General features: G+C 41.5%; 1 protein-coding gene and 1 pseudogene across 2 annotated transcripts; one reads left to right on the plus strand and one right to left on the minus strand.

Annotated features, from left to right (window-relative positions):
- The first annotated feature begins 22389 nt into the window (after positions 1-22389).
- LOC309373790 (uncharacterized protein) lies at positions 22390-110268 on the plus strand. The gene is made up of 11 exons (XM_081918325.1): positions 22390-22474; positions 22605-22668; positions 30645-30733; positions 35300-35421; positions 66967-67185; positions 68583-68835; positions 72967-73130; positions 76136-76295; positions 100625-100831; positions 106947-107083; positions 109374-110268. The coding sequence occupies exons 5-11, from the start codon at positions 67091-67093 to the stop codon at positions 109375-109377; spliced, it is 1020 nt and encodes a 339-aa protein (XP_081774451.1). The 5' UTR covers positions 22390-22474; positions 22605-22668; positions 30645-30733; positions 35300-35421; positions 66967-67090; the 3' UTR covers positions 109378-110268.
- On the minus strand, positions 107905-108748 carry LOC309373884 (rRNA-processing protein FCF1 homolog pseudogene; annotated as a pseudogene). Its single transcript has one exon. The product of its transcript is annotated as an rRNA-processing protein FCF1 homolog pseudogene (transcript).
- Positions 110269-144179: the final 33911 nt, after the last annotated feature.

Below are 144179 nucleotides of genomic sequence, written 5' to 3' on the forward strand. Positions count from 1 at the left end.
CTGTCTGAAATCACACCAGGCTTCAATAATCACCCCAGGCCTCAAAACTGTCCAAAATTCCCTTTCTCTCTCCTAAAATCCACAGCTACAGCTTTTCTGTGGATTCTCACAAGATGCTGGTACATAGGCAAAACCGTTACTTTTTATCAGTACAAGAAGGCTTCAAAAAGCTAATGAATAGGCTCTGTTCAAAGCAGGTCTGAGAAATGAATCTTATCTCATTCAGTTGCAACATCTTGGACATGCTGAACCACCAGGGCTCCTCGACCCCTTGGCTTCTCACCCCCCCCTTTCCTGGGAAGAGTCCACAATAGTCCCAAGACAGCTTTCTGTTCATGCTCAGAAGAACTCATGGGCAGGACTCCTGAGGGAGGAGAAAAGGGGAGGGAACTGGAAGGGGATATATACTCTGTGCACATGACTGTGAACTCGTGCATGCTTTTTGTGAGTTATCACACTTGCTCCTTCTACCAGTTCATGGATGGTAGAAATAAAGCTTTTTCTCTGAAACTATTCCTTGAGTGTCTGTTGACTCCCATTTTCCCTTTCCCGGGTGCAATATTTTTCCCACCCGAGGGCAAAGCCTCATAAGGCTACAATGTCAGCTTCACTCAGTAGTATATCGCTGGTGAAACTGCCACTGCTCCTGAATCCCTCTGCTAGTGACTTCCTCCAGCAAGTGTTGCTGGCAGAGGGACTCAGGAGTGGTGGCAGTTTCACCAGTGATATATCCCACTCTGCCATCATATTGCATAGAGGGAGGAAAAAGCTGCATCAACGAGACACCGATACAGCTTGTTCCTCCCTCTGCATCTTTAAACTGCTTGACTGAGGACTGTGTGGTACAAACAAGCTGTGTTGTCCCAGCCCGCTAGGCGCTGATGTGAAACTGCCTCAGCTCCCATGGTGAGAGACTTTCACCCGGTGCCTCGCAGGCTGAGGCCAGTGAAGCTTGTTTTTTCAAACCGCGATGTTTGGCTGGTGGTATATCGCGATGTTGAAAGATGATATTTCCCAGCCCTAGTCCAGTCCTAGCATCCAATAAAATGTGGGGAAGTTTCAGGGTGTGTGTTCAGTACAGTGGTACCTTGGGTTATATACGCTTCAGGTTACAGACGCTTCAGGTTACAGACTCCGCTAACCCAGAAACAGTACCTCGGGGTAAGAACTTTGCTTCAGGATGAGAACAGAAATCGCATGGTGGCGGCGTGGCGGCAGAGGGAGACCCAGTTAGCTAAAGTGGTGCTTCAGGTTAAGAACAGTTTCAGGTTAAGAACGGACCTCCGGAATGAATTAAGTACTTAACCCGAGGTACCACTGTATAGGATAGACTGAGCGAGTGCAAAAAGAAACTGAGCAGGGAGAGCAAACAGTCCCACATCTATGAGTTTTTGAGGTCATTTCCTGAAACCTTTCCCGGGTGCTATAGGAGATGCTGCTGGGGATATTGGTACCCAAACATTTCCAAAATGCGATTCTTAGAGTGCTATTACCTGGTGGTAAGACCTACTGGAATTAATGGGATAGTCTTATGATCATAATTTGTTTTTCTGGCCTCATTGTAATAACAGTTTTATAGCTTTAGTGCATGTAAATTTTGTTTTCATCATTTCCCTGCGAAAAGTATTGTATTCTTTCTGTTTATTTATTTACATTTATAGGACACAGTGTTTGGTGCAATCTACACTAGGCAGTTTGCGTATCCTGAAAACACAATGCAATTCAAAACAAATCTAGACAACTTAAATAACAGCAGCACACAATTATTTAAAAAAGAAAGGCCAGTTAAAAATAAATAAAACAGCAGTATAGATCCCAGCTGCTAAAAAAGAGAACTATACATTCTAAAACAGCTCTCTAATTTAGGCTCATCAAATAAAGGTCTAAATTAGGAAAAGCATCTTAAAATAAATAGGTTTTAAAAAACCGCTTAAAGATTTTGCTGAGTTTTGCTCTTCCTGAGCCTTTTTGCTGTGCTTCAGATGTGTAATCTTTACCTGTGTGATTTCTCTGCTTTTTCAACTTTTGCTGAAATAATTAAATTATGGTAAAAGAGTGGATTACTCTACACACCGTAAGTGTAGGATAGCAAAACTATTGTGCATTTTGAAGCTATGATCCCTATAAAATAGTGGGGTTGGGTGTGTATTTTATGCATACAGGCGGAGACCATTTTGTGCATGTCCAATTGGCGCAAGACCACCAAAGCATGTACTGTTTTGGCCCCGGGAGCTTTAAAAAATGGGGGGAGTAACAGGATGTTGCAGGCTTAAGCGCACTCTACCGATATGCTTGGGGGCCAGAAATGCAATCCTGTGCAAACAGGGAGTTTCTTATAGCTTCATATTTTTGTACACTTTTTTTCTCCGTTGGAGGAATGCATTGCTAAATTTCAAAAAGTGTGGCTCTCCAAGGACAGCTGCATTTTGGTTCATGTATTGTTTTCAGAAGTACAAATTAGGCAAGTTCACATTAAAATGTGAACTGAACTGAATTTCTCATCCATCTCTAATATTCAGATTTATTTATTTTAAATTTATATACTGCCCTTCATCCAAAATCAACCTCCCCCTCCCCTTCCTGTTACTAAATCACAACAATAAAGGAACTTCAGGGAAAACATTCATGTGACAAAGAATCTCATGTACTTTGACTCCTAAATAGCAAATTCTTTGGGACAAGGACGCACCTTTTGCCTGTGCCATTCTGTAGTGAGCCCTCAAAATTGATGGTGCCGTATAGATAAGAAATAAAAAATAAAGCATAAAAGCAATCCTTAGACTAGATAGGAGACATGGGTAGTCTGTACCTAAAGGTATATGTGTGTATATTCCAAAATGTATTTGGGATGCCTGTTCTTGGTGGATTAAAGTTGGTTTGCAGCTTAAACTCATATTGCCAAGTTACGACTGACCCTTAGAAATGAAGTTCACATGAGCAAATTGGAGTTTAGTTTCTTCCTTCTTTGAAATGTTGTCCAGCAAGTGCAGAAAGACTGAGATAGGTGAAACGCAGTGCTTGTTCCTTGGGATTTGTTTCAGGAGAAAATACCAGACAGCTAATGTGAAGGGTAGAGTTTTGTTTTCATTGGCTATAATGCAGAAACTGGGGTACAAGACAAATAAGGTGAAAAATAAAACATGCATGCCTGATGTTGAAAGACAGCATGCTTGTAACTAATACATTAGAGATATTGTTCCAGAGCGCTACATCCTTCCAAAAATAATAGTTCTCTCATGTCGACAAAGTTAGTGTCGGCATGGGTTACCTGCTGCATACAGAAAGTGCTGGTCATGTAAGCTAGAACTGCCTGGGGGCTAGTCTGACTTGAACGTCCGACCTTTCCCCCAAAATATTTTTTGTTCATTAATCAGTGTTTCTTGCCTAAGCTTGTTAGTTTCCTTCCCTTCTCCCTCTCCTTTTCACCATCCCCTTGGCTTAAATTGTCAGGTTCTCTTAACTCTTGAGTGATAGCAGCGAGGTTTTGTTTGAATGGTTTCCTGTAATCCTCTACAAAGGCATGACGGTTGGCTGTCTTTAAAGTAAAATGTCGGGTGTACATACATGTACAGCAGCACATAGCATAAGTGGGATGGGAGGAAAACTTGATTTGAAGTTGATCGCAAAAGCTTGCAAGGGAGGATTAGTTGGATTGGGAACTTGGGGGGCAACTGTGGTGGTGTAAGCTTCACGGGAGTGGGGGGAGATCAGAACTCAGTTTCTTCTCCCAAGAGATTAATGCTTTTGAACCCATGTGGATTCTTCCTTGGTCATACAACCTGTGGTTTTATATGGCCACACAAGGGACTCAGCTACAGTAGTCAAGAAACAGTGTTTTGGATGCAACACCAGATGGCGCAAGAGAGCAAAATAAAATTATAAGTGATTTTCCATAGCGTTTATTCTTCTGTTTTAACGATTTAATTTCTGACTTATTTATAGCATATTCCCCCCCCCCCCCGTGTGTAGATCCGCCCAAGGTGCACATGCCTGTGATGAATCATTGTGGCAATTCACTTCCTGGAAGGGGGTTTATGAAGACCCAATCATGGGAGAAGGGGGAAGCGAGAGACTGTTCTCATATGCTAATGGAAAGAGATTTTTAAAAAATCCAATGGAAGAGGGTGTGTCCCCCAATTCCAGTCACACCTACCATACAGCATTATAGCTCTTTCATAGGTTGATGTTCTGTGGTTTACACTACCCATTCATCCTTTCTCAAACTTAGCAAAAGTATGTATTAAAAATGTTCCCAGACAGCTAGGAACATAGAAACAACTACCCAACAGTAGATACCCATGACAACTACTCCAAAATATACAGTTGTCTAAAATCAGTCATAGGCAAACTCAGCGCTCCAGATGTTTTGAAACTACAATTCCCATCATCTCTGACCACTGGTCCTGTTAGCTAGGGATGATGGGAGTTGTAGTCCCAAAACATCTGGAGGGCTGAGTTTGCCTATGCCTGAGTTTAAAATAGCCAAAGTGATTGCCATTCTTTTGGGAGCTTGTTTTAGCTATTCCAGGGTCTAGCTTGGAAGTGGTAATGTCACAGAAGAGCCTGCTAACTGGCCATATTCTAGTAAATGGAAATCCAATTCAATGCACTGTTGCATACTGTGAAGTCAGTTAAATTAACAATATATATATCCATATATATATATATATATATGTTGTGGTTTTGGTTCATAAGCAGCCCAGCTTTACTAATAATGCAGGGCACTGTTATTAGACTTGGTTGGATTGATTGTCATAAACTAAACAAGTCTGAGATATATTAATTCATTCTGATTATGGGCCTAACATTTAGTTAACTGACCGCTCGGAGTGGTGAGGGTGGTATATTTACTGATTCATAAAAGTTCTTAGTCACCTGTCCTAAAAATAGCCCAAGGAGGTATACAACATTTTTTAAATAAAAAAATCAAATATCCAATATATAGCCAATAAAAATGCAAAATAACAATAAAACACATGTTATTGGTAATATTGTATTTGGTGTAGTGTATAGGTGGCAAATGCTATAATATACACCATGGTCCATAATATACATCAAGGTGCTAATTTTCTAATAGCATATTTTTTGGACAAGAAGAATAGAAGGTGTATCACAGACATTGGCAGCTGTCCATTGCTATCTTCTCTTTGAAAACCTATAACATGTTCACAGCACAGGCCATTTCATATGCCTATAAAGTTCGCAGCCACTGATGGGAAGGGATTTATATATCTTTAGATTTTTTTAAAAGTATATCACGGGAGTTAATATTAATGTGCCAATATGGCAAGGTAGCAGTGCTCTAAGTGTAGCAGTGCACCATTTTTGCTTTACTTAAGGGAAATCCAGGGTGAATAAAACGGCAACTTTTCAAACATGACATTTAATCCATGCATGTAAATCAAACTGTGGGAGGAATCTATTATTCATTATTAAAAGGGCACCATATTTTTATTATACTGAAAATGAAACCCAAATGCTGTGAAAAATTTAGTGGCTTCTCTTGAAGTTTCAAGACACTTATCATCCAGTCATTGAGCTGGTGCTGGCACTCATTTTAAATTATAGCTACCAAAAGAATAAAGTTTTTTGGCCTAGGAAGGAGTTGGAGAGAAGCCTGATCAATTTCACTGCAAAAGGTAAATTTATTTTTTTGAATGTAAGGCTCTTTAAATCCATATCACGGTACAGGTCCTCGGTTATGCTCAGAATTAGATCAGTATGAGAAATATAGTTCAAATCCATGTCATTATTAGTCACACCCACAATTCCCCCCCTGAAGAACTCTGTGAAAGCTACATATATCAGAAACTGATTACCATGACCCAAGGTATTAATTCTTAAAATATGATGAGACCAACATTTCCTGAGCCTCTATTTTCTCTATGTCAGCATCTAACTAGGAGCTAAGATGCTTTTAATAGCAGCACAATGAAGTCTTATTAGTTAAGCTAGAGGTTTTTAATTATTATTATTATTATTCATATTCCAGCACTATACTCTAACACAGCTTACACAATATGGGTGAAGGAAATGTTTAGCACAACTGAAACGAAGCGTTTGAAATGTAAAGAAAAGATAGGAAGGGCTTTTAAAACTCAGAAATACTTAGGCTGCAGTCCTAGACTCACTTACCTTGGAGTAAGCCCCATTAAACCAAGAGGTCACATGGCCAAAGCAAACATCACATAGTGTTGTGATGTCATTCTTCTTCTTATTCATCCCCTCTCTCAGATTCTAATCCTTAGCAGCAGGTACAAAGCATCTGAAGTAGACATGCATAGGATTGTGTTGTAAAGACTGCTTTTCTCCTGAATATAACCATTTGTGGGTGGAGTGATGATCAGTTTCACATTTTGTTCTGCAGAAGTACACTATTACTCCTGACAGACTAGAGTTTATTTAGGAAATCTATAAAATTACATGAAGCAAAAATATTTACCTCTCTTCAAGCTTTGTTTTTTCCCCCAATATTCAGAATGTCATGAGTATTAAGTAGAATTCGGTTCTCCCTTTTGCATTTTCTTCAGTGTCGAAAAATGACTCTACTTTTTGGCAAGAAATTCAGGTCTCAGGAAAACGTTGCCCCCACTTACCTTCAGTGATGTCACATGGCCAAAGCAAACATCACATAGTGTTGTGATGTCATTCTTCTTCTTATTCATCCCCTCTCTCAGATTCTAATCCTTAGCAGCAGGTACAAAGCATCTGAAGGACATAATAACTTACAATAACTAGCCTCTTTGACCAGAGAACGAATTTATCAATAATAACCTATTCAGTGCATAACCTCTGGTGGGACCATTTATATCACTGATCCAAGAAATAGCAGCCAAAGAAATATAGAAGTAGATGATTAATAGAACTGAATTCTCAACCTTTGAGAGATCTTCAAACTTTTAACATATTGCATATGTAACTCATGCTCTAGTTAGAAATGAAAACATACTTTGATCTTTGTTCTTTTCCCACTTGTTCCTGTCTCCTCCTTTCCAGTGAGGCCGGGCTAGCACCTAGATATAAAAGTTCAGGAGAAACCGAGGCCAGTGATATGAAGGCCATAATGCAGTCAGGGTTAACAATAGCCATGCCTTGCAGTGCTACTCCCTGCTGGTCATAGAAGAGAGACAAAAATATTGGCAGCAGATGTTTTGAGGGCAAGGCAATTGCCACCAGATGTGGAGGCTAAAGCACACAGGATGCAACAATTATTTTCCTTTATCTAAAAAAGACAAGGGGTTATATTTTTATGGTGCTCTTGCCCATTTCCATTGCACTGCCTGTGAGATTACAACAAATTCTGCTTTAATGACCCAATACTTTGTGAGAATAAAGCAAAGCAATGTTGGGACCTATGAGGCATTTGTCCCTGCTGCTGAGAAGAGGGTTGGCTCTTATGCCATGATGGTCTTGAGAATGTTTCTGCACCTGCAGCTGTGTCAGAGTTGAACTAGATGTGACGTGGGAGAGTCTTCTGCAACAAGGGAGGGTTGTACTGTTGAAGTAAGGGTAGCAAAATCGTAGCTAAGAAGCTCAAATCAGATATATGGTGGACACCCTTCTTTGGAAATCAAACCGATGTCCAGACTTTAACATTCAAAAACTTTACTTGTAGATGAATTGATGAATTGAAACATAATATTTACAGTCAATATTTATTTGACCAAACTGTGGGAGGCAGTGGAAGACAGGAGTGCCTGGCGTGCTCTGGTTGATGGGGTCACGAAGAGTCGGACATGACTAAACATCACCAAACAACAATTTACGGTCATATGCTTACCCAAGTGTGGGCTTACAGTCTCTACTTCCAACCTCAAAACTTCCAAACAACTGTATTTTTCTCCCTTTTCAGAGCCTTCTGTATCTCAGTTAGGCCACACCTTGCAGCTCCTATGAGAGATTTCCACTTTCACCTTCTCCTGCAGTTTTGCTCTCTTCCTTCTAAGCAGAGAAGAAGCACTCCAACACTCCATTCCACTTAGCAGTGTTCACAGTGGATTATAAAACACAGCCATCTTGCTTCACATAAAATGGAGTCTCTCCTTCACTAGATACCTCCCAAGTGGCCAACGTTAGCGAGTCACAGGAGAACTACTAGAGAACTCTCTGGGATTCAGTTACCAACCAATCAAATTTCAACACATAGTAATGCCTACAAGCATTTACAATTTCAGTGAATTAAATTACCATACTGAATATGTACCTCAGTTAGCTTTGTGTGTAGAAGGTCTCAGATTTCATCCCTGGCACCTGAAGATAGCACTGGGAAGGCCCCTACCTAAAATCCTGGACAACTGCCACCCAAGCTGCCCTTCCATCCTATATGTATGGATACATTTAGTGAATTGAATTCATGTTTGAATTCAAACTCATGCTTACTTCTTCTTTTTCATTTGCCTTTTTCTTCCATCTTATTCTTTAGCATTCCCCTCATGCAATAAGGTCTGGACAGAGCTTTGTTTGATAATCCCTTAGTGCTATGTTCATGGAAATTATAGCTACCTCATCTTGTTTGTTCTTGTTCGTTTGCACTTGACTTACGAAGAATATGGTCCCACAAAGATGATTTTTAGAAGCATTAAAATGAAGATTTTATTGACAAGGAACAATTGGCCACAAATTCAGTAATATTGAAATTTGATTGTATTGTTATGCTATATAGTTTTGGGACTTGGTAGATGCTGATCTAATTGTATGGCAGATGTTCAAAAAATCACATCATTATGTGTGTTGGGGCTTTGTCATTTTGGGACTGTAAAAATAATGGGCTTTGTGCATTACTCTCTGAAGTTCAGCTCCTTGGGGGTGGGGGAGAAAGAAAACAAAGAAAAAAAGTATAGATTTATCTCTCTTTTAGCCACAAAAAACCCAAGAGCAAGTTGGACTTCTTGGTGGCACACTTTATAGAAAAATCCCCAAACTGAACCTGCTAATTTGAAATATTCAAATAGACCTCATTCTCTCTCTTGAGCATTTCCATGTTGTAATGCAGTGGCATATGGGGAAGTAAAATATATTATGACAACAAAATTAATATAAAGCTGTTGATTTTGGAAATAGTATCAAGAGATGATTCTTAGCTCAATATCTTTTAATTCAATTAAACGCAGCGCTATTCAGTACAACGCAAGGAAGGAATTGCATGTCTTTATTCTCAGTTGCTGGTGCATAATTTGAGGAGACTTTTGAACATGAATAAATGGAGCATAAACTGGGATTTGGGGTTAAAAAAATACTTCAGGCTAATTTAATCCAGGTTTCTGTAACTACATAGGAGAAATTAGTAAGACAGACAAGAAAGATGAAGTAGGGGAGAGATGATAGTTCTGAGTGGTGGAGCACGTGCTTAGAATGAGCCCACTACCTCTTCTTATCTCCTCCCCCTACTCCCAGAAATATAAGGAAATATCTTTGCTAACTTTATTTGAGAAGAGGGAATGTGCAATCCATTCCTCCATTGAAATCAACAAAGAAGCACATGGCGAGTTTAAATGGAACTTGTTGCGCGCATGAGTCTGGGACCCAAGTAGCCAAATGCCTTGATAAGGCGCATATTCTGCCAGTAATTTGATAACTAATGTTTTTAACTTCCCCATGGGTTATTTATTGAAAAATGGTAAATCTGGTTTAAATGAAACTCGATCCTGTCAATGGCTTAGGAGCAGCTGCTACAGGGTTATGGCATTGTTCAGCGGGTGCTTCTGTTTCATCTTAAGCATTCACAAACCATTCATGTAATGTAAGCCTATACACAGGAGTGACACTGTGTATACACTTTGAAAAGAAAGGAACCTTGAAATGTTGTTCTCCCCTGTTATCAGTGCTTAGTTGCATTTCCCCCCCCCCCCCCCATTGAAGCAATGCAAGTATAACCATTTGATTATCAGAAAATGCTGTTTCTGCTGCTCTGTCAAATGGCTGGAATCTAAAGCTCAATGAGGGAGCTTCAGTGTGTAGGGGGTACCTAGGGGTTGGGTAGATTAGCCTCCGCCAAGGGTGCAGACCCGAGGGCTAGGGGGGAATGGACAAAAATTGTGCATCTTCACTTTGGCTTGAAGTGGTTAGGAGCCTGTCTGCAATCTCCCCGGGCCACTCCTCTGCTGTTCTGGGCGCCAACATCCCCTTGCCAAGGGCACAAGGGAGCCTAGTGACAGAAGCAAGCTAGCAGTACAGTGATACCTCTGGATACGAATTTAATTTGTTCCGGGGGGTCCATTCTTACCCCGAAACATTTGCATCCAGAGGTGCCTGTTCTGCACATGCACCCGCAGCGATAGCCCACTTCAGAGCATGCGGCGGAAATCTTTCTGTTACTTCTGGGTTTGCCGTGTGCGTAGCCCGAAGCATTCGTATCCAGAGGTGCTCGCAACTAGAGGTACTACTGTAATCAAACTAAGCATGTTGGAGTTAACTCTTTATTAGCAATGCCCCCCCGAATCTGCACAGGAGTGTCAGGCCTAAGGAGTACAGCAGCTCACTTCTGGCAGGTGAGAGTAAAGGTCCCCACCTCCCCACAGAAATCTACGTACCTGCCTCTCCAGGGTTTCCCCCAAGCAATCTGAGACTGCTCCTGCATGAAGCTCACCTCTTCCACCCTCTGCATGCCTCTTCTGAGTCTGGGAGACTAAGGAGGAGGGGAGCTTGTCACAGCAGGAGAGGGAGACACACATACTTTTTCACCAGCCAGACTCATCTCTGCCTTTTGGCATCCCCCTCTCCTGCTTCTGATTCTGGACTACCCCCTGCCACAGGCTTCCCTCAGTCACTAAGCCCTGTTACCTCCTCAGGTTCCAACACACCCTCTTCCCAGTCTTCTCCCTCTGACCACTCATTGTCATCCCACCACCAGAAGGCTCTGAGCCTTCTTCCCTTGGGAGTTCCCCTGCTGGTTCCTCCCACTATTCCTCTGCATCCAACCAGTCCATGATACCTAGGTACACCTCTGTCAATGTGCAGTAGCTTAGTGGTAGCACACCTGTTTTGCATGCAGGGGGCCCTAGATTTAATCCCCCGCATCTTCAATGTTGCCCTTCTGAAGCCCCAGAGAACTGCTGTCGGTCAATGCAGACATTATTGAGCTAGATCAGGCTTCCTCAACCTCGCCCCTCCAGATGTTTTGGCCTACAACTCCCTGTTGGTTTCTGCTTCCCTCACTGAGCAGCAGAAGTGCTTGTCACAAGACAGGTGTTTACATTCCACACAGTCTGTACTGTTGGAGGTTTTCCCACGGGAACGGGAGACTGGATGTGACGTATACTGGTTTCCTGTTTTTCCCTGCTCTTTGCAGTTTCAGTTTGTGATTCTCTCCGTGCTTTAGAGGAGAGATGACGCTTTCTCTGCTCTGGCAGAGGGAAGATGTTTTTCTGTAACTTACCAGCTTTGAACTGTAAATAAAGTAGTATAGAGCATGTTGGCTCATACTTTTCATCATTCCGCTGTGCACTGGACACTGCTTATCAACAACATTTGGTTCCGGGCCCAGAAAAATGCAGTGTTTTGAGATTGGGCTTCAGAAGTCGGGCTCCTGGCAAAGGAACAAAGGAGCACAGAGACGAAGTGCCGGCAAAGCATCGGAAAGCAGCAGAGAGACGGAACGCACGGTATCTGCTCTGCGCGTCAAAATGATTGATGAAGGTATGTGCTACTGCTCCGGGCAGCCTGCCAGCTTCTAATTAATGGCTTTAAGGCTGGACTTTGAACTTTTAAAGCCGTTTTCCACGGCACAAGCGTAGTGGCTTGGATGGCTGGGAAAACGAAAGTAACTTTTACAAATGCTGCAGTTTCAAAGCAGCTGCAGACTTGACGCAGCTAGAATTATAGGGCAACATAGAGAAAGCTCTTGGGGACTTTCACTTTTGAGCTTGCTTTTGGAATGCAGTTTGAAACAGCTGCAGATAAGCAACGCAGCATACAGAAAGGCGCAGGCTCAAAGGCAGAGGCTGTTTTGAAATTGCCTTTGGATTGAAGCAGCTGTACACAGAAGCAGCATGTATACAGCAGCTTGATTTAAAGCAGCAGTGATGGCTAGCTGCAGAAGGCTGGATGAAGCAAGTGGGGAATTTGATACCACTGATCAGCCAAATGCTCAACTCACAGTAGCCTGTGAAACTGCCATGATTCAGAATGGAGCAGATCGGCGGGGTGCTGGCTGCATGGGAAAGGGGGAGACTTCACAGTCATCATCCCATAGTGCAGTGGAACCACCAGATGGCGCCAAAGCTTTCAAGGCAGTGAAATGCTACTCGTGTGGACGTCTAGGCCATATGAAGAGGGAATGCAAATATCCCAGGGCCAAGACAGAGCAGCGCAGTGGAAGCTCATCGCGTGGAAAAGGCCAGAGCAAAGGCAAAGGTCCGGTGTCCAGGACAACGCAGCACAAGGCAATGGTCTCACGCTACGCTCCAAAGGTTGCAAAGGTTGCAGAGGTTGCAGAGGTCCAGAAGACGTCTAGATCTTTCTTCGTTGTTGATTCAGCTGCAACGCACCACATGTGCAACGATAAGCGACTGTTCGTGTCTTTTACACCGCAGGAAGGTGCGATTCACCAGGCGGATGACCACACGATCCCCAGTAAAGGCTACGGTACTGTTGTTCTTCACAGTTTGGACTTATCGATACAGGATGTGCTTTATGTGCCGGACGCGAAACATAATCTGCTTAGCGTTGGACAGCTGATGGAGCGGAAAATAGACGTTTCCTTTACGAACAATAAGTGCATCATCACCAAGAGAAATGATTATCAATTGTACGCTGAATTTGTTGATCGTTTGTTTCTTTTGTATTATGATGATGTTGTGCAGGATGACACTTGTTGCATTGCAGGTTCTAACAAAAGTTTGCATGCAGATTGTATTCATGCTTTTCACAGAAAATTTGGACATTTGCATTTTGAGGCAGTATCTAAAATGCCTGCTTTGGTTGAAGGTATGACTATTAAACCCTGCAGGTACCACATGAAGTGCAAGGCATGCGCAGCAAACAAGGTGAAAATGGCTGTGAAAGGTAAGGTGTCTAGTAGGCAAGCTACAGAACCATACCAGGTTGTTCATGCTGATTTGGTTGGACCACTAGCGCCCTCTTTGGGTGGGAATAGGTACTTCATGGTTCTTATTGATGCATTTTCCAGGTATATTTATGTGTACAATCTCAAGCAGAAATCAGAGGCTTTTCCTAGGTTCAAGGAATTCTGTGCTTGGTTGGGTAATGTGCATGGTAAGAAAATAAAAATTCTTTTTACTGACCGGGGGGGAGAGTTCACTTCTCAGCAGTTTGAAGCTTTTCTGGCTGAGAAAGGAATTCAACATGATTTGTCTAGTCCTCGCTCGCCATGGCAGAATGGACTTGCGGAACGAGCAAATCAAACATTGCTTCAAGGGTTAAAAACCTTGCTGCATGATGCAAATCTTCCAGAGAGTTATTGGGCCGAAGCTCTCTCATGTTTCACTTACAGTTACAATCGCAGGTTATCTTCAGCGATTGGTTGTACCCCCTATGAGAAGATGTTTGGCAAGAAGCCATACATCAAACACATGAAAATTTTTGGTTCGGACATGTGGGTTCACTCACCACAAAACTCCAAGTTAGACAAGCGTGGATTGCATGGTATCTTTCTAGGTTATCAGAAAGGGTCTTACAGAATAATGATGACTGACTCTAAGGAAATTAAGCTCACAAGAAGTGTTGAGTACAATGCCAAGTGGGGGGAGAATGTGGGAATTTTCCAATGTTATCCTGATGACAGTGATGAGACTGAGGATAGTCAAAAGCAACCACAACAACCCACACCCACTGATGAAGGTTCTGATTCTGAGTCTGAAACTGAATCAGATGATTCAGAGGATTTCAAGAGTGCGAAAGCCTCTATGCGACCCTCTGAAAGCTCTGATCAAGAATTGGAGGAACCATTGTTCACAATAGGTCACTTTTCTCCTAAGAAGGAAGAGGAGAGCGTTGAAGACTTAAGGCTAATTCGCAGGTCACAGAGAGCCACAAAAGGCAGACCTCCAAAGAGATTTGCTGATGAGTTTGCTAAGATAGCAATAACAGCTGTTAAAAGCTCCAAGAAGGTTTTTGAACCTTCAAGTTTCCAAGAAATCCAGGATTTGGATTCAAAGGAAGCTGAGCCATGGTTAAATGCCATGAAGGCTGAGCTTGATTCCTTGGAAAGGAACAAAACATGGGAGCTAGTTCCAGTAGTTCCAGGAATGAAACTGCTTGGAAGCAAATGGGTCTTCAAAGCAAAGACTGATCAAAATGGCAAGATAGTCAGACACAAAGCCAGATTGGTAGCCAGAGGATTTGCACAGGTACCAGGTGAAGACTATCACGAGACCTACTCACCTACAGTGAGGTATGAGAGCATTAGGCTTATGCTCAAGCTAGCTGCAGAGGAAAATCTACACATTAGTCACCATGATGTGAATACAGCTTTTCTGTACGGATCTCTAAATGAATCACTTTATATGCTTCCACCTGATGGCGTACAGGTAAAACAGGGATTTGTTTGTGCTCTGAAAAAGTCAATTTATGGTCTCAAACAAAGTGCACGGTGTTGGCACACAAAACTCACTGAAGTATTGTTTTCTCTAGGTTTTAAGCAAGGGAAAGCTGATCCATGTGTATTTGTCAAAGAGGAGGGGCAAGAGAAACTGTATTGTTTGTTTTATGTTGATGATCTTTTATTCTTTTGGAAAGATGTCACAATGTACAATAACGCCCTAGCTCAACTGAAAGAGCACTTTGACATGAAAGATCTTGGTGAGGTAAACAACTACCTATCTCTGGAAATAGAGAGAGATCAAGATGGTAACATTCTAGTACACCAGTCACGGAAAATTGCTGATGTGTTAAGCAAACTAAACCTGATGGATGCTAACCCTGTGGACACACCGATGGTAACAGGTTATCAGGTAGATGACACTGAAGAAGCATTTTCTGACACTACACTGTACAGAAGTGTGCTAGGCAAGCTAAACTTCATTGCCAGATGTTCAAGACCAGACATTGCTGTTAGCTGTAATTTGCTAAGCAGACAAGTCAACAATCCTACTGTTAAGGATTGGAAAGCTCTGAAACGCATAGCGCGGTATTTGAAAGGCACTATGCATTACAGACTGAGATTTAACAATCAGAAGTCTGGTGGTCTTGAGATATTTGCAGATGCAAGTTTTGGAAGTGACACTACAGACAGGAAAAGTACGTCTGGAGTTTGCTATAAGTACAATCAGGGTCTTTTTGATTGGTCATGCAAGAAGCAAACAACAGTTAGCTTAAGTACTTGTGAAGCTGAACTGAATGCACTGTCTTATTCACTTAAGGATTGTGAATGGCTGTTACAATTGTGCAAAGACATGAAAATTCCTGTCAAATGTCCAATCCAGGTTTACCAGGACAACAAAGCATGTTTGGCTTTGCTGAATTCTGAAGGTTGTAAGCAAAGCACGAAGCACTTGCAATTGAAGGTGCAACATGCTAGGGAACGTATTCAGAAGGGACTCGTAACGGTGTCCTATATGCCAGGTAATGAAATTCCTGCTGATGTATTGTCCAAGATTGTATCAAGGGATCAACACTGTACCTATGTGCAGAAGTTGGGTTTGTACTGATATTGTACGAACACGCTGCCCAGTGATGTTCACAGAAAGGGGGAGGATGTTGGTTTCTGCTTCCCTCACTGAGCAGCAGAAGTGCTTGTCACAAGACAGGTGTTTACATTCCACACAGTCTGTACTGTTGGAGGTTTTCCCACGGGAACGGGAGACTGGATGTGACGTATACTGGTTTCCTGTTTTTCCCTGCTCTTTGCAGTTTCAGTTTGTGATTCTCTCCGTGCTTTAGAGGAGAGATGACGCTTTCTCTGCTCTGGCAGAGGGAAGATGTTTTTCTGTAACTTACCAGCTTTGAACTGTAAATAAAGTAGTATAGAGCATGTTGGCTTATACTTTTCATCATTCCGCTGTGCACTGGACACTGCTTATCAACAACACTCCCATGATCCCTAGCTAGCAGGACCAGTGGTCAGGAATGATGGGAAGCCTGCGCTGGATGGACCAATGAGGTTGAGGAGGAAGCCTGCGCTAGATGGACCAATTGTCTGACTGGGTGTAAGAGAGCTTCTTTTTTCAATGCCATGGAATAATTAAGCCACACACTTCCATGCCCCTTGCATGAAAGGGAAGGCAGCTCCTGCTTGCACCAAGCACTTTGAAGCTGCTGTTTTAGGTTCTTTTGACTGAAAGAGGCAGGGGGAAGGGAAGAGAAGCAACATAATGTGCCATTTAGAGGTGAAACAAAATGTCTGTTCATCAGTATTGCTATCAAATGATTTCTGATAACTGCCCTGTCAATATTTTTAGGCATTTCTGCAATATCCACAATTGAAAACATTCAGAAATAATGAATAATTAAACCAAGAACAAACTTAGTTGGTCTCTAAGGTGCTACTGGACCTTTTAAATTTTTTTATATATATTTCATTCAGAAATAAAATAGAATTAAAATGGTCTAATGATGGCCCCTTCCAGAGAACCTGCTGATTAATAATTCATCCTGATTTGTTTACAGCGAGGCTGGGTGATGCTAGCTGTTTAGTGAGCATTCATCCCAATTCGTTCGTGGGGAGTTAGACAATGTTGTGTCCAGCAAGTGTTATCCTACACTTTTCAATGCAATTCCATCACTTATGGCAAAATCTGAATCTATTTTGGGGGAAGTGGGTTTGTTGCACAAGAGCTCCCAATCAACTCAAATTGCACGGCCTGAATTTACTTTCATCTGATGAAATCCTACCTGGAAACAGCATCAGTTTGGAAGCTCCTTGAGAATGTTTTCAGGATTTGCTTCAGAAGAGCTTGCTTACATTTACCCTCTGAGATTTATGCCTGCTATTATCTGACATTGTTTGCAAAACCTTTCTTAAACTATGTTGGCATTCTTCCAAATATGCATATCATTGGTCCTTCCTCTTTCCAATAGGAGGTTCCAGCCAGAAAGGATGGGAAGCCTGGAGAGATACTTCTGTTTGAACTCTTTCTCCTTCGTGGAAGCAATACTTGCATTGACCGAGTTGTGGGCTGGGGAGCATTTCCTTTGTGCAATAACAATTTGGACACAGTGGATGGGAAGTTTAAATGTCCTTTCCTCAGAGGCCACTACAACTCTAAAATCGATAGGTTCCAAAAAATTGAAAAATGGATTTCTTCTGACTTGGATCACTGGCTGTGCAACCTCTATTTCCAGGTTGGTAGGAAACAGCATTCCTAATCTGCATCCACCCTTACAGCAAATCTCTCTACCTATTTGTTATAATATAGCTTTAATGTTATTTTAAGGTTAAAAAGCAACATTCATGTGAAACAGTTTCCTTTTTACAGCAATGATGGAAGGCATATGCTTTAGCAGTGCACCTTGAGGGAAGCTCATCTTTCTCAGCCTTTACACCAGGGGCAGTCAACTTGTTCAGAAACCAAAGCCCTGTTGAAAATATGTTGTGGCTATATTAAGCTGTAATGCAGTATTTAAAACTGTAAGACTTGGAAATTGCTTTCATACTTGAACTTCAAAGTCAGTTTTAAAGGACCCATTGAGGCTTGTGGCTGTGGGGGAATAATTGGATCGTTGGATTCGCAAATTGACGGACAGTTGTGTCTTTAAATTATTGCACTGCACACTGAGAGCATTTAGAACAGGAATTATGTGAATTAAGAAGAAACTAATGACTGGCGGACCCCTGCAGTGGGCGTTTCCACAGAATTGTAGATCAACCTTTTTGATTGAAAGTTTGAGAATATTAGAAGAATAATTTTGCATATGGCTGACCTATTCGTATAACAGGGTTTTCTCTTATCAGATAATTAAACTACCGCGGTATTCAGATGAGCAGAACAAATATGAGGCAGCCCTACAGCTCTCTTCAGACCTTGCATATTCAAGCATTGCTGAGGATAGAGTCTTGAAGAAGGAAACAACAGGCGGACTACAAGATAATGGACTAAAAAGTTCATGCCTACCACACTGCCATTCAGTATGTTCTTTTGCCTCACTTCAAGGTTAGATACTCTTTGTTTTTTTGTTTTTAAATAAATCAATATCTCTCAGGAAACAGGAGACATATCAGGTGTCCTTTATTGTGAGGGACACGTCACTTTGGTTTTCATATTTTAAAAATTCTCTTCCACCTTCACTCAGTGTTGGGTGTTAGAAAGTTTGACCGACTCCAGCTTTTCACTTATTTAGTGCTCAGAGAGTAATGAAGTCATGGATAATTGTCTGCACTATAAAGGCACTTATAATGCAGTCTCTCCTTTTCCATGGCTAGCGCCTCAGCCATGCAAAGAAGGGAGCCACATCTGCTGTGGTAGAAAGCACCATTCTCAGTTGAGTGACAAGCTCCATCCAAGTGGTAAGATGATCAAGGATGGGAATGGGGAACCTGATGTCCTTGAGATGTTGCTGAAGTCCAGCTACCATCAACCCAGCCTGTACAGGCAGTGGCTGGTGAAAGTTCAAGGCCACCAACATCTGGAGAGCACCAGGTTCCCTTTTTTGATTGAGGTCAGCCTTCCCCAACCTGGTTCCTTCCAGGGACTACAACTTCCCTCAGCCACCACCAGCATGTCAATCGTCTGGGATGATGGGAGTTGTAGTCCAAACATCTGGAGGACATCAGGTTGGGGAAATCATTGGACACGAAGGCCATGATGTGTCCATGGATTTGAGAGTGGGAGGGGGGGTGATTGCCACCATGAAATACCCAAGGACAGCTTCAGTAGGCATCAGGGTCTTCATGCTTTATTATGTATACATTAGCCCATAAGTGCCCTAGTTTTGAAACTCATGTACTTATGCTATATGATATTTGTTTAAGTGTCAGCTCTCAGCCTCCCATCTGTCAAACTCTGAATGCTCATGCTCAGAGTGTACTCCAAGAATACCAGGAACCAGACAGGGATAGTCAAAAATGAGGTTGTGTGTGTGAGAGAGGGGGTTCTTGCTGTTTTCTACTCTAACCCAGGAGCTGGCTTTCAAAGACCTTTAATCAGTATATTTTCCCAGTTAGATATATAATCCTTCCCTGAAAGTACATGTGTATGTATTGCATATGTTATGCTACGCCATGTAAATGTGCAGATATAGATGCACAGCACCGTAAGATAATTCTGCGACTGACATCCATGTGCAGTTGTGCATAACAAAAGGTAAGATGTGCTGAACGTTGAAGCCTTACACCCCCCAGCTTGCAACCACTGACACAACAGAAATCCTTCAGAATAATAATCATTTGTATTTATTTATTTACTTGGAGCCTTCTTTAAAGATATTATTAGCTGTTAATATCTCCCTGTGGGTTTGTTTTCTAATATATATCAGTGCCGTGCTACAGTATGCTGTTTCTGCTGGTGATATGTTGCTAAGAGATTTAATAATGGGCAAACAAACACAACATGTGGTAATCCATTTCAAATTAAAAGTTTATTAAACACCAGCTTGATGACTTTCTGGCTATTTACAATTAAAGGAGCAAACCTTAGGGAACTAGGGACCACGTGACGAAATGTACAGCGCTGCCATTTCCAACAGAACAAATGCATTTATGATCTGCAGCAAGCTGTTGCCCATTGATAGATCTTATAAATACCGTCTTTAATCTATTAGGACACAACATAAAACTTTGCTAATGCTAAGATGCAAGTCAGAAAATGTACCCAGTAAGAAAAGTCTCTTGCAAATCAGGAGGGTACTTATAGTCTTTAACAAGATTCTCTGAGGTGTTAGAACAGTCCAGTGCTTTTTTTCTAAAAAAGTTTAGGGGTACTCTCATTTTCCTACTCATATTGAAATACTGCCCCTCAATGAGGTCAAACTTAGATTCACAAAATGTTTAGTGGTATGCGTGCCCCTGCACCCCCCCCCAGAAAAAAGCATTGGAACAGTCTTATAAGAGACTAATCACTATACATAATTTGCTTCATAATGCTGCTGAAAAACATATTTCGATACCTACATAATCTAATTTTTATGCTGCCTTTCCACAGTTCAAACCATGCTCAAGGAGGTTTACAATGTGAAAAAAGTACATAACAAAATAGTCATAAACAATAAATAAAACATCAGAAAGCTATCATGTTTAAATAGAAGTGAAGCAGATCATTCAGGAAAATGATTTTTTTTAAAAAAAAAAACCACAGGGTAATGTTTAATGTAAGGAGTGGGGTGGTGATTATTCATTTCTTATCAAGACACAACACAATCTGAAGGCAGCCTTTTTATGAAATTCAACATAGGCCCCAGACCAGATTCTAATAGCAGGTGTCTTAGTTGTGAAAAAGACATTGACAGCTCATTCACACTTGAAAGTTGGCAGTGGGGGGTGGAGAGAGATTCTATACCTGAAAAGTAATGTGGTGTTTTGCAAGGAGGAAGACGTTCGAATAATCCACTTTGCGTGTGTTCTCAAGTCTGAGCACCTTTTGATCTCTGATTCAAATTCCGTCAGGTAATGCATTTATCATAACATGAGTAATGCCATCGTCAGATGCATCTCCCTGTTGTTCCTTCCTGTTGAAATCTGAAAGCATGTCTATCCAATTAAACTGCAAGCAAGTAGTAGGGAAAATAGAGAACCAACACAAAAGCAAGGAGGTGATTTAGCAGAAGCTGATTTCTCTCACCTCGTGTTTAATAAACTAACAGACACAAATCCAGCCCAACAATTTATGCTGGAGAAATATATGTCATTAGGTTGAGTGTGACATGCGTAGAAAATAGGAGTGGACACAGTTTCGGTCAGTTTCTGTTTGGTACAGCTTCTCTCTCTCACTTTTTGGTCTGATGGCTTATGAACACATTTGTATGCAATTTCGCTAATACATGCAAGAATGCATATACTCTAGTACACATTATTGGACACATTTTTTTTTTGTATGGAGAACCGTATCACACTGTTGGGAGACATTCTGATTTCAAAGGCTATCTGTGTTGTGGGTTCACATATTGCTTCAGGATGCATGTATTAGGTAGATCTGTCTTTAAACAGATTTCCCTCCCACCCCTTGGTTTTTTTGTTGCAAGGACCTGCTAATGTGGAAGTTCTGTCATTTTAAAATGATAATAGAAACAAAACAATAACAGTAAACATTTTTTTTATTGTTTATACCCCACCCATCTAGTTTGGTTTCCCCAGCCACTCTGGGTGGCTTCTAGCACATATAAAACATAATAAAACATCAGCCATTAAAAACTTCCCTAAACAGGGCTGCCTTCAGATGTTTTCTAAATGTCAGATAGTTGTTTATTTCCTTGACATCTGATGGGAGGGCGTTCCACAGGGCAGGCGCCACTACTGAGAAGGCCCTCTGGCTGGTTCCCTGTAGCCTCACTTCTCCCAGTGAAGGCCCTCGGAGCCATAGCTTTCAACTTTTACCTTTTCTTGCAAGGAATACTATTTGGAATAAGGGAATTTCCCTTAAGAAAAGGAAAACGTTGACAGCTATGCTCGGAGCTGGACTTCGGTGTCCAGGCTGAAATGTGTCTTGGATTGCAGAACTGACAGAAATAGACTGGTAACATTTGTTATTGTGATCTTGGGCACTTCTGGTGATTTTTTTTTTTTTTTGGTAAAGGTGTGTGCATAAAGGTGCAGAAATACCAACTTGCATGCTGAAAATGGGAGAAGGAAGTGGAAGGTGTGAGAGGAGTGACTACGGAAAAGGGAAGACAAGCACAGCAGAGATAAAACCTTCCATCAAGCTCCACCCACTGGAGTGGTTGGCAAGTGGCAAGAATAGCAAGGAAGATCCATGATGGGGGAAAATGGAAACTATGGAAGCTAATCACATACACGGAAACATTGGATCTGAACAACCCTTTTGTGGGATAAAGCCCCCATGTGGAAACTTCCTATGGCATGTCATTGTTTTTTGAGCAATCAAACCAGCCAAAGTGTTCCATTTTAAGGGAAGCACACGCTGCCTATTGCAAATTAAAACAATGCATTCACATCCATGTGTACACACACCTCTTTCGCTTTAGCTGGACCACGCCAGGCTCATCTTTCTCTGGTGTCATCGCTTTTAATGCACCCCATTTGGTTTCAGTGAACAACGTTCTCATCTACCGGAGGGGTAGTAAAAAGCTTTAAACAGTTGCGCGGGTCTTTTAATGGTAAATTTGTTTTGACAGAGCTGTTTTGCAAGGGCCTGGGCCATCCCGAAGTGATGTGGCTGACAGTGCTTTGCTGTTCTCGGAGCGAGGAAACATGTGGAAGGAATTGTTCTTTTACATTTCACAGCTTGTTATTTCCTCCGCAGGGCAACCTTTGACCTCTCCGAGAGATTCTGACACCCATAAGGGAAGTATTCCCACTGTTGAAAAGGAAGTGGGAAAGCAGTTTAATGGTGCAGAAGGTTGGGAACGGTGCGTGTCAAAAGAAACTCGGTCGGAAAGAAAGGACCAGCTCTTGAAATGTTTCCAGCAGGTCAGAGCTTTTATCGCTCCGGATAATTTGCTAACACTTTGAAAATAGATTTGCTTTGCATATGTCTTTCGATTACGAAAACACACATCTCCACACCCCCAACGATACCGTCTGTCAATTATTTTACTAGGCAGGCGAAGCCACGGACAAGTTTAAATCAAATGTGAAGGATCAAACAGAGCCCTGCAGAAAAGGTACAGAAAAGACGTGCCGCTCTCTAAAACACTGTGTGTGTGTGTGTGTGTGTGTGTGTGTGTGTGTGTGTGTGTGTAGGCTCAATGTGTTTGCAATTACAAGGTGTGTGTGGAGTGTACTGACAACATCAGATTAGAGGTGGTGTTTCTATGACATTTTTACACCCCTTTGCATTTTATTTGGTGGTTTATATTTGCAGATCATGATGTCTCCTGCTCTCCCCTTTCTCTCCTCACACCAGTATTATTAGCAGCATCTCTTTGCTAACAGAGGTCTCCTTCCCCACATGGCTTGCCTAATTCATGATCTTAAAATCATTTTGCAGCTCAGATGAACGGAATAAACTCTCATCTTCCAGCAGCCATGGGAAAATACATTTTCAAACTATTGTGCTGTTTCTGTGTGTGTGGATCAGAACACCATATTTGCAGATTACGCCACCTAATCCATAAACTGAGCCATGCCTTTAGGCCTGTCCTGTACTTATGAGGAGTGGTCTGAGGGCTTCCTTCTGCTAACCTTTTACAGCTGCTTAGAGCAGCTAATACTTCCTCCGTGGCTTAAAAAAATATATGCTCCCAGGAAGTGACACTCCGCATTATGATGTATGGTTATTTCCAAGGAGCATTTTTTAAAAAGTTTCTTTTAACTGTGCGACCATGGTGGATTTACTAGCTATTCCAAGTAGCTGTAAAATGTTGAAAGAACGAACGAAAGAAAGAAAAGCACAACTCAGACCTCCTTGTAGTTTTTTTGGGAAGTGAGTGAGTGAGGGAAATGAGGGTAAAACCCAGTGGATTTTTGAGGATCCCCCCCCAAAAAAAACTATTCACCCACAAATGGAACAAAACAGAGCTGGTTTTATGGACATACAGCGGTACCTCGGGTTAAGTACTTAATTTGTTCCAGAGATCCGTTCTTCACCTGAAACTGTTCTTAACCTGAAGCACCACTTTAGCTAATGGGGCCTCCCACCACTGCCGCATGATTTCTGTTCTCACCCTGAAGCAAAGTTCTTTACCTGAGGTACTATTTCTGGGTTAGCGGAGTCTGTAACCTGAAGTGTATGTAACCTGAAGCATATGTAACCCGAGGTACCACTGTACGTGAAATTAGCAAGGGACTGAAATAGGTTGACAACTGATCCGCTCCGTACTCCACTGAGCCACCAGACATGGCTTGTGGGCTTCATTCAGGACGTTGGGTGACATTGCTGGTTCTGGGATGGATCTCATGTTCAAAGGGAGCTAAGAGGGGAGTGTGAAGCTTGTATCAGCTGGAAAGGCCCTAGGAGAGATGACATTTATGCTCCCTAGCTGACTTATGAAGCCATTGCTGTGGCAATGCAGCAGGCTTTTCCTTATTCCACTTCCCATTCTATACAACTTCAAGGGGCCTATGGCTTCCAGCATGCAGCATGCTTCTCTGTGTCTGCTGTATATACAGGATGTAAACGTAATTACTTGATAAAACGCCAGAAGCTGCTCCTATCAATAATTCCTTATAGGCAGTGTTTCAAAGGGGTCAGTGACATTTGCTGAAATAAAGGAGTTTGCGTCCTCCATTTCCCCATGCCTAGATAGATTGTGCATGGGTAGGGTCTTGGGTTCGGGCAGATAATATCATTTTATTTATGTCGCAAAAGAAATTGGTGTCTTGTCATTTCAGTTGCTCTAGCCTGTTTTCTAGAAACTGTTCTCTAATAAGAGCCCGGTGTACACATCACATAACAAAATCCCCACCACAGGAAACAGCAGCAGAAGCAGCAGCAGCAACAATTATTGTTATTATTTTAAAATGTGTGGGTCACCTTGAGCTCCTAGGCGAATTGCAACATACAAAATAGGAAATACAATAAAAACAATCCATAAACAGAATTACATAAGAACACCAGTGGTTCGTCTGGTGCCTTCATTATATATTTTTAGGTGCCAGGTGAAAAAGTTCTTCAACCAGGTCTTTGGCTGATTAATATTCTACAGCCTTTTAAATGTGTCTGTGGGAAGGGGGGGTATTGTTTTGCTGTTTTGTATTACTTATTTGGGACGCAGGTGGCACTGTGGGTTAAACCACAGAGCCTAGGACTTGCCGATCAGAGGGCTGGCGATTCGAATTCCTGTGACGGGGTGAGCTCCTGTTGCTCGGTCCCTGCTCCTGCCAACCTAGCAGTTCGAAAGCACATCAAAGTGCAAGTAGATAAATAGGTAAACGGGAAGGTAAACGGCATTTCCGTGCGCTGCTCTGGTTCGCCAGAAGCGACTTAGTCATGCTGGCCACATGACCCTGAAACTGTACGCCGGCTCCCTTGGCCAATAAAGCGAGATGAGCGCTGCAACCCCAGAGTCAGGGGTCACTTTACCTTTGGTCAGGGGTCCCTTTACCTTTACCTTTATTACTTATTTACTTGTTTTTATCCTGTATTTTATTCTGTGAACTGCCCTGAGATCTTATGATGATGGTCAGTTAATAAATCTAATAAATCATAATAATTATATGTTTCCCCATCCAAATTACAACTCCAAGAAGCAACATTTAAAAACTGTCAGCAGAAGAAAAATGTTGACTCCAAAGCCCTTAAGAAGTGTCACTGTTAAAACTAATGAAACTGCTAAAAAACCCAAAAAGATTAAGCCGGGGGAGACTTTGCTTGGTACCCAAAAACTGCCACAGAAGGCACCAGGTGAGCTTCCCTGGGGAGAGCATTATGTAGTCAGGGTGCCACCACTGAAAAGGTCCTTTTTCCTCACTACCATCCTCCACTCTTCCAATGGAGGAGGCCTCCTAAGAAAGGCCTCTGTATATGATCTTGATATCTAAGTAGGCTTATATGGGAAGAGGCGTTCCTTCAGGTCCTGGGGTCCTGAAGCTGCTTTAGGTTCTATAGGTTAATGTTAGCACCTGGAATTTGGCTTGGAAATGTACTGGCAGTCAGGGCATGCAAGGACAGGTGTGGAAGGTTGTGAATGCTGCATCTTTGGTAGTAAATATGCAGCCAGATTCTGCAACTGCTGAACTTTCTGGACCACCTTCAAAGGCAACCTCACATATAAAACATTGCAGTAATCCAGACAGGAGGTTTCCAGAACATAGTTTATTGATGCTAAGATATCCCCATCAAGATAGGGATGTAACTGGGGCACCAGACTAAGGTGGCAAAGTGAATTCCATGCAACATTGGCCACTTTTGCCTCCAGGGATAATGGTGGATGTAGCTCCAAATGTGATCCTCTCGGGTGAGTGCAATCCTTTGTAGATCCGATCTGGACCAAGGGAACCATCTACAAGCAGCATCTTCATCTTGTTTGGCTTTGGCCTCAGCTTGTTGGCGCTCAACCAGTCCATTTCTGGAGAGAGGCACCTGCCTTAGAACATCCACCACTGTATCTGCTGAGGGAAAAAAGGGAGAAATAGAGTTGTGTGTTATCCACATATTGATGACAGCATGCTTCAAACTCCAGATGTCCCCACCTAGCAGGTTCTTGTGGACATTAAATAGGATGGAGAATAAGATTGTCCTCATGGAACCCCAAGGGGCCAAACATAAATCCCCGGCACCATTTTCTGGGGCCAACTGTTCAGGTAAGAATGGAGCCACAGCAAAGCAGTGCCCCAACTCCCAAATTGGATAGCTGTTCCAGAAGGATATATGGGTCAATTGTATCAAAAGACACTGAGATGTCCAGGATAAAAGTGTCATTCCCTTGTCTCCCATCATACTTCAAGACGTAGTCCCTTAGCTGCATTCTGGAATGTATTCAGAGGACTGTACCATGCCCTTTTACCTGATAATCTGAAATCTGCTTTTAATCTTGTAAAATCAGTGGGTTTAAGAAAATGCAGGAGGCCAAAGAATGTAATGATTTTGGAGCTGATTTACTAAAATAATTACAGCAAAGTGGCAATGTTGGATCTTTTCCCCCCATTGTTTTTCTAAGAAAGCAGAAATATTTATGTTTGGGTATGGTTTATAATTGTCCCTAGACTTGTCAGTGGGATTTTCATTTTAATTACAATTTCTAGTGCAGCTGTTCTACTCCTTCCATCATCTCATAGTTGATAGGGCATCTAATTAGCACTTTATAGCATTTTGCGGTCAATTATAAAATGTTATAAAAAAAGAGAGAATGCAGTTTAGCAGAGACGAAATGTGCAATTCTCGTTTTTGTTTTCATGGGGCTAATTTGCTGAGTAGTAGTGTGTATATGAGAGGGAATTTTTACATAGAATTTTATAAGCCACATTTCCTCTCTAGCAACTATGAAAAACTCCTATGATAAAAAAAAAAGTCGTCTGGAGCCGTTAGATGTCTTTCTGATTGCTGGCCCTATTAAAATCTTCTTAAAGTAATAGATAGGTTTAATTCCTCAAGCCAAAGAAAAATTATAGCATCTTAAGTATTTTCCACATTTATTATACTGATGTGCCTGTAGTAAGAACAGAAAGAAAAATCTGAGAAAGAAGCAAAATCTCTTGTATTGCAAGTTTTAAATGTACCAAGCTAAGGTTTACTTAATTAGAACCTTCAGGCAATAAAGGAAGCCTTTTTTAAATTCTGTGAATCTTAATATGCTAAATAATGCAAAGCTTCAACTCTTCAAGCATGAGACACACATCTGGCCGCTTAACATTTAAATTACGTGGGGAGGGGGAGGGGAAGAGAAATCCCATCCACTTCTGAGGTAATTTTCTTGAAGAAAAGAATGGGAAATGTATTATAACAAAATTTAATTTCATTTCAGATTTTCATTGTGTTTAATTGCACAGCATTTTTTTTTAGAGCATCTCTCTTTTTTATTTATGACACATTTTCTTTTCTCCTCCTGTAATTTTTTTTATTGATCTTTAATTTAAGCAGCTCCTCACAGTTTATGGCTGCTGAAGAAGTACATTGTGTTTTACCAGGAAATCTATCTAGAGTTAAAAGTAATGAGCTCAGTGATACAGAAAATAAAGGGAAGAATACAAGCTCAAAAAAAACCCTCCACCAACCAAAGCACAACCGCCCACAGGAAAATAATTCAGCAACAGTATATTCAATTTGTTTTCCTCTCCAACGTCTCACTCAGGCATACCAATCCTTTCTTTCCCTTTCCCCCTTCATCTCCATGCTCTCTGTATTTTGTGGAAACTCATATGAGAAATTTAGGTTTACTCAATGAATATGGATTAAACCACCCTATCATGCTGGTGCCACAAATACATTTTTAAAAAACATGTATTTGTGGTTGGGAGAGTGATGGAGAAAACACACTGAAAAGTTTGGGATGAACAAATGATTAACGGGAAGATGTACAACAACCACTGCAAAACAAATCAGGATGAATTCGGGATCAATGCTGGTTGTCATATAACGTCCCTGCAAACAAATGAGAATGAATGTTCAGTAAAGACCATAGTCTAACCTTCAAGCAAGCATTGTGCAAGCAAATCGGATTATTTATTTATTGCATTTGTACCCCACCTTTTCCTCAAAAGAGCTCAAGGTGGCATACATGGAGTGGCTGGGGCAACAAATATTATTTTTGTCCTCCTCAGTGAATCCCCACAGCTACCCTGTGAGGTAGGTTAGACTGAGAGACAGTAACTGGCCAAAGGTCACCCAATGAGCTTCATGTCAAGTGGAGATTTGAACACAGGTTTCCCAGGTCCTAGTCCAACACTCTAACCAGTACACCACACTGGCTCAATAAACAGGTCATCTGGAAGAGTGCTCTCTCTCTCTCTCTCTCTCTCTCTCTCTCTCTCTCTCTCTCTCTCTCCTGTTGCTAGAGAGGCAGAAGCACACAGCAATGCTTACTAACCATGGAAGCTATGTTCTACCTCACTGTCCGAGACATCAGGCCATTGTCCTGATCCAGCAGACTCGCCTTAGGTTCTTAAGTTTTCTAAGACCTAGCTTTTTAATTAATATTTTACAGACTGACCTAATTTTCTTTGAAGAAGGAAGGAAGTGTTATAAAATGGTGGCACAACAGCACAGGTGGTGGAGGGGTTTCCCTCCTGTCAGTAGCCACCGCCACCAGTGTCGTCCAGCAATGGTTGCTCAGTTTCTAAAACAGGAGGGGAAAAAAGCAGGGGGAAGGAAACTCTCAAACAAAAGGGCCCCTTTCCGGGTTCTGACCTGTAGGTTTGCCTTTCAGAACTTGGGAGCCTCCTTTAGAAGTCCTTATTGAGGTAACCCGATGGTGAACAGTAATGGTGGGTGACTACTAGGCCTTTTCTGTTGTGTGGTCACAGTTATGGAAAACTTTCCTCAAGGAAGCTCACCCACCCAAGACGTTTCACTACCTAAGGCAAAGCAGTAACTGCCTCCCCTTCCAAATCAAGGTGTTAGTACCCGTTACCCATCCAATGATTCTGTCACCTGAGGCAATAAATTAATACAGTGAGTTTTTTCGTCTTGCGAATTTTTCGTCTTGCAAAGCACGGATTCCCTGGGTATTAACGGTTTTAAGAAAAAGGAAACAAACTTGCAAGACGTTTTCATCTTGCGAAGCAAGCCCATAGGGAAATTCGTCTTGCGAAGCAACTCAAAAAACGAAAAACTCTTTCATCTTGCGAGTTTTTTGTCTTACGAGGCATTCTTCTTGCGAGGTACCACTGTAAATATGACACAGTGGAAATATGGCAATAATAGATTAAATGACTAACAATTGGCTGTCATTTCACGATACCCATGATACTTAGATGTGCACTAAGAGCTGCTTAAGATGTACATTGAAAGCATCCGCCCAGTGCCGGATTTACATACAGTGGTACCTCGAGTTAAGAACTTAATTCGTTCTGGAGGTCTCTTCTTAACCTGAAACTGTTCTTAACCCGAGGTACCACTTTACCTAATAAGGGCCTCTTGCTGCTGCCGTGCTGCCTCCACACAATTTCTGTTCTCATCCTGAAACAAAGTTCTTAACCTGAGGTACTATTTCTGGGTTAGCTGAGTCTGTAACCTGTAACCTGAAGCATCTGTAACCTGAAGTATCTGTAACCCAAGGTACTGTATAAGCTAAACAAGGTATAGCTTAGGGCCCCACTCTCTTCGGGGCCCCAAAAAATTTAAAGAAAAAAAGACTGGATATACATGAATAAAAAAAAATCATTTTAAGTTAGAGCTTAATAATTATTTCACTATTAATATACTTCTTAATTGTATTTCACTATAAATATACTTCTTAATTGTATTTCAGTTCAACAATTACTTTGATAAAATACATATTTTGTTATGTGCAAATGGCTTTAGATACTTATTAGGTCCATAAATTACCATATAGCATATATTCAACAGAAAAAACAGTACAATTTGTTTCTGACAAAGGACAGCTGGACATATAAAGGGTCCCATTACCTTCAGTAGCTTAGAGCCTCATCAAATCCGGCCCTGCATCTGCCCTGGGTTCGGTGGGGTAAGGAGAGGGCTAGCCTGCACAGCCTCGCCATTCCCCTCATGTGTACTTTGAATGCATGAGAGGGGAGTTATCTGAGTTCTACTTATTCATCATCAGCAATGTCATGGGCACCAGAAACAAAACAGAAGAGAAACAAAACAGAACAGACACATGAATTTTACTACTGAAATTTGGGTCCCTTGCTAACCCTATGCCTTTGAAAAAGCATCTCATGCAACAGTTGGTTAAGTGCTGCATGTTTCTTCCCAAAACAAGCAACCAGCAAAAAAGCAAACAAGCAAGCAAGCACATAATTTTGATGGGTTTAATACCTGAATCTGTTTTCTTGCATTTGTTCCAGCTCTTGTACATCAGCGATAGTAGGCCGCTGTGCCTGTATTTTTGTTGTTGTCATTACTAGTTTCAGTTTGTGAACATTATAAGCAAGTGATTGAGAATTATACAGGCGGCATACTTGAGGCTAAAGATATAAATCTTAAATTATTTAAAATTTGCTAATGCTAATATGATTATGGAAACAAGTATATTTTCAGCCATTTGAATTACATATTTGTTGTGCTTTCTCTGCTTAGGAAATGAGCCATATCCAATCAACTCTGGTTTGTCTGATAAGAATTGTGATCTGGTCCCAGTGAAGGAAGCTCATGGTATATATAGCAAAGTAAGGATCTATCTATCTTCTTCCTATCTATCATCTATATCTATCTATCATCTATCTATCTATCATCTATCTATCTATCATCTATCTATCTATCTATCTATCTATCTATCATCTATCTATCTATCTATCTATCTATCTATCTATCTATCTATCTATCATCTATCTATCTATCATCTATCTATCTATCTATCATCATCTATCTATCATCTATCTATCTATCTATCTATCTATCTATCTATCTATCTATCTATCTATCTATCTATCTATCTATCATTTATCTATCTATCTATCTATCTATCATCTATCTATCTATCATCTATCTATCTATCATCTATCTATCTATCTATCTATCTATCTATCTATATCTATCATCTATCATCTATCATCTATCTATCTATATCTATCTATCTATCTATCTATCTATCATCATCATCTATCTATCTCTATCATCTATCTATCTATCTATCTATCATCTATCTATCATCTATCTATCTATCTATCATCTATCTATCATCTATCTATCTATCATCTATCTATCATCTATCTATCTATCATCTATCATCTATCTATCTATCTATCTATCTATCTATCTATCTATCTATCTATCTATCATCTATCTATCATCTATCTATCTATCTATCTATCTATCTATCTATCTATCATCTATCATCTATCATCTATCTATCTATCTATCTATCTATCTATCTATCTATCTATCTATCATCATCTATCTATCATCTATCTATCATCTATCTATCATCTATCTATCATCTATCTATCTATCTATCTATCTATCATCTATCTATCTATCTATCTATCTATCTATCTATCTATCTATCTATCATCTATCTATCATCATCATCTATCTATCTGTCTATCATCTATATCTACAATTGCCTTATAAATTGCAGTGATTTCAAAAGGCATCCTTGACTTGCAGTGGAGGTTTTTTTTGTGCATCTGAAGGAAAACTGCTGACATTTTGTGAACTCAGCAATGCCAGTAAAACTTTTTTATGGCTCAGAACACACCTTTTCCCCGCTCTGCCAAAGACTTTGGCTAAATAAATCCCTTAACAGCTCACCAATACCTGCCAATCTTTGAAGTGGTAATTAGCTGGTTATTTTCTTTGCTGAACTTTTATGGTTTATTGGGTATTCTCACTTCTGTTTCTACCTGCTCCCTTCAAAAGTGTGTTTGGGTTTTAGAGTCCATCATAAGATGATAGTGAAACTGAGCAATTCTCTTTTGGAAAAGGACCAACCCATCAAAAACCATTTTTAAATTCTTGTACTTTCTTTTTGCATTCCCCTCCCCCCCAAAAATCGCTGGAATTTCATCATTAAACAAATACTTGTAGGCATGGTTTTCTTCCTCCTCCTCTTCTTTGGCAATCACTTGTAGTCAAGTAAGATTGTCTTCCATAAACATGGTCTTAACAGTGAGTCTGTACATGACTGTGGAGGCCAATTCTGGATCCACACGTCCTTGCACAGTGTGGACATAGGTTTCCGGGTGGGAGTTGACACGGTGAGGGTTTCCAAAATGTGCCTTCCTCTTAACTCATTTCTCCTTTTCGCCCTGAGTTCATGCTTCTTCAAAGTCTGTAGGCATGGTACCAAACACCTAATATTTAATATGCTACCAGATCAAACACAAGGGGCTAGGGATGACCTGTAAAGTCCTATAAACCTTGGGAAGTTAATATTTGAAGGGCTATCTTCATAAGAACATAAGACAGTCCTGCTGGATCAAGTCAATGGCCCATTTCCTCCAAATCTTGTTCTCAAAATGGCCAACCAGATGCCTATGAGAAGCCTGCATGCAGAACCTGATAAGAACACCCCCTTCTTCTCCATTAGGAAAGTTCCATCCAATAGAAGTCTCAAACCAACCCATTGCTTGTATGAGCAATAAACCCATTATTTATGATAAGGTAAAGGTAAAGGTACCCCTGCCCGTACGGGCCAGTCTTGACAGACTCTGGGGTTGTGCGCCCATCTCACTTAAGAGGCCAGGGGCCAGCGCTGTCCGGAGACACTTCCGGGTCACATGGCCAGCGTGACATCGCTGCTCTGGCGAGCCAGAGCTGCACACGGAAACGCCGTTTACCTTCCCGCTGGTAAGCGGTCCCTATTTATCTACTTGCACCGGGAGGTGCTTTCGAACTGCTAGGTTGGCAGGCGCTGGGACCGAGCAGCGGGAGCGCACCCCGCAGCAGGGATTCGAACCGCCGACCTTTCGATCGGCAAGTTCTAGGCGCTGAGGCTTTAACCCACAGAGCCACCTGTGTCCTATTATTTATGATAATGCAGTATTATTTCATGAAGTGAAATAGTTCCAGAGCAATAATCGTAAGTGGATGTATACTACATTATTTTTCTTTTGTTAGCTGCTCCAGGAATATGATTGAAGGGTGGTATAAACTTGAAATGAATTAATAAGTTGGTCTAAGTTAACTTATTAAATTTGGATTGTTTAAATTGGCATTTGTTAGGTACCTCCAGCATTTGGAGAGAAAGCTTCATAAATAAGCATGCACATAGCTAAGCAGTTAAGTGGTGTTTATTTCAATGGGGTTTAAGTGCACCTCATTTTCCCTCTGAGTCATGTCCACTGTACTTTTAAAACAAAACCCAGAAAACAAAAGCACCCTTGCTGGAGGAAAATGTAAGAAGTTACATTTGGAGAAGGAGAGATGTTCAGAGCCTTCTAAGTGACTTCCATGCCTCAGCCTAATTACTGCTATTTTTGTTCTTCTGATGTTTTGTTGGCCTAAAGAGCAATACAGTGACATCTTATTTGATGTTGTTCAGAGCATTGCACTGTGTGTAATTAAGTTATTAACGTATTGTTATTAAAGGGCACAAAGTGCTTATGCCCATGCGATCATTGTGAGAAAGTAAAAGCTTCCTGGAGCCACACCCTCATGCCTTTGACATAAGATCTGGTTCTGAGTCATGTGCATGATCAAACACAACCCAGTGAAGTTCACATATAATCCGTTTTAATGCCTTTTTGCTTTGCATCTTGAACGCTGTAATTCTGACTCACAAGCTTGCAGAGAGTGTGTCAACGCTTTGCACAGGCAACTAGTTTTGAAATCTCAGACTTCTTGCATGTGCAACCCCATGCTGCATTCAGATGACTTTGCCAAAACCTCTGATTGCCGCAGGCTCACATGCTCCCTCACATAGGCGCCGACTCCCTGGGGCCCTGGGTGCTGAGCACCCACAAAATTTCAGTGCTAGGGCCATGCACGCTGCATGGCACCCACGACCCCAGGCACCCACAGTTGCAATACCAAGTGGGCACTCCTGCTCCCTCTTCCCCTCCCCTCTTCCTCTGCAATACAAGGGAAGATACAGGATAAGGTATATCCACTTCTAACCAGAGGCAAACCATAGTTTGCTGTTGCATCTGAACGTAGTAATCTATGGCTCACCCAAACTGTTGGATTACAATGAGAATTTGTTGTTGTTGTTTAGTCATGTCCGACTCTTCGTGACCCATGGACCAGAGCATGCCAGGATTAGGATGTGTCATTAACTAGAAGTCCTGTTTTTCTTGTATGTGAATGATATCCCATTCAAGAGGCAAAAAGGGGCAGTAGTAACTTGGAATACCTAAAACAGGAGTGAGGCTACAAAACCAAGATTACCTGATAGAGGGTCCCACTTTCCTGTTTACATACCATCCAGCAGTGGTAGCTTGCATGGGCGTAGCCAGGACTTGGGGGGGGAGCAGGACTTTTTCGGGGGGCGAACTGATGTGATTGGTCAGTTCAGTATTTCTATTGTTCTACTTGCTCTAAAGGGGGCAGCAAATTGTGACAATGCTGTGCTGGTTAGGGCAGAGATGGGGTGAGTTGGGATGGGGGCAGCCCCACAGGTGCACCTGCAAGGGCACCGCTGCCTAATCAAAGTTCCCCTGGACTCACTTCTGCCTCACCCCATCCACATGGCAGCAAATGCAGAACTGCTTTTGCTGAGAGAACATGACTGCCTCCACTCCCTGCTCCCAAATGAGCCACTACTGTTGTCTAGAACCAATCCCCAAACATTGCTGGACTACAGCTCCAAGCAACCCTGAGCATTGCCCATGCTGGCTGGTGGATGATGGGCTTGCAGTTCAAGAATATTAAGACATTATTAACCAACTCCAGGGTTGCAGGTGGTCCAATGCCTAGTGGTCTCAGCAATTATGTTATATGCCAGTCATTTCGCAGAGAAAAATCCAGTTTCATCACTGTGCAAAGCCACTTTGTATCCTATCTGCTCTAAACATCTATTGCCCGGGCTGAACATTTAGGGTTTTATTCCCCATTTCTTAAGGACCAAGTGACAAATTGGCTGCACTTACAAAGATGAAAGTGTGTGAGTCAATGCTAACCAAATTCCTTTGCTATTTGTGTGTTAAAACCATGGTGCTGCACTGCAAAGTTCGCTAGATTATTTCAAATATATAAAGTAGTTCCCAAACAAGGCCGTTCAAACAGGAGTTGTAAAATCTCTAGTGCATTGTTTTGGCCACTTAATCTCCCTTATTTATGACTGTTATTTTTAGACGAGCCAGAATGATCCGAGCAACGTGTGTGGCCAAGGAAGTCCTGGGATCGGACTAAATGAACCAGCTTTCCGTGTAACATCTTATCTGGAGGAGTTAGAGAAACACAGATTCTCCGTATGGTGAGCAAACTGATTTTTCAGTTTGTTTTTGGTTTACTCCTGCAGAACTATGCAAAACATGTTGGTTTTTTCCCCCTCTTTAGGTCAGGGTGGGGCGGGGGCAATAGAAGCAAAACTATCTAAGGAAACATGACAGTTGAAATAAGTGGTGATTTAGTACCGGGGCTGTTCATTATTTCTGGAATCAGAAAATACATTTCATTTCTTCTGTTGCTGGAAGTGATGCCGTTTGAATCAGCCATAAAAATGAGTTCCTGGCCATTTGTGGTTATTAAAGACCCCTGGGCATTTCTTTTTAAAAGAGTAGCTGCACAAGTAGCTGCTCTCACCACAAGATTCTTGCCAAATCCTTATTTTATATTCTGCCAGCCTTAGTGTTTTGCCTGGAGTTTTCAGTTAGACAAAACATGCTGCCTCCCCCCCCCCTCTCTCGCCCTCTTTCCTCCTGGCTTCAGAGTTCCTGCTCCACCTTATGAGAAGCATCTTAGAAGAACTCCTAGTCTCTTCAACGCTAACAATTTGTTCAGAAACATTTCCTAGACCCCTTTTTTTTTTATTTAAGAGAGAGAGTGAAAGAGAGGAAAGGACCACTATGAGTAGGTGATGACATGCATAATAATGCCAGCGTAATAAGGCGTGCATATCTATTTCCCCAACCCAAACCCATGTTGCAAATTTCAAAACAGAAGTGACTGAAGTGGCAAAATGCTGCCAGCCCCTTTTTCTGCCTGATTTATTAGACGTGAGGTACATGCTCGCCTTGGCAGTTATGATTTCAAACAATCCCCACTGGCCCCATGTGGAGCACTTAAGAGCACAATTAAGGCTATTGCTTTCAGAATCTGATTATGAAATGATGAGCGGGCAGGAGGAAGTTTAATAAGGAAGTAGGAGTGGGCGAATCTGTCAATTCCTGTTTCTCATTTTGTTCCAATCTTAAATTCAGATCTCCACATTTCTACACCATTATTTGTGATTTTTATCATTAAAAGATCACCGTGAAAATTCTGCAGTATTTTAGTGCAAATTTCTCTTGATATACATAATTTCCCTAATATTTATTTATTTATGCAAACCCGTTTCCCCTGATAGAATGGATTTTTGTAGACACGACTTGCCTGGAAAACTGCATTGCAAAATTCGGTGTGAATGTCAAAGGATGGCTTTGTTTCAGTTTGCGCATTGAAAGTGCTAATGACCGCTCCCCGCTTAAAACAGGGGGCGCCCTTTGCGTGGACGCGTGCAGCCCCTAGACCTGGAGCGGCTCCAACAGCATAGGCTAGGCTATGCCTTCCCTCAGGTGGGATACCTGGAGGTCTCCGCCTACCTCAGTCAGTTGTCCAATCCCACCTGGGGGAAAGAGTTGCCAAGGAGACCAGGCCAGGTAGGGGAGGGATTACCTACCCACACAAAGGAGGGAGGATCTTACCTGGGAATCTTGAGTCGTTATTCCACATGACGGGGGGACCGCGCAGGATCTGGGGACTCCGCCTGTCCACGCAATTATGTACATTCACTTTTAAATTCGAATGGGATCAAATCTCTGTTCCATCCCTTATAAGAAAGGATTGATCTTTGCAAATAATATTTGTTTGATAATCAAATATTATTATTTCTTATTTATGTGATTCACCCTGCTCTAACCACTCTCTTACTTGCTCTACCCTAAATCCCACTAACCCACCTTAGATTCACCAGCTGCCAGGAAGGTTGCTATCAAATCAAAAATTGGGAACTCTATTCAGTGGCCCACCCATACCCTGCTCCATCTGAGTGGCTTGTTGAATTGTCACTCAGAGCTGTTGCTTATAGAGCAGGAAGTTTCCAGTTCTAGCCCTAGCAGGAAAGCAGGGACCAGTGGCTTTGTGGGAGGGAATGATAGCTTAGCAAAAGAGCATTGCGCGTGTCACATGTGGAAAGCTGCAGGTTTGGTCCCTGGCATTTCCAGTTACCAAAAGTTTGAGCAGCATGTGATAGCTAAATGATTCTCTGTCAAACACCCTGGGGAGCTACTGCCAGCCAGAGCAGATAATGATGGGCTATATCAGGGTTCCTCAAACTTGGCTTTCCAGCTTTTTTGGGACTATAACTCCCATCATCCCTAGTTGCAGGACCAGTGGTCAGGGATGATGGGAACTGTAGTGCAATAACATCTCTGCACCCTAGAGGCAGAGGCTTAGCAAACCGGTATGTTGCTGCACAAAAATTCTACGCAATGCTGGGTAGCAATGAGATCAACAAAGGGCAGGCTCTAAGCTGTCTATTGTTTATCTTCTTCATTTCTCTGCTCCTGCACTGTCTCCCCAACTTGTCTCTGAAGGGCTGCTCCCTTTCTCTGATCCCAGACCTTCCTCTACTAGTTCTTTAACAATATATTATGTTAGATGATTAGAGACAAAAATAAAAATAAAAAATAATGGGGCTTTAGGTCTAGGAGCTTTTTAGGTTTCCATAAACATCAGAGTTTTAGATACTCTGAGATGCAATCTGAGCAATTTCCTTGATCTTTTACTGGAGCTGGTAAATCATTTATTGGGGTAGCCTTTTTACAAAATCCTGCTTTTAAAAAACCCCCCATAAAGTCTATTTATCGTAAAATGCTGTACTACCAGCCATCTTCAAAGTGATACATGTACTGCATTAATTATCAGCTAACAATGGCCTTGAAAATGGTTTGAGCTTTTTCAGTATCCTGGCGCCCCATTATCTTTGCCTTGTAAAAAAATAAAATTGAAAATAACATAAAATTGGAATACAGGAGCCAAGAAGTGTGTATTTTAAGACAGGATTTCCCTCAAACTTTTTTTTTTAAGTGATTGCAAAAACTGCTATTCTTATCACTGCCAATATTTGTCTCCATAATGCTATAATTCATAGCATACTTCAATAATATGTGAAGCCCTAAGTGGACAAGCCTTGAAATCTTTATAAAATGAGTCTGCAAACCCCAAAGGACATACAGGGCCCAATCTATTGCTCACTTACTTCACGGGCACATTGAGCTGGATCTGAAGATGAGCTCAGTGGAGTTCAGGGCCGGTACAACCATCAGGTAGGTGAAGCAACCACCTTGGGTGGCAGGAGCCACAGGGGCAGCAGATTCCGGTGTAGATATTTACTCCCCCCTTGTTCCTGGTTTCATTCTTCATACCGCTTTTTGTCCCTAACAGTGAGGAGGGGCACAATTTTGTGGTTTGCCTCAGGTACCAAAATGTCTTGGGCTGCCCCTGGTGGAGTTCCACTCGCAGTGAAGAAGGTGATCTATATCTATATCTATATCTATATCCTCTCTGCCCAGAACATTGGAGGCTATACACCACACCCCCTCAACAGTATTTATAGGAACTCAAACACTGAGATCCTGCTCTGTTCCAGTAACAAGAAGCCGAAAGCACCAGCCTGAAGATGACGAGTGAGACCTCGTCGAAACGTCGCCTAGACACCCCAACTTTTACACGGGAAGACACCCGAGGACACCAAAACCTGCATCTATATCTATATCTATATCTATATCTATATCTATATCTATCACCTAGCCAATTCTGCCGTCCCTCTGCAGCCCCCTGAAAAAGTGCACCAGATGACTGAGGAACTTTCCAGAACAGTGCAGGAGGTGGCTGTGGACAGTGGTGGAGGAAGGGGGTGCGAGGGATGCGGGTGTCATCACTGAGGGGGGGGTGACAAAATGACAAAAATATGAGTTTAAAATAATAATAATAAAAAAATTGGGCTCATGAAACTTTATAGTTCAGTCAACAAACTTAACGAAACGTGGCTGGCATTGGGCGCCACACCACGGGGGCCGGCACTTACTGTGGGGCCTCCAGTGTGCCCGAGCCACACGTCTCTCCTGGGAGTGATGTGGTGGTTTGGGCGCCTGCAGGTTCCACGCTCCCTGAAATGGCAGCATGGGACTTGTGCCTGCCCTCCGCCTCTCCAACTGCCCTACAGCTGAGGAAGAGGCGACGGAGAAGCTCCATGCAGCGCGCCCTGCCCCTGGCTGCAGGATGTATGGGCCGCACCTGGCACCCGAGTGTTTAGCTATGCCGCTGGCTGTGGAGGAGGCTGCAGGAAAGTGGGGAGCTGGTGGAAATTGCCGAACTATCCCTATTCTCCAGTGCAGAACCTCTGCTGGGTTCCAGTTCCCTCCATGAGCAGGAGCCCTTATGCTCATGTAGGAGACAAGAGTCTTTGGTGCCCAGAAAGCATTTCATTTGATGACTTCAGAAAACTCTCACCACCTCCTAGTAGAAACTCAATTCTTTCCCCATTCTCAGTGATACAGTTTATGTTTAAAAAGGTAAAAATACAGTTCAGCTATGATTGTCCTCTATATTTTCCTGGTCACAATTTTTTTTGAATTTTGTTCAGTTGTGTTTCTCTTTTGTGCTGCCAGTGGCCAATGGGAATTGCCAGCTTGCAGCTCAGTAGCAGGTTGTGGGGGCAGCAAAACTTACCTGACCTCCCATCACTGGTGCAAGAGGGCAGGGAGGTCTGCACAGTGCAAATGCATGTACAGCACCTCCTGGCAAATAGAAGGGGAAGAAATGGAGGCAGTGAGAGATTTTACTTTCTTGGGCTCCATGATCACTGCAGATGGTGACAGCAGTCACAAAATTAAAAGACACCTGCTTCTTGGGAGAAAAGCAATGACAAACCTAGACAGCATCTTAAAAAGCAGAGACATCACCTTGCCAACAAAGGTCAGTATAGTTAAAGCTATGATTTTCCCAGTAGTGATGTATGGAAGTGAGAGCTGGACCATAAAGAAGGCTGATCGCCGAAGAATTGATGCTTTGGAATTATGGTGCTGGAGGAGACTCTTGAGAGTCCCATGGACTGCAAAAAGACCAAACCTATCCATTCTGAAGGAAATCTGCCCTGAGTGCTCACTGGAAGGACAGATTGTCCACCTCATGAGAAGAGAAGCCTCCCTGGAAGGACAGATTGACCACCTCATGAGAAGAGAAGACTCCCTGGAAAAGACCCTGATGTTGGGAAAGATTGAGGGCACAAGGAGAAAGGGACGACGGAGGATGAGATGGTTGGACAGTGTTCTCGAAGCTACCAGCATGAGTTTGACCAAACTGCAGGAGGCAGGGGAAGACAGGAGTGCCTGGCGTGCTCTGGTCCATGGGGTCACGAAGAGTCGGACACGGCTAAGCGACTAAACAACATGGGTGCATTTGCACTTTGCCAACTTTGCTGCAGTCTTACCCCACTCCCTCTCAATAAGCCACAGTGACATTGGTGATGGTTAGCTCTGCCGACTGCTCCTGCCAGAACCTCCAGAGGGGTGCCAGGTTGGGGAGGCTGAATTAGCCATTGTCAGTGACGCAGTTCCATTAAAACATAATGTACTCGGCAGTGTATGAAATCAGTCTTAAAACTGGCACTGAAATCACAGTGCTTAAAAACCATCAGGTTTATTTCCACCTGCTTCCCATAGGGGACACATGAATCTGAGAGCTTGAAGGAAAGGAAGAGTTAATTGTAAGCGCTGCAGTGCCGTGGTGACATTGTTTTTAGCAAAAACAATAAACTTTCATTTTTTATAACACACAAGTGATTTGACATTGAAATAAATGCAGATGCTTCTTTGCACAGTGTATTCCCTGTTGTGTTTTCTTAAACACCTTCACATATGGTTTGCCTCATTCTTGTGAAACTGCTTGTTGTTTATGTCATACAAACAGAACAGATTGATTTTACACTGAGTAAGTAGGGAGCAGAATGAATTATCCATTGGAAGCAAATGATTGCCTGTGTGTTCAAAATATTTGAAATTAATCTTGGCTGTTTGAAAAAAAATAAATTCTTAGGATTCTTCCTGAGATCTATTTTACATTTTATTTAGGCTATGTGATGTTTTGTTTTCTTCTTTAAAAGGGGAAAAGTTTCAGTGTTTCAGCTTCACTTCTGGCCAATTTGTTACCATTTCTGCAGATGTCCGAATCGTAGGTAAAACTGCCTGAACAAGAATAAGCAGTCAGATTTGGTTTTAGTCTTGTGTAAATGCCTGTAAAGCATGTCACACTCTTAAATAACTCTTTTTCCTGGCTGTACCTTTGACTCTCCTACAAAATTCATTCATTTTTTCATTCATTCACTTATATCAAATTGTTCCCTTGCCTTAACTTTGCTCCTCACCTCTGTATGCATGTAAACTTTATAGATGATCTCATGCACAGGATTAAGGTAGTTTTGTCAGCAATCGTAGGTTAGTAGGATAGTGATAAGAATGGTGATGATCACTTTCCCCCCTGACATGCACACCTAAATTTTCTTTTCCAGAAACTGCCTACACAGGACATGTGCCCTGTTCCCTATCTGCTTTATGAAGCTCTCACATGTAAAACACATTTTGATAAAAGAGGTTTTTTTTGTTTTTTTTTAGAGAAAAAAGGGTGGGAAATAATGTTTTCCATTGAAAAGGGCCTTATACCACAAGTCCTTTCTGCCCTTAACATTCCATAAACAAATGGGATTTTTTTTTTTTTGCTTACACCAGTTAATGAACATATTCAGGTCTATTGGAGTTTAGTTTATGAGTTTAGCTTCTGCCATATGAACCTGGTTTATGCGCCTCTGTTTAAATAATATGCCTCAATGTACCTGTATATTCTTCTCCTTCTCCTTCTTCAATAAACAAAAAAGGGACACCCCCATTTTCCCATTGAAATGAATACTCTGAGTAGAGGGGGTCTTGGTGAGAACACAAGAAAACTCAGTCTGAGTATCTTACCAAGGCAGTTGGGGAGATGAGGATTGAGATGACCAAAATTTATAGAACTGACTGTCTGTAATCCAACATGACACAACGGATAAGGTTTCAGATATCTTGCAACTGGGAGAGATGGAGGGAGAGTGATTCTGTTGTGCAGGTGCCATATATATAATTTATATGATGAAAGGACACATTTACCAAACTGGAGTTAAAGGAGATCCACAATTTTCAAATGAACAATAAAGCAGATAAGCGGCATATTTTAGTTGTGGTTCATTTTCATGGCTGAAACTATTCCTTGGGTGCATTTCAAGGAAACAAACGAATGGAACTAAATGCCATAATTATTGTTCATGCTTGTTGCTTAATATGTACACAAAGCATATTGGGAAATAATTTGGTACCTAAAACTTTCTGCAATTCATTCTCCCCTTTGGTGGCTCCCTCCTCCCCATTCAAATTTTAACAAAGAAATATATACACTGAGTCAGCCTCAAACCGCAGTTGAAGTATTGGTGAACATGCTGCAGAGTTACCTAGACTCTCATTCCATTTCAGCTATGGACATTCTTAGGGGCCCTGGGTATGGGGAAGGTAATTATTCAGCCATCGCTTTGAGACCCTATGGATTTAAGGGGAGGGTTGTTCCTCAAGTGCATCTATGTGACCATGGAGTAAGGAGCTGACTTAGAGATGGCAATGTCTGTCCTTAAAGGTAAAGGTAAAGGTACCCCTGCCCGTACGGGCCAGTCTTGACAGACTCTGGGGTTGTGCGCCCATCTCACTTAAGAGGCCAGGGGCCAGCGCTGTCCGGAGACACTTCCGGGTCACGTGGCCAGCGTGACATCGCTGCTCTGGCGAGCCAGAGCCGCACACGGAAACGCCGTTTACCTTCCCGCTGGTAAGCGGTCCCTATTTATCTACTTGCACCTGGAGGTGCTTTCGAACTGCTAGGTTGGCAGGTGCTGGGACCGAGCAGCGGGAGCGCACCCCGCCGCAGGGATTCGAACCGCCGACCTTTCGATCGGCAAGTCCTAGGCACTGAGGCTTTAACCCACAGCGCCACCTGCGTCCCAAATGTCTGTCCTTAGGATGCCCCAAATGCACAGTCTGTCTTGCCAGTATGACAACAGATCATTTTGTTTACCAAAGCTAGTTCTCTGCAGTTTGTTCATGAATAACTATCCAAATTCAATGACTTCTGGTATCCCTGAAGGTTGACTTCACTCTCTCAGATCCACCAGTTAGCCACAACACTAAGTGGTACACAGCATGACCAATGGCAGATCAAGCCTGTAGGAAGCTGCCATATACCAAATCAGACCATTGATCCACCTAGTGCAGTATAGTCTACACCGAATGGTGGTAGCTCTCCAGGGTTTCAGGCAGTGTCCTCACAAAGCCCTACCTGAAGATGCTGGGGATTGAACCTGGGACCTTCATGCAAAGCAGATGCTCTACCTCTGAGCTATGGCCCTTTGCCAATTTCCTGAAGTCAGTGGATGGGACTATAACCATCTTTAGGTGCATGGGATGGGATTAGACCTCATAAGTTCCATGCAAGTAAGTGAATCGTTGTAATGAATAAATTGCTGCCTATCATCCTCAGCTTTTCATCCCCAAATTGGCAACAACTGTTTCAAAGGCCCGCTGAGAGGATGGTTGACATGAGGGTTGTGATGCATTTCAGGTGAAACCAAATAAGCGATGCAAATAAACAATAAGGAACAAGAAAAATCATGTTAAGCCCAACATTTCCCTTTTAAGAGAGCTACAAAACAAAAGTGCTGTAAGGAGCTTCTGGCTCTTATTAAGGGGTACAAGATTAAGCTGCAGCACTGCAAATATTTGGGGAATATTAATTTGCATGTGAGTCAGAGTTGTAGCTCAGAGTCTATTCATTATGAAGAAATCCCATTTACTGTAATAGGATTATTCCAGAGGATATGCTAGTACCTGTAGAATCATAGAACAACAGAGATGAAAGAGGCTTCAAAGTCATTTATTCCAGCTTGAGGGAGGTTTCTATTAGTACAAACATTCCTATCGGTTCAATATCATCCAGATGTTCTGTAATGTCCCATTTCACCCAGGTTAGTATGAGCTGTAAGAAGAGAGACTACAAGGAGCATGGGGTTGATGTCACCGCTCAACAGCAGATCATACAGTTTGTATGCAGATGGCTCCTGGCATCTCTATTCAAAAAGAACACAGATAGTAGAATTGGCCAGGCTGTCTACATGAGATCTTGGAGACCTGCAGAGAAGACAGCTAGATGAACCAATGGCCTGATTCAGTATAAGGGAATTTCATATATTCACGAATGCTAGAAGTGCCTCCAGGACAAGTGTCTTAGAATTCACTTCCCACCAACCACCCAGACAATAGCCAATGGTCAGTTCAAGCAAGCAAGCAAGCAAGCAAGCAAGCAAGCAAGCATTCATATGCTACAATGGAAGGTGAGAAGACCCCCAAAATCATCAAAGAGAACCCCTTCTTCATCTTAAACATGGCAGTGTGTTGGCAAAGAATAGGGATCCATCAAGCTGTGCTCCCCCACCAAACGGCCCCCTTGTGGTGCAGCCGGACAGTGCACCTGCCAGTTAGCCAAAAAGTTGGTGGTTCGAACCCACACAGGGACAGTTGTGGACAGGATTCCTACATTGCAGGGTGTTGGACCAGAGGACCCCTGGGGTAGGGATCCAGCTCTACCATTCTATGATTCCAAGGGATTTGCTTTTGTACATTATCATTAGTACATCTCATACAACACCATCAGCACTCAGAGCCATCTAAATAATCCTGCAGGATCAAGAAACACCTTAGGGGCTTTTAGCTTTTTTTGTTTTACACCATCCCTACAGGATGATGGGCATTTCCTGAGACCAGTTGCTCTGGGCTGTGGGTCCTGTGGGCTGGATATGGAACATCTACCTGATCAGAATTGTGGACCCTCAGGAGGGAAGGGGCTTCCCTACAATCCTTAATTGGCTCTTGAAGTGCAGGTCAACAGATTTCCTTTACATTAGCTACCCATCCCATATTGTTATTTCCCCCTCTGCAGAGAGTCTTGCAATTCCTAAATATGCCCCAGGTTCAACCCATACCTCACTCCTTTCATCTTTATTTTCAGTTCTGGTCCAAAACTGATCTTGGAACATCTGACTACTTGGGGTTAGCAGGGAGCAGGAAATGTTGTTGTTGTTTTTGGTCTTTGCAGATCATCTTGAAATGGCTCTGGCAGGCAGAAGAGAAACTGGGAAGAGGGAAAGAGGATAGGCAAATGGATTATATGTACAGGATGTGTTTAAAGGCTTGCTTGTTCAATTGTGAATAAAACTATACTTTATCTGTCTCTTGATTTAACAGGAAGCCCTGCAAACTGGGAATTTGCAGCAGTTGTTCACGAATGTTACAGAGGTGTGAATTACATTCTCTAGCTGAGCTTTAAAGAGACGAGGGAGCGCACTGGTGTGATTTAGGCAGGCGGCCGGTCAGGGGGCGGAGGAGGCTCCTAGTGCTCATTCCTAGATCTTGCCCACTTTTGATTTTTAGTTTTCCACTGAGGTATAATGATTGAAAACACTCTGTGCAGTTTGCTTTTGCAGGATTTAGCTTGGCCACGTGAGAGACAAAATCCTCTGGTTCAATCATCCTTGCTTGCAGCATGCCTGAGTGCTGTTTTTTAAAAGTTGTTTTTTCTCTGAGAAACAACCGCTTCCCCCTTTAACTTTTCAATCAAAGTGTAAAAACTAATGTCTCCCTATCAGATATACTGTACATGGTGGAGTATTTTTTATAGAGCTTTAAATTAGCCTCTGATGTTTATCCTAGGCATTGCTTGCCTGTAAAGCCAGTCCCCTTTGAAATTCCCTTTACATTAAGGAAGTGCAAGCACCTTGAGCAGCTATGTATACCATATGAGATGGAAATGGTTCCCTAATTTTATTTGTTTTGGCTCTCAACTCAAAATGTACTGTCTGAGTGTTCTGTTGTGTTTTGGCACTGTTGTTTTTTTTCTGATTGAAGTGCCCACATTCAAAATATTCTAATTTGAAGAAGCATACTACCAAATGGCTAAAAAAAACCACCAAAACCTTTTAATACAGAAAACAGGATGTTCGTATTGCAGTACAGTGGTATCTCGGGTTACAGATGCTTCAGGTTGCAGACGCTTCAGGTTACAGACTCCGCTAACCCAGAAATAGTACCTCGGGTTGAGAACTTTGCTTCAGGATGACAACAGAAATCGTGTGGCGGCAGCACAGTGGCAGCGGGAGGCCCCATTAGCTAAAGTGGTACCTCAGGTTAAGAACAGTTTCAGGTTAAGAATGGACCTCCAGAATGAATTAAGTTCTTAACCCGAGGTACCACTGTAATGACACTGGACAGAAACTAAAAGGAACTAGAAGATAAAGTTCAAGTGTGGACCCTGAGACATTCACCAAGTCCACACATAATGCTAAGCCATGCTTTATTAACTATGGTTTATTAAACATTATGTTCTAACCTTGCCCAGCAGCTTGACTGTAGCTTGTTTACTGCCCTCAAATGGTGATCTGAAGCCATGGTTTGTTCAGAGACGGATTTAGAGCAGCACGACTGATTCTGCTGACCTGAGCACGAAGCCTAGGGGGTGCCACAGGGCAAAAGAACTATGATGTAGTGAATTGAGCAGAACAGAAAGCAAGAGGCTGGATGAGGGTGCCAAACTATGGCCTCACACAGGGTGCTGCTGAAATTTGAAAGACCAACGTTCGTCCCTGGTTTGTTGTTGGCTAGTGAACCTTGACTTAACTATTGCATGTTGTTATGTGTGAACTCAGTGCCTTTCCTTAACCATAGTTTGTTTCTCTTCCCAATCCCAGATGCATTCAGGCTTCCTCTTCCCCTTTCCCACCACACAGTGCACTACTGTTAGGAAAGCTCCTTATGGATATGGTTAAAAATAGGCAAAGGTTTCCTGCGTGGGTCTTGACTAATCTGAACAAAACCAAGAAACACAGTTTAAAATCATGGGGACAGGGAGATGAAGAAAGGGAAGGGAACTAGGTAAAGCTGAAAAAGTTTGGCTCCTGCAGCAATTCAGAGGGTTGGAGCATGGGGGGGCGGGGAGAGTAGAGGTGGAGCTGTCCAGTGAATACAAAACCCAAGGGAATGAACAAAGTGGGGACCAAAGGTCACAGCTATAGGGAAAAGACTTTCTGGTGGGCATGATATATAATACAGAAGATGATCTCATTAAGGACAGGGGTGGGAACAGTGGGCATTACCTGAAAAAGGATTCAGGTGATGAGTTACACTTGTTCCACCCCACCCTTCTAGTGCATTCACGTTACTCAGGGCAGCTTACGGTGATTAAAATCTAAGCAATCCCACAAAAGGAATACAGCAGCAGCTTAAAAATAGAAGCCGGCTCAGCAGGTAAAAGCATTTTTAAATGTGCTGTCCACTTGATGGAGTTTCAGATGTGAATTTTGGCTCCTTTGCAGATGGATCCTATGATTCAGTGCTCCAGGGGGAAGACACATCCCAGAAATGACTCTGGGAGTCGTAAGTTATTGAATATCGGTTAAAAGTGTTGAACCTGGGACTGGAGAACCAGGTTTACACAACAGCCCATCCCCACTGCTACCTATGCAAAGCCTATGCACAACAGTCATTCCATTTCTTGCTTGAGAGATGTTCATACAGAATCTTTGCCTATGAGGTGCATGGTACCCACATGAGACCTGACATTTCCTCAATTCATCCCACCCATTTATGGAAGAACATTACTTTCAACTAAGAATGCATATTTATTCTTTTTTTCTTAACCTCTGCTTCAGTGCATTCATGACAAGATCGTATGGGTATGTAGCTGCGTTTTAACAGTTTTTTAATTTCAGTTGTTGCTTGAAGCACTGTGCTGGAAATTAGACACTTTTAGTACTTCAATTATTGTTGATTTATGCCTCGTTCTTGTAGATACAGTGAATGTAGTTACTCAAGGAAGGTTATCTAATTTTGAATGCCAAGCACCAAATCTCAGTGTACATCTTGGCAACAGCAAGAAAGACTTATTGACTTGAAATTTGTCATGCCAGCATGAGTGCCTTGTAGCATTTTCGTTTACTGCTTTGCATTAAATGGGAGAAGACAGGAAAGAAAGAAAAAGCCATTTCTTTTCCAGTCTGACACTGGACTTATCCGGGGTGCTAAATTATGTCAAGTCTTGGTTCCCAAATGGTGACCTTTGCTGAGCCCTATCTCGCCTGAGGTGAGCAGGATCTCAAGGGATCTTTCTTGAGGTGAATATGATATTTCTCTTTGTCTTTTACTTTACCTCCTTGGGTTAAATGGATTTGAATTTAGATCAAGTTCAAGCCTCCAAAAAGGAAAGCAGCTTGTTTTTCACTCTGAATTAGTTCACAGAAGTTTGCATTACACTAAAAGACACCCATCCTTTGGCACATGATTGCATCACTCCCAGTGCAGTTCCTATGTAGCTGCAGCTTCCTGTCACTCAGCTGTCATAAAGAGCTCTGGGCTTGGGCAGGTCCATGCTATGAACTGTCCAGCTATGTGATGTAGCCTGCCTAAATAGTTTTCCCCAATCCTAGTTTCTGTATGTCCTTTTCTTCCCCATCCTATCTCCAGGCCACAGAGGACTGATTCAAAATATTACACTAAACAGTGATATGTGTGTCAGGATACATGAATCCGCCAATTTTGGATTCCCTCAATTTCCTTACCCCCCAGTCCTTTCCACATCAGTTTGAGATTTACTCTCCCCCCTTTAAGTCCTCATGAAAATTAATCATCAAATTTCTCATGATAAACATATGCTTGTATGCAATTCCTCCCAACATAGCGTATTTTTAAATGTTATTTTCACCAATATATGCATTTCTACACACACTTTGCCCTAGTATATGCATTTTTTTGGTACACGCATCTTGGCTGGAGGATTGCGCTGCAAAATTAAGAGAAGCACAGCTTTTGAAAGATGGATGTGTTTTTGCCCACACATTGTTTTAGTCCACATTCACACTTCACATTTAAAGCACTATGATACCACTTTAAACAGTCATGGCCTTCCCTCAAAGAATTCTGGGAGCTGCCGTTTGTTAAGCATGGTGAGAGTTTTTAGGAGACCTCCACATTCGCCTCACGGAGCTACAGTTCCTAGAGTTCCCTGAGAAGAGGGATTGACCATTAAACCACTATTGGAATTGCAGCTCTGTAAGGGAATTGTGGCATCTCTTAACAACTCTCAGCACGCTTAACAAACCACAGCTCCCATAATTCTTTGAGGGAAGCCATGACAGTTTAAAGTGGTATCATAGTGCTTTAAATGTACAGTCATACCTCAGGTTACGAATGCTGCGGGTTATGCGTTTTCGGGTTGCGGACCGTACCGAACCTGGAAGTATCGGAATGGGTTACTTCTGGGTTTCGGCGCTCGCGCATGCACAGAATCACAAAATGACATCATGTGCATGCGCAGAAGACTAAATCGTGTCACGCGCATGCGCTGCGGGTTGTGAAGGCTGCGGGTTGCGAACGTGCCTCCCGCACGGATCATGTTCTAACCCAAGGTATGACTGTATCGTGCGAATGCGGCCTCAGAAAATGTGAGTTAGAAAGGCCTGCCTCTGAATGTGAACTGGAACAATTTTTCCCTCATCCTCACATGTATGGCAGATAGAAAATATATGTGCACATGTAACAAGCCACCTAAATGAACATCTCTCATTTGAGGGACATTTATTGCTCTCATCATCCTGAACATATTCCAATGTCTGTTTCCTAGCAGCGCATTTGTTTTCAATGACCTACCAAAAAGCATCCTGCAGCTTTGCTAAATCATCCCCCAACCTCCAAATCTGGCTTCTTTGTATATGCCACATGTTTTTCATTAGCTTTTTTACTGTTTCCCCCTTCCTATTCTGTAATAGCTGACACAAATTTTTCAATTGCCTGGGAAACAACAGCAACAACAACAACCCTGTAAGCTGTTGCAGGACACTATTAATAGGTTTGCCTCCAACTGAATTATATATGGGTGGCATGGCACGTTTAGTCTTTCATCCTTATCTGTTTGATCATTACTTCCAATCTGCTGTGTGAGAAATGTGACTGGCATGTTGTCTGGAGTAAATAGATGCTGCAGGTTGAGATCATTTATGCATGGCTTGAATTTTGATGAAATTTTATACTGCCTTCTGGGCTAAATATTTAACCTAAGCGATTGTCCCAATAATTTGGATGAATCAAGCCTTTTGAGATGGAAATTTTACCTTTCATTATCTCCCGTGCTGTTTACTATAAAACCTTCTATGAGTGATAGGGAGCAAATTAAAAAAAAAAACACCTAAATTTGTTTTGGGTACTTTCCTCTCTCTTTTAGTTCTATGAGTTATGAAAAATGGAGTCAAGCGGAAGTATGGAATGGAAGGCTGCTCACTGATTCCTGTTGAAACAGAGGTCTCCAGCTGTTTTTGACTACAACTCCCATCATCCCTAGCTAGCACAACCAGTGGGAATTGTAGTCCAAAACAGCTGAAGACCCAAGTTATGGAAACCCTTCTCTACATGAAACATTCCCCACGAGGAAAAGCAAGCTAGAAAATTTTGCCCTGATGTGCTCGCTTTCTGTTTGCAAGGGTGTTGGTTAGTGGGAGAACATTAGAATGTTATAATTCCCAGCCAGAAGTAGGGTCTCATTTCCACTTCATTCTCTTGCGTGTACAGACCCAACCTAAGAGAATGGTACTCCTGTTCTAAACCAAATGAATTTGACCCAGAACACTCTCCCATGGCTATATATTGCAGAGAAAACCAGGACACAAACAGACTCTTGTGTCCACCATTCCCAAATGCCTTAGTCACGATGCTCTGATAGGTTTCTGGTGGATATTAAATCCCCGAGGAAATATTTTTTGAAAACCGCTGTCTTAAATGGGATTTCAATGTCCATTGCAATTCTTGTCTGATCCATCCTCATGGTAACCCTGTGAGATAGTTCATTAGCTGCCCCAGTCTCTTGCTGAAGAAGTCAAGGACAGGCCTGGATCTGAGCCACAGTTTCTCATGCTTTCTCTCAGCAACACACTGTCAATTATGCTCTCTTTCCCAAGCTGTTCTCTACATTTATGCAAGCTCACAATTGGTTCTGCATGCAAATTGGGATTTACATAAGAAGCAAAGCCCCTTTTACATGTGTCGACACACAAAATATCAGACACAGACATGCATGCAGGTCATTGATTTTTTCACCTACCATTCACTGCTAGAGATGCTTTTTGGAATACGTGGGCATAGTTGCTTTGCTATTTAATTAATTGGCAGTGTGTCTGCTTCTTTCCTTTCCTTTCTTTTTTTTTAATAGGAAGTCTTTACGCCAGAAGCAATGTTTGAGATACTGGGAACATAAGCAATTAGCAAATTATGGTATGTTTAAATGAAAATAGTTTCCTGGCCTAGCACAATGAAGAAGGCTTGCAGCCATGTTGTTTCTTCATTAAACAAAATGACAAGGTAGCAATAAGTATCTCCTATAGTATAGACAAAATTAATGACACAGCAATCATATGATAAATCATCACAGTTGGTGTGTTCTGCAGCAGAAAAACACAGTTTTGTGTCCCCATCACACAACCACATATTGAATTTCACAGCAGGTGTGAAGCAAATCAATGTCGGCATTGACTACAATTAGAGTGACTTTTCTTTTTTAAAGCATTACTAAAAGGAATCCTAAAAGATTCCTTTTATGAGTGTGGGGTTGGGGGGTGGGAAATACATTCACTATACAATATTTTTAAAAAACCTTTTCATTTCTCACCACTTTATGGAATAGGCAGTGCTCCTAGGCTTATTCTGGTATTCTTAAAAATGAGCAGAAGCCTGGGGAGGGTTTTATTTCGGCTTTTCACTTCTGGTATTATTGTTGTTGTTATTGCAGGCAACTCCCCGCTTGCAAGGGGGTTGCATTCCTGGCCCCCATGCATCAGCAGAACATGCATAAACCTGCCCTACCCTGTTACGCCCCCAACCGCTTCCATAAACTCCAGTCCCATTCTGCCCCATTTTCCGGTTACTGATGAGCGTGTCTGTGGTAGTCAATCGCATGCATGTAAAATGGTCTCCGCCTGTATTAGTAATAGTAAAAAAAAAGATAAAGGAAAAGGACCCCTGGATGGTAAAGTCCAGTCAAAGGCGACTATGGTGTTGCGGCACTCATCTCTCTTTCAGGCTGAGGGAGCCAGCGTTTTTCCACAGACAGTTTTCTGAGTCATGTGGCCAGTGCGACTAAACCACTACTGGTGCACGGAGGACCATGACGAGTGCCAGAGTGCATGGAAACACTGTTTGCCTAGTAGTAGTAAAAAAGTGGTGAAACTTACCTAGCCCCAGGTCAAAGCATTTAAAGCAGGCTTCTTCAAACTTGGCCCTCCATATGTTTTTTGGCCTACAACTCCCATGATCCCTAGCTAGCAGGACCAGTGGTCAGGGATGATGGGAATTGTAGTCTCAAAACATCTGGAGGGCCGAGGTTCAGGAAGCCTGATTTAAAGCATGAGGATGGGCAAGAAAGGTGTAGACCCTGACAGAGTGCTGGTCCACAGGGACTGTTGGCAGTGCACACCTGGCCTTTTCGCATCAGCTTATGAGGAAAGGGAAAGGAACATGGCAGGGAGGTCAGTGTTGTGCAGCTGCATTGGCAGATCCAATCTTGTGTTCCCTCTGACACACCCACACAGCGCTAACCTTTTTGCTGCCCCTCCCTCTCTGTCCAAGTGCAGTGATTCTGGTGTGGTGCTTATATTTCCATCCCCCACTGTGTGCAAGTTTGGTATTAATCAGTGCTCGTAAGATTAACTTTCCTTTATATTTGTTAACTGTGATTATTCTGAGGGAGACAGCATGCCCAATCGATCATTAGTCATTTTTAGTACACTGTTCTGCCGGACTCTTTCTCCCTGTGTGAATTTTTATGTCCATTAAAACATGTCTATATGTAACTTTATTGTTTCTGACACCTAAGTGTGTAGAATTTATTCTTATGAGCTGGAAGCGGTCGTTCAGCTCTGACATTTTAAGTATGACAATAATCCAAGTAATTGTCACTCATTCACTTAACTGGAGACATGTTTACTTCCTGAGAGAACTAATTAGAGTACAGTGTTACTATCTTTTAATTGCAAAAAGGGTTTGCTTTTGTTTTCAGTTTTGCATTATGCCACTGTTCTTCACAGCTCACGAACCTTAAAGAATATTTTCGTAAATGACACTCTACTGCCACCTTCTTTGTCCCTAGAACTCTTTGATATCTGGTGGAATCTCAGTATTCAAACATCGTTCATCCAATTAGCTGAGCTTCCTCTGTTTGCCAGCTAGTCTGAGATGTTTGAAAAATTCAGTCTTTCCGAATTCTTATATGAAATGACCTCATCTGCACTGCTTGCATTAAACTGTGGATCTGAACTTCAACATCCACTGGATGTCACACTTCTCCAAATGTTGTGATGCAATTGTTGTCAGTTTAAATATATCAAAATATGTATTTAAGTAAAAATGATGAGAGAGAAAAACACATTTAGATGCTATTTTGAGAGAAAACAAATATAAATACATATTTTGTGAGGATTTTTTTTAATATAAAATGGCTGAATAATGAAGACCAGAATTTTGAGTAAAAGGATGCAAAAAGTGATATTGACTATAAATAGGTATATCCACTCATCCCAGATCTAGTCTCACAGCAACATCGCTCTGTGGAAGCAGTATCATAGCTCTCCTAGACAGTATCCAATGTATACTTACTCAGTAAATCCTATTAAACTTTTCTAAGTAAATAGCACAGGCTGTTGAAATTCCTGATGTTTGGCACATTGCTCACACCCAATGCAGGGTGTTTTTTTGGGGTGTGTGTGTGTTTCTGCAAGAAGATCAAACCTCTCCATACTGAAGGAAATCAACCCTGAGTGCTCACTGGAAGGACAGATTGTGAAGCTGAGGCTCCAGTACTTTGGCCACCTCATGAGAAGAGAAGACTCCCTGGAAAAGACCCTGATGCTGGGAAAGATGGAGGGCACAAGGAGAAGGGGGCGACAGAGAACGAGATGGTTGGATAGTGTTTTCGAGGCTACCAGCATGAGTTTGACCAAACTGCGGGAGGCAGTAGAGGACAGAGGTGCCTGGCGTTCTCTGGTCCATGGGGTCACGAAGAGTCGGACACGACTAAACGACTAAACAACAAGGTGTGTTTCTGTTGGGCTTAATATGTTTTAGTGATGTGCCCCTCAAATTATTCTTTTTTTGCATCCTGGAACAGAGTCTTTCATAAATCATTCAATGGGGCTATGACTATTAGAGTCCAGAACTGTGGAAATAATGACACTTTGTTTATTACCACATTTTTTGGTTCCATCCTTCTTTCAAGGGAACGGTAGTGTTCAAGTCCTAAATGACTTAGGCCCCAAATACCTGAAATACTTCCTTACTTTCAGACCCCCTTGCGTATTAAGATAGGCAGGGGGGCTCTGTTGGTAGTTCCTACAGCCTCAGAAGCTTGGTGTGTGTGTGTGTGTGTGCATGCAACCCAGGGCTGTAGCTAGGGGGTGATGAGGTGGGCCCCTGCCAGGGGCACAGGCAAGGGGGGGGGCACAAAATTGGCTAAGAATATGTCTATAAATAAGGTAAAGTGCATGAGGAATTGAATGGGTGGAGGGGGTTGGAGGAGAGGCAGAAAGAGCTAATTTGTCCATGGTTAGGGGACGCAATCTGGACGGTTCTGCCAGGGGCGCAAGATCACCTAGATACAGCTCTGATGCAATCTGGGAGAGGGCATTATTTGTGGCAGAGGTGTGCCTGGCATCTTCATCACACAGTTTTCCACAAAATACAGAAGGCACTCCTTTTTACCCTGGCTTTTGACACTTTTAAGATTTACACTTTCAGGTCCCACCTTATATGAGTGATTTTACTTTGTTTTAAACTGTTTTAACATTGTGTTTTAATTGTTGTCACCTGCCCTGGGACCTTAGGTTGAAGGTAAATAGTAATCATAGTAATACCCTGGGTTTCCCCCAAAACTGCTGTGTGGTTGAGCTAGTGAGAGGCCCAAAGTTATCCAATGAGCTTTGTAGTTGAGGAGGGATTTGAAACCGAGTCTCTACAGATCTAGTTCAATTCTCTGTCCACTGCATGGCACTGGAAGCTGGTGAATCTGCCCCTTGCAGGAACCTCTTAACAATACATACTCCTTGAAAGCATTTCATGAGAATGCAAACACACTCCTGAAATGCAAGATTAATATCTCGTAATCAGGCTCGATTCTCCAAGCTCGAGGAAGATATTTTCCCAAACAAACTATGAGAGCTGCCGGCATTTATTTCACTGAAACTTGTGTGGGTGTACTGCTTGAAGAGATGGGCTGCTGGAGTGATTATTTTTACAGCCCTCTAACTCACTCTACACTTCCTCCCTACTATTAAGAGGTCAGCAATTTGGAGACAATATGAAAAGCACATGGAAAGATTCCAGCAAGCATAAATAGGTTTGCTTCAGTTTTTGTGGAACAAGCCCTTTAAAATAAAATAAAAAGATCATGAGTAACTCGATTAAAGGCAATTGGCACATCAAAGCATGGAAGATACAGTGAATACACTATTAAACATCATGAATTAAGTTTTCTTTGTATCATTATGCATATCTAAGCTGCTTGGCTCTAGCTAATTCAATAAGGAGTCAAATGTCCTGATTTCGTTCCAAAAGCGGCCAACGAACTATCGCTAGGATAGATCCTAATGCCCCAACAGGGCAATGCAATCCTATGCATGTTTATTCAGACGTAAAGCCCACAGTGATTAATGGGCTTTACCACCTAGTAAGTTTGTTTAGGACTGGAATATTCCTGATTTTTTAATATACATAACTTTGAAGAGAAGGAAATAGGAGTGCTGGCTTCCCATACCTGACACCCTCCAAGATGTTACTGGATTGTGGCTCCATCTACTTTCCTGACCATTAGCCATGCGGTTTAGACCTGATGGCAACTGGAGTTGCGGATGGAGGAAGCAGTCAGTTTCAGTTTCTCTCAGTTTCTCATTTTTTCCAGATTTAAGTTCAATCCTCTACATTTGCAGATCAGTTTGCGGATCATTTTAAACAAAGTCTCATGGATTAGCATTTTACTGCAAATTTCTCCTAACATGCACATTTACCCCTAATATAATTTCAGTTTCATGAATATATGCATATTTAGGCACACTTTCCCTTAGTATAAGCTTTTTTGGTGCACATTACTGGCTGGAGAACTGCATTACAAAATGTTTTTTTTTAAAAAAATAATATTTTCATTAAATTTTCAAATTTTACCAATTCTTTTAAAATAAAATCTGGACAAATCTCTCATATCTGTTGAGGTGCTCTTTTATTCCCTTATAAAGCTGCTATGTTACTTACATTTTATCATTCATAGTGGTACCTTGGTTCTCAAATGCCTTGGTACTCAAACAACTTGGAACCCAAACACGGCAAACCCAGAAGTAAGTGTTTCGGTTTGCGAACTTTCTTCGGAAGCCGAATGTGCTCCGTTTTGAGTGCCATGCTTCCATTTTGAGTGTTACGCTGAGGTCTGTCTATTTTTGCTATGTGTTTTGCATTTTTGTTTTTGCAGCTCTTTTCGTTTTGTTTTTGTGACTGTGTGGAACCCAGTTCAGTCACTGATTGATTGATTGATTGATTGTGTGACTGCAGTACCTTGTTTATTGCTTTCATTTTATGGATCAATGATCTCATTAGATAGTAAAATTCATGTTAAATTGCTGATTTAGGGGTTGTCTTTAAAAGTCTGGAACAGATTAATACAGTTTGCATCACTTTCTATGGTAAAGCACGCCTTGGTTTTGGAACACTTTGGTTTTGAAACGGACTTCCGGAACGGATTAAGTTTGAGAACCAAGGTACCACTGTATAAATTCTCATCTTTTGCTATACTTCAAATCCTGCATACATTTTAACATAACCATGATATTTTTTTCAATTATTCCACAAAACATTTCCATTCTTCGAGAATTTTTTTCTCATTTTGTTCTCTAATTCTCACAGTTAGTCCATTTATCTCACTCCATCGTGCATTACAAAATTCAAAGAAGTGCCAATTTCAAGCGGAAGCTGTACTTTCGTTTGAGTATTGTTTCAAAAGGCACAAATTTAGGCAGTTTCAGCTTTAAATGCAAACTGAATTGCCTCTCTCTCCCCAGTTAGGAGTCCAAAGGCATCTGCAGAGCAGGAGGTTGGGAAAGGCTCTATCAGCGTATCACAATTCATAGGATTTATTCAACAGCTCTTGCCTTATTTTCCTGCAATGATTGTTCTTAGGGCAATCTGAACCTATTCTTTTCAGGTCCCTCCACTTTTCTTTGCGCTGGGAAATTTGGTGTCACATTTGACCTCCAATAAATGCCACAGGGAACTCTTGACATGTGCAGTGGTACATTTCATGACCCCCCCCCCACAGAAAGATGTATAAATCACCAAGGGAGTGTCCCCCCTTTCCTCTGTATTTTTTCTTCCACTTCAAGAATGTGCTGAATCAAAAGCTCTGCAAGGAAAGAAAAAGTGTTCTATAGCTTTGCTGAATGAAAATGGAATGTATATTGACAGCAAAATAAAAATAAAATATGGTGCCCTTCCTTTTTTTAAAAAAAGAATGCATTTTAGAAAGAAAGAAAAAAGGCTCTGGGAACCAAGTCTGAAGGGCAAGGGCAAAAATTTTTTGTAAGCTCCTTAGAATCACATTCATAGCTGAGTTTCCCTTTCATTATTTTCTTTTTGAAAGAAATATTTCAAAAAACAAATAAACTCAAAAACTTCCTCTTTTATAGGAAATTATAGCCCAGTTTGCATGATGGTGTCTTAACAAATAGATATAAGAAATATCAACTCCAATATTAATAATATTACTTAGAATCATAGAGTTGGAAGAGACCACAAGGGCCATTGAGTCCAACCCCCTGCCAAGCAATAGAACTTAATTTGTGCTATTTTAGAATGTCATCTACATGGTCACATGTAGATTATTAATACAAGACTGCTGTATACCATAACCATAAAATATTTCCATGAAATAATGAACAGATTGATATTTCTTGCATTTGCCACTGCTACAATATGATAACATTTTGAGAAGATACAAGAGAATGTTCCCATAATCTGCCTATGTGCTTCCAGGCCAAATTCAAGGAGTTGATGTTTGAAGTCAAATCCAGTTGAGTTCAACAAACTAGGACTTAATGTGATTATAGACTAGACTGTAGGGGACTTGCTCTTTGCCACACACCAATCAGAACTCGGCTTCAGGAAATCATTTCAGGTAAAGAGGTGATTGCATCTAATGCCAGATGTCCTGTCTGGGCAGGAAGATCTGAATTGAATAAATGTTTTCCTAGATTGGTCATTGATGCCAAGTTCATATAAATGCAGTTAGAGGCACTAAAATGGAAATGGGGAATTTTTGAACTACATTTCCCATCATCCCTGACCAGCCAAAGAGGGTGATTGGGATTAGAATTCAGCAACATCTGGAGGGCAAATGATTGTATATATCTTTCGAAGGGAGAATGCAACAATCGGGATCTGCAACAAACTAGGGGTGGGGGAGAGATTTGATTCAGTTCACATTTAAGGTCAAATTTATGAAAGCCACACTCCCCAACACAATATAAGAACAAAAGTACAGTCATCCTTTGAAATTATCTGAATTTTGTGATGCAGTTCCCCAACGAACCAGTGTTTACAAAAATTCACATTCTAGCTAAAATGAACATATTAATGAAAACAGTATACCAAAATGTGTTGTATCGGGAGCAATTGCTTGCAAAAATGTGTACAATAGCCGAAACACAAAAATGCATTTATTAGGGGAAATTTGCACTGAAACACTGATGAATTTTCATGGGGGGGGGGGGTTAAGAATAAAATTTGCAAATTGCTGTGGAAATGTGGAGAATTGAAGTTAAGACTGAAAAAAATGAGAAACTGGCAGAACCAAAATGGGCAGATCCTTTCACCCTTCAGGCACTTGAATTGGCTAATGAAACAAGCAGGAACTACAACCAAATGTTGCATTTTGGAGTACTGGGGGTCGGGATTCCAGCCACTCCTTTCTGTCCTCCCTGCGCCAAGTTTTCTGTTTTTCCCCAGTCGGCATTACATGGCCATTGTGTATATTCAGTGCAGAGTCAGCTGTTTAGGAGGGATCCCCAATAGATTTCCCCAAATCCTTTTTGTTCTTCTGCAAATCTTGGGGTTCCTTCAAGGCCACTGATACCTCCCTCTTCTGTACTGAGGTAGCATTCTGGCTACATGAACGAAAAGGCACTCATAGTCTGAGAATTGGAAACAGAGGAAATGGTGATGCTATTCGTTTCTAAACTACCTGGGTAATATTGTATTGAAGCACAGGACAAAGTTCTGGGCTTTGAGGCTTTGTTTGTAAGGAAGCAACACCCCAAGAGGAGTCGAGCAAGCTTGTGCATTGTCTGAATACCATAAATACAGCCAGTATCTATTGTGTCATATAACAAGCAAACAAAAAGAACACTGCATAAAGGCTTACACAGTTTCCTCCCTCTTCGCCTTTAATGCAGGAGACCTGATTTCTGTAAACAACCCCCTAAAGGTACTCTCTACCAATCACAGCCCACTGCAAAATAGATAAGGTTCTCATTATGTATCCACCATGTCTTGATAGTAATTTCTATCATGGGTGACATTCTGGTCCAGTTCTATCAGGTACATTCTGTGTGAGTCCTTTAGAATACTGTGATAAAACCCTGCTGAATATAGGATCATTTTGCCTTAGGGAAAGAGAGAGAGAGAGAGAGATTGTGTGTCAAAGTGCGCACAGTTCAAGGTGGATTTCTCATCAGATTTTGCAGTGCTGGGACATGTTAAAAAGATTTTTTTAAAAAAAATCAGAGTGGTTCAAAAGGAATTAAATCTAGTTTTCAATGGCTGGATTTTCTTCAGAGCCATCAGCCCAAATTACACTCTGAAAGAGTTGACTAACTACAATAGCTCGCTATAAAATGGAGAAGAAAAACTTAATGCTGGCATTCCATGATGCATTTTAGTTTACTGAAATTTTTCCAAGCCCATTTATCTTCCTCTTACCAATTGAACTTTCCCTGCTAAAGAGATACATTGAAAAGAGTTTTAAGTATAGCAAAATCTGTCATTATTCAATTGATTCTTAATAACATTTGTATCTCCTCTGATAGAGGCTCCCTCTTTACTTATTGAATACTTCTTTATAAAATAGCACTATTGTCTCCATTTTGAGAGACACGTCACAAGAAACATGGATAAGATTTGCATTTAAAAGCTTGCAAAATTTGCTCAAATAAATTATTCCCCCTGAACATTTGTTTCTCCCACCTACCAACAGCAAAATATTATGTTCAGCGTGGGTGAAACCAGTGTTAATGTATCTGACAATGGTTAGAGTTCAATACAAGTAGAAGAATAATGCCATGGACACTAGGTTTCTCTAGCATTTCTCCAGTATTAGAACACCAAATCATTTAAATGTACTTGGAAAGGTGTCTGGTTTTGATTTCAAGGCTGCTAATTAGGCAGAACCAAACTCATTGAGTATTCTGTTCCAGTATTTAATTGCATTCACTTTTATTTTTATTTTATTTTACAAACTTTACAATCTAAACTTTATGCTTAAAAATGAGAGCTGCTGTAGCATAGTGGCCTGGAAAGCTAAGAAATGCCAGTTCAAATCTTTCATCAGTCACCAACTCATGGGGTGACTTGAAGCAAGTCAGTTTCTCAGCCTTAGCCCCTCAGTTGCAACAGAGTATTGACAATTGTGACCTATCTGATAAGGTTGTTGTGAGAATTTATCTGAGCTAATATTTATCTGTTTGCTTGTTTTATTATCTGTTAAAGGAATATATATGCTGCCTTTCATTTCAAGAAGAAATACCACTAACACATAAAAGCAAACTGCAAAATAGCAAGAGAAACTGAATTAGGGGCTGCCACACAAACTGCAGCATGATGGCATCCTTACAGTTTTATTATATAGTAAGCTATATTAAAAATGCTGTGGAAATATATGCAGTCTCCAGAGTTGGAAGCAACCTTTCAACAGCCATCTCATAAGTTCCAGATAGGATAGTAGAGACATAATTCCCTAGTAGGTGAGCAGCCACAAATCAGGAGAACTTATTGAAGCAACTAGGCAGAAACTACCAAAAAGAACATAGGAGGCAGGGGATAAGATTATTCTACACAAGCAATGTGGCTACATTACAGTAGAAAAGGGAATGTCGACAGTAGTGAGACTTGCTAAGTTCAGTGGGTTCTTCTGCCTTTGTTATTTATTTGTTTCAATTTTAAAAAAAACATTTATTCAAAAGTTACAATACAGCATTCTCAGTGAATATATCCCCAAATAAGTATTTTTTAAAAATGGTTTCTTTTTCCATCTCTGGAAGTTAACAAAGATGATCAGAATTCTGGCTGTCATGGCCTAGCTAGCTATCCCAGTGATGTTTTCTTCACAGAATTGCTCTATTTTGCTGTAAAGTTCCAACTAATACTGAGGGGATCTTTCATGACAAGCAATTCCAGAGTCTCTTCCCCTGCAAGCAAAGATGCGCTTTTCCTTCACGTTGCAGCTGGTGTTTGAGTGAATAATCATTTCAGGATTTCAAGCAGTATTTAGTCTAGAGGAAGATGGAAACCCCGCCCCCCAGATAAAGCAAATGCCCTTGGGGAGATAGTCTGTGTCAAGGTAGGGAAGGTACAACATACCATATTCAAGGGATTCTCAGAGCAGAAGCAAGTCTGCTTATTGTTGTTCTTTCCCCTTCTTTTCTACAGAATGTTTCACTGTAATTTTTTAAAAAAGGAAAACGGGGAAATTCTGTAGATGGTTTACCCCCCTAGGATATTTCATTTTGTGTGTGTCTGGTTGCCTTAAATTGGAAATGTGTTTATTGCTTTGTTGCATCTACAAGCCTCTTTCCTAGTACTCGGTACTACTATAATTCTCTAAATAATATGTTTACCATTAGAGGTGTTTCCTGATCAAGGTCAAAACCATCTGGCCATTTAAGTACATTGCATGCAACCTTCTTGCATCCAATATCTGGTGGACTCAGTCTTAAAGAGAATTCGAAAAACAAAAAAAGGAGAGAATTTTAAATGGATTCTATAATGTGAATTTTTGTGCTGTGTGCGCGCTCACAGATACACACATTGATACGTGGTTCATTGCATCCTACAGCATTCAAACATGGGTGCAAATGTTTCAGTCTGCCATCTTTATTCAAAATGACACCCAACACCAAAACATCAAAGAAGACAGTCACCTTCACCTCATGCTGAGTCGGGTGGCAATATTTCAAGAGGCGTTCAGGTTGGTGCAGTTGCGACTCATCACATCAAATTGGGCAACAGTGTCTTCAGGGCCATTCAGATTGGAGCAGGCTGGACCCACGATGCCACATTTAGTGAAGGCCTTCCAAATGGTGTAACAATCTCTTCAGTGGCTTCCAAATCAGAACACATTGGACCTGGTGTGCCAAAAGTCATGCCAAAGTCACATCTTGGTCTGCCATCTTTATTCAAAATGGCACCCATGATTCAAACACTCCCACTGCAGAAACCCTTGTGCTAATTTTGGCAACAAAATCTTAAGAGGCAGCTGAATCTATCAAAAATGGACAAAGCACTTTCTGAAATATATAGTAGAAGATTATACCAGGTTTTCTCCAAAGTTGGTAGGGAAATATATTTTTATTTAGACAGGCCTTCAAATCAGAGCATAAGCTGATTTGAAAACGTGTTGCAATTGGTTTCTACTGCCTGTTTTATTGTTTCCAATTATGCTTTACCTGACTTGTTTTTATTGTTTTTTTACTTGTATTTTTATTGCTTTTTGAGGGAACTCCCTGGGAGGGTATGCTGACGGACTGCTGGGTGCTGAAAACTGCCCTTTCCACCTGTACAGGCCTGCCTGCTAAGACAGAAAATCACTTGTTCTCTAGGGAAGGGAGAGAAAATTGGTTCAGTTTGCATTTTAATGAGAACCCTACCTAATTTGCACTTCTGCCCAAAAATTCATGAACAATGGCTTTTAATTCAGTCTATGACTGATTTCATCACTGTTCTATGAAAATCAGTAGAGTTGTCAGCCATCACTATTATCTCATGGACATCAATAAACTTCTAGCCTTTCTGGTCTTTCATTTTAGAAAAGGGGAGGTAGAGAAGACCTAGCATCATATGCCTGCCATTGCACCTTGGAAATGTTTCAGCTACAAAAAATAAATAAAAAATCTCCATTTTAGGTCCACAGGTGCAAGCATCTCTCCCCCACCATGTTCTCAGTTGTTCCTGTATAATTCCACTTTAAGATAATTGAGTTGCCCAAGTGTAACTGAGGGCAGAATTTCTCCTGCAGGATCTTTAACAGAGTTGATGAAATATGAGCTAGAAATAACACAGCTTGAGTTTTAGATTCCATGCTGAGTTTACATGCCTAGCATTTAGGGTGGGGTGGGGGGGGGAGATATATACTCATAAATTGAGAAAATGCACTCTGGAACTCATTGGGATTCGGTATATATTGTGCTCTGTGATATCATTTTAACAGGCAATGTTTTTTTTCCAGAAAGTCCATTTGCACTTGAAGCATTATTTGGTGACTTGACTCTTCTGTTTTTCATCTCAGCTTGATTAGCATTCTATCAGGGCATCATTAGGGTCAGATCCTTCAGATCCTTCTTCAAGTCAACAGATGTAAGCCTTTTAAAGAAATTTGGCATAGTCCATGTCATAGCAGTCTCTAGGTCATAATCAGCAATCTGCCTTGGGCAACTAAGGAATCATGCATTCCTGATACCCAGCACCAGTTCAGGAGCCTAACCACAGTGCTTTGGATCAAATGAAGTTTCCCAACACTTCTCAAAGACAACTCAATACACAATACATAACAGCATAGAGGGACGCGGGTGGTGCTGTGGTCAAAACCACTGAGCCTCTTGGGCTTGCCAATCGGAAGGTTGGTGGTTCAAATCCCTGCAACGGAGTGAGTTCCCGTTGCTCTGTCCCAGCTCTTGCCAACCTAGCCGTTCAAAAGCACGCCAGAGTGCAAGTAGATAAATAGGTACCACTGCGGCAGGAAGGTAAACAGTGTTTTCGTGAGCTCTGGCTTTCATCACATTGTTCTATTGCACCAGAAGCTGTTTAGTCACGCTGGCCACATGACCCAGAAAGCTGTCTGCGGACAAACAACAGCTCCGTCGGCCTGAAAGTGAGATGAGCGTTGCAACCCCATAGTCACCTTTGACTGGACTTACCCATCCAGGCATCCTTCACCTTTACCTTTTACATGCAACTAAGTCATGCTGTGGCAGATATGACGTATCAAGGGATGGACAAAATATCCACAGCAGCCTAAGTCATGCAAAGGCCACCTGCACTTATACCTGTTACCATCTTGCTTCATCCAGGTAAACAGCAGTGACCCCATTATCAAGAGGATGAGTCTGGGCTACTTCTACGTGCACTTAGAAGTCCCCTCTCCCTGCATCTGGTGCTTCCCTTTAACCCCCCCAACTCCTTCCTCTATCATCTGGCAGCTGCTGTTCTCTGGCCCATCCAGTGTTGGTGCAGGATCAGTTTGTCTCCTGACCAGCCAGCATGCACTGGTGCTGCTATCTCAGGTCAGCCATAGCCAGGCTACTTGATGGGAGTGGTGCTCATTTTCCAAGCTTGCGTTGGCAGTATTCACCCTGTGATATGTGAGAAGCCCTCTGTTGCGAACCAAAGTCAGAAGGGACAGAGAACACCATTGTTCTTCTTTTTAGGGGGAAAGATTTGTGCATGTCAAGAAATTGGGTTAAATAAATAGGGATCAGTGTGTAGAAAGCACTGGTTATTGCGTGTCTTCATAGGATACTTTTAAAAACAGTAGCAACAGCAACAGCAGCATTCCCCGCATGCTTCAATAGCAAGACCTTTAGGCTTTTTGTATGTTCAAAGTACAGAACCAATATAAAAATAATGCTACAAGTGTGTTGACATCCTGCTTGGCAGCCTGAGCTGCTTAGTCATTTTAATCAATGGAGATATGCACAACAGTTAGAAGTTTCCAAAGGTCAAAGAAGCGACTGTCTTTTCAGCTTTGAATCAGCAAAGATTTTCCAGTTTCTTGCAGACATAATGCCAAGCTTGCATCTGTGCGCCTGCCTTTTTTCTTTGCTTTGAAGAAGCAGAGTAATTAACTAAAGGGCAGATCACACCACATTGAGCAGTAAATGATTGCACAGTGCAACTTCCTTTCTGCTTTCTCTCTCCTATGACAGCCAGTTTCAGAGCAGCTCTCAGGCTGGTTTATATATAAAAATGGGCCAATGAGCATCATAGAACCATTAAACACTTAACTCATTGATTGTGAAACAAAAATCTATACAAAAGCGCTGGCACAATTATTCCCTTCTGAAATGGGCCTTATTGCTAATACAGAGAAGAAATAAGCTATGTAATTAAAGAGCTCCCGAACTCTTCCAAAAGGTTTTTGTGTTTGTGTGCTTTTGCATCATTATCAGCATTAATTAATTTGTTTCGGGGGTTTTAAAACTGTGGTGGCTTAATTTTTAACCAACGGCGAATTTAGTTGTGAGAGTGCCCCTTAAAACCTTTAAAAGATCAAACAACAGCTGACTAGCCCAAGCTTCCCAATGTTATCTCTCGTTTTATGACGAACAATCTTCTATTGACTGCTTTTTATAAGTGCCCTTTTATAACTGGCTTGCATTTGTGAAATCCTCATTCATTTATTTTATTACTACCATTAATTATAAATTTGAATGTTAGTTTTGGAGGCATGGAGCTCTGTATGTATTGATGGGGCCTCTGCTCCCCTCTTCAATAGCAAGCAGCATGGCTCTCCTAACCTCCCTCCAGCTGCATTGCTGCTTCACACCATGAAAGAACAAGCTGTATGGGCAAGGTGGCAGTGAGGTTAGTATGATGCAAGTGCACCAACAGGAACACAGGATTGGCTCTGTCAGCACACTTGCCCCATGCAACCTTGCTGCCCCCTCTCCTTCCCCTTCTCTGCCCCAGTCTACAGCTGCATTGCAGCCAGATGGAGGTCAGCTGAGCAGCATAGCCTCATCATACCAGTTCCTCTTCCTCTTGATGGTTTCCTTCTGTCACACAATGCATTTTCAGGCTTAGACGGCTTGGTTACATACCCATTCATTCCTCACCCACTGCCATCCTTGGCAGCCACCTTTGTCAGTCGCCTAAGAACAGGCAAAGGGCGTCTCAGATGCAGAGTTTACCTTCCATGTAGGCAAGACCCTTGACACCTCTCTTTCTGTAATTAGCAACTGCTTGTTCTGTTCTGTGCCCTAAATACACCTGAATACAATTGAGCAGACTACTTCAAATACAAAGCAATGCTGGATTGTCAAATAGGTAGAGTTGGCACTTGCCTATGGGCCCCATGCTATTTAGGGGCTCCACGACAACAGATCAAAATAATATTGATTTGATATTGAAAGAAAATTACAATTAAGCTTTCTTAGTTCAATGTTCTCTCACTAGAGTGTGTGCACAAGCCCACCTCACCCACTTCCAAGACTGCCTAGGGACCTCCACAGGGTTTAATCCAGCACTGATACAAAGTATATAAGGCATTGACAAATAATGTGCGCATTGATATTTATGGTAAGAGTCCATTGTGTTTGACTATGTTCATTGCATTGTCTTTCCTATCTCTGTCATTGCAGCTGCCATCCTGCGGTTGAAACCAGAGTGTCCACAAGCATCACAAAGCATCTCTACTTTGGTGTATATGCCATCATTTCTGAACTTGGAAGGGGCCACTGGTATTCCTGGGATCTGTGGTCTATTATGCTGCTAGTAGTTTTGCTCTGGTTTGCCCGACTGTATCTTCATTATTTCAGCCAGTGGGTCTTACTTCACACTATTTCAGTTCCTGTCACGAAGTAAGTATGGAAATGAAGTTACGTTTTGGAAAACATAGCACTATGCTACATAATGTCACAAAAAGAGAGGCACAATAACGTTTGCATCACCTTCGGGTCTATAGGCAACCAGCCTCTTACTTACTTCCCATTCACTTGGTTAATTGTGAAGATTGGAATGGTGGTGTGGACTATCTGTGAAAGCTGACAGCAGAAGTATCTTATAGGCATCTCATTCAGTCTCTGTCTTCTTCCCACACTACTGAAAGGAAGACTAGCCAATAGGCAAAGAGCTTAAAACCAAGCCCTTATGGTCTGTTCTGAAACACACATTCAGGCAGCAAATCCTATACTTGATGTTTTGATATCTTTCACAGTTCTGGATTTTTTCTCTCTTTGGTCATGACTTTTTGTTAGTGTCATGACCTTGGGGCCAGACTCTCCTAATTCAGGGGATGAGACCAGGCATTTGGAATGAGAATGGGAATTGCCCTCTGGTCCAGGCCAAGGTGTACATTCAAAAGTACTAGTACCTCTCCAGCCTGAAGAAGTCCTCTGACTCCAGCTTAGAAGCGCTAGTGGAACCACAGTCTCCCCCACTATGTCAGAATCAATGACTGCTAAAGTAGCTGGGTCCCGTTAGTTCCTTTCATGGAAGATGAATCTGGCTACTGAGATAAAGCTGCAGCTCCTACTTAAAGTTCAGTTTGACGATGACTGCTGCTAAAGCAGTATTTCAACTCTGCAGTCTAAGACTTGCATGGAGCTGTCCAGGGTTTCCACTGAAACCTTGCCTTGCAGGGTCACAACATACCACTGCTCAAAACAGAACAATAGGACCACAGCTCCCATAGATCAGAATGTGATCTATGTGATCCCATAGATCAGAAAGATGTGCCTTCTGAAAAAGGCACTAGATACCTACATGGCCCCCACTGATTTCCAGGACATTTTTTCTGAATGTGCCTTAAAAGGCACACGTGTGTGTGTGTGTGTGTGCGTTAAAAAACCCCCAACCAAATTCTGTTCAGTTATGATTGCATAACAAATCCAGAGTTGTATCGGTATTCCTCCACCTATAGGAGGTTCTTTGTTCCTGAGGATGCATGGAGTGAAAACACAGAGATGTGATTTCTGTAACATTCCCATTCACCTGTGTCACTTTCAATGTCATTCTGAAGCTCCCCCAGCCCTCATAAGCAGATAAGAGGCCTGCAGAGGGAGAAATCACATCCCCCTTCCACTCTGCTGGATCAAAGCAACCTTTCATCACTGGAGAGGCACAATGAGATACATCTTTTGGCTGCTTTCTTTCTTATTAAAATGCACAACATAAATAATTGTGTAAGTGATGTATACCCATCAAGTAAGATAACCTACCTGTCTCTTGAACCCTCTGCTCCCTCTTTTATTTCCAGATTCCAGTTCTATCCTCATACGGTGGATTTGTGCTACCAGAACTCTTTGGTACGCACTAGTGAAGAGTTGGCCATGATTGTGGTGGGACCTTTGACCTTGAACACAGTGATGCTTCTTATGGTTCTGATGAGATGGGGCTGTCAGCTGTTGTTTGGCTCATTCCCTTCTTACTTGTCAAAGCTGATCATTGCTTGGGGACTGTGGACAATGCTAGACCCTTTGGCAGTGTTTGTAGTGGATGCCTTCCTGGGGGTAAGTCACTTAAAATAACTTTGATATGAGTCCTTGATGTAAAAGTTTGTTTTCTTCAATGACTCATCAAATGATATGAAATTCCACCCCTGGCGACAGCATACAAAAGTCGTCTTCTTTTCCCCAAAAAAATAAAAAATTAAAAAATTTTATGTTATTAATCACAGTTTTGATGGTAAGACATATGATCTCCCTTCTCCCCACTGCTCCCCAATAAATAAAACTACAACCAAAAACATAGATTTTTTAAAAAACTTTAAAGTGAAATGCTCCGACGAGTGCAGCAACCTTAGAGATGACGGCAATATCACACGAAAGCTAAGGAATATTTTTAAAGAAGTGAACTAAAAATAATGTAGTATAACTTCTGTCTCCTGACCCCCACCCCCAAAGCAATAGCTGCATGGCATAAAATGTGCAGAAAAAATGTGTGTGTGGGGGGGTTGTTTTTAATAAAAACTTTGACAGTTGTGATGCCAAACCTTTGCTCTCATTCATGTCTACAACTTTTTCAGGCATTATATTGGTACTGCCTTTTTGCAAGTGGGGAAATAAGGTTCTATGCACAATGCCACTGGATGGTTGTATGGAGGTTGTGCTATTTCTCCCCTCTCTTTTAAGGGAGAAGGAGCATAGAAGTGGGCACTAATTGCATGAGGTTATGGGTGCATCTGCTCCTCTCCTATACAAAAAGGAGGCGCTCCCAAGGCAATCTGTGAACTGAAGCAAAAGTAGCCCTTTCCAATGCTTTCGGGAGGAAGAGAATTGACCAGTGGAATGGACCAAGCTTGGATGGTTTTAGCCCGAATTCACACATTACTCTTGTGCAAAGCACTCACAGTTTCAAACTGCATCAAGGCCTTTATTTTCACATGCACAACCATTATTGCCCTAGACACCGGTGCCCTTGCGGGATCGGTATGGTGGGAGGCAAGGAGACTAATGGTAAGCGGAGGCAGCTAATTTGGTCCCCATCCTCCTCCCTGCTCAGTTTTAAAAGAGCAACCCTGAGACTAAGAAGGAGGAAGCTGACTTGCAGTCTCACCCCCTAGTCTGGTTTCAAGTAAGAAGGCAGGCAGATGGAGGTTGGCTTAGCGCAGGCTGAGGTTGGTGGGGCCGTGATCCAGTCACCTTAATGGACCAGCCTCCATGGGTACCAGCACTTCCCCCCCCAAATGACTGCAAGTTGTTGGTTTATTTGCATCTCACTTCGCAAAGTGACGTGAAGTATGAAGTCCATTTAAAAAGCCAATAAAATAATAAAAAGTCACCTAAAACAGCATGGAATGTCCATGCCTTCCATGTAGAATGAATACCAAAAGCCTGACCATCAGCACTGTCCAAATGTCCAGGAGGATAAAATATGTATCTGCATAATGGCACCTGGAAGATGCCAAAGCAGGCCTTTCTAGGGAGAGTATTCCACATGGAAAGGGCTACCACAGAAAAGACCCATTCTCTTGTTGAGCATGGTTGTCTGTCTGGGGATACCAGCCTTTGTGCAAACAGTTGCTCATGCACAGATGCCCCACATGACTGGAACATCTAACCATGGCTATTTTTGAATTTATGCTGGCACAAAGGAGTTTGCACGTACCAGCAGCTACTCAAAGGGCAGAACTAGCACAGTAGTTTGGGGTCAGGGGTGGGATGTGAGGCAGCCCTGCTCCAGCTTGAAACTGGGTGTATTCTGCATGCAGTTAATGTATGAATACTGCTTTCAGGATAGTCAAGGAATCAGAAACAAAAAATTGGGGGGGGGGTCACATTTTCCGAAGGACTCTCAGCTCAGCTTGCCAGTTGCCTCCCTCCACTAACTGCCTGGGGTCTGTGGTGGAGCCTTAGCAATGCACATCTTAAACCAGGCAGTCAGGACAGAGCAGCAGCACCCTATACCCTGGGAACCAGGTTTAGCTAGCAGATTCTTGAGCTGCTAAGACCTACACATGTTGGTAATAAGCGCCATCAAAAAACCCCGAAACATTCTTTGCCGAATTACTTGGGGAAATACTGGGCCACATCTTTTCAAATTGCTGTTGATGTCAACAGACCAGGTTTCACCCTATAGATATTGTATTTGCTCGAACATGCATTAAACACTTAGCAGAACATCAGAGCCCCTCTTCTGGTTAAAGAAAATGATGAGATGAATTTGGATAAATTGCCATCCTCGGCAGCAAGTTCAGGCAGAAACAGATCTGAGCATTGAATGTCTGTGACCACTTCTAATTTGACTTTGATAAGAGAAGTTCTGAAAAATACATCATGCTCTGCGTTGAAAGTTGCCAATATTTTCCACCAAAACTACCCGCACAAGGAACGCATTTGACTGAATGCCACGCAAAAGGGGCATATCCCATTTCAGAATGAAACCAAACCCCTTACATGTGTTTTCCATATTTGTACTTGCAATTTTGCTTCCCGCCGTTGGCATTCCTTCAGCTGCTATTTCAGATTTACTTGCCAATCAATTTATTTTAGATCAAGCATTTTAAAGTGTTATGTTGTGGTAATGTGACATGAGTTATTTTAATGATCTAATATCTTTTTTAAAATTCTAAGTGGACTCAGCGCTTATGAAAGTTGGCAGATTGATAGCCCTGGAAAATAAGGACCCATGTTGACTCACTTTCATTTTTAAAAAAATTATTATTAAAGGGGAAAGTACAGATCACTTGACAGTGCACTCAAAAAACAAAACAAAGAAAAGCAATGACATGTGATAATAAACAGTATGAAGCGGAAACCCTTTCCTGCAAATATCTGAGGTTCTGTTTCCTCCATAAATAATTAGGCGCCAATGTGATTATATAATATTGCTTGGCTTTATTCTGTATATTCTGTTTTATAGATTATGTTGGAAAGCATTCTGGGACTGTTATGTAAAATCAAGGGTGGCCCATAAATAATAAAAGAAAGAGAATGATTGGTTTTGAAATGCAAGGCAAAACTTGGCAGGTCAGGAATACACCTAAGATAGAATCTAGTGATTCAGAGGCTGAGCCTGACAGAATCTGTACTGGCTTTTTAGGAGGACTAGGGCAAAAGTTCTCAAATCAGTACAGTGGTACCTCTGGATGTGAACGGGATCCGTTCCGGAGCCCTGTTCGCATCATGAGCAGAACACAACCCGCGTTTGCGCACCTGCGCATGCGCGGGTCATGATTCGCCGTGTCTGTGCATGCGCGTGACGTCATTCTGAGCATCAGTGCATGCGCAAGCGGCGAAACCCGGAAGTAACCCATTCCTTTACTTCTGGGTCGCCGCGGGATGCAACCTGAAAAGATTCAACCTGAAGCAAACATAACAAGAGGTATGACTGTATTTGCAGTGGTTAAAGAGAGGGTGAAATTGCTCCCCCCCTTTTTGTATGTTTGTAGTGTCATTTGTGACCCTCTCCCAGCAGTGGGGTGGAGCTGCAGTAACAGCCTCCCAGCAAGGGTGTCGCTGCTGCTTACAGGGAGGGGGAGGCGCAAGCTCAGGGTGCACTTCCGGAGCCAACTGTGTACTCCTGCCCGTGCACCTGGACACACCTGCAAGCCACTCCTGCAGTCACTGCAACTCCTCTGGTCTCCATTTGGCTGGTATTGACATTTCCCCTCCTGAGTGCCATGCAGCGATGCTATATCACATCGGCGTGTCAGTATTCGGGGACAGTGAAATGGCACATGCCAGCAAAACGAGGCTAAAAGACGGCTGGTGGGGGTCACCACCTGACCACACTGAAAATCACTGAAAGGGCCCTTCTTTTTGTGTTCTGTGAAGTGGCCCACAGGGGTGAGATGGGGTTGTTTCGGCCTTTGGGCCATAGTATTGGTTATCAGACAGAATATAGTTTCTTTTCAAGTCAGACCATTGAAACACTGAGTGGTCAAGCTCATAGCAATTGCACAGCTTCTCAGTCCTAAATATGGACAACTCCTCCAGCAACAGGTGAGAGAAACCACCTACTACAGTGCCATGTCGCTTTAGTGTTGCTGTCAGACTTTAACTATCCCTGTGAACCACCATGCACAATGAAGTAGAAATGATAACACCACAATTACCATTGACTGACTGACCTTACTATGCTCTCTCTCTCTCTCTCTCTCTCTCTCTCTCTCTCTCTCTCTGTGTGTGTGTGTTTCTCAGCGTCTTCACTATGCTCCAGGCAAACCCATTGCTGACTGTGCCAAGATGTACTGGCTTTTTTTAAGAATCGAAGAATCTGGCATTCTGGGCATATTGATCACCCTACTGCTTTACACAATGCTGTTTCTCATTTCGTCTACATCCCTGTACCTGTATTTAATGAGGTAAGCTCTTCTTCCTTTTCCACTATTTCAAAATGTAAGATTCTTCCCTCTGTACCCAAATGGCCTGCCACGATTTCATCAAACAAAATGCCACAAGATGCCGGATTTGGTGTAGCAAATGTACCGAGAGAGAGAGAGATTCTTAAACTTGCTTTAAGATCAAATTCAGGCCTGTAAACAGCTGTTTACCTGGAGTGATTAAGAATAACAGCCACAATGTGCTTTTCCCTCCTGCCCCATTTCAGGCTACTGATGGCCTGCAGGAGGGCTGTGAAACATGCTGTAGTCTAATACTTTTTGGGGCTAATTTAGGGGACTATCCAAACCCCAGCCATCAGCCAGCTGGGGCAGAAGGTGGGGGCCAGGATAATTGCTGAACCAGCTTGGAACTGGGATAGCAGTGAGGCCCACTGACATCATGCGAGGGTACGGGGACTAGCTCAATATCCAGTAGACCTCTACCCAATTCCAGAATGCCACATTTCATGATCCTGCTAGCAGCACTTCCACCTGCCTGCACATTTAGTAGACAGTAGGGGAAGCTCTGCACTAGCTCTGCCCAATCCACCTCTCCACCTTGGTGCAAGGGGGCGGGTTGGATTTATAGACTGCTGGACACAGAACTAGTTACGAATACTATTTGGGTTGTGCCTGGCTAAGTCACATTCCCAGGAGACTCACTGAAATCAACTGACTAGTTACATCCACTGATTTCAGGGGATCTTCTCTGTGTATGACTCAACTGGATACAACCTTTCTCCATTTGTATGCATGAAATGCAAACAGAGCCCAGATAGCGAATCAACCGTGAACCAGTTGTAAACCAACGGGCATAATATCAGTGCAATTGATGAGTAAGGTCTGTTCGCCAAAGCTTAAGGCAAGTGATTTGGTGCCTAGATTTTGCTCATAAATAACCATCCTAAGTTGTCCTTAGAATGCTAATCCACTCTATTAGGTTTCCATTGACCTGAACTTCCTTTTTTAAGGTGGGTGTGGAACTGTGCATGGTTTAACATTACATGAATGTTTCTCTCTCTTTCTCTTCATTGAAAGTAGAATGGGGAGAATCAAGAGTGGAACCCTTGCACAGATCAGCTCTGGTGGGGGGGGGGGGATGAAGCTAATGCTAATATCAACACAATATGGATATATATTTTTTTCAGACTGGCAAATGAGATTGCTAGAGATGGATAGTTTGCACACAAGTAAATCATTTCTGTCTTTATATTATCAGAAGCGCCATTGTGTCAAGCGGGGCGGAGGGAGGGAATACGCAATTTAAAACCCTACAAAGGGAATTCAAATCTTCTACATTCCTGCAAGCTGTACACAAGTCCAATGTACTGGTAGTCTAGTTAATTAGTTTTTGAGATGTTAATGCCTTCTTAATCATTGACTTAATAGTTTCGAATGGCTTCATAAGTTTTAGCTGCTGTCGTTTATTACTCAGGAAAATTAATTTAAATTAAAACATTTGTAAGGCAGATTTTTATGAGAATATTATGAACATCTTCATTGTCTAGGGAACAGGTGTGGGATCATCAAAGATTCTTTCCCTTCTGGATCAATCTTTGCATAATGTTTTACAATAAAGGGAAAAAGGTACTTCATTGGGACAATGCATCTTTTAAAATTCTTCATAACAAAATAATAAACCAAAGCATGCATGACAAAACTGGTTACATTACAGAAGCTTTCCCAAGCATTTCGCTCCGTGGAAGATACAAAGCACACAATATAATTATACCTGGATTTTTAAAAAGAAACACTTTTGTTTTATTGTGCACGGAAATGTCTATTGATAAATGCATTTCTGAGTGGCTACGGAAGTATTTTGTTGCACATTAAGATATTTAGGCTTAATGTGCACATAGACATTTTTGTATGCATCAACTTTGCATCTTTTACCCATTTACACTTCAACACAAATCTCACTGAAATGCTTTTTATACATGAAATTAACTCAGGACTTGCAAACTTTACCTGTTTTGGATGGCAAATAACCAACTGTGGAACTGATCCGTCAAAACTACTTCAGTTGATTATTTACCAGATTTGCCTCCCACAGGCTAGAATGAAGCTGATAATTAAGGCTGCAATCCTATGTGTAGTTCCTCGGGAGAAAGTTCCATTGAACTCAATGGAAGTTACATCCAAGTATCTATATACAAAATTGTGCCATAAGATAATTAGAACAAAGCCAAGATCCTTCCAAGAGTTTAGTTCCTCTACAGGTCTAGCTAACCTTGACAAAGGTTAGCTACAAATCAATTAGGATATCAAGGATCAAATGGAGGAGAATGAAAGACATATGCAGATATGGTTCAACCTAATGAAAAGGGTTCAACATTTCTGCTTCCAATGATGTGAGTGAGTGAATGAATACATAATAATGATGTGAGTGAGTGAGTGAATGAATGAATGAATGAATACATATATCTGCCTGACTTAGGAACTTTAGTCAGGTTTCCCCACTCCAGTTATCAGGGAATGGGGATCCAGTTCTCTGCATGACTTACTGACTCTCCTTACAACTAGAAAAATAACAAAAATTTTCTAATTTGGCATTTGTATAATTTTGACGTGATTCATTTCACAGAGATGATAGGTTTTAGCTAAAGATGGCATCAGGCAGAACCCACTGGGGAGACCATTCTCCAATCTGGGAGCCACAACTAAAAAGGCTCCCTGAGAGATTTTGTGAGTTATCATCCCAGTCCTTGCCAGAGACAGACAGGACTCATCACCATCATAAGCTTCATGAGTGGTTTTGTTGGTCATACATTTTTTAAAAATTGAATTTAAATAAAAGGAATGAGAAAAATAATAATATTGGAGCTAGGTATTTCTCTTCTTTTGTTTGATGTGGTTCCTACTTCAGCGTACCTGTTTAAACTATAATACTTCATTGTGATATTGCTTCCTTATTTTCTTTTTTATTTGTCTAGATTTTGGCAGTATAACTTTTACAGTAATGAAGGGTTCTTTTTTCTGCATTTCAGGATGCACAGTGAAGGCTGGTTAATGGATATATTCAAAAGGATTCAGAGTGATGAGGCAACTTTATTTGTTCCATTTGACTTGGAAATCTCCAACCAAGAGTTGAGCTACATTGTGAAAAAGGCAGAACAGTGGAGAGGAATCAATGGTGAAAAACGAAAAGTGAGTAGAATAATATACCATCAGAGCTTTGCCGCATGTTGGTTCAGGGGTATCTTTAACTTCTTCTTTTATTAAAAAGTTGATTCATCTTTGAATGATATAGGGATGTTTGAGGAATTCATTTGTTAATTCTGGTATGAATTGGCCTGATCCACATCCCGATCCCGATCCACCACATTTACTTGAATGTAATGCACATCTTTTGTGGCCAAACTACGTTGCAAAAATTAGGATGCACATTAGATTTGATGGTGCCAGCAAATACTTTTTTGGTTTCAAGGTTTTGAAAGTCGAAGTGCACATTAGATTTGATGGCATATTAGATTTGCATAAATACAGTAGTATATCATGAAAGTTCAGAAACTGGGTTTATAAATTAGTCAGTGAAATGTCCAGTATTCAGACCAGCTGCATTAAAAGGCATGATGAGGACAAGCTGACGACTGAACTGACTCTGGGATCTGGTCAGGGAGAATCACCTAAAGGCATTTATCAGGACATGGGAGAGGAAACTGCCTCAAGGAGGCCACTTCATAGTCCACTTACTATAAATCAACACACACTTACCTGGTAGTAAGTCTAACTCACCTCAGTTGGATTTTTATCTGTGATGCACTGGGCCACAATGTTAAAGTAGTTAAGTGAACCTGTGAAAGGTTTCAGTTTTCAGGAAATCCCCTAAACATGTAGACCAGCCCAGAAATTTGTTGGTGGGTTAGGTGGGACAGTGGCATTTCCATTATTTGGCTGGTTAATATGGAGGCAGTAGGAGTGAAAAACTAGTAAATGTGGGGATTCTGTCTAATAAAATAGCACTGCAGCTAAAAGGATGCAAAGTCTGTAAAGCTTTAACTGAGAAAGATCAGCAGTTTGTATAAATATATGGCCTCACTTGTCACTGCTATAAACATCTGGTGCTGTTCTAATTATTTTCCAGTTTCTTTCTCAATGAGAGTTTTGACCCTGGAAAACATAATAAAAAGGTGAATGTGTCAATTGAACAAGCAGATACTGTACACTTAGCCGTTTGTAAAGTCATTAGTGCCTGAAATTCTCCTTTGTGAATTTGGGTGCTTAATATTCTCTGGATGCTCTCTCAATGCTCAAATATTCGGTGAATATTTTTGTATTTGGAATTTGAAGTCCATTGATATCTGGTTTAAATGTTTAATATCTGACCATCAACATTTGTAGAAATCAGCATTTGTCAGTATTTAGCACCTGGTATGTAACAGGAGATTGTGGTAGTTTTCAAACTTTCTACCTTCAGGGGAAATTTTATCTTTAGGAAATGCTTTCCACACATATTTGCCTGACAAAGGACTTCAACCTCTTTCAGAATAAACTCAGTATGCACTCAGTTCACCATAAGAGCTTTCTAGGAAAGATCTAGGAGATTACAGGAGAGTTCAAGGATGTCCATATTTTTAAGAGAGGAGCAAAATGAAGCCAGGAAATTCCAGCCCAGTCAGCCAACTTCAGTTTAGATCACAATACAACCACTGGGTTGCATCCAACTATGGATGTTCATTAATTTCAATGGATCTACTCTGAGTAGGACTAGCATTAGCTACAGTTCAGCATCTGTCATCTGAAGGGCAACAAAATCCCCAATAAGAACCATCTTCTCTTATTAAACCAATCATATTAAACCTTCTTTCTACTTTGCATGTAATTATAGTTCTGTGAGTGGTATATATTGGTGATGGGCAAACTTACCTTGTCACAATCCAATGGTGCAAATTAACATGATAACTTATTTAGTTCAAGTATTTAATGAATTCACATGACATTGTTCAAATATGCAGTCTTCCCATAGTGGCTTACACCATACACAAATAATATATGTATAAGATACCCCAAAATGCACTAATAATAATAATAATTGCAGGATCAATTTTTTTAAAAAAATTCTTCTATTTAGCCCGAAGCTTTCCAAGTACTTTGGATGACACCAAAGAATATCTTGGAAAGTAGCATGTGTACTATAGCATATGGCAGGACTTGTTCATTTCCATCTCACTGTCCCAGGACCTTAGAGTGACAGGCAGGTAATGAATGAATGAGGAAACATCTGAGCATGTGCAAAGATGGCAGAGACTAGCTGCTTTGTCATTCAGGCTATATCAATTAACTCGCAATCCAGCTAAATTTTAAATTACAAAAAGTTCATTGAAACGAAGTCAAGAATGATAAACTTTCGATATACAGCTTACAAACTGACTTAATATTGACTTTTGGCGTAGCTTATAACAGATTCCAGAAAGTACATACATACATAATTTTATTTGTATGCTGCATTTCCTTAGTTAAAATCATGCTCAAGGAGACTTACAATGTGACAAAAAAAATGCTTCATTAAAAACAAAAACTTGTCATAAACAATAAGTAAAACATAAAAAGTACTCAACCAAATTAAACAATTTCCCAAAAATATTAATAAGATCTAAAATAAAGATACAAAAATTAATATAATAAAACAACAACAGCCCAATGTCCCCTAAACAATACCCCACCAAACATTCTGTTCAGTTGCTTCAGCTTTTCGCAGCCAGGATGGTCTCTGGCCTTGCATCAGCCTCAGCTTTTGCAGCTGGAGTAAGTCAGGGTCGTGCCACTCAAGGCCAGTTGGAAAAAGCCTGCAAAGAAGGCATCATGACTTTGAGGACTCGCAACCAAGATGGAAATTTGAAATAAATTCTGTTAGAAAATCCATCTCAGATGAACTTTCCCCAGAACAGAGCACAGCTCTGGAACCTTCTCTAGTTTGAAGGGCGAATCTATTTACATCATTACAAATCTATGGACACTGATCTTGACCTTTTCTGTTCCTTCCTTGTATTTATTTTATTGATTTATATCCCATACTTCACAGCTTCCCAGGGCAGCTTGATTATTGTGCTCAATAATGCATGACTAGGTCTTATTTGGAAGCAATCCATTGCGTGATGTTCCTGAACAGACACTGTGGAAATCTGTGTTTCTGGAGCACTGGAAAGCACCGAGGTGAAATCAGGAAGCAAAGCTCCATCATCATCCACAGTATTCTCCCTTTTGTTCACATTCCTTCTTTGAATCCTTCCCTTCCCTGTACCTTGTGACCCTCCCCTAATACCAATGCAATTCTTGCCATGCTGAAACAACAGCTTGTTTTGGAAATCTTCCATCGCTGTTGCTGCAGCAGCTTGTGCCTCCCATAATAAGGTTCCCAGGGCAGCTTCTTAAGGACAGAAAGCCCCTCCCTATTTTGGACACCCTTGTTTACGTACAACACCTTTATTCTCGCACCAAAGTAAACTTCATGAGACACACAAAACACTCCACATCACTGCTGGCATCAGGAGGAGGACTTGCCCAGCACTGCACAACTTCAATGGCTGCAGCCCCTCCTCTTTTGCCCTCAGGAGGAGTCTGCCTTTGATTCTATGCCACACTTGGCTTGGAGGATTTGGCCTCCTCTGCCCTCTCAAACATGGGCCCCCTGATAAGGAATATTGATGGTGCTGACAACACCTTTGCCCCCTAGAATTGGTGCACCTCCCTACAGGTAACAAAAGAGGTCACTTCCTTCCATGAGAAACAGTGGGCTATGGAGTGCTGAACCAAGGCTGGTGGATTTTAAGCCAACACAACACCAGTAAGGGGACTGTGGGTGTCACGGGGACAAGACCAGCTTAATTTATATATTAAATATTGGGATTTGGCTGAGAGTGGGGCAAATAACTGCCAAATCTGAAATAGAGTTAAAGGTAAAGGGACCCCTGACCATCAGGTTCAGTCGTGACCGACTGGGGTTGCAGCGCTCATCTCGCTTTATTGGCCGAGGGAGCCGGCGTACAGCTTCCGGGTCATGTGGCCAGCATGACTAAGCCGCTTCTGGTGAACCAGAGCAGCACACGGAAACGCCGTTTACTTTCCTGCCGGAGCGATACCTATTTATCTACTTGTACTTTGACATGCTTTCGAACTGCTGGGTTGGTAGGAGCAGGGACAGAGCAACGGGAGCTCACCCTGTCGTGGGGATTTGAACCGCCAACCTTCTGATCAGCAAGTCCTAGGCTCTGTGGTTTAACCCACAGCGCCACCCTGAAATAGAGTTAGACAAGGACTAATCAGTGGAATATGAGCAAGTAATTAAGTAGTTCAGGCTGCAATCCTGTGCACACTTACCTGGAAGTCAGTCCTATTTGATCCAATTGGACTTCTGTATAGGGTTACACGTCATGCCTTGTTGATTTCAGTGGGATTTTACTGTGTCTCTGGATTATTTCTTATCCTTATCTGCTTGCTTCTGATTTTTATTCTCTAGATTTAAAAAATTGCCTTGTAACAGCATACTTTAAAATATGCTTAATTTCCTTTTATTAAACTGATAAATGCAGCAGTCGAGGATACATTTACAGTATAATGAGAATTTAAGGCTTTTCTATTTCATAATTTTTACATTGTTCAGACAAGCAATTTGTCATTGGCAGAAAGACAGCCATACCATAATTTTCAAAAGTATTTTTAGCCATCCATTAAATAGGAAAAAAGGTCACTTTCTGTAGTCAAGAATCACTCTATTAAAGTAATTTGCCAACATGCAAATGTTGTCACATTCCCATCATTAAGTATTTATCAAAAGGGTTTTTTTTTTAGTTTTTAAGAGAATATATATTAATAAATGGGCAGCTAGCAGCTGGAACTGGAAGTCATATTTTGCAACTCTAATGTTTTTTACATCCTTAATTAGATAGCATAAGGTTGATATGATTAGGTCAGGATGAAGTGTTTTTCATTAAACCAAATTTTAGAAGTTGTATTCATGATTCACCCTTGCAATTAAATAATGGGACAATGAATTTTATATCATTCATTGATCTAATTATTCCCCCATGGAAATGTATACATTTAATCAATGTGTGCCTTAGGACCTTCATTAGCAACAATGGGATAATAATATTTTGAAGTACATAGATTGCATGTCTACAAATGTATTTGTGTTCTAATTGTTGGTGAACGAGATGAATATCGAATGGGATTTCAGTTCGAGACCAAATTCATTTACACTGCAATTGTCCTCATGCCTACTCAGATGTAAGTCCCACTGAGTTCAATGGAACTTAGTCCCAGGTAAGTGTCTGTAGGGATGCAGTCTCACTGTGATGCATATCATGGGGTAACCCTAGACATATATGACCTTCATTTGTCAGTGTGCCTGAACTGTGGCATTTAATTCCCCATTCATACATCATCATGTCACATGAAAAGTAGTTGGGTTGTCTACCTGTTCCCAAGGCTGTTACAGGTATCAACACATTGAACAGTGATGGGGAAGCTGTGACCCTCCCAATGTTTTTTTGTTCAATTGTTTAGTCGTGTCCGACTCTTCGTGGCCCCATGGACCAGAGCACGCCAGGCACTCCTGTCTTCCACTGCCTCCCGCAGTTTGGTCAAACTCATGCTGGTAGCTTCAAGAACACTGTCCAACCATCTCGTCCTCTGTTGTCCCCTTCTACTTGTGCCCTCAATCTTTCCCTTCATCAGGGTCTTTTCCAGGGAGTCTTCTCTTCTCAAGAGGTGGCCAAAGTATTGGAGCTTCAGCTTCACAATCTGTCCTTCCAGTGAGCACTCAGGGCTGATTTCCTTAAGAATGGATAGGTTTGATCTTCTTGCAGTCCATGGGACTCTCAAGAGTCTCCTCCAGCACCATAATTCAGAAGCATCCCATTATCCCTAAATACTGGCAAAGTTGGCTGGGGCTGATATGTGTTGAAGTCCAGCAACATTTGGACAGCCACTGCTGCATACTTGGACAGAGAAGGGAAGGACTGAGGCAGTGGTGTGGTCAGGGTGCTGCAAATGCACTGGTGGCATCAATCCGGTGCTCCTGCTGGCATGTTTGCACCATGCCAAACCTTGCCGCCATCTTGACTTCTCCCCGTCTCCATTCTCATATGCAATTGCACCTTGGCTGAAGGGAAGTCAGGCCAGTGCATGAAGCTGGATCCTAAGCACTTTTGTTGGAACCGAATCCCATTTAGTTCCACGGAGTTCCTAGTAAGTCTTATCATATAATTTTCTTGGGAGGAACTTTGTCCAATGAAAACACTGAGATGAACCTGAAAATATGAGTGCCTCAATTCAAAGCACAAGCTCTTCATGTATGCAGAATTTTCAACTCATTTTCTTTGAAATCCTTGAACGATATGGCTTGAACGTTGCCTCCTCAAAGATAACAGGACAATTGCTCCTGGAAATGAGACTGATTCATGAGACTAGGGCTAATTTTCTAATTCTAAAATGATATTATACCAAACCATAAAAAATTAGCCGGCAGTAATTTTTTTGAAAAGAAAATATATTTGTAATTAGGTTGAACACACAAAATTACTTGGGGGCCTATTATCGACACAATTTTTGGCACTTTACGCTAATTTGCATTTATTACTCTCAGGCCAACTTGTTAATATGTTAATAAATAAGTCATTAATATATGTTATTTAATTGCCACCTATTTATTCCTCCTCCATATTGCATTAATTACCTGTTAATAGTTAAGGGCAAAATCCTTGCATTGGAAAGGATCTAATGTTGCTTTCCATCGTTCACTTGCAAGAGATATCCATGTGATAATCAAGTCCAATAAATTCAATATGGCTTTTCAAGGATTTGGAGAACTTAATAAATGGGTCCTCCAAATCTAAGTTGGGCATGTTCCATGCAAGTATCCAGACAGGGTACTAATTTTTCTATTGCATTTTTCCTCCTTTGCTGCCAATGGTGCACTCCAGCTTTTGTTTAAGGGAGGGAGGGAGGGAGGGAGAGAGGGAGAAAGCACACCAGGCTCCTAGCAGTGATATTTGCAGAGAAAAAATGAAACCCTAAAAATAAAGAATGCAATGCTTTGCCAAGTGCAGTCAGTCTTTATTTATGGATTTCACCACTTTGCAAAAAGAAATTAGAAAAGGAATGCCATCACAACTGAATAAAGTATTACAAATAATTTAGAATAAAAAATTAAAGCTATGCAAAAATAATGTACAGCAAAAAATATTACCCTTTTTTTAAAAAAAATAAATCATTTGGTTATTTTCATTTAATTTTTGCAGCAGCGTAGGAAATGTATTTAGCTGAACTAGATGGGTTCCCTTTTCAATCATGGGACATAGGCGTGGGGCAAAGGCAGTTTGATCCAAGCAAAGCAACGAAAGTCACACACCAACATGGTGCCAGGCACAATGTAGAGAAGGGTTTGCCCTTTGGGTTCCCTCAAGCATGCTGCCATCTTTGCTATATAAACAGTGACACTCACCCCTTAAAAGTAAGGAAAGGGGGGGGGGCGAGGAAAAGAAAATGAAAACCATGATTATAAACAACCAGCCACTAATATTAGCTTTCATTTCCCTGTGGCCCAGTAATCAGAAAAAGTGAATATCTTTAAGAGGTGGGAGAGTAGCTTTGAGTGGCACCTGGAATTAACTAGACCGGTGTGGCAAAGATCTCTTCCATTAAATTCTTGGTTCAAAATCTACAAACACTTCTCCTTTTTTTTTACATCTGTGTATAAGGGAAAATAGAGATTAGGAGAAGAAAATTAAATGCAGGCTGGACAAAAAACAAGATTCATTTGCCCATAAAACATGTTAGGAAGTTTAAAAAACATTTTAACAGTTGTGCACACACAAAGGACTACTTTAATCAATTATCATAATGAAGAATGAATGTTGCCCACCAGTAACCTAATGGAAACAGTCTTGCAGAATGCAGCTGCTGTTTGACTCTGCACAGTCCTATGTTGGTGGCATGATTTCCTATTTTATGAATAATAAGGAAGGGAACAGAATAAAACATGGCTTAAAAATTGGTATATAAAATACTCCAAGACATGGATTCCTGCATCCACACACAGATCAGATGATTGCATGGTAGTATGTCTGTGGAAGAAAAATAAATATGAGAGAGAAAGAGAGAGAGTGTCAGCAAGCAACAGCTCTCAGGAGCTGCTCACAGCATCCTTCACTTTGCCACATGATATCCAATACAATGTGCAGCCGTTCCTCACTACAAACTCTGGCAAAATGAAATGTCATGGTGAAACACAACAGGGTTTTGTTTAGGGGGAAAAAAAAACATTTGTGAACTTGATGTCGATGGAGACATTTTCATTGCTTGCCACTCATTTAAATTAAGGAAAACTATGAAAATGTTAGGAACATTTAGGTTTCTAAAATTTGCTGGTGATCCTTGAAAAAAAAAAAAGATACTTGAAAATCCATAATGAGCACATTAATTATGTAGAAGCAGTGATGCAGAAGAACCTAATTAATTGTCGTCTTGTCAGCCTTCTGATTCCCATACCTGGAAGGGAGGTGTTAATTTCCACAATACTTAGGCATATATGCAAACTGTTTCACCAGAGCACTTTGAGTGGTGGCAAAGGAGAAACGCACTCTTCTGTCATTTTCTCTCTCCTCTGCAGTAATTAATGGGACGTTCTGTTGACATGAGCTAATAGCTTTTGATCAGGGCCTGCCTGTCTGTTGGGCAAATGAGAGATTTGTTCCAGTGGTGGAGGCAGCAAGCATACCTGGGAGAACAAGTAGCCATTGCCAGTGCTGATGCCAAAGGCAGCCAAGCCCAAAGAAGGGGAGACCCATTGATTGCATCTACTGGTCAACAATTATATGCTAAATTGTTCCCCCTATTTCTGGGTTAGAAGATGAGGCATTGTGCATACTCAGATCAAGGTGATAAAAGGATAGGGCGCTGGTGGGACATGGATCTAGGGAAAAATGGGAAGGGGGCAATATATGCTACTGAAGGCTGAATAGGTATGAAAGAAAACATTAGTGCAAAGTTACAACAGGAACAGCATGCCAGTAAACTATTCATTGTCAGCCTTCAGGGAATCCGATCCCTCCTGTGGTGGGCAGCCAAGAAGTCGATAACAAGAAGAGTTCTTACCAAGTCAATATTCACAGATAGAGGCTTTGAAAAGTGCCTCTCCATTGCAGTAATGGCGTTGCTCCGAGTAATCTCCTCCACCACTCATACGGTGGTTGCGTAAGGCCCTTTGTCTGCTTGCTTTCTGCTCTCTCACTTTCACAGCCCTCCTGTCTGGAAGGGGGGTCTGGAATGCTTTCTAATGATAACATGTCAGCCAGCTGTTCTGGCTCTGCTGCTTCCCTCTCCTCTCTCTCCACTATCTCCCAGCTTTGTCCTTTTTCTGTCTCAGAGTCATGACCTTCTGCAAACCACCGTTGTAATTATACTGTCCTCCTCTTCTTGGGAAGGTTCAGGAGGAGGGGGCGGCGGCCTCCACCATTCCTCTTCAGTCCAGTCCCTGACACACAGGATGCTTCACCTATTTGGGCTGCATGAGGTGTGACCCAATGGCTACTCATTCCATTCCATTTCTCAAGGTTGAATTGGATATGTATGATAGAAGCAAACCTGAGGGAGATGACATGCATAGAAACACGACATATTAAAGGTTTTGATCATGCCCCCTTCATGCTGGAATATAAGGGTTCAGGCGATCCCTGAGGTATCCCGGAGCTAAGTTGTTCAGGGCTTTGTAAATGAATACAGGACCCTTGAACCTGGCTTGGTAGCAGATGGGCAGCCAGTGCAGCTGTTTTAACAATGGTGTCTCATATTCTTGATCAGAAACTCCCATTGGCAATCTGGTTCCAGCACCAGCTGGAGCTTCCGAACCAAACCAAAGGGCAGCCCCACATAGAGTGTGTTACAGTAATCTAGCCTCAAGGTAACCAATGCATGGACTACAGCAGGGCTGACCCAAGACATTTTAGCACCTGAGGTGAACCACAAAATGGCACCCCCTCCATGCCAAAGAAGAAGGAATAAGAGAAGTTCTGCATCAGGCACAAGGGAGCAATAAAGATTGACATCAGGATCTGCTGCTGTTGTGGATCCTGGTGCCTGAAGCAGTTGCCTCACCTTGTCTCATGAGTGGGCCAGCCCTGGACTACAGTGGTCAGGCTATCACTGTCTAGGAATGGTTATAGTTGGCAAAGCAGACAAAGCTGGTAAAAGGCACTCCTGGCCATAGAGGACACTTGAGCCCCTATTGATAAAGTATCCAAGAGTGCCCCCAAACTATGCCCTTGCTGCTTCAAAGGGAGTGCAACCAGAACAGGTGACTTTCTAATTTCCCAAACATGGGAACCACCAACCCAAAGAGCCTCCATCTCCCCAGGATTAAAACACAGTTTATTGGCCCTCATCCAGTCCACCCCTGCATCCAGACACCAGTTCTCAGAGGTCATGAATTTGATTTTGAGTATCTTCTTCACGATGAGCTACTGTTCTTTCCCAGGCTTTAAGATGTGTTAATAAAGTCCTGCTCTGAATTTCAGCACTTACTGACTTTAGGTTGATTTTAAAAAGGAAAAGGCCTTTTAGTGTGTGAGCTCCAGAATGATGGAATTCTCTTCTCCCAGAGTGTTGGATAGCATGCTCTTTTTCTTTTTCCTTCCTTGTTTAAGAAAGGAAAACACATATGTTTAGGCTGTGGGTGTACAAGCACCTAACAGCTTGACCTGAGAGTGAATCCAGCCTTTCATGTGCTTTGAAAGTTAAGATAGCTGTTCCACCAGGACGATTCTGCCAGCATATTTTCCTACTGGGATTTATGGAGTGGGGATGAAGTAGAAGAATCACTATTATACCTAGTGGTAAAAGATGTTGCCAGCATCACCACACTAATAGCATCTTCTTTCCAGAATATTGCATGGGAAGGAGAGATGCCTGGTTGCTTCTCCATCATAAGCTCTAAGACACACACACACACACACACACACACACACACACACACACACCCCTGTTAGGAAAGGGATGGGATATAAAGGTCAGTGGAAGTGGAATTGAAGTAGGGAGTCTACTCAAAGTAAACTACACATGTCTTGATTCTGCCCACAAGAATTACAGCAAGGCTGCTCAAATTAGTTTAGGCACACTTTTGGAAAAACATACCCCTTTTATATTTATGTCTAGCCTTTGTGAGCTTGACGTACGTTGTTAGGGTTAATTATTGTAGATTTCAGCACTGCTATCCTAATAGCTTTTCTGAACTGTTTAGCCACCTTGAGAATCGTTGGTTGAATGGTGGTCTAGAAATAAATAAATGGGCTTCTGGTTTTGTATGAAGACCCCTTGTGATCATGGACAAACCTTGAAAATCCACATTGAAAAACATTTAGTCACAATTCTTCTTTAGTCACAATTTTTTCAGGTGTGCCTGCCATCAGATACTTGGAAGAAATAGCTCAGTGAAAATCAGGGTTTTGCTTGCTTGCTGTCAAGGCTATAGAAAACAATCCATTGCATTTGCTCTCAGGGTGGGGCACTGAACACATTTCATCCAATATCATCTTACTTACATTAATATTTGATTCATAGGCATCCTGTCCACAGAGATTAATTAGCAAGCAGGTCTGAAGTGTGCAAGTGAAAATATGATAATTAGTTTTCTGACAATGCTAACATTTCAACACTTCAGATTGCATGATGGTTTTGCATTTAAGGAAAGCAAGCAAATCCCTCCCCAAGCAGACTTCTGTTGGTTTGACATATACAGTGGTACCTCGGTTTACCAACTTAATCCATTCTGGAAGCCTGTTCTTAAACCGAAACCGTTCTTAAACCAAGGCACGCTTTCCTTAATGCGCTGGTGCCCTTCCACCGTTTGGATTTCGTTCTTAGACTGAGGTAAAGTTCGCAAACCGGGACACTACTTCCGGTTTTGTGGAGTTCATAAACTGAATTGTTTGTAAACAGGGCTGTTCTCAATCCGAGGTACCACTGTAGACATGGAGGTTCAGCCTGGCAGAGAGGCTCAGCCTGCCTCCTAGGCCCATTGAAGAAGAAGAAATGCCCCTCAATAATTGTGCTCATTGTCAATATTAACTTTCTTAGGTCTAATAATGTTCTTTAAGGCTGCAACCCTGTGCATATCTACATGGGAATAAGACCACTGAACATGGTGATACTTACTTCCAAGTAAACTTGCTTACGGATCATGTAATATTATAATTCCGTATATTATTTTCTCTCCTTTCTGTACTAATCTCCAGTAAACAGGGAAATCCCTCAGGATATTATCTGTTTTAAACAAAATATTGCTGGAACTTTAGAATCTAAGTATAAAAATAGCTAGTCTCTCACTTTTAATAGATGCAGCTTTTGGAATTGATTGTTCTAGCAACCGAAAAGCCAGTCCAGGGTCCATTAGGTCAATGGTTCAAGTATTACATCATGGACTATTATAATTTCATATATTACATTGTTTCCCTTCTGTGTGACAAAACACCAGAAGGGATTAAATCCCTTAGGATATTTTGTTTCTATTTGTTTCACCAATGTTTTAAACACTTTGGAATCCTTATATAAAGATAGCTAATGCATATGTGTTTCTGCACATGCCAATCTATCATTAAGAATGCTTGGAATCCTGCCTTGCCTGCCTTTTCAGAACCTGAGTCGGTAACAGAACAACCAGAATCTCTTAAATTTGATCAAAGACCCAAAGAGAAGCATATCGTGGGTCTTACGAATTCCACCAAGTTCTTTGAAAGACAATTGGTACTAGAGCCACTTGTTATTTATTACCATTAATAAATCACAACCTGTAAATCTCAAAGTGATACACACACACATGTTCAAATGTAATTCAGATAAATTTGAGATTAAAAAAATCTCGCTAAAGGCTTGATGAAAAAAAGAAGGTGCTCAATAGTTGTGAAAAAGGCAATCTAGATGGAACTTATTTGACCTGTGATGGGAGGGAGTTCCAAAGGTACGATTCCTACATCGTAGAAAAAGGCTTTCTGAAAAGATGCTACCTGCACGAGTGTGGTGTTTAGCTGAACCATTAGAAACAAGATTGTAAAAAGAGGAATATTTAGCTCCCTCTGAGTTATGGCTATATCCTGATGAGGTTGAGGACAACTGTTCATCTCCTTTAAAATGTTTCTGGCCATAATACAGGATGGCATCATAAATAGATTGAGCAAGCTGCAAAGTAAATTATTTGAGAGTTTGGAACAGGCAACTCTAAAATCCAGTGAATCCCAAATTCTTGAATTTAAACAGATTTAGGGCCGTTGAAGTAAATCAGAATGCATACTAGCATTCCAGGCAAATGGGGTTATGGATTGGGCTGTCAGAAGCTTTGGAAAATATTAGCCATGTACAAAGCAGCATTAGTGATATACACAGCAGCATTTAACTGAAAGATCTGGAGCACATTCTAAGTTTTCAGATAGCTAGATGTTTCGATAAACAGAAATGCTGATTACCTGAGATGGGAGACATAGAGATGGATGGGTGGCAAAAACCGAATTCGGATAATGATTACACATCCAAGATCAAGATTTGCATAAACGAATAATTTGTAGAAAAGTGAAATATTCATTTGAAGTGAAAGGCACGAGGAATTCTGTTTGTTTGCAATAATAAAGACAGCTCCAGGAATGTGTATTGTCCACAAGAATGAGTGAATCTGTCAGTTTCATCTGCTCTACGTTTCTCATTTTTCTAATCTTAAATTCAGTTCTCCACATTTCACAGTTTGTGATTTTTTTAAGAGTTCTCCTTTTTAAAAAATGTGTGAATTTTTTTAATGCACACATTTTATATGCAATTTTACATATGTACACGCAGCAATTTCACCTGATATCATGCATCTCTGTTATTTTCACCAATGTATGCATTTTTAATGGATATCTTACCCTGGCATATGCATTTTTGCACCTATTACTTGCATCAAGAGCTGCTTTGCAAAATTTGGAGAAGTGCGGATTTCAAAGGAGAACTGTCTTTCTGTTTACATAATGTTTCAGAAAGTATGAATTAGGCAGTTTGGCCCTTAAATGCAAATTAAATCAAATGTCTCCCCCATCCCACTTTGATTTCCACTCTGAATTATAGTACTTCATACAAAGATGAGAGTATGAAGCAAAAAGAGGGGGGCACTTTGTAATAATGAAAAGTCACATTAGGATTTTAGCTTCCAGTTTCAACCTTATCTTTTAGCCTGCTTAACCACTGCATTAGATTGCATTTGTTCTTCTGACAATTTCACCGTGACAATATTTCAGAGGAAGTTACCTGGGTAAGCAAGCTCCCATATTTGCATTGAAACAAGCAAGGAGAATACACAGTGTAAGATCTCATTCAGGAGCATTATTCAGATTAGTGACTACATTCCACGCGTCTAACCTTGCAGCTGTCCAAAGGGTTAGGTGGGCTTAACATGAGTCTGCAGGTTTCGTCTGTGGTCTGGTTTTAATGAACCTTGAAAAAGTTGCCTGAGGTTGGTAGGTCCCCTGACAAATATTAAACAGCTGGAATAAACAAGCTGTTCTACTCGAATGCATAAAACACCCCACATTTTGTTCTGCAAGAAAAATAAAACAAGCAAATGGGTGATACACCGTATTCTGACAGGCTTGGCAGTAAATTCAAAGTAGAACTCTTGCCTTTCCAGGGCAGGAAAACTTTATTTCACTCAAAGCTCATCAGCTTCATTTAAATGAATGAATGAATTGAATTGGTACCGCTTCCCTTTAATTTACCTTGTTCCTAGAGAGTTTAATAAGGGCATTAGACTATGGCAAGTGGAGTGCAGTTCTGTGTAGGTTGCCTCAGAAGTAAGTCCATTGTGTTTAATGAGGCTTCCTCCTTAGCTAAGTGCAACCCTGAACATTATTAAGGACCCCTGAATATTATTAATAGAGAGTAAATCCCTCTGGGTTCTGTGGGATTCACTTCGATGCAAACATGCCTAGAACAAACATGCCATCTCGTCCAATGTCATCTAGCAGTCCTCATGCAGGCATCTCAGCTAAAGTATCCATGACAGATGGCCATCCAACCTCTGCTTAAAAACCTCCAAGGAAGGAGAATCCACAACCTCCTGAGGAACACTGATCCACTGTTGAACAGCTCCTACTGTCAGAAAGTTCTTCATGAGGTTTAGTTGGAATCTCCTTTCTTGTAACTTGAAGCCATTGGTTCCTACCCCCCCCCAAGAGCAGGAGAAAACAAGCTTGCTCCAGCTTCTATGGGACAGCCCTGCAAATGAGATTTGGTGAGCTTTATGGAAGGCCTTAGAGTTGATTCAGAACTGTAGGCCACCCGCTTTCTTCTTGTCCAGGCTCTTAAATGCTTGTAGTCAACTGGTTGCGCCTGGATTCTACCACAGTTCCAAAACTGGGTAAGGAATGTGTATATATCAGGCATCCCCAAACTCGGCCCTCCAGCTATATTGGGACTACAACTCCCACCATCCCTTGCTAACAGGACCAGTGGTCAGGGACGATGGGAATTGTTGTTCCAAAACAGCAAGAGGGCTGAGTTTGGGGGTGCCTGGTATACATTATATGTGTGTATGTATGTACCTGTTACCTTTATATTGTGCCATTCCTCCAAAGAGCTCAAGGCAGAATACATTCTGCCTTCTCATCTTATTCCCCAAAACAACCCTATGAAGTTGGTCAGGCTGAGGCCCAAGGCCTTCCCAGCCTTCCCATTCTAACCACTATGCCAAACTTGCTGCCACAAAAAGCTTTATGAAAAGGAATGGAAAGAACCGTTTCGGAAACAATTGTGTGAATCAGATATCCATGAACATTGTCCCGCACATGTGATGCCAGTGTTTGAGAAGACAAAATGGTGAAGCTGAGGGGGAGGTCCAAGTGGAAACCTTTTTCTTCCCCCCTCCACAAACATGGTTTCCCCTTGAGCTTTGGGTCCTCGGTTTGTTCCTATCTGTTCCCTCGATTCCCCCCTATTATCTGCCACATTTTAGCCCCCTTCCTGAACACATGCCATCGATCAAGGGTCTTGTTAGCAAGCCCAGCAACTAGTGCGGTGTGCATACTTGTAAATTACCCCAGGAGTTAATTAAGGCCTAGTTTCACCATCACTGTAGCCTCCACAGCACTTGAGCCCATGTAGTTTGTGAATGTTTCGTATAAGAGTCTTGAACAATTAACACTTGAAGTTATGCCTTTTGCCTTCTTTAGCTCCGCGGCTATGGTTTGGTTCTCCAGTGGATGCCCAGATGCAAACGTTAACAGTTACATTGGATTATGTTACTAGCATCACACCTAGGGGTGAAAGACCCTCATAAATCCTCACTCCTGCAAGCCTGAGATTGATTAAAAGGATCTGTCTTGAAGTGATTTTCAGTTCCTTCCTGAATTTGCTAGCCCCTTTCCAAAATCAAGCCAACATACCAACAATCGCTTTAATAAGACACCTCAAATAAACGGTACGAGCAGGAGAAGCTGTGTATGAATAATTATCTGCTAAAAGAATATTATTCAAATTCATGCAACTGGTAAGGAAAGATATTCATCAGTAAGAGGTTTTTTTTAAAAAAAAACTTTGCTTTTATGACTCCTATCGCTGCAACATATCTAACGGCATTTTTGCTTGCCAAAGCTGACACTAATTTGTTTGTACCAATTGCAGGTAATGTACAGTGGTACCTCTAGATATGAACGGGATCCATTCCGGAGCCCCGCTCACATCTAGAGGTAAACATAACTAGCGATGGCACGTCTGCGCATGTGCGCGTCACTTTTTGCTGCTTCTGCGCATGCGCGTGACATCATTTTCAGCGTCTGCGCAAGTGGCGAAACCCGAAAGTAACGTGCTCTGTTACTTCCGGGTTGCCGAGGAGCGCAAGTCGAATGTGCTCAACTCAAAGCATATTTAACCCGAGGTATGACTGTACAGGCCAAGGAAATAAGCATGTATACAGGTAACTCCTGGTTTAGACATGACTGATTGATGCGCTAACGCACACACGTGCATGACGCCAAACCTCAAAGTGACCCCCAAAGTCACTAAAACACCACTGAAAGGGTGGGATGGAGGCAGAACAGAGGTGGGGTGCAACACTTTTCATGGGCTGTGCCAACAGGCACAGGGTCTAGAATGTAACCCCTGTGCAAAACAAGGATCACTTGTATTTGTTGTCATTGATGCAGCTAGGGCTATTTTAGCCATGCTATGACCCCTGCCATACCTGTGTGGGACAGGTAAATATTCAACTAGGCCAAAGCAGATTTGCAGGCACTAGGTTGTCAGGGATTGCAAGGTGCCATGCAGCTACTGGGCCCTGAAGATCAGATGACCATCCATGTGGGCAGAAACAGCTCACCTGCCATCATTGTGACAGCAGGTGATTGACAGATGGAGGCTTTATATTAGATGCTTATTTAAGAATGGTTATTTTTAGAAGTGTCCTTTGATTTCATATATTTTAACATACGGAAACTTTGAGTTAGAAGTGAAAACTGCATGCGAGGAAAAAACTGGTACTGGCTAAAAGAAATAGCTTCAAAACAGAGAGCCTGGTGAGCAAGACAATTTCAAGGAATTCCATTTTGCTTTTGAAAGGGTTATATATCTCACAGAACATTGATCCACAGGCAAAAGGTCCACGCCTTCCCTCACATTGCAGTTGATCTCCCACATTTTAATTAATCCTGCAAAATGAAATTGCTCTTTTCTACAGGAATTGGCTGCTGTTCTTCCTTCTTTTTCTAATTTCTCCCTCTTTATGTTCAAAGCCAGGTGTCCAAATAGCATGGCCAAGGAAAGACCTGTGATGAATCAGCTCTGAAAACCACAAGATGACACATTGCGAGGCCATTTCCCCCCAATAGCTAGCACCCACAATGTCCTGACATTGATTGAACCATTGTAGCTGAGTTCATGCAGTAGAGCCGCTGGGTTGATAATGATTTTGATGGGGAGCAGAGGCACAAAGTGATGTATTTGGACTCAGTTGCCCTCTCAATTCTTGGTGTTGGTTGCTGTTGCTATTCATCTCCAATTTTTCAAATGAATTTTAAATGTCACCCATTGGATAAACACTGCCCCGCCATAGCGTGTCCTAAGTTTGTGAATCGTGATTAAGAAATAAGAAAGAATGCTCCAAAACAGACATAGGCAAACTCAGCCCTCCAGATGTTTTGGGACTACAACTCCCACCATCGCTAGCTAACAGGACCAGTGGTCAGGGATGATGGGAGTTGTAGTCCCAAAACATATGGAGGGCCGAGTTTGCCTATGCCTGCTCCAAAAGGATTATTTTACTAAATAAATTGTAATGAGGAGTGGTGGAGGCACTGCCTAGCAGAATGGGGATGGACGAGTCAAAACAGCATCACCTGTTAGGAAACAGCCTGACACTATATCAGTTTATTGTCCATCTAGCCTAATATTGTCTTCTCCGACTGGCAGCAGCTCTCCGGGGTCTTAGCAAAGACCTTTCCTATTGCCTCCTACCTGATCCTTTTGAGCTGTAGATGTCTCCTTCATAATCCACCCCCAATTTCCCAGTTGTGCATGGATCGACCCAAGTTATTCAGCTCTTCTTTCTGCATTCACTTCCAGTGTTTGAACTGGAGCCTTACAATGCAAACCAGCGTTGCTTGCCTTTTGAGTCGAGAGGGAGGGGTGCAGTGTGATGGGCACCTGCCGTGCTAAGGATTGGAGATGAATAGAGCCCATATTGATTTGGGTATAATGGAGTGTATAAGAAAAATGGACCAGTTTTGTCTCAGGTATTTTCCTGGGGTATTAAATTGGTGGATTAGTTGCAAACAGCAGTCCTGATAAAGTCTCCTGTCCATCTTGATGGTTGGGCCTTTCTATTAAAATGACACATAAATAACCTATTATGTCCCCCACCCTCGGAAATTCAAATGCACCTGTCAACTTGATAAAGTGCTTGCCTGGAGGGAAGCATTGTTTACATTTTCACTCCATTCTTCAAAAAAAAAAAAATTAAAAATGGGGTAGATTCTAATTATTTTTCCTACTGTAAATTAATGCTGACTATGATGCTTAGCAACTCTCTTTATTGTTATATCTTTGGGAAAGTTACATAATAGAACTGATCCATCATGTATTATGCAACAAGCATTTTATGACAGGCTTCCTTGGGATCTTATTTTGCCACTCTTCATAAATAATCACTTTTGTTTCCTTCTTCTCCAGCAGCTGGAGGAGACTCTGTTGGCTGGTGGCTCAGAATGGGTTTTGTTTGCAGTGGGAAATGGAATTCACAGACATTTACCAGCCAGTGATCTTTTGCTGTCTTGTATAGAGTCATTACTGAAAGTGCACTCCACTAATAAAGGGCATTGCTCTAACAGGCGGGTGGTTAGAATAATGCTAGAACAGTTATGTGTGTGTGTTTCCCTGCAAATCAAGCATATTGAATACAGAGATAACATTTTCTCCCCTCCAGCGTATATTGGAGATAGCAGTTGCAAAGTGGATAAAGCAGTTTAGACTCAGAAAGCACAAACAGACTCGCCTCATTCACAAAACCTAAAGGTACTCTTGCGGCAGATTTTGCTGTCTGTATTAGCACAAATGGGCATATCACTATGGCTTCACTTAGCAGGCTAATAGGAAGTCAGGGTCTTCACAAAAGGATATTCCGTACCCTCCAACATTTCTCCAATGAAAATAGGGATTTCCTTTCTATTTATTATTATTATTATTATTATTATTATTATTATTATTATTATTATTATTATTATCCCACCCATCTGACTAGGTTCCCCCAGCCACTCTGGGTGGCTTCCAACACATATAAAAACATAATTAAACATTAAACATTTTTTAAAAACTTCCCTATACAGGGCTGTCTTCAGATGTTTTCTAAAGGTTGCATAGTTACTTCTCTCCTTGGCTTGGGGGTCGTATCCATATTCTCCAACATGAAAATAGGGACATCCTACCATACCCTCGAATATGAGCTCCCATTGCTCGGTCCCTGCTCCTGTCAACCTAGCAGTTTGAAAGCATATCAAAGTGCAAGTAGATAAAGAGGTACTGCTCTGGCGGGAAGGTAAATGGCGTTTCCGTGCGCTGCTCTGGTTCGCCAGAAGCGGCTTAGTCATGCTGGCCACAATAAAGCGAGATGAGCGCCACAACCCCAGAGTCGTCCACAACTGGACCTAATGGTCAGGGGTCCCTTTACCTTTACCATACCCTCGAATATTTTTCCAATGTAAATAGGGACGTCCTAAGGAAAAATGAGACATTCCAAGATCAAATCAGAAACTGAGACAGCTTCTGTAATTCAGGGACTGTCCCTGGAAATAAGGACACTTGGAGGGTCTAATATTCCTGGTTGATGGATGGTTTCTTAATAGCCTGAAAATCTTACTTCTCGGTTTTTTAGAATGTGGCATTGATTGGAGCTGGTAGGGCAGGGAAACATTTGGGCTCAGTGTGAATTGGGGCACAGGTCAAGGCCAAGAAAATGGATGGAGAAGCAGCATGGCTTCTGCAAGTCCTGTCTAAAAAAATTTTTTTTTAGAGTTCTTTGAGAGTGTATGGATAAGGGTGAGCCCATCAACATGGTGTAATTAGACTTTCAGAAAGGTTTTGAGACATTCTCCCACCCAAGATTCGTGATTAACCTTAGAAGTCACTGGATAAGGGAGAGGATAAGTGGCAAAAGAATGAGAAATAGAATAGGAATAAAAGGACAGTTCTAACAGTGCAGTGGTGTAAGAAATGGGGTTCCTGAAGGATCACTCTTAGAAATGGTACTTTTTAACTTGTTCATAAATAACCTGGTGTTGGGGTGGAGGGGTGAGCAATGAAGTGGGATGTAGAAAGATTCAGGACAGACAAAAGGAAATGTTTCTTCACACAGCACATAGTTAAAGTATGGAACTGAGTACACAAATTGCAAAAGCTCATTTGCCCTGCATCACGCACCACCCACGTTTCGTAATTTTAGGCCCTCATTAGTGAGGTTGTACTTCTGATCCTTGGGAATGTGACTGAAACTTTTAAAGTTACTAATAAATAAATATTATCAAATAAGCACACATTTTTATTTGCCTGTGGCTAAACCTGAGAGCTTGGAACCTGCAGAGAAATTTCCTGCAGAAAAATTGTGCCGTTTCTCAGATATGTGTGTGCTGTTTGCATGAGTACCTATCTGTAGTGAGTAGAAGGGATTCAAACACTGAACTCTTGCTTGGGATTGATAAAAGTATCTGGCAATACATGATTTATTTATTTCACACAGGGAAATGTTTCCCCTGCCCTTCAAATAAGTTCCCAAGGTGACTAAGTCAAGCGAATCCAGAATAAGTTGCATCAGGAAGCTCATTTGCTCAAAGCCACCATGTTCTGCTTTTTATGCTTCACTTCCAGTTCTTGAATGTTTTTCAGAAGCCGAACATCCAACGCAGTTTCCGCTTGAGTGCAGGAAGCTCCTGCAGCCAATCGGAAGCTGTGCCTTGGTTTTCAAACAGTTTTGGGAGTCGAACGGACTCCTGGAATGGATTAAATTCAAGAACCAAGATTCCACTGTAAGTGGATCTTGGCTTTGAGACCAAGTGGAGCAACAATGGAGAAGGGGTGTGTGGCCAGAGAACACTATTCTGCCACCATTTGGTAGCTTCCCCTTGGTTTAAACCTTGATTGAACACCTTAGTTTAAAAGGTCATATGGTGCGTGTGGAAATTTCAGGTGGTCTGGAAAGAATCTAGTAAACTAGGACAAAGAGCACTTGAAGGCTTCCCACCAAAACTCTCTCTTGGAATGGAGAAGGGAATCCACTTTCTACTCTGCCATAGGACCTTCTGAAACTGCTAAATGCTCTCTAGTATTTAGCATGCATGGAATGAAATTTCCCAACCTTTTATGTACAGTGGTAACTTGCAAGACGAAAGAGTTTTTTGTTTTTTGAGTTGCTTCGCAAGACGAATTTCCCTATGGGCTTGCTTCGCAAGACGAAAACGTCTTGCAAGTTGATTTCCTTTTGATTTTCAATGCATTCCTATGGGAATCCGTGCTTCGCAAGACGAAAAATTCGCAAGACGAAAAAACTCGCAGAAGGAATTAATTTCGGCTTGCGAGGTACCACTGTATTCCCTAAATTACTTTTCCCCTCATCATGAAAGAAAACAATGACTGCCAAAATGTTGTTGGTGTGGGAAAATGCATCACATTCGGGAGCTGAAATTTAAATCCATGTGAGGCTTGCTAAAGAATGTGGGCAGGTTGACATTTACGATCCTTTCTCTCACCTCTTCCCTCACAAATTGGCCCAGAGCTGAGAAGAGAAGATTTGCACTAGAAAGCCCCATTCGAGTGTTATCTTGGTGTTCATTCCTTGTAATATTTTGCAATTATAACAACTTAAATCAACTGCAAGTGCATTCACATCAGGCTTAATTTCAGGCTGAACTGCTGCAGAGCAATTAAAAGCATCATGCTTCTGTTTTAATTAAACAACCCTGTGAAATATTCAGCGTTTTGAACATGTTCTGGCCTGCCTCTTATCACCGAATTATTGCCCTTAATTTGTTTTTTTGCTGAAAGATGGATTTCACTTTAGGATTATGGGATGCTGTACTGGCATTTTGTGGTCTCTTGTCAGCTCCTGTGAATCTAGATCATAGCTGTCTTCAATGCCTCTGACATGTCCTATATGCACTGTCTCTTGACTAGTCTGTCTCAGCAGATTTATGAAGCCACATTTGGCCTATGAGGAGATGAATGGACGTTTTTGATTAACTTCACGACAGAGATTTCAGATGACAGCGGAGTCTTCTGCTTGGCACTTACTTCAGGTTATTCAGGGCACATTAGAGATAAAGCATTCTACTCCTTAACAGATATGCATTCTGAATTATTCAACACTGAATGGACATATCACTTTAAAGATATTCTGAAAGACACATTTCTCAGTTTACAGTGGATTTCATACTCCTGTATAGAAAAGGAAGGTTGTTTGAAATGAATAGTTGTGCCCTTTCTGGGAAATAAATGTTTTCTTTTTCTTCCTACCTATTCTGTATCCTGCAGCTGCAAGGATATTCGCAATGTAAACCTATGCAGTTCTGCTAAGTAAATCCTATTGAGTTCAATGGGGCTTGCTCTTATGCAGGAATGTGTGGGATCTCAACCTATGGACTACACAGTTAAAGCAGTACCATACTACTTTAAACAATCATGGCTTCTCCCAAAGAATCAATTCCTCTTCTGGTGAGGGAACTGTGAGGGAATGTGGCCTGAGGAGAGGAAGCATTGTTGGAAAGGGGATGTGACTTGGGGAGAGTCACATGGGCCAGATAGATAGGTCATAGGGTGTTGCGTTTGACCCTCATGCCTGAGGCTCCCTACGCCTCCTCTAGGCAAACTACTCTTACTCTTCCATCTCCAATATAGAGATAATACCATATTGGCCCGAATATAAGCCGCACCTAAATATAAGCCACACCTTTAAAACTGGAGTGGGAAAGAGGAAATAAGCCACTCCAATTCTTACTGCTTCTGGCTGCATACTAGGCAAGGGGTGGGGAGCTGCACTATGTTGCCAACGGCCCTTCGCCTTCCTTGCTCTCTCCCTTCCCAGCCTTGGGGGAGAGGATGGGGGACTACACACAGGGCTGCCACCACTTTGCCATGCTCCTAGTGCTGTTTGCCCCATGCTCCTGGTTGCATACCATAAGGTCGCGAATATAAGCCACACTTTAACTTTTCATGGTTGGAATTTGGGGGAAAAGTGAGACTTATATTCAGGCCAATATGGCAATACTAGGTTGCTTCCGAGGGTTGTTGTAAAGAGTGCAACAACAGAATGCTCAGTAATATCATTACATATAATTGAGTGGGCAAAATGGATATCCCAAAAGGCACTTCAAGTGAAATGTATATTTAGAAACCAGAGCTTCAAGGTTATATTTTTAACCACAATTTCCAGGCATCTAAAACATTATCACTAACAGATTTGTATGCATCTTGTCTTCAAAATCCAACTATCAAAGCAAAGTGGACAATTTTCGTTCTTATGCTTGGTACTTTGAGAAATAAAGTTTGGCAGCCTTAGAAACTGAGATCCTGCATGTTTTCTGATTACTCATATGCAAAGCTGATTATGAGATTTACAGCTTTGCTAAAATTATCACATTTCAATTCCCTGCTGTAATGTATTTCAGCATTAAAACACAGCTAGGCAACTTGTATTAACTTCAGAAATAAAGAAATAAATAAATGAGATGCCTGACTCCAGTCAATCTATAATGTTTGCTAATGTCGTATATCACATTTATTTATTTGCCTTGACAGGCATGTATACTTTGCAATTTCAAGTATAATGAATATGATTAATTTTGCCTGTGGTATGTCTTTTGTAGGATGAATCTTATTGATCCCGAGTTTCTTTTAAAAATTAAGTTGATTTGAATAAGGTAAAATAGCTGAATAGGGACCAAGCTCATGGCAGAAATGAAATAACCATATGATCTCTCCTTCACTAGGTCATTGTCTGTGATTATATCTGGAAAGACCATGCCAATACGTCTGGTGTCTCCAGTACTGGCCTCCAGCTCCCCAATGAAATCTTGAAATCTATTGGAAGCTCAGGAGCAGTCACTGTTCATGTATCTATATACACAGTTCATCTTGGGGGCTTCCAAGAACTGTACAGGCACTTCCTTAGACTGCCTAGTGGTGCTATTGTAGAGGTAAGTCCCAACATTCTGGTTTTTAATGTGATGTAATTCTTACAGCCAAATGCAACCATAGGCCATTGTACAGTGTACAGTGGTGCCCTGCAAGACGAATGCCTCGCAAGACGGAAAACCCGCAAGACGAAAGGGTTTTCCGTTTGCGAGTTGCTTTGCAAGACGAATTTCCCTATGGGCTTGCTTCACAAGAAGAAAGCCCATAGGGAAATCTCCGGGGACCTCTTTTAAATGCTGGCGGTGGGGAGCAAAGCCTTTCCCCCCCTCCGGCCTTCAGAAGAGGTCCAGGAAGGCCGACGGGGGACGAAAGGCTTTGCTCCCCACCGCCAGCATTTTAAAAGCAGTCTGGGATAGCAGGGAAGCACTTCCCGCTATCCTGGACGGCTTTTGAAGGCAGGCGGGGGGGAGCAAAGACTTTTACCCCCGCCCGCCTTCAGAAGAGGTCCTGGACCTCTTCTGAAGGCTGGCGGGGGGCAAAAGTCTTTGTCCCCCCTGCCTGCCTTCCCGGGGGCTTTTAAATCGCCCCGGGACAGTGGAGAAGTCCTCCGCTGTCCCGGGGTTTTTTAAAATGCTGGGGGTGGGAAGAAAAGCCCTTGTCCCCCCCCCCAGCCTGTCCCCGGACCTGGTCTGAAGGTGGTTTCCATAGGAACGCATTGATTGATTTTCAATGCATTTCTATGGGAAACCGTGCTTCGCAAGACGAAAAACTTGCAAGAAGAAAAAACTTGCGGAACGAATTAAATTTGTCTTGCGAGGCACCACTGTATTCAGGATCAATCTGCACTGGGATCTCTAAACTGGTCACTTGATAGCATTCTACACAAATCAGTCTCCATAGTAAAGAATTCATATACCGCCCTATACCCAGAGGTCTCAGGGTGGTTCACAGAATAAAATCAAGATATAAAACCACAAAATACATACTGTATTAAAAATAAATGTTAGGGGACCTTTTGGAGCAGATCTGGGAGCAGAAAGAGAATTGTTGCTGTGTTAGGAGAAATATGGTCATGTTCTGCTTGATGTCACTCGTGTGTTTGTGCTCCTACCACACATATAGTAAGAAAGTTGTCTATTCATTACTATTTTCTATTTATTGTCTGCGTGAACAATTTCAGTTTGGGATTAGGATGGAGCAATGTGTTCCGTGGGAAAATTGTTCTTTTGAGGGGGCATCTGAATTCTGAGAGAAAGAGGGAGGGAAGAGGTGAGGAATATATAGTGGTGTGTGCTTGAGAAAAGGGGGGAAGGAAGGAGGGAGGGGGGAAGGAAGTGGCTAACTCAGTTTCCCATGGGTTGGCAGTGGCCTTCTGGGGTTTTAGCCTCTCTCAGGATTGAATCAAGCACATTCTGCATGCAAAATTGCCACCTCCCTAAAACAAGTCATTGTTTCATTCACAGTTCTTCCTTTTTAAATTGTCCTTTGAGTTTTAGCATTTTAAATGCATTTAGAAGCCATGCACAGAGCATTTAATACTGGTGATACATTGTGATAACACAAATATGGCGATTTTTGTTTTGTTTTGTTATTATCTTGGCTTCTGCTGCCTTCGGTTGATTTCTTATTAAGAGGGCAACGATAAGCCACTTTTAACTCAAGAAGAAATCAGTTTCTTATTAAAGGGTAAGTAAAGCTTAATGTTGCACAGAAACTTTTTCCTTTCCTTTTTTTTGGGGACAGCCTGCTTTTTATCTAGTTTTTAAAAAAGCAAAACAAAACCACCCTTAAGACTGAATCACTCTAAACACAGAGAAGATGAAAGGGAGATCTTCCCTACCCTCCACAATTGTTTGAAATGAAGCAAGCGGTAATAAGATCAGACAGTCTGGGTAACTAGCCTATTACTTCATGAAGCCGTTTACATCCATCCATATGCTGCACATGATGCTTAAGCTCTTGTGTCTGCCTTGGAAAGTGAATAAAATCATCTGGGCTTATTTGGAATGCAAGATCAGATACGGTATGCTGAGTGACACTTAAAAAGAATGAAGCGGTAACTGTAGCTTATTTTCCGAAACAATCTTGACACTAATGCTAAATTATAGCTTGGAATCATCTAGCATTTTTACCTTTATGAGGAAAGGCTTTTTACATATTTAACATAATTCTAGGGAAAATATACTGGCATTATGTATAAAGATATGTATACTGTAACCAAAGGGCATGTATATTCCCCAGTAGAACACTTTCCGCAATGTTATTGCCATTTGCTGTCATTTCCTAACAAATATAAAATACGATCGGTAAACAAACTAGACTTTAGATTTAAGCTGACAGCTGTTCCTTCAGAAGCAATATTCAGATATTTAATCTAAGGAACACCGAATGTGTTGTGGCTGTTTGAGAAAACTGTACTTTTATAAAAATGAAGGGCTGCACAGTTTGGCGCATTGTTCTTGGAACTGGTAAGGACATATCAAACAGCTCTCAAATCGCTTACACATTTGTGGCTGGTGAGTGCTTCCTGGGGAAATAAACAGATTACCTAATGCTTTATTTTGAAAGCAATTCACTGTATTTAGATTTGAACTCTTACTCCGAGTACCACGAATGAGATAACCCATGAACAAGGCCATTGATTATACTGAAATGTTGTACATAGTGAAAGCAAGCCCAAATGTGTTGGTGGTTACGTTTGCTCACATGCAGTGGAGCCCCAAGTTAAATGCTTTCTGCACCAGAAGACTGCACATTCATGGGAGGGAGGGAGGACTTCTACTGCAATCCAAATCAGAGAACATCAGGGATGATTCGATAGCCTAATGCAGGAGCTAATTGGCCCTTACTTGGATCAATTCATTGACATATGAATGGCTGAAATCTTCACAGAGAGGATACCCTGAACAATTTCAAGGCATAAATGCAAATGATATGTGAGTCTGTAAGTCATAAATGAAGAGCTGTGGACCCAGTAAAGAAAAGGTGAGGCATCACCTTCTGATGAAAGTCAGATGACATTGAAGATGGCCACAAGTATGCACTAGCTGTGATATTCAGGGATGGCCACACATCTGTATTTTGGGGCTTGTAGCATTTCTGATCAAGATGGATGACCCTTGCTCCGAAAAGCATGGTCAAAATTAAATTAAAGCGTTCAAGAAAGCTTAGATACATGGTGTCACTTTCAGTAGACACTAGTCTGCAGTATTTTTTTTTAAATGCCTGAATCACCAAGGTGCCACAAACTGCTTCAGGGGTCCCTGCTTCAACTCACGCAACCATATACAGAGGGAGTGTGTGTTCACTTTACCCAGACAAGCCAAAATCCTTCTGATGCACTCTACTTCTGCTCGGCATTCAGGATTCACTCCAACCAAATCCACCCACCTAATTAAAATCAGCTCCAAATCTCTGGGACTAGAGATCTATGAAGGGATTAGGCCTCTCCAATAGACTATTATTCACATCCCAATCATCCACTGACATTGTTGTGGTTAAAGCAGGGCTGACTTATAATGATGAATTATGAAGTCTCTCATTCACAGTGATGCAGAGAGCAGAAAGGTGAGACACATACACCTTTTGGCAAGGAAGTTGTAGTATTTGTTTTAAAAATTCAGATGATGTCTCACATAGGGTTTCACCTCCCTGTCTCCTCCCTGGGAAAGGGTTTGATATGTAGAAACAACTGGACTAAAGACATGTCTGCATGGCAATTTTGAAGACAGGTGGGATGCTCATCTAATAGTAATCCAAATCGCTGAAGCCTCTTTTGGCTTAAACTATACTGTTCTTCGTGGGCACTACCTAGGGAAGACTGGGGGGGGGCAAGGACCCCCCCCCAAAAAAAAAATTCAAGGAGTTGGATGGGCCCCCTCAAAATTCTGTAGCGGCCATGCACACACAGCACATGGTGGTACTCAATTCACATGCATATGCCGCAGGGCTTGCACACAACACATGCTGACTTCACACAGTCCCGGCACCCTTGATTGTGGAGGCAAGGTGGCATGCTTGCTGTTGTTTCTAGCTGTTTGGAACAGTTCCTAGCTGTCAAATAAGAAAGCAAACCTTTTAAAAAGTTAGTCCTTGGTACCTTCTTATGAGGTGGCATAAGGGCTGCCTTTTAAAAATGTATGCCTTCTTGCTTCAGGCCTGGCTGCTATCAGACAACCTGGCCACCACCACAACCAGCAAACAAGTGTTCAACGTGACCCCAAAATTGATGGGGCGGAGTCATGTGTCGTCCCTCCCAGAGAGGTTGTTGGAGGAAAACAAAACAGGCTGCCCACTTGGTTTTGGTGACACAATGTGTTGTGACATCTGTTCATCTGGAACAACTTGAAATGTAGCTGATTCTTGTACACTTTGTGCATTTTCCAACATGTGTGCATGCAAGTTAACATATGTAAAAGTAACTGCTACATTTATTTTTCTACTTAAAACTTCTGCTCTAATGGGAAATACAAAATGGGTGCACTTCTGAAGCGATTTCATTCCATTTGATAAATGGCTCCTGAGTGAGGAGGAGCCTCGACCTGATGCTATGTCTGTTCCAGATAGTAAAAGTCAATGTGCCAGGATATTTAATTCCAAATGGGCCTTTTACGGATGAGGAGAAAACTTTGCTTAGACTTTGTGGTTCATTCCAAGTTTGCTCCAGCATATATCCACAATCCACATTCTTAATGTTTAAATGCTTCAAATATTTATTTAGCATATCTTATTGCTGATTCAAGTTTGTTTTTGTTTTTTTTAGAAAAAGCAAAAAAAAAGTCAAAGATAATTACCAAGGCAATATTAGCTCAGCTTACCTAAACAAAAAGATAACCTTTTCAAAAAGTACCTTGCAGCTACATAGATTGACAAAAACACATCAATTATAATTTTTACTCACTTTTATAATTACACTGTGAAGTGAACTTTTGGGCGAAGTTGATTAATTAAAAGGTTACTGCCATTGAGTCACTTTCAGAAGCAATGACTTGGCCTTTAATTAATTCAGTATTGAGACTATGTCCAATATTTATGTATATGTTTGTTTATATTTGTATACATGCTACAGTTTATTATATGCAAATTTGTTAACAGCTTATAAAATGTGAAGTGATTACTATTATTATAGTTCTTAACATTTAATATGTGAGTTATATATAATTATTAAGTTAATTAAATTAAATATAATTAGTAAGTAATATATAATTATGAATTTTGAAGATCAGTCTCTGCATGAATAATTTTTTTTGACACCAATTGATTTCAATGCAGCATTAAGTACAAGCTTATTCTCATTTAATTTTTTTAAAGAGATGTGGTAGAGTTTGTGAATTTGCTGAATCTATTAAGAGATCTAGCCCATGTCACCAATTCCAACACAGTTTGTTCATTTCTTCCATCAGAATGGTGCATTCACCTTAATTGCTCATTGTCTTATATGTCCAGTCTCTACACCTGTTTGACCATCCATGAAAGATCACTCCCGTTTGCTTATCTTTATATAGGTAATGAGGACACCAATTGTGTTTGTCTTGACATACCCCATCAGTCACTCTCCAGCAAAGCCTGTAGCCCCAAATGATTGTTGATGTAGATTCTAGGTGATCCTAGATGCAGCATGACAATGGGTCACGACAATATTATTCTATATTTGAATCACTCATCTGCGATACTACATCCAGTGTATTACCAAAGCCAGTAGCTTCCCCCCTTTATTTCGTATACTTTTCTTACTCACTTCCCAACAGTATCCTACAGAAAGAAAATAGCTGAGCATGAGAAATGCAGTTCTATTCTACTATATTTATTTCTTAGAGCTGAAGCAAAACCTAGGTGGATTCACCTTTCATGTGGAATTAAGTCTTCATTTGCCACTGTACATGTTATTAGTGACTCTCTCTGTACGCACACTCCCTCTATAGTGTTTTGGCAGGGCTGTTAAAAAAATTGCTACAAAACACAGGAGCGGAATTCAACCATGAAACCCAAATTGTACATTAGAAGGGAATCTGGGTTATTGCCATGACAGTACCAAATTTCACACACAAAAGAGCTGCTAATCTGTAATTTAAACAAATAAATAAACTGTGCCCAGAGTCTGCTTACTTTTGTTTCTTTTAACTTGATATCACACTGGACTGTGCCACAACCAATGAGCCTGCACACTGTATTTTTCAGGCATTTGGTGACATTAGTGGAATAAATTTCATACGCAATGAAGGGGGTGCATTCGTTCAGGAGCACATAAGTGAAACGGATAATGCACTGGGAATTCCTTCTGAGAACAAGCTAAGGGAAAGAAGAAAAGAATACAGGTATTACTTTCAGTGACTGCCGCTCTCTTGTAAACATGGAACAGAGTGCATCAAAAGCGATAGCGCTGAGCAAAAGCCCTCTGTAAGAAAAGTCCTCCTCCTGTTTTGACAAACTATCTGGTTTATGAACAAAAGCATCTACAGCCCTGTCATTCATGGTGGCCACAGTGGAAGGGGAGGAGGGCCAGATGATGGGTCCAATCCAGACCTGATGACTTTGAGGTTGGCTTAGCATCCAGTGGTGGCTTTATGTCCATGGCCAGGGAACATATGTGAAATTTGTAAACACCATGACCAAGGCTGGATTATGTGGAATATGCTGTATTCTGCAGAACACAGGAAGTTGCCTTATATAGAGTCAGACCAGTGGGCCTTCTAACTCGGTATCTAGCAGGGCTCTCCAGGTTCCAGACAGGTCTTTCTTGGAGATAAACTTGGGGCTGCAAAACAAGTATTCTACCACTGGCTATGACCCTCCTAGAGTAAGACTCCAGCTAAACTGACCTCCTGCACTAGCTGTGATATATGAGAGCACCTCCATTGCAAAACATGTCAATTCAGCTACCTGTGATTTATAGCATTCTCCAAAGATGGAGCCTACAGTCTCTTCATTTTTTAAGAATCTACAACAGATATGTGAAGGTCTGAGATAAATGAGATAAATTGAATTGTAATACAGAGTTATAACTTTATTCACAGTACTACACAGGGACCTTGTAGCTCCTCTAGTACAACACCCTAATCAATGCAGAATCTTACAGTGATCCATGGCATATAGATGTCCATCATAGGGATAAGGAAGCAATTCAGTTCAGCTCACATTTTTTTTTCCCTAAACAATAATGAATATTTATTCTGGAACACACAGCAAGGGTACAGTTCACATGATTTTTCTCGAAGAGACAAGTTTGAAAAAATCAGTTCAGCTTCAAACACTGCAGGAAATAAATTAGAAACAGGAACCTTGTAACAGGCCCAATGTTGTAAAAATTGGCAGTTGGACCCAGCAGACATATCTTGGATGCTTTTCAACAGGTGGTTAAAATCGGGGGGCTCCATAGTCATCAGGCATCCGCTCAATGTTATATCTGTGGTTTGATATATACATTATTGGGACTCCCGGGATCTTCCGTATTCTCCGCTTAAGGTCTCTGTCTACAGTAGCCACTATGTAACACTTGTGCTGAGTGACCCTCTGCACCAAACAGTCATCAGCATAGGTCCCTTTGTGAGTGCAGGGCAAGCGTTCAAATCGTGGGTCTTTTGCTATCCTTAGGGCAACACGATACTTTTGCCCCAGTTTCTCAATTTCAGCCATGACACAATCTGTGATACACGGAATACACTTAGCATAGAGGCAATCCATCATTGACTGCACCAGATCCAGTTTGGCTTTAATAGAAAAATTAATGAAGTTGGTATCAACAGGATGTAGTAGGGAGGTCCCAGTTGTGTATTATATTGGAAGAACAAACAGGAAGGATATTTAGGGACCTCTCTCTCTTTTATCGCACTGGAATCATCCTTCTTTTTCTCTTTAGGTTTTGCTCGGTCTGCCTCTTTGATGCGCTGGTCACGGAGGCTGATCATGCGCTTCATGGCAGCATATTTCTTTGCTTTCTTTTGTTTCCCCATTTTGGTAGTCCCAGCCACAGCGTTCTTCTCGCTCACATTTTATAGTGAATTTATCTAATCTGCACTTTCCCAAACAGCTATCATCTAAAATTTGCACTTCTCAATATTTACCTCTCCAGTCAAAAAACATGTACGAGATGCATATTTCCCAAGCGTTTTCCCCAACCTAATGTACTTTTCCCTAGGTTATTTTCACTAATGTATGCATTTTAATGTGCACGAATGTGTTAAATATGGGGAAAACGCTTACAAAATGGGCCTATTAGGCAAATTGCATGCAAAAACGTGTCTGTTAGGAAATGTGCACTAAAATACTTACAATCTTTTGTAAGGACTTTTTAAAAACCGATGTGGAAATGTTGCAAGTGGAATTCAGTTGGAAAAATGAGAAACAGAGGAGCTAAAATGGGCCAACTGGCCTGACCGTAGTGTACTCCCTCCTTAAATGCTTCCAGCAAAACAGCACCCACTCTTGGCAGTCCGGCAGGGAATTATGTGAAGGGTGTCTGTACACTCCACACACAGAGAGCCAAAACAACTGGAAATTGTAGGGTAAATTTTACTAGTGAAAATGTTAAAAGAACTGTAAATTGGTGGGACAATGGTGGTTGGCAACTGTTATGGTCTAAACAACTCATTTCCTTTTCATTTTTAGGTGAACCTGTTGTCTTCAGCAGCTAATTAATCAAGAAGAGCGCTGCAAATGCATCTTGATTCATATGACAATCTTCATCCCAGTCTACTAATACTTTTTTTTTTTTTACTGTGTACATTTATTATTGTATTGTATGATGCAGAAGGTAGTGCCCTCCAAACTTGTGACTGACTGCAGTCCAGATTTGGAGTGCTTTCTTATTGTGTTTTTATTGCAAGGGCTTTCCCCCCTATTTTATAATTCATTATATTGACCCTTGGAACCACAGAATGTACTTCAAATTTATTTCAGGGTTTTCCACAATATACATGGGGAGCTGTTAAGCCTCAAAACAAATGACAGCATGGTTTGGTTCTGAAAAGTAAGCATGCAAGCAAACAAATGTGGCAACTGCCAGGAAATCTTCCCAGATCCTCAGTAATAGGAGTAAGCTGATTATTTTGCCCAGAAAAAGAAATAGAAGGGAATAATATGAAAATGTCTGTGAACTTGTATTTTGGCAAAACATTTCAATGTTTGCTTTAAGAACTTGACCTTGGAGGTTATTTTAAAAAGCATTGCATTTTGGATTTAGTTGCTGGATTTTAACTTAAACTTAACCAATATAAGCACCCACCTGTGGGCTAAACCACAGAGCCTAGGACTTGTTGATCAGAAGGTCGGCGGTTCGAATCCCTGCGATGGGGTGAGCTCCCGTTGTTCACTCCCAGCTCCTGCCAACCTAGCAGTTTGAAAGCACAAAGTGCAAGTAGATAAATAGGTACCGCTCCGGCAGGAAGGTAAACGGTGTTTCCGTGTGCTGCTCTGGTGCGCCAGAAGCAGCTTAGTCATGCTGGCCACATGACCCAGAAGCTGTCTGCGGACAAATGCCAGCTCTCTCGGCCAATAAAGCGAGATGAGCGCCGCAACCACAGAGTCGGTCATGACTGGACCTGATGGTCAGGGGTCCCTTTACCTTTAGATGAAACTGAGCTAGATGGTTCTCTGGTCTGACTTCCTAGGGTCCTACTGCATGAGTGAATTTCTTCTCCAACCCCTGCAGCTGTCCCCCTTGGTATGCCCCCCCCCAGTGGGAAGTGAGTATGGTACATCTGTGAACCCAAGAACGATGAGTTCTTCCAAAAGTTACTTAAATTCTGCTGCAGCTTGACCATTCTTCTTCTCCCCCCACATGATAAAAGAAGCATCGCTGAATCCTAAGGTACTGTCAGCCATGGGATTTGGACACCTAGGAATGTCAGGTGTTGGAGGCACAAGTCCATAGTGATGGGTAAGGAGCCTGGAGACAGATGCTGAGTAGATTAGCAGGAGTCTTAGGCGGGGCTTGGAAAGTCATGGTCTTGGTGAGTCATGGTTTGGCTTTCTAGGATGTGCGAAGCAGGTTGGAGAGAGACTGGAAAACACTCAACAAAGCTGAAAAGTGGAGGGCTTGGAAAGTGTATGGAGAACATCATGGACAAGATTGTTGCCCAAGTAATGACCCAGGTCAGATCAAGTCAGGGAGGAATCAAGTGGCTGCCTAGATGAGTGCAGCTATATCAGAGCATGGTAGGATAATCCAAATGTTCCAGCTTTTTCCAGGGGGCGTGTCTCATGCGACTGGCAAAAACACAAATCAGAAAGCTCCTTCATCTAGTCCCTGTTGCTCCTGGAAAAAAGGAGCTCAATTCAGTGGGAAGAAAGGGCATTCGGATCATTGGAAGAATCTTTTAAATGGGAGCAGGGACCTCCCCCAAATCCTTGGAATGACTGTTTCATAGTGAACACAATCCAGAGATTCATCAAGTCCTTACCTTAACCCTATTAATTCCCATGAATGAGTAAAAATTACAAACCACACTTTGTAGTTTTGCAGTATTTTTTTGTGGGGGAAGCGTATCTAGTTCAACTCATATAGATTTGAATATAGATTTAGTTCTGTGTTATTGTTTCCTAAATCCTGCATGAATCCCATGGAGGTGAGGCGGTGGGGGTGGGGAGTCACTGATAAGATACGAACAAAATAGAATTTGGCTCGTAACTTGTACAGATTGTATTCTCCTCTGTAGTTATTAGCAACCTCATCCATATCACTTAGTTATAGTCACATAGTAATTGCCTGCCTATGGTGGCATTCCTTTTTACAATTTCCTCCTGTATAACTGAATATATGTAGTCATTACTGAAAAGTGTAAATAAAGAACCCTTTTAGTGCCATAGTTTCCCTAGGTACCCACTGTGCTCTTATTGTCTACAACATACTCCCGCATCTGTAGTTCTGGTCTATTATAGGATAAAGTCATAAGTATGAATTAAAAATTAAAATGCTTGTTGTAGACTGGAGAGCAAGGTCTATTAAAACATTTCCAGGAGAAAAGCTCCCACTGCACCTAGATGGATGGCAGTGAGCACCGGTTAAAGCAAGTGGATGAAAAATTAGAGATTTTCATCATTCGGTTAAATATAGTGCTAAGTGGTATGTGCTAGCATTAAAAGCAAATTACTTACCACTTCACCAATCACAGCATGGGAGAGTTCTATTGGAAGCAGTATTTTTCAGGAATGCTAAGGCATTGGTTTTATTAAATAAATCAGCTGGTTACACTGATGGAGCGAGCTGAAGGAGTAGCAGGATGGAAAAGATGTATGTGGATTATAATCTAAGAGGGAGAGAAGGAAGGAGAAGGAAATACCTAATTAATTGGTGCTCAGCCAATTAAGTGTCATTATACCTATTTCACTCTCAGCAACGCAACCCCTAGACACCAACAATGGTGTGTAATGTCTACCTTTTTGTGTTTTCATCAAGAGTTTTGATATTGTGCTTGATCTGCAAGTCCCAAACCACACATTTTTTGTTTAGCATTCTATTTAGATGTTATCCACACATCCGTGAGCACAATTGTAATTTATGAGCAGGCGGCTGAGGAAGAATATCATCATCTGTGTGCTCACCAAATATGAGATCAGCATGATCAGCACTGACAGCAAATATCAACTTTGGAGCTAGGGAGAGGGCAAAATAGAGTCTGGTTTGAGTCCTCCCCCGCTCTAAGCCCACCCAAAATTGACCAGGCACAGACAAAACTGACACAGCCAGCCGTCTACTAGAAGGAGATGTACTCACCTGATCCAGTAAGGCAGGGATACCATTTCAACAAAGGAGCGCAAGATTTCAAGCAGGGTTGAAAGGCTGACTCATACAAAAGTAAGCTATATTCACTAGGATTGTGCCTCAGATTGTCTGAATCCTGAACCTCATAGGACCAGTTTGCTGGGATCTCAGCTTGGGCCAAGTTGGGTTGCCTAGAGTGAACTTGGACTGTCAGGGAGTAAGGTGTCAGGTGGGAAGACTTCATTTCTTGTTTTGCCAGTGCACAGGGCACACACTGGAGAAACAGATCCCAGCAGGATTGAATCCTCTGCTTACCAGCTGATTAGGGTTAAAAAAAGCCTAATTAAATATTAATCCCACCCCCAAATTGATTCAGGGCCAGATCCAGGCTGTCAGGTGTTCCTCGGGGGAGGGGGGTGCAGGGCTGTGCACATTCCTAATATTTAATTACCATTTTGCATGGTGGAATTTTAACCACCCCAAACTGCCATACCTCTTAAGCCAGGTTTGTGTGGGTCTATTCTCCATCGCTACCAGGCTTTATCCCTACCAGGCTCCATCCCTACCAGGGTGCTCCAACTCTCTTAGGAGCAATGCTCAACACAAACACACACACACACACACACACCACCATCACATATCTGTCTGTGTCTGTCTAAAGCTTCTCAGAAGAATGCTCTCTCTCAGTGTGTGAGACCAAGAATCCAATATGGGGCTGTGTGGATAGGAGCTGTTTTTTTCTCAATGCAACAGAGGTAGGAAGTATTATAAGTGTCTCTCATATCAGTTAATAGTTGACATCCAGTCTGCAATTGTTTTGGGGTTGCCCGAATTTAAGATTTTTCATATATATATATATATATATATATATATATATATATATATGCTTTCGTAGATTTTCACGGGTACAGGAATGCAGGTTTTGGTGTCCTCGGGTGTCTTCCCGTGTAAAAGTTGGGGTGTCTAGGCGACGTTTCGACACAAGAAGCCGAAAGCACCAGCCTGAAGATGACGAGTGAGACCTCGTCGAAACGTCGCCTAGACACCCCAACTTTTACACGGGAAGACACCCGAGGACACCAAAACCTGCATATATATATATATATATATATATATATATATATATATATATATATATATATATATATATATATATAATATAATATATATAGAGAGAGAGTTCTGCAATCCTTGGGGTTCCTACAAGTCTGCTGATCTGTGGATGATACTATTTCAATCACATATGAATCCATGCTCAGAGAATGTAGTTGCTTTTCATATATAAAAGTGTAAATGGGAAAGATTCCATGGGGTAGACATTTTATACAACACTGCTTTAGACAACCATGTATATAGGAAGGGAGAAAATTGTATTTGTTATTTTTATTACCATGTAGTGTAGCCATTCCTCGTCCTTCCTTCCTTCCTTCCTTCCTTCCTTCCTTCCTTCCTTCCTTCCTTCCTTCCTTCCTTCCTTCCTTCCTTCCTTCCTTCCTTCCTTTCTCTTTCTTTCTCGAAGACTCATGTCTGGTTATGCCAATCCTGTGACTTACACTAATAGGAAATAATGACACAAGGCTGACTTAACAAGACATAATAGGCTACCTTAAAAGATTGTTCAATAGGAATGTGCACAAACCTGGCTACTTGTTAAGGAAGCATTTGATGTCCCTTTCCTGCATTGTCTTAACTACTGTCGTACTCGTGCACATAGCTGCTTCTTACGTGGAAAGAATGATAGAGCTATTCTAGCCATTTCTCACACAACCTAAGAAGATCAAAAACAGATTTCTGACCATTTGCAGGATGTTAACACTTGCAACCAGACAACTTTTTGTTCTGAGGGAACAGATACCAAGTACATTTTTTAAAAAAACACACACAACTCAATCAGTACTATTATTATTATAGTAAAATTATTACCCTCCCCCTTACCAGCAGGTCCTAGCCTGGGTTACAACAACTTAAAATTAGAAAGGAGTTAAGACATTGATGCTTCTCAGAGCGGCTTACAATGATGAAAATACAATTTGGTGAAAAAACACTATAAAAGCTGGTAATGTTATGCCTCCTATTATGCAAGGATTCCCCAACTGCGAATGGTCCAGGACAGAAATGGGGAACCCCAGACCCTGTAGGACAACCTTGGTTCTCTTCAGACCCTCTATATCCTTCTGGACCAGTGGTGGCTGGTGTCCATTGGGACAGAAGGTAAGGAGACCAACAGTAGATGGAGGCAGAGCTAATAAGACGCAGAGCCACCTTCTGACTGATAGGAAGAAAGAAGGTGGGCAGGTGAGGGCTATCTGAGAGTGGATTGAGGTTTGTGAGCCCTAATGGCCTCCACTGCTTTGGACTTTCCACAGCCCAGAGGCGGTTTTAGAGTGTTTGGATTTGATATCCCGCCTTTCACTCCCCTTAAGGAGTCTCAAAGCGGCTAACAATCTCCTTTCCCTTCCTCCCCACAACAAACACTCTGTGAAGTAAGTGAGGCTGAGAGACTTCAGAGAAGTGTGACTACCCAAGGTCACCCAGCAGCTGCATGTGAAGGAGTGGGGAAGTGAACCCGGTTCACCGGATTACAAGTCCACTGCTCTTAACCACTACACCACGCTGGTTTTAGGGTTGCATTACCGGTTTGTTTTGGCTTCACTGGTGCCATGCTGCAGGGGACGCCACAACAATGCTGTAGAATAGAGTACAATAGGCAGGGGTGCCAAATTTTAGCCCAAAGTCCACCACTGCAAAGGTCACCTACCTTCTTGAGCCACAACAATGCTGTAGAACAGAGTACAAGAAGCAGGGGTGCCAAATCTTAGCCCAAAGTCCACCACTGCAAAGGTCACCTACCTTCTTGAGCCACACCTGCTTTGCATACCTGCTCACTACCCACCCCTCCACCCTACATGTCCTTACAGTAGGAATGCCTGAAGAGGACTAAGGTTGCCCGTTAAAAGGTACCTTGTGAATCTTCACCTGGCGCTTTCTAAATGAGGATTTCATTGAGCTTTTATGAAGCCTGAGGAGGAAAATGGCTTTTGTGGAAATCTTCAAACTAGACCAGGAGCACCAGATGAGGGACTACGTTGTCTGCTACAATGTGATTGAATTTAAATTCATTCTCCTAGTACTGAAATGGGAGCTTGTGTGTCATTAGGTTGTTACAATGGTAATAGTTTGGATTTCCTTTTATCGTCTTTATGGGGATGACACAGATTTATTTTCCCTCATCTGCAAACTCAGTTGTGCCATTTCAAAACTGACATGGCGCTTATCAGAAGTTAATAATTGGCTAGCACAAACCATTTGTTTGATAACACGGAACTGTTCGTTTTGGGTTTCGAGAAGCTAATAGGCACAGCTCTTTCTCTGACATTTGATTTTAATGGTTGTATTGTTGCTCCTGTCTCTGCAGTTAAACGTCTTGGTTGTTTTGCTTGACTCCAGGTTTTCTCTAAAGAAACACAATTTTAACTCCTCGGCTGCTGGCACAGTGCATTGCCTTTGTAATTCGTTCATATGATGTTCTGTTAAATATTCCCAGCATAGAAAAACATTGATTTGCGATTCCAGATCAATGGCAAGGGAAACCATTCAAGCCACTGGGAAACCATTCAAGAGATTCTGTATAATTCATGACACAATGCTATGTAGCCAGTCATAACTGACTGTGTGATGATGTCATTCAGAGCAAGGAATAACAATTTAATATACTTTTTTTTAAAAAAAGGTGAAAAAGAAATATATTATTTTTCAGAACTGCCCAAACTGTTAAAAAAAATAGTGGGATTTTCTTGGTTCAGTCCCAGTGATAACCAGTGCTATTTTTCCAGGGCTGGAACTCACCACGAACACCTCCCTTGTTCTCTTATAATGTCAGTGGCACCCACCTGAGAGGTGCTGGAACTTAGTGCTGGTGAATTCTGGCAGTGTGTCGGAAGAGATGGAAGCAGACCCAGCTTAGCTGAAGTTTTTATTTTCTGTATTAATGATGTATCAAAAGGTGAGACAAGAATCAGTAAAAGAATACATCTTCCATTCAATGATACAGAATTTATATACATACACAGGGCAGCTTCTCACATCTTACACTGCACTCTTATAAAGGTCTACTCGGTGGTAAATTTCATTCAGTTCAACAGATGAACAGGTTAAATATGAAAAGGACTGCAGCCTAAATTCCAGCTATTAAAGGCAGTGGGCTCTGCATTTATTTCAAACATTTCATTCCACTGAAAGCTATTGTTAGTCATGTTCTTCCTTCACACACTTTTGTTTCATTGCTCAAGTCGTCTTTGCGCAACAGCTTGCTCTTTTCTCTCTCTCGCCAAACAAGACTTTCCTTTGTAGAATGCTCACCTCGTCATAAATGGCCATAGAGCAATTATGCATAATATGCTGCTAGCTGCAAGATACTAAACCTGATTAAACAATAATAATTTAGTGCAATGTACCATTTTCTGACATCCAAGTTAATGTGCATAAGGCAGACAAACCATTGTTCTGTTGTAATGTTTTAGACCACGACTGACAACTATTTATACAGAAACAGGCAACTGAAATAGGGCAAACGGATAATAGTAAAGAGAGATTAGTTTAGGATGGACATTAAGGGATTGTCGTGTCCCTATATAAACAAAAAAAATAATATAATTCTGTTGTCACTTAATTTCTGCATATTTATTGGCTCAGCTTTGGAGTCTTCCAAGTGGAAAAACGTTCTAATAATCCTTCTCCTTCTTTGAAAGTAATTAAGACTGAATAAATAGTGCTCTATATTTACCACTATGCAGTTAAACATGCTTACGATCATGCCAAGTGAATTAGTTAAGGCTTCAGTGTTTTATGGCTACCATTTTGTTCACAATTGGAGTGTTCCACTCCCGCAATGTCTCCTGATGAGAAGGCCATCCTAATCTTGGGTTAATCCCCTATGCTGTTTTATTTTGAGACTGAGAGAAAATTCCAGTAACAAGCAATCAAACAGCAATTTGGATTAGAATTTCCTTTTCCGCATTTTAGAGAAAGAAGGACACAGTACTTGCTTTTGCCACTCTCTATTTCCCTTAAATTGGATTCTATTATTGTTTAATGCATTTCTAACCCACCCTATTGCTTTTGCAAGTCAGTTTACAGATTATATAAATATAAAAAACACTGAAACCATCAAAACACAATTGACATCGTTTTCAGTAAAATGCAATTTCAAAGTGAAAATAACGGCAGCAAGATTAAAAGCCAGCACTGGGGATCCGAATAAAATATGAAATACAATTGAAAATTGAAAACTTCCAGCATATTTTCCCCCAGCGCAGATAAGGACAAAAAAATAATAATGAAGAAGTTACAAAAATTATTTTAAAGCCTACCAATAAAAAGGCATGTTGATTGCTCCACCCACTTTTGTCTCTGTCCCCACCCACTGTGGGTAGGTGGGTCTCAGAAGGTTCCCCTGCTTTGCAATAGAACATAAATTCAATCTGGGCATTCTGATTAGGATTTAAATTAGCACATGAGATGGGGAGAGTATGTGTGAGTCCTTTAGCTCTGCACCTCCATCCCTGTCAGGCTCCCCCATGTATCTGAAGTGGGGAAGAAACTTCAAGTACTCATAGAAGTGCCCACATATCTCGGAACGTTGATTTTCCAGGGTTTCAAAAACATGCAGGCATCTCCATTAGACAAAGAGGTATTCCTTTGTAGCCAATAGGTCTGCAACATGCAGAGGTCAACAGTGATGAGGATGGGGTAAGCAGAACTAGTGTGCTCACACACCCTCCTCACTTGTCACATGTAGCTTACACACACACCCAACAGTGTCCATTTGAGAGGCAGCTGCTCAGGATGGGGGATTAATCTGATTTAGTTCACATTTAAAGGCAAATCTATAAAATTTGCAGTTTCCAAAACAACGGGAGAGCTGAAACACAGCTTCCCTTTGAAATTTACAGCGCAGTTCTCCAACGACAACCAGTGTTTACAGAAATGCATCTATGAGGTAGAAGTGTGTGCAAAAATGAACGTATTTGTGAAAATACATCCTGTTAATAGAAATTGCTTGCAAGAATTTGCACATTAGTCAAAATGGCATACACAAATGTCTCTATTGTGAGGAGTTTGCACTAAAATGCTGAAGAATGTTATTTTTTTGTTTTAATCTGCAAAGTGCTGAAAAAATGTAGAGAGCTGAATTTGAGATTGGAAAAAATGAGAAAGTGAAAGAAATGAAACTGACAGGTTCTTCCATCCCTACTAGCTGCAAACGATCTTGCGGAGTGTACTTATATTATCAGTGTGTTTTTGCACACCTGTTTATCACATTCACACTTTATCAGAAGTATAATGTGCCTTTAGAGTCTTTATACACATTTTATGGTCATCTTGATCATTAATGCAGATTTTGCCGCGTCATACTGGGTCTTCCCTCAATCGTGTGCCTAAATCAAGAGACAATTGACAAGAATTATTGGTGGAAATCCCAAGATAATAACCAGATATGATTTGCTTATTTGAAAAGACATGATGTCAGATATTATCAGTGCTGGAAAACCACTTTTTTAGTGCGTGAGAGAGTCCTATTATGTCATGTCTTTGGAAATCCATATGGACCTTTTAAAATTCATTGGTTTATCAATGCCATGTATATTGTCTCTGTACCAGTTTGCTGATTGTGCTACATACACAGAAAGCTTATATTATAGAAAAATGATTAACTCTGTGAGTAATTGCCAGCTACAGGTAAATAATGCAGATGGATAGCTTCATTAAGGAATCAACATGGGGTCATTAGAAGGTTCTGGTCTCTGCCCCCGATCTTATAGAAAATATAGTTCTCTAAGCCACCATTGTGAAGGGGCGATAAAATATCACAAGTAGACTCACATTAAGCTGGATAATATGCAGGCTGCTTGATTTGTATTGAATATGTGTCTGGTGGCTGAAACCCACTGTAATGAACTTGCCCACAAATCACAGCTTAATGGGAATCTACTTATACATATTGCTTAATTAAAAGTTGTGAGCTTATTAACATGTGTCTTTGGCACTGAGCTTTGGGGATGTAATCTCTGTGCAAATAAGACTAGGTTGTAAAAGTTTTATAGATTGACAATGATATAAAATTCCACACCCCAATAAGCCGTTATTTTCCCAAAGAACGGTTCAAAATCTGTAAATGTACACAGTTCCAGTGTGTTGGTTGACTAGTGTCTGTAGTACGTAGGAGCCAGGGTCATGTATGACTCAGATATCAGCGTTACCCAGTTTTGCTGCACCTTTGCTTGGTACTCGGGCTGCAATCCTATCCCTGCTTACCTAAGAGTAAGGTCCATTGAACACAGTAGGACCTACTTCTGAGTAAGGATTTATAGGATTGCTCTGCTCTTGTCTATTACTTTACACTGCATTTGGTAATTCTGCTGGAACTGTCATCATAGTGTCCACTAGTAGCAACAGCAGTGAACATTTTCATAAAACCTTATTTTCCCAAGTTTATAACAAAACTTAAAATGGAGGGGGGTGAATATATGTGTTTTCAAGTCTCACACTGCTTTTACGGGTTATGAAGCCATAATTTCGATTTTCCTTTGTGTGGGAGGGGAGTATAAACAGAAACAGTTGGCTCCAGAGGACACTGAATGACAATTTAGTCTTCATTGAAACCCATGGGACAAGTTAGTCCCACTCCTACAGGAGGTAGTCAAGTCATGATCAAGGCATCTTCCCTTCCAGGAAAGTAGTTATGTCCACCAACTTGAATGGGTTAAAAGGGGTTTAGGTGAATTGATGGGCAGCAAGGCTATCAATGGCTACTGCTAGCCACAAAGGCCATGTATTGCATCCAGCATCGGGGGCAAGATGCCTCTGAATATCAGTTACATGGAATCACAAGTGGTTGTTGCACTCAGGTCCTGCTTGCAGGCTTCTCATAGGCACCTGATTGGTCACTGTGAGAGCAGGATGGCGGACAAGATAAACCTTTCACCTGATCCAGCAGGGCTCTTCTTATGATCTTATGACTTAAATAAGTTTTGTCTTATTTAAAGACCAAAGGGTGACTAACTTCCTCTGGATCTACTTCTTCCTATGAGGACAATTTGGAATGACTCATATTTGGGCAACAGATTGGTTTCAGCAGATGTTACAATTTTACAGATGTGGTTCAAACACTTTGTACTCTTGAGATTGATGTTTCCAGTGGCTGTGTCAATTAAAGAACTCCATCTCTTCGAAACTCTCTGGAGTCCAAGCCGATGCATCTTTTGAAAGCACAATATACCCTTTCTGTTTCTATTGGCATTGCAAGATCTGGGTGAGATTAGTGGCTGCTTGAATTTACAGCACAATTCTAATTTGGTTAATTTAATTGCACACAGTTTGTACATTAACAATAAAGATATTGTTGTTGTTGTTGTTGTTGTTGTTGTTATTATCACATTTACACAGAAGTAAGCCTCACTGAAGTGGGACTGGGGTGGCGCTGTGGGTTAAACCACAGAGCCTAGGACTTGCCAATCAGAAGGTCGGTGGTTCGAATCCCCGCGACGGGGTGAGCTCCCGTTGCTCAGTCCCTGCTCCTGCCAACCTAGCAGTTTGAAAGCACATCAAAGTGCAAGTAGATAAATTCCAGCGGGAATGTAAATGGCGTTTCTGTGTGCTGCTCTGGTTTGCCAGAAGCGGCTTAGTCATGCTGGCCACATGACCCGGAAGCTGTACACCGGCTCCCTCAGCCAATAAAGCGAGATGAGCACCACAACCCCAGAGTCGGTCAGGACTGGACCTAATTGTCAGGGGTCCCTTTGCCCTTTACCTTTTTAAGCCTCATTGAGTTCAATTATGAAATGCGAGCTTTCTAGTAACTACAGCCATAACCTGCTTATATGTTACTCTGAGGCTATTTTAATGGATTTATCTTGCTCTTTTTCATTTGTGATCCACCACAAGCCTCATGAATGTGTGATACTCCTAAGGAGTGACAAAGCAGCCCTCTTGCTTTTCACGGGTATGGTATTTCTTCAGCTGTTTCCGCTTGTTGGATGTAAAGCATATTATGGGCCAATATGGGGAACCTGATGCTGGGGAACTCAACTTTCATCAGCTCCAGAGAGCATAACCAGGAATGATGGTAACTGTAGTCCTGTAATATCTGGAGGGCCACTGGCTGCCCATCACAGGGAGCTGATACAGCCACCCACTCCTACTCTTTGGAACTGACCCTGCATGTAGGAGTGAAACCAACAAGAGGATACCATGGTGAATAGTGTCAAATGCATTGAGACATGCAAGAGAATCAACAGGATTGCTTGCGCGTGTACACACACAGACACACACACACATCATTATCTAGAAGAACGTCATCTATCAGGGCAAACAAGGTCCAGTCTTTGTGCAATCTACCTTTCCCACTTCTTTTAACATCTATACTTCTTCTTGAATATTCACACTTCTTCTTGAATATTTAGTGCAAAACACCCAATGGTCCCAATTTAAGTGAAGTGAATCATGGCTTCTGTTTGTATCCTGGAATGTCCCATTTTTTGGTCCAGCGCTCTGGCGCTAGTCCTCACAGCAAAGCACCGGATGAAAAGATGCTCATTCTGGCACAAGTCAGTCTCTGCTGACGTCCCAATTTTGGGTGCAAAAATATTGGAGGGTATGTTAGTGTGCTTTTAAAGCCAAAGGGGTGGGGGAGATGTGGTTTACAGAGACACTGATAGCTTGAAAAGAAAGAAAGAAAGAAAGAAAGAAAGAAAGAAAGAAAGAAAGAAAGAAAGAAAGAAAGAAAGATTTTGTCCTTAATATTTTTCTTTTATTTTAACTTTGAAGGTTGCGGCTTGTCATTCCTTTTCCAGCATCTCCCTTCCTTGCAGCAGCTGGATTCATTCTTAAGATGGGAGCTTCTTTAGCCAGACAGATGTAGCACTCATCAGAAGTTAATTTGCAGGGATATTCACATATGCAAATCATGTCACAATCCTGAAATGCAACCACGTAATGAGTGGAAAATATTATACCCATAAATCATACGACCACAATCAACAACATTTCCATTGAGCCAGGAGAAATTTGACAGTCTTTATAACTTCTGCCGCTTTTAGCCAGTGAAAACCTCTGCGTTTTTGGAGACTGTGTTACACTGGTGATCTTAAAAAAACTCCTCAAGTCTGGCATAATGAGTCCTCAAGTGCATTATAACTTACCAGTAATTACATTTCAACATTTCTGCTTTCAGCAGTTGCTGTTTTATTCATAAACATTTAAACACTGCATCAGGTATAAAATAAGAATGTTGGCAACAACAAGGCTTAATTTCATTAACTATTAGGTAAACTCCGTCTTGCTTCTTCAAATAATCCTTGGTTTGAATGCTAAAGATGTAATGAACTTCACGGTTCATAGCATCTGACATTGCTTAATTAATGGGTGCATTTATAGTACATAGGCCTTGGTAATTGATTTATATGCATGGTTTGCCCATACAGCTGTTAGTTCCTGTAGGAAAGTCATAATTCAAATGTAGACATATTTTCTAGATATGAGGAAGACAGACAACAACAACAGCGACCAAGTACTTTCAACCTGACAAACTCCTTTCAAAAGCATGCTAGACAATTAATAGCATAGAGAAAGAGTGACTATCACAGGGGGAGGGGGAAACCATCTGAATCATCCATGTACTGGTTTTAAGTTATTGCAGAAAATTCATCTCAAATAGAAGCCGTTTCATCATTGAAGCAAAGATAATTCGCTTTATGGAGCCAAAATTATATTGAGACCATCAACACCCAAAGCACAGATAAATATAACCTGAATCCCAATTACTTATATCGAATGTGGGTCACAAATACTAAATTTATTTATCTATCACAGTTATTTACTTGTTAAATTTGTATACTGCCCTTCATCCAAAGATCAGAAGGCAGTTCGCAACATTTAAATTTAGTGATGGGCCAAATAATCCCCAAGCCAAGTTAAAGCTAACACCTCAAAATGTAATGTGCATGCGTACATCCATTTATCAACACTTGATTCAGTGATTCAGTGTCAGAAAGAAATGACGCCATGGATATGAAAAAAAACGAACCAAAGACAACAGTTAAATCAACAATAAGTATGTTAGTTCCTGAAAGGCAACCCATGAAATTTAAGCCGTGGATTGCACACAGTTCAGGGAATTCAATAGATCCTACGGGTTACATGTTTGAATTCCCAAATTGTGTGTGTGTTGAAAAGTTGATTCCTAAAAATAATGGGAATCAGAGTGGGAGGAGGTCATCTGTGACTTTTTTTAAAAAAAAGGATGGAGAAGAAAAACAGCTGCTTCTGGATTAACCATTATGGCTGAGCTAATACTACACTTTTCCTGGTTCTTTCTAGGTTCTACCTAGTAATCACTTGCTGGATAACAACCAGCAATTGCATGAGACATAATCCCTTCACAGAACCTTTTCCTCTCCTCAGACACCTGACACTGTTAAACTTATTTTGAAGCTGCTTAAAGGAAGCATTCGCTAGTTGGGGGCTAGAGGAATCAGCTATCAAAGCACTTACAACACAGACAGTTTGATGGCATTCACAACGTTGGTTCAGTTTCCTGATGCTCCCAGGCAGTACTTAAGCCTTTCCCTTGCTAACGCCTTTGCTTGCTACAGCTGCGTTTTGAATGCTTTCATTAATCAGTCTGTTAGCAACAATAAATCGTCACCTTCCATACTTTCATGAGAGCTTCTGCATTGAACTCTCCCTGGGAGATACAGCATGGCAAAGGAGACAGTCTGTGGATAGTATTTCCATTACAAGCCAAAATCTGGTTCCTGTCTTATTTTCTTCATGTGTGGGTCTACCACACGTGCTCTTTCTGCTGATCGTAAATTGTCCACAAGTTATCTGACTCCTTTGGTTCTAGGGGAAGGGCCATGGATCAGTGTTAGAGAGCAGACTTTTCCAGGCAGAAGTCCCAGGCATCTCCAGGTAAATTGGGGAATATGCTTGTCTGAAACCCTGGAGAGCCATTGCCAGTCAGTGTAGGCAAAGCTGAGGTAGATGGTCTCACCACAAGGCCGCTTCCTATCTTCCTATTGTGTGGGGAGTAAATCAAAAATAAATGAATGAAGAATTCCCTTGGGCAGCAACATTCCATCACTCTCAGAGAGAACTGGCCAGAAAAAAACAACATGGCTGCTCCCAAACAAACACTTGCTCTACTCCAGCTTTGGCCAAGCTGGTACCCTCCAGATGTTCCCACCAGCCTCAGCCAGCAGAGCGATGGGAGTTGTAGTCCATTGACATCTGGAGGGCACCAGCTTGGTGTACTCTATTAAAGCACTTATGAGGGGAAAATTAACCTGGGGAGATATTGTTAAGCAAATACTCCTAATTAGGTTTTGCTTACAGCAATATGGATCTGTATTCTCCAATTCTCAATGACTTTATACTTGTCCTTCCTCACAAAGGCAGGACACCCTTTATGAAACATTTCATTTAAGGCCCCTTTATCATTTCTGGCAGCTCTTCTGTCTCCAAAACAATTTATAGCCAGTGATGACCAGAAATGTCTTCATCTTCTTCTTCTTTGTCTGTTTAAATCTCTCTTCTAACTTTATGCCTTCCCTCTGCCCTTAATGGATGAGAAGTTATGAAAGTGTCTCTGTGTTTGGGGGGAATCTGGTTCTATTCTTTTGTTCCCTTCATAGCTGAAATAAATTTAATTGCTTTGGACCCATGGGGCAAGGTGGGCAACAAACACTGAAATTGTCCTGTTTCGTTTCCATTTCCCAAGCGTTTGTGTTGTGCCTTCTTTACAGAGCAGCCGTTCTGGCATTTTCCTTTGGGATCCTCCACATTGTCATTCAGGGCTTCTGCATCAAGTAAACTGGTTTCTAGGGAAGAATTCTTCTGCCCTGTAAAGGAATTACAGCTAATTCGGTATACAGCATATTTAAAAACTATTAAAAGGCAATCATATTAGTAATCCTACAGATGATTAAAAAGCCATTTTCTAACATTCTTACTGGAGGGTCCTTTAAAAAAAATAATTGCAGCAATCAGTCACAGCTACCTATTGCTTATTTGTTGTGTCATTCGTATACTCTGAGTACAAGTTGCAGGATGCTCTCTCACAAATTTTTGGAATGTATGCATGTGACTGTTTCAAAGAACAAGGAAAACGTCTTACAATTAAATAGTATTGAATAATTGTTTATTGTTCTGCTCTTTTTATAATAATTCACTCCAGAGGTTTTCAACCTTTTTGAGCCCACGGCTCCCTTGACCAACTACATTCTTTCTGTGACACCCCTGTGGGGCTCAGGAGCCCAGTTATGTCTCCCCTTCTCTGCAGAGCTGGCAGTCTCTCACCCATCTTCAAACAACCTCCTTTATGGTGTGTTCCTTCAGCCTCCTCTCCTCTTCCCTCTCCTTGGGAGTCCTCTGGGCAGCCACTGCTACTGCCCCAATCTATGAGATGCCCTGCCCCCCAACACAAAGAGAGGTTCCTCGCAGAGGCACCATTCACCTGGGGAGCTTATAGCCAGGGGTGCTGCAACAAACAGCTGTGCAAGCCTTTGGGAGGCTGAGATGTGTGATAGGGCATCAGAGGAGGGAGGGGAGGAAAGAGAGACAGAGGCCAATGTTGCCCGCAGCACCCCTGACCTTCATTCAAGGCACCCCAGGGTGCCATGACACACTGGTTGAAAGCCACTGATTTCCTCCATTTGTGATTCTATTGCTTGCTTTTCATTTTTTTTTTTTGATTTCTGAGCCAGTCTAGGAACACTTGGGTTTGAAAATGTGTGTGTGTGTGTGCCTTTACCAAAGGTGTCATGGGCTTTGAAGACACTCAAACTCAGGACACAAGGGAGAAACATGCTAAGAGGAAGGCACACTTGGCAAATCCACACCGTAATCAACTCCCACCCGGGAACCAATGTCCCCACTGTGGAAGGATGTGTGGGTCCAGAATTGGCCTCTGCAGTCACTCACGGACTCATTGTTAAAACCGTGTTTATGGAAGACAATCTTACTCAGCTACGAGTGATCGCCAAAGAAGAAGAAGTGTGTGTGTGTGCGTGTGAGAGAGAGAGAGAGAGAGAGAAAGAGAGAGAGAGAGAGAGAGAGAGAGAGAGAGAGAGAGAGAGAGAGAGAGACTAAAATGCAGAAATGAAGAGTGAGGCCATTAATGAAGTTGAACATTTACCTGAAAGTTAGGTAGCTCCAAAAAGTCAAACTTAGAAATGAAAAGCACACAGAATAATATCAGTGGTATTAATTTACATATAAAATCTCCAAATCTGACCTTTAAAAAATTAATTCATTTGAATTTTGAACTTTAAGAACTTTGTTTTGCCCTTCCATAATGAGGGGTTTTAGAATACAAAACAAATGGTTTTTTTGTTACAGTATTTTATGTACATTTGCTCTGAGCCGCTCTGAATATGACTGTTGAAGACGAGGTTTGCAGCAGAAGCAGCAGTCCATCAGGAGCTGTGATCTACAGGAACACTATAAAGTCGGCTCAAAACAAATCATCTTTGAAACATCAGCCTACAGTTAGATATTTTATACAGCACTATCTATGATAATAGAACAAATGAATTTAAGCTGCCAGGTGAATTCTGAGGACTGCATGTAACCTTGCGAGGGACTGTGCAGAACAATTAAACAAGAACTTGCTTAGCAAAACAAGCAAATAAGACTGCATTTCCTTAGATCTAAGGAAGATTCCTACACCCTCCTGTTCTAGGTGTGAGATCTCGAGCAGAGATTCTCAACTTCTGCATTCTGTGCTTTGTCCAGGCCCCAATCGTCAACAGAGAATAATGCAACTTACAGATGGCCAAGAGATTTTCATGGGACTAGAATTCATGGCCTGAGTTCATTGATGGTGGCCTAGGAAGAAAATAAGAGACAGATTAGCTGTAGTCCTTTATCTTTCTGGAAAGCACTTGAGATAGCAGTGTGGTAAGATACCCATGCACTCTGATCCAACAGGAGGAAAACCCTGAAAATCACTACTCAGGCTCTACAGAGGAACATGTAGCGTCCCCGTTAGAATCTCTGCCACAGTGCACTCCACACCCATACAACTCTTCTAGGGGTGGGAGGATTGAATCTAGAAAATTATGCATCTAAGGAAACCTTCAAATCTGTTCTGGAGGGCTGGGGGAGCCTGCTAAAATCTTTATCCCAGCTGGTACCTCCCTCAAATTTGGAATGATTTTATGCACGTGCCTTTGTTGTTTTGAACCATTTTTGTTTAGAATTGTTTTTAGGTCTATAAATGCTTAGTCAGAGATTCCGACTAAACGTCAGGAAGAACTTCTGATAGTAAGAACTGTTTGACAGTGCAATAAATTTCAAACTGTTTGACAGTGCAACAAACCTCGGGAGGTTGCGGGATCTCCTTTCTTTGAGGTTTTTAAAGCAGAGGATGGGTGGCCAGTGGCATAGCGTGGTGGGTGCAGGGGGGGCCGGCCGCACCGGGACAACATCTGGGAGGGGGGTGCTTGCACTCGCAGCTTTCTGCCCCTACCTGGCTCACTCACTCACTCTCACTGCAGTGCTGGCTGTGCGAATCCGATCCGAGCCGCCGGATCGCCACCCACTGTGGAGGGGGGGTGCCAGGCGTGCGGGTTAGGGGGCGCAAATTACTTGCCTTGCCCCAGGTGCTGACAACCCATGCTACGCCACTGTGGGTGGCCATTTGTCATGGATGCTTTAGCTGAGATTCCTACATTACAGGAGATAGGAGTAGATGACCCTTGGGGTCCTTTCCAATTCTACAATTCTATGAGTCTATGATATATGCAATTGCCTCCACTCTTTTCATATATGCAACTGTTTTATATATGTGATTATGCTGTAAATTGCTTCAGGATGCCCCATGAGCACAAAAATGAAATTCATCATCATCATCACCATCATGAGTTTGGCCTCTTTGGTGGTTTTTTTATTTTTAAGCACCAGATAAGTTTCTCTTACCAAGTCCAGAAGACTTCCTTAACCTTAAAAATGTATCAGTTCAAGCTAGGCATTGCATGCTATGCTCCCATGCACTGGCCAGCCTTGTTTCTGCATACAAGAATTCTGTAGGTATCTGCTGAAGTTTTGAGTGATCATGTATAATGGAAACAATAGCCCTGGCCCTCCTATGATTTCATTTCCCAAGCTAGATAATTTCACCCCTCCTCCTCCTCCTCTCCTGTGTTATTCCTAAAGAAGAGGCATGCCCTTGATAATCACATCACAAATATGAAACCATGATTGCTACAATTAAAGTAAAACACAGAAAGAGAGAAATGAGTAACAAAACAGCAATAACATGCCGAGCAAATGGTATTTATCCAGTCGAAGAGCTCCCACGTATCTGAGAAGGAGCAGAAGACTGTAATGAGCAGTCTAGTGCTAAACATCACATAGAGTTGAGTTTTTGCCATTACAGTAGCAATATTATTACGGCTTTATTTTTTAATTTCAAACATGAACATATTTCTCAATCTTTTCTAAAAATGACCTTTGGGAATAACAGAAGTCTAGCAATTTTCTTATTTATCGTGCTGCATCAGCTTATGCTTCCAATTAAGAAGAAACTATATTGGAGAATGTGAGGAAGCTCTTCCAAGGCACCTTGTTTAGATGCCTTATTAAAGTCTCTAGAAAGGAGAAAATCAAAAGCTCAGGCCATGATATGACTTGCGGTGCTATCGCTGGAGTATAAGTACCAGGGCCTTCCATTTGATAGAACAACTTTGTGTTGTGTTTTCCCAGGCAACTTGACTTCCTTTGGTTCTGCTTTTGAATTTGATGTCTCGGTCAACATTTAAGGCTAGCATCCTTGAGAGCTCCTGGATAGCAGATGGGAGCTTGTTAATGTAGCAACAGCAAGGAAAGGTGAACACGACTAGTTAAAAATTTGCAGCCAAGTACTAAGACTGCAACAGGGATTCACTCCTTCAGCCTGAATATCACCATGCCTATCAGTTAGAGGTAGATGAACTTAACTGATTTCAGTTTATCCTATTTCTAATCTTAAATTTGGTCCACCATGTATCTACATCAGTTTGCCTTTTTTTAAAAAAAAAAAGTCCTTGTGAAAATTCATTAACATTTTTGTGCCCAACTTACGTATTTTTGAATGCAAGTTTCCCCTAATCAATAAAATTGTGTATATTATTTTCACTATATGCTTTCTTAGGCATGCTTTCTCCTGATACATGCATCTTTGGCTGGGGATCTGTATTGCAAAATTCAGAGAAGTGCATGTTTTGGGAAGTGCAATGAGGTAAGTTTGCATTAAAAGGTGAAATGAGCCAAAATTCTCCTCCAACCCTACTGTTAGCTAACAGTGAGGGATCTCAGACAACTGGTTCAGTTACAGTATCAGTTGTGTTCAGTTCAGTATCCTGCTTCTTCTCTTTTTTTTTTAAATACATTTTTATTCAAGTTATATAAAGACAGGTAAAAATAAACAAATACAACACAAAAAATACAACAATGTTCTCTTCCCTAAATTATACAACGTAAAAAACCATAATAAAAAATCATATTCTGTTGAGCTCTACTGGGCCCTAGACTCCCCTCCACCCTTTTGGTAAGTATCGAATATCTTCCTCCCTTACGTATTTGATTTTTGATCTTATAGTCCGTCGCTGGTAGAGTTGTTCTATCGCCGCCAGTTCACTTTATATGTTTGGTCCAATATATTTCCAATATTTACTCCAATTTTGCTGAATTTTTTCTGGCCAGTATCCTGCTTCTTCTCATTGGCTCTAAGCATCTGAGCTCACTCTCATTTGTCTTCTTGAAGATACCTTTCCTGTCCATGTGTTCACTTACCTAGGAGTAAGTCTCATTGAATCCAGTGGGACTTATTTCACAGCAGACATGGGTAGAATTGCATGGTTAGATAATTCTGGGGCTGTGATAATCACACACACAAAATTGTGGAGAATATGGCTTGCCATTGTGAAAAAGAGGATGTTGGATTTAGATGGGACTAAATCTGGCAAGACTCTTCTTATATTCCTAATATTTTGAGAACATTATGAACAGCGGTCTTCTTTTTCAAGGATGCATGTGGACAAGCAACTGAAAAACATCAGAAATAGTAATAGAAATATGGTCTCTGATGAGAAAAATGCCATATTTCTGCTCATTTGTGGTTGCAGATCCATAAAATGCCCTTGAGATCTACTGAGTTCATTGTGATTTCAGGCAAATTCCCTGCAAGGAAAGCAAACAAACAAAACCCAAAGTTAGGTCCTCCACTGTTGCTTTGCTAATGTGTGTTGAAACCTAATGGTTAAGTTTTGTTAACCCCACAGTGTACCCATTAAAAAGTTCTTGTGTGTCAAATTTTTTTTGCAAGGCTCTTCTAAGCCAAATCTGGTTCCAAAATAATACTTTCTGAAGCGGAGACCTTAGCCCTTCCTTGCTGCTCCTGCACCCCTATATCAAAGCAATCATGGCAAATGAAATTATAAGTAGCCCTCTTAAGTATCATGGCACCAGCAGGGCCTGCGAATATTGGAATGAATCTGACCTTTTACATACTAATGTTCCATAGCTGCTAATAATAAAAAAAAGTTTTTTCCCAGAGATGGGAGCTGAAGAAATATTACTAATACTTTAGAAAGATGTATGTTTTCTGCCTGCAATGAAACAAGAAAGGTCAAATTCACTCATCTCTTTTTTTTATTGTCTAACTTCTCACCCCTTTGTTGTACTAATGAAATTTAAGATATCCTTCATGATATAACTGTGAGAAGAAAAGGGGGGGGACCTAAATTACCTTCATCTGGCTTCATTCCAGTATGCTATAAATGAGGTAATTGTCCTTGACTATAAAATCTGCATTTTCAAGACTTAATTGCTATCATTACATCTTTTTGTAATTCTATTAATTTAACTGAATGGAGCGTTTGGTTTTATGGTTAAAAATTTGCATTAAGGCATTGTACATCTAAATAGAATTTTAATATTTGCATCAAAACCTCGGTACAGTTATCCCTCAGGATCTACATAATTTCCAAAGAATAAAATAGCAAGCAGGAGTACTTTAGGTCAACAAACTGGTTTTCTTAGGTGAATATTAATAGAATTTGCTATTACTGGCAGCATGCAGTCATGTGATAAATGTCTTTGTGTTGGTTCCGAGAAATCGTTTGAGCATACCATTCTGGGCTTTTTCTTTTTCTTTTTTTAAAGGGCATAATAATTAGCGGAAAATGCATTACAGAAGCTGAGCTCAGAATTGGGTTGTTGCTTATTTTCCTGCTTAAATTTCAACATATATATAAACGATGCTTCAAAGAAGCCACTGGATTCTGTTTAGGAGGTTCATAGTGCTCAGAAGTAGCCAGGAAGTTGAAAATACCGTAGCAAACGAGAAGGGTGTTATTTTGTGCTCACCTACTAGTCAATCCCTGGCTCATTCTGCAAGCTAAAAATATAATTCAAGGCTTGTTATTTTCTGTATCTATTATGGAAATGTTTCCCTCATGCTCTTGAATACCCTCTTGGCCATTGCAAAAACATGTGGCTTTTTTCTTAATTGACTTTTCTTTGAATGTGGAACCTTTCTGCAAGATTAACCAAAGTACATTGATGCAGTAAATGCCAGATAATCTTTCACCCAAGCAGCTCCACACTTCTTGCCAACATAAACTTTCCAGGCAAAGAATTGCCCTCCATTTCTTGTGTAGCAACATTAAGTGGCTAAATACAGTTTCACTTGGCCAAACCTGTGTACGATAAGACTGCGAGATATAGTCGTATTTAGTTGTGCTTTAGAACATGGATTCCTGCCCTGTAAACCAAAATGATTAAAAGGAATAATGAGGATTCTGCTATTGTGGGGGGGGGGGGGATATAATCCCAGATATATAATTTATGAACTCTCCTCTTAAGCTGGGATCAACAGGTGAATGCTTTATGCTAGATTCATCACCTTGTGAAGTAAAATTGTTGAAGCTATTTTCTGTTTTAGTGCTGCTGTTTAGACCTGTTCCATCATTATCTGCTACCCAGAAGGCAGTCACAACTTGTTTTGAATCAAAAGGCCATTAATGGATACCGTTCACATTTTCTCGGTCCTTTGGGGATGCCCCTCCATCTCCTGCTTTTTATTTTAAGGTTAGGGTTTAGATTTGTTTAATGTAATTTGTGTATTCATAAACTGTCTTAAGCCCAATAGAAATGGAAATTTTTTTTTTTGTAAATAAATACAAATAACTGTATCTGAAAAGCAAAGTACAGTATATACAAATACCAAAAATGTGATCATACTGGATCACTTCAACTAACGAATTTCCAAGAAATAAACAAAAATAAAAATGTATGTGCTGCAATCTAGGAAGAAATAAGAATAAGCGTGTCTTGTTGAAATAACAGAGGGTGGGAATAATATGTTTATGATCACACCCATTTACTTAATTAAACTGGAATAGCTACCACTTCCTGTTTCAGTACTCATCATCATTAAAGCAGATTAAAATTCCAACCTCACACATTAAACTGTCCATTTGTCTATCACTTTTTCTTGTAGGGGTATGTGTACTAAGAAGCCTTTTCCTGTGCGTACACCTCCCTAGGTGCATGCTGGAATCAGTGAGAGTTTAATTTGCCCCACAAAATATTTATGAAGAATCTATAACATCATAACAGCTTGTTTGGGTGTTGCCAGACTTGTCATTGCTCCACATTTCAGCCAAGGATACGCTGCCACCAGTCTTTTCTCTTAAATTGTATTACCGTATTTTTCTGTGTATAACACGCCCTCATGTATAAGACACCCCCTAATTTTGGATCGCAAAATTAAGATAATTGGGGGATTGCCCAGAGTTGAGCTTTTTTGGGGGGGGGTGACCCAGAGTTAGGGGAGATTGCCAAAAATCACTCACCCGCAAGAAAGATCGAAATGCCACTAGCATGCGTCACAAAAGGCACCTATCCGCTGTCCCCTCACCGACAAAAGCAGCAAATCGGCTGCCCAATTGCCAAAGCGACAGCCAATCAGCACCAGCCATTGCCACAGCCACCAATAACAATCTCCAACTCACGGCAGCAACCAATCCCACGTCCTCACAATGCACTATCCATGTATAAGATGCCCCCTCCCTTTTAACATTATTTTTTACTTAAAAAAACCCCTAGTATTATACATGGAAAAGTACAGTATTTTTGTTACGGCAGCTCAAAGACACTTACAATATTTTAAGCACAAGCAATCTGAAAGACGATTCTGTTTTTAAATAACTACATTAAACCATCCCACCCAATAGCCAAAGGCCTGATGAGAGAGGGATGATTTTGCATCCTTTCAACACTGGATCCTTTAAAGTTCAAGAAGCTTAAGAAGCCTCCACAGGGTTGTTGCAAGTAAATATTACAGGCTATACCACAAGCATCTGTGTATCAAACAGAACCAAGACATTTTTCACTCAAGGCGGATTTTTCAGTTGTATTTGAATTATTTCTCACAATTTCCTTCGTTCGTGGACAGACCCTGCTCCATCTCTTCTCAACCTGAGTGATCCTTTTCTGTGTGTGGTGGGAGCATAGTTCTCAACGAATGTGTTAACCTGAGTGGTTTGAGATGTGTAACCTTTCAAAAATACTAGAAAATGTATTTGCAGCTATCCAGAGTGACAAAGCATAGCTCGCATAACATAACGGCCCTCCAGAAATCTGAGCCTAGGTGTTGAAAAAGTGAAGGCATAATAGCTCTCACTGGAAATGTTATTTCTTTTGGTTACTTGTTCCGTACCAAAATCAACCACTGAAGCTTTGAGAACAAAGTGGGGCTTTTTTACTTTTTAAATATACCCTTATCTGAGAGTTTTGTTGCTTAAATATGTTAATGTGACATATAAATCTGTGTGGGTTCCTGGGCTCCTTTGGGAGAAAGGGTTGGATATAAATAAATTTTAAATAAACAGAACTGACAGTTTTCTTGCTTAAATGTATTAATATTTTACATTTCAACTTTTTTTGCAGGTAGCTTCTCAAGCCCTTGAAATTACTTATGAATGGCGTGTAGTAATCTGCTACAGGAGCCAACCAAAGCTTTCATTTCTTGCCTGTCAAAGTCAGAGAGCTATGAAAAGATGAGCCAAATCAGATTTTGGATGCTCTTTTCCTAGCTTCATTTTAGTAAAATACAATAAAGAAGCATGGGTTCATATTCCTTGTCTTAGGTCTACGTTCCAAGGTCTTTGAATTGCTTCACATCCCAAGTGGCATTTCTATGTTGCCCTTTAAATGCATTTTTCCTGTTTGCAGCTGTTCACTCCTCTGCCTCCCCCTCCCTGTGCCTCTAGCCTCCCCAATTCTAGGGCATCCTCTTCTCTGTTTAGTGATTAAAAGGCAATAAAAGATCATGGTCCAAAGATTCTAAAGAGCAAACACGAGCGTCACATATTTCTACTCCTGCCACTTCTGAGGGTTATTTCAGACGGAAGCTTAATATTTCAAATTGTCTGTTGGCAACAGGTTCTTGCTGTGTTTTAAGCCTGTTGGGTTTTCACTGGAAAGGAAAGGAAAACTCCAGACTCAATGCAAAAATAACCCCCCCCCCCAAGATCTTACTTTGACGTCAGTAAGGTCAGGTGGATGCTGTGAAAAATCTGCATGCATGAGCACCCTGCACTAAGCACCTGTCTGGAAACAGCCCAAGTCTCGTGTAAAGGCAGAGAGCCAAAGTGGACATCTCCTTATGGAAATGTACACACCCTCCCAGAGGGTGGAGACAGAATATGTGCATGCACGCACACACACACACACACACACACACACACACACACACACACGTGCACGCACACACACACACACACACACACACACACCCTTTTGCAGGCTCACATGAAGGCACCCAGTGATAGCAGAAGAGAAAGCACAAGTGCCAAGCTGGAGATGATGTCTGGAATGGGGAGTCCTTCACCCCTCTGGTAGCATCAAAGGCAAGAATAGCAAGCAGTTTGTATTTTTATAGTCCTTTTTAGTCAGTCATCCGGTTGCAAGACAAGAATCCATGTCTCCGTACAAAGAGGGACGTTGGCTACTCTGGGACCCGCCTCTGCTGTTCCCAACATCCTGAGTGCCAACAGGAAGTCCCAGGAGTCCCACCCCTCTGCCTTCTCTGTTCTAGCATGAGGAGGGACCGATGGGCCTGTGGAGATGGAGGACCCCCCATACTCTCTAGGGAGGTCTCTGCCAAATGCACTCTCACTTCCCCTTCCTCCTCCACTATCTCGTAGCTAGGCAATTCTTCCTCAAATGGTATAGTATCTCTCTCTCTCTTTCCTCCTGAAACTGCTGTAGGCAAGGGGGGACAAAACTTCCCCTTCCCCCGCCTCTTTGGAGAGAAGCTGATCAGACTGAGTGCACACTTCCTAGTCTTCCTGTTCCGGCCATTCCCTGACAGATGATATGGCAACCCCATTTTTTGAAATCTGTGTCTGCCCCAATCCCAGAAGGATGCCTTGTGGGAGTCTGATCTATAGAACAAAGGGGGATGCAGCTAAAGGGTTCTGAAATTGTCTAAAACCCCTTCATTATCTTCCTGTATTTTGCCCCTCCCCATGTTTCTCCACCCCTCATCCAAGTTTACTACCAGAACTGATGAAAAAAGCACCCAGAGTGTCATAGCATGGGAAACAAAGTTGTGGGCTCAGCATCACCACTCAGCTGTGCGCACAGATTTTGCTTTAGTAATCACCTACCTGTGTGGGCATAACAAATGTTTTATACATGATTAGAACAGATCTGGGTTTAAACCAATAGGTCTCCTGCCATCACATCTAATTTAACATTAGGGACGGATGACTCTGTTGATTCTGGCTTCTCTCAGTTTTCCAAACTTGAGTTCAGCAGGCCACATGTCTGCATCAGTTTGTGATTTTAAAGCAAAGTTCTCATGCAAATGTGCCAGCATGTTAGTGTACATTTCTCTTATTATACACATGTTATGCCATTTTGCCTAATATATGCTTTTTATGCACACTTGTTCCCTGATATATCCATTTTTGTACACGTACCGTATTTTTTGCTCCAAAAGACACACCAGACCATCAGGCGCACCTAGTTTTGGGAGGAGGAAAACAAGAAAAAAATATTCTGAATCCCAGAAGCCAGAACAGCAAGAGGGATCTGGCTTCTGGGATACCATGTGGCTGTTCTGGCTTCTGGGGTAACCGCACCAAGCCTCTTCAGGGCAGCGGGATGAAGGCTCCCCCTGCCCGAAGAGGCTGTGCAGGGCTAAGGCAGAAATTAGGACGGCGCGTCACTGAAGGGGCGCTGCGCAGCTCTACCTCTCTGCGCAGCGGCATTCGCTCCATAAGACACACTCACATTTCCCCTTACTTTTTAGGAGGAAAAAAGTGCATCTAATGGAGCAGAAAATACAGTATTTTGGCTGGAGAACTACATCGCAAAATTTGGATTTTAAAGGATAGCTGCGTTTCATTTTGTGTATTGTGTGCATTAGAGAGGAAATGCAAACCAAGCAGATTTATCCACCACCCCCAGCTTTGAGTCAGTTCTACTTCCTTTGTTGTAATGTTTGAAGCAACTCTCAGTGTGCAAGGATTTAGGCGTCTGTAGCCTGCCAGTTTAACAAGGTAGAATTGTGGATATTCATGAATCTTTTGAAAAACTTGAATACCGTTGACTATCCACTATGCTACTGAGGAACAATGAAGTGAGACAGACACCAATGTAATGCAAAACATCTGTCAGGTTTAAGAAGACAGTCTCCGTTCAGATGGTATCTTCAGAAAGACATATAAACATGGTGGACTTTGGTATGCAAAAGTGATGAAATGCAATGTAACAACAATCGCTGCTCTTTGTTTAGAGTTCATGTCAGATTTGACACGACTATGAGCAAAATAAATCGGGCTTCCTCGCCTCCTTGCAGATGTTAAGTGTGCGATCAAATGCAGAAAGCAAGAAAATTGCTTCCAAATCTCATCGCACCACAGGAGTAGGAAATCACAAAGTAGCTAGAGCAAAATGTTGATGTTAACTGGCATATATTTTGTTACGAGCGACATGGTTTAAATGCATATCCACTATATTATGTTAGCGTTCCTCTCCATGACTGGAACTTTGGATGACTGAAATCATGTGGTAAGTGCGCATTGTGCGAGAAGCTCCCACTTCATGTCTCTACCTCACTGAGAGGGCTGATGAGATAATGTTCTACATCATCTGCACCCACCACATGATTTCAGTCATCCAAATGTTACACGGAAGGTGCCAGAACTAGCCAGCAATTTTGCTCTTGTTATATAACAATAGCCCCTGCAATGCCAATTTGAAAGGGCAACAAGGGGACTACTTTATTCTAGGTGGCCAAATACTAAGATTTGAGGAGAAATTCGATCCAGTTCTCATCTACAGTGGTACCTCGGGTTAAGAACTTAATTCGTTCTGGAGATCCGTTCTTAACCTGAAACTGTTCTTAACCTGAAGCACCACTTTAGCTAATGGGGCCTCCTGCTGCCGCCGTGCCACTGGGGCACGATTTCTGTTCTCACCCTGAAGCAAAGTTCTTAACCTGAGGTAATATTTCTGGGTTAGCGGAGTCTGTAACCTGAAGCTTATGTAACCCGAGGTACCACTGTATAGGCAAACACACCAGATTTGCACTTTCAGAAGCAATATGCAAAACAAAACAAAACCAACCTTTGAAATTCAGATTATCATCTAGTTTTCCAGCAAAGAAATGTGTATAAAAGGGCATATACTAGGGTCAAAGTTTAGGGTGGTATTCAGTTTTTTAAAATGTGCAGGCAGAATGGCTTCCACTTGTACAACAGGACTTCTTGCCCCCCTCTACCCCCTGTGCATCCCCTAAGAAAGTGAGCTCTGCTGGGCGACAACACTTCTTTTTTTGGCAATTTGAGTCACTACATTTCCTCAACTCATCCTTGTTATACCTTTACCAAGCCCTATTGTTTTGATCTACTTCAGTTGCATTCCCACGGGGCAGAGTGTGGGCTCCATGGCTCTGTGGGGGCTTTGTTCTTTTCCTCCTTTTCTGTGGCCATCTCTCTACTGAGAATGCATACCAGAAAAGGAATGGAATGGGAGTATTTATAACCCGGAAAGCTTTTTGTCTCCAGAGACTAAAACAGCAATAATCTCTCTGGCACTCTGGGTGGACTCTCTTCTACCTCCGTGGGCCCAGGATCTCTGGGTAGCCTTCACAGACCATTGTAGGCCCACCAGCTCACAGTTTCATGGAAGATGAAATAATGGCAGAAGCACTGCATTTCAGCTTCCAGGCAACCTCACGTTCCTCAGCTGTTTTAGTGCCTTCTCTGTAAGTCTGTTGGATGAAGTATCTCTGCCAACTGAGTTTCATGGGCTATAAGAGTTGAACTGTACACTATATAGGAGAACGCGATTCTACAGAATGGAGGGTGGGGCGGAAGGTTTGCTATTGTTCCGCTCTTGCTACTGGAACACTCACAGCTGCTTGATTGTGGCAGCTGCCACTATTTCCATTCCAATCCTCGTATATAATCATCTTTATCATTTCCCGCCTCCTCATTGCATAGTCATTATTGTGCATGAAATAGCTGTTTTTTTATTGTACTGGTGGTGTTTTTTTTGTTTTTTGTTTTTGCAACAGTTTAAAAGTATCACATTCTGCCATACAAGCTAAAATGGAGCTGCAGTTCAGCACCTGCAGATGAGTTCATTTCAAATTCAAATTTCAGATTTATTTATTTTTAAAGGACAAAACTGAAATGCTTTTACTTGTTTGTTTACTGTTGTTCTTGTTGTTACTAAGGTCAGTGTTTGCATATCACCCTTTTTCTTAAGGGAACCAGAGTCAGTCTGCAAAACAAAACAGCATACCACCATTTACAACTGCTTTGAGGTCTTTACCCACTTCTTACAATCAAGCAGTATATAAATATTATGAAATAAACAATAAATAAATACAACAATTGTAAAATCATCTAGAAAAAAAGTAAGCCAGTATAGTGCACCAGAACATTACCACACTGCTGGACTCAAATCAAATTGATCTCCCTGCAGGCCATGTTCATAAATAGGTCTTCCACTGACACCTAAAAGTGAACAACAGTGAGGGGGGTGGACCATAATTCCATGCTGACTAAAAAGATTGTTCAAATTATTATATCTATATCTATATCATCTATATCTATATCTGTCTATATATCTATAAGTATCTTCATCTTTCTGTCTATGCATTACTATATAACTGTATTCATCATAAATTAAAGGGACAAAATCCCCCACAAACAGTCCAATAGGGAAATAGAGCATTGTGGAATGTTGAGTGTCAATAGGAAAGGAAAAATGGAAAACACATGCTGAGATGTTTAGAACCCTGAACATGACCACTTCTGTTAGAAAAAGAATACACTTGCAACATTTTGTGGTAGATCTCCTAAGTATGGCTTTGTTGGTTCCAGGGGTGCCAACTTGAATAAAATATTTTGTCTTTAACGGTTCTGAATCATGCTGTCTCCTTCAGAGTCTGCTGAATCATAAATGAAAATCCACAGACATCGGGGCCAGCTATCATTTCACTCCTATACACCTTAAAAGTGCACAGTTGCCTTCTGCTTCTAGCCAGCACACAGATCCTCTACTAAAAGAGAATTAATAAATGATTATGATTTAAAATTGAATATTGCGAGAAAGTTGGTTTAGTTACTATTCCCTGCCTCCACTGGCCTCTGTTTAGTGCTGATCAATTCCCCTAATTCTTCCACTGCCATAAACTACACTCCTTGGCGCTGTATTTTCTGAAAGGAAACTGCTTACAATAGCCATTTACAACTGTATTCTCTTTAATTAGTCAGCGCTATGCTGCAGGCACAGCTCCATTTGCTTTCAAGATTTGAGAATGTTAATAGTACAGTAGATCATTTTAATTATTATTGGGTTAATGCTGTGACTCAAAGACCACCGCATGCAAACCCCATGGAAATGGCCTGCAGTGACCCAAAGGTTGTGTTGTATTGTAAAAGCTATAGTTCCGTTGCTTCAGTTTAAGGTTTACCTTCTTCAAATGTTACTATCTGCTTTCTCCCCGTAGACCCCAAAATAAAGAGACAAGGCAATTCAGTGGAGTTAACAGAGGGCCACAACTTTATTGAATGCAGCTCTTGTACAGTGGTACCTCGGGTTACATACGCTTCAGGTTACATACGCTTCAGGTTACAGACTCCGCTAACCCAGAAATAGTACCTCGGGTTAAGAACGGACCTCCGGAACGAATTAAGTACTTAACCCAAGGTACCACTGTATTTGCGAATGGAATAATTACTCCATTTATTTTAAATCTCAGTGCTCCAATGAAGAGAAAGAATGGGAGGCATGAACTACTATACAGCTCATTCAGAAACACCAGCACGAAAAGCAATTTCACCTTGGCTCAGAAGTGAGGATCAGATCAACCCCAGTTCCTCTTAAGCACATCTTCTAGGGTCTTCTGAGTTAGTTCTGTCTTTTTTTCCATGCCCAGCCCCTTTAGCAATTGGAGGTGGGGCAAGAGTTAAAGAACAGACTTCTAGGGAGTCCCATTCCCCCACTAGCCCTGGATTTAAAGAACCAGCCCCACCATTTAATGATGCCTCAAGGTGTTCATTGAAATCTCCTCTACCATCTTTTACCTCCAGAAATCTTGTCACTAGTGGCCAATCTGAGTTACATTTGTGATTTCATAACTGCCTGCCATGCCCCAACACCATGTGAAACATGTCTCCCGCCCACCACAAAGCTTCCTGAATTTCCCACAATGCCTCAGAGTGACGCTTTGCCAGTGGCACTCCAGTACATTGTAGGAAGCAATGGCAACTCAGAGCTCATTTAAGTGATGCTGTTGCCTAATATCTCCATTCACCACCAGCTTGGCCCCCTGTAGAGAAGAAGGCTCAGCCAAGGGCATTATGAAGATGGCTCTGGTGCTAGACCTGACTTAAAGCATTTTCAGTGTCACAGTCCAGGTCAAGCCTGCAGCTTCTTCTCTTTTTCACCAGTTGCGTGTCGAGGTCCCCAAGACACCCCCCAATAAAACACAAGTGACACATTATTTTTGTTTAAGGTTTTTGGCATAATTTTGGCCACAACTTTATTAAATTACAAGCAATGTGAGTGGTTGCTTAGGCATTGGTTGCATCTATCTGACCCCGCACAGGGACAGTCTGACATTCGCATGCCTGCGAAGTCAGAAAAGGGTAAAACACCCGGGGGGAGAGATGGGACTGTGAACCATGCCTCACCTCTCCCCAAATGCTCCCAGGGGCTCTTGCACGGCCCTAGCCCCTTGACAGGGTTCGGACAAAAGCATGGCGAGCCCCTGGGTTCCTTTAATGGAAAACCCTTGCAGCAGCAGCACTTTTGGAGGGGCAGGCGCAGCCAAATCCATACCCCTCCACCAACCAATTCCCAAACCAATGCCTAATCGCAACCTTACAAGTTGTGATGATTTGCTATGCAGTGGGCTAAAACCAAATGGCCCAGCCAATCGGCCAGATGGACAAAATTCCTACCGTGCCCCTGCCCCAAAAGCAGACGACCCCATGACAGGCATAGCAAGGTCAAGCAAACAGCCTAAAATAGGGAGGGAGGGAGGGTGATCCGATGCACACAGCGAAAAGAGGAAGCTCAACATTGTGTGCAGGGTATTTAAAGACTAGGGCTATCAATAAAAAAAATGGCAATATATACCGTATTTTTTGCTCTATAGGACACACTTTTCCCCTCCTAAAAAGTAAGGGGAAATGTGTGTGCATCTTATGGAGTGAATGCAGGCTGTGCAGCTATCCCAGAAGCCAGAACAGCAAGAGGGATCGCTGCTTTCACTGCGCAGCAATCCCACTTGCTGTTCTGGCTTCTGGGATTCAGAATATTTTTTTCTTGTTTTCCTCCTCCAAAAACTAGGTGCATCTTGTGGTCTGGTGCGTCTTACAGAGCGAAAAATATGGTAATTCTCTTCAGCAACAGCCAGCCCTCTGCTAATGGTGGCCAAACTCTTTCCCGCCCAGCACCAGGGGGGTGTCTTGCTAGCCCCCACCGCAACACCTGCTCTCCATGAAGGAGAACAAGCTATATAGGTTTAGGGCACATTCTGCAGTTTGTATTGCTGGAGTCGCATTTTGAGCCCTCACTTCCAGTTCTCCCCCACCACCCCACATGAGCTCCCAGCGTTTATCCAGTACTTTCAAGCGTCCACATCAGTTTCTGTATATTATCTCAGGCCTCCTTTCAACAACCCCATAATATATTTCACTAGGATGGCCCCCCAACAGTTGTTGGGAGAACTAAGACTAAAAAGAGATCAAAAGGCCACCAACGTGCCTTTGTGAGATTTGAACTGCGAACTTTCTCACATACAACTTGCAAGGTTAGCTGCGTTGGCTCTCAAAATGGCATGGGTTGCAAAAAAATTAATTTTATTCGGCAGAATTCTTTTTAAAAAATGAAGGATTTCCCTCTGTCTGTGCCTTCGGTCAATGCAGAAACTTGAATCAATGAAACCATAAAAGGATGTCAATGTGTGAGAGAAGGGAGAAATTGATGACAGTCTGAGCAAAAGTTATATATTTTTTACTCCCTTTGGTGATGAGTGGGGGCTGAGGGGAAAGGGGAGTGTTGTACAGCCATTCTGCTCAGCTCTAGGCTCATTAGTATCCAGCAAGTTTCTCCTCTAAATGACAAAGAGTTTCACTGTCACCAAAGAGAAATTGCTGCTGACCTTAGACCCCTTTTTGGAAAGTAAAATAATGGAGCGCAGGAGCAGGGTTTGATATTTGACCGAATCCTACACAATTATCATGCATGTGTATATAATAAAATTAATTCTGTGTCTCTGCCTTGTAGCCTGGGGCAAGCGACGTACAATCAGTTTTGTATGTATAATAGATCACAGAGTTGTTCATGAATAATACAAATGCACTGAGCAGATACTGGTGAGTGAGAATGTTTGTCTTTGCTTGGAATCGAAGTGAACATGTAATATTGTGATAATATATATTTGATGAATTCAGGTCTGACTTGCCTTTGCCATAGCCTGCTAATTCCTCGACAAGGGTTGCCACAATAATTGAGTTTCCAATAACATTATGATTATTTCCACATGATAATTTAATTGTGGATATTTTTTTAATATTGTAATATTGTAGATTTGTGATTATTATGCATTTGCATGCAGATCTTGGTGGTGACTCGGAGAACATCCCTACATTTATAACTTAATTTCCCATATTATTGCATATATTTTGGGGGGACAAACTCATTAATGCATACTAAAAAAAGAGAGGTCTTTTTCGTCATTCTGCTTTTATTATAAATGTCTGAAATCCTTGCTCATTTTTTAGACTAGACTGTCGTAAGTAAACAAAAGGCAATCCTAATTCGTTGTTGGATTTGTTTAATGTAATAATGTAATTATCAAACACGGCAGATTTGTCTAATGTAATTGGGAGGCAATCAGGCACAAAAAAATTCTTTATAGGAAACCAAACTTATGAGCCACCAACTTTATCCTGCCTGCGTTTTGTTTCCTCTGTGTGCAAACTCCTTCCTCACTAAGGCCCATTCAAAACCATTTAAGATATTCAAATTCCTATGCCAGGTATAGAGACCGAGAGCTACTTATCTGATAAGGCAAATAGATGGAAAGGTAACATTACGGGGCCACATTTAAATCTGAGACCGCGCAGCACTTA

This window comes from Podarcis melisellensis (assembly GCF_964234715.1).
Source record: "Podarcis melisellensis genome assembly, chromosome: 7".
NCBI classification, from domain to species: Eukaryota; Metazoa; Chordata; class Lepidosauria; order Squamata; family Lacertidae; genus Podarcis; species Podarcis melisellensis.

Excerpts from the sequence above, each read along its gene's own strand:
- LOC309373790 (XM_081918325.1), top strand. The coding sequence starts at position 67,091 with ATGCTGCTAGTAGTTTTGCTCTGGTTTGCCCGACTGTATCTTCATTAT. Across the intron at positions 68,836-72,966 it reads TAGTGGATGCCTTCCTGGGG|CGTCTTCACTATGCTCCAGG; the intron begins GTAAGTCACTTA and ends TGTGTTTCTCAG. Across the intron at positions 73,131-76,135 it reads CTGTACCTGTATTTAATGAG|GATGCACAGTGAAGGCTGGT; the intron begins GTAAGCTCTTCT and ends TCTGCATTTCAG.